The sequence below is a fragment of the Myiozetetes cayanensis genome, unplaced genomic scaffold (assembly GCF_022539395.1).
Source record: "Myiozetetes cayanensis isolate MyiCay16 unplaced genomic scaffold, myiCay2020 scf5-8, whole genome shotgun sequence".
NCBI lineage: Eukaryota > Metazoa > Chordata > Aves > Passeriformes > Tyrannidae > Myiozetetes > Myiozetetes cayanensis.
The window spans coordinates 111,424,491-111,562,383 of record NW_026087742.1 but is presented as its reverse complement, the minus strand read 5'-3'; the positions used below and the strand labels follow the sequence as shown (position 1 = coordinate 111,562,383).

General features: G+C 41.6%; 4 protein-coding genes across 4 annotated transcripts; 3 read left to right on the top strand and 1 right to left on the bottom strand.

Annotated features, from left to right (window-relative positions):
- The first annotated feature begins 18,105 nt into the window (after positions 1-18,105).
- TRAPPC10 (trafficking protein particle complex subunit 10) lies at positions 18,106-59,388 on the top strand. Its single transcript, XM_050332612.1, has 23 exons — positions 18,106-18,321; positions 27,459-27,540; positions 28,235-28,370; positions 29,481-29,677; positions 31,464-31,659; positions 32,763-32,874; positions 33,907-34,154; positions 36,312-36,458; positions 37,943-38,057; positions 39,115-39,191; positions 41,430-41,521; positions 42,502-42,642; positions 43,640-43,752; positions 44,807-45,321; positions 49,009-49,150; positions 50,423-50,581; positions 51,312-51,541; positions 52,525-52,625; positions 52,988-53,114; positions 54,103-54,273; positions 55,669-55,846; positions 56,240-56,434; positions 57,289-59,388. The coding sequence occupies exons 1-23, from the start codon at positions 18,243-18,245 to the stop codon at positions 57,525-57,527; spliced, it is 3,792 nt and encodes a 1,263-aa protein (XP_050188569.1). The 5' UTR covers positions 18,106-18,242; the 3' UTR covers positions 57,528-59,388.
- Positions 59,389-61,577: 2,189 nt separating this feature from the next.
- PWP2 (PWP2 small subunit processome component) lies at positions 61,578-78,576 on the top strand. Its single transcript, XM_050333517.1, has 21 exons — positions 61,578-61,667; positions 61,803-61,915; positions 62,653-62,747; positions 63,119-63,218; positions 63,746-63,889; positions 64,358-64,493; positions 64,998-65,218; positions 66,116-66,259; positions 66,987-67,057; positions 67,785-67,921; positions 69,065-69,213; positions 69,846-69,993; positions 70,829-70,979; positions 71,327-71,507; positions 72,444-72,591; positions 73,527-73,635; positions 74,084-74,149; positions 74,526-74,744; positions 76,076-76,226; positions 77,384-77,458; positions 77,612-78,576. The coding sequence occupies exons 1-21, from the start codon at positions 61,650-61,652 to the stop codon at positions 77,769-77,771; spliced, it is 2,736 nt and encodes a 911-aa protein (XP_050189474.1). The 5' UTR covers positions 61,578-61,649; the 3' UTR covers positions 77,772-78,576.
- A 654-nt stretch (positions 78,577-79,230) lies between these two features.
- GATD3 (glutamine amidotransferase class 1 domain containing 3) lies at positions 79,231-86,543 on the top strand. Its single transcript, XM_050333542.1, has 7 exons — positions 79,231-79,440; positions 82,012-82,064; positions 82,825-82,938; positions 83,300-83,419; positions 84,485-84,577; positions 84,764-84,920; positions 85,530-86,543. Exons 1-7 carry the CDS (start codon positions 79,324-79,326, stop codon positions 85,656-85,658), a joined length of 783 nt encoding a protein of 260 aa, XP_050189499.1. The 5' UTR covers positions 79,231-79,323; the 3' UTR covers positions 85,659-86,543.
- Positions 86,544-93,800: 7,257 nt separating this feature from the next.
- On the bottom strand, positions 93,801-126,026 carry LOC126649536 (myelin-oligodendrocyte glycoprotein-like). The gene is made up of 7 exons (XM_050333771.1): positions 125,895-126,026; positions 123,414-123,560; positions 104,305-104,388; positions 103,882-103,934; positions 99,756-100,094; positions 98,652-98,687; positions 93,801-95,417 (listed from the first exon to the last, which is right to left on the bottom strand). Exons 3-7 carry the CDS (start codon positions 104,310-104,312, stop codon positions 95,314-95,316), a joined length of 540 nt encoding a protein of 179 aa, XP_050189728.1. The 5' UTR covers positions 104,313-104,388; positions 123,414-123,560; positions 125,895-126,026; the 3' UTR covers positions 93,801-95,313.
- Between the last annotated feature and the right edge of the window lie 11,867 nt (positions 126,027-137,893).

Here is a 137,893-nt window from a genome sequence, read left to right as displayed (position 1 = left end):
TGGGACCAGGTCTTTACCAAGAGTTGGAGTAACTCACAGGCGGGAGTCGCTGCACGTCTGATAGTGGCTAAAAGTACTTTTCCTGTCTGGGGACTACACAAAAGATCTGGTTTTGATTCGTGTGCATTTTGATTAAAGAAATGTGGGGTCAGAGGCTTTTAATAATGCTGAGTTCACACTGCACGGGGTGTTTCACATTGCTGACAGATAATCTCACACATTTTGGCATCTTGGAGAAGTGTGTGTTAAGAAGTCTAAAGCCAAGCTTGGGCAGACCTCACCCACGTGTTTCATGCAGATGCTGGAGGCCAGTGCAGATCAAAGTGAAAAATCCATTCCTCAACCTCCTTTGAAGATCAGATGCAGTGCTGCAGCTCACAGTGTCTCCTGGGTGCCATGTGCTTCTGTCCCTTGGCGTGAAGGTTGTTTCACAGCAGGTGGTTGCTACACGTTCTGGTTTGTGCCTGCACGAAGAAGCCCCATCCCTGTTATGGGAACGCTGAATTTGTGCTCTGTCCCAGCTACTCGTTTCTGTATTTCTGTACTTTTTGATCGTAATGGGCATCTCCAGGGCTGCTGGGGCTGAGTGAACCCTGGGATGTGAAGCAGGGGGACAGCCATGCTGAGAGCTCCAAGGTGCATCACAGAAGGGAGGAGGAACACCAACAGGTGCATCCAAATTCTTGCTCTGAGAAAACTGAGTGATTACCGGGAGCGCTGCAAACCAGAGATAAGTGTGTGCATGTGGGAGGCAAATTCTGGCTCAAATATGAGTGTGAGATCTCCCTGTGACAGCTTACAAGATAACCCTTGCCATGTTCGCATGATTGGGGTCAGAATCCATCTTAAGGGCCTGTTAGAGATGGCAACTCTCGTTCTGCCTCACTCCCCCCCTGTTTATCTCGAAGGACAGTTTATCTGATTGACTCAGCAGTCTCTGCAGCAAGATCCTTGCAGATTGTTGCTTGTGGGGTTTTTTTTTTTACCTGCTGTGGTTTTGAGAGAAAACATTCTGGAAATCAGTGTTACAGGGTCTGTGCCACGTTTGTTAGCCACCAGAAAATGGCTTGAAGGTATTTCATACTTTGAAATTGGGAAGACAGTGGTTTGGCATCTGTAAGACAAACATGTCATGTTTCTCTTATCCTCAGCCTGTCTAGATTTATGGAAAGCTGCCTGTATTTCTTAAAATGTTAGACCTGTAGTTACCAGCCACTCTTCAGTTTCTGAAACTGTGAAGAAAGTTAATTTGTGCACTTTCACTGCTGAAAGCACTTGAGTGTAGCCGATCGTCTACTTCTAAAAAGCTTTGCGTTAGCAGAAACAGCATTTTATCTTTTTAGGAGGAAACGTATTTTAAAAATAGACGCTTCGGCAGAAACCGGAATATAACAGTACTTCTGAAGTTTAAATTAGAAGTATTCTTTAGTACAGGGGCTACCACTACTAGTTGGCAGTCTTATACAACTTTTATTTCTTTTTTGTTTGGTTGGTTTGGGTTTGGGTTTGTTTTGTTTTGTTTTGGCCAAGGAAAACACACCAATTTACTAATCACGCTAAAACCTAATTTGCAAAGGAAGGACAGTAGGTAGCAGAGCCTAATCAGGAATTAATTTTTTTTTTTTAACCCCAAGGCATGAACTGGTTCTGTGAACCTCCTTTATAACAGTGCATGTGCATCCTTGCAGAGAGCCAAGCCGTGCCCCCCGGTTCTGTTTTGCTTCAGCTTTGTCCGAGCCGTACCTTTGTGACGACTGAATGCTGAACTCGCCTGAACGCCCCGGCAGCCGCCGCCGGCGCGTCGCTCACTCCTCAGATCACCAGCAAGTACTGTAGCTTTAACAAAAAACCCTTCCCTCCGAGAGAGCTCACCATCCATCCTTAAGCTGATTGATTTTGTGGCAAACTTGTCGTTCGGAGGGAAGTGTAAGTAAGTACCAGACGATCCGTTACGTCAGCCAAATCTAACGAGTAATAAAAAAACTGTGTACAGGGTATGCATTGAGTGTGTGCATGTGTATATATATTTTTGTACATTTTTACGGTTGTTTTCCTACACTTGATTTTATGACGTTCGGAAGAGAGGTGTCTGAATCTCGTGAGAAACAAGAAGCTATTAAGAAAACCCAACCTACTGTAGTTTTTACTGAGAACTGTGCCCGAGCAAATACGCAGATTTACAGTGCTATGCAAATATTACCTTGTAAGTTGTGTCTTAAATTTTGCTTAACTAGTTCACGCTGGTTTTATTGGGCTTTCAGAAAAAGACAAACACAAAAGACTCATCCTGTAAAATAAAATAGCTTTGGCTGTGTGAAAGTACTGTATATTAGAATCTCATTCACACTTTCAGTTGCTTATTTGACTGTATGTGATTTTGTACATAATATGCTGGCATAGAGGGGGTTTAATTGTGCTCGAATGAGAAACGGTGACTGCCCAGCATCTGGTTTTTTTGCAGTGTTCACTGAGTAGCCAATAATGTACCAGGGAGATATGCATCCTTTTCCTATTTGCCACTCTGGTTTTTGTAACTAAACATGCGCTAAGGGCTATTTTCTTCTTGCTTTGCTTGGTTTTATCTCCGTTTATGCCTTCTGGTCTCAGTCCTGCAAACTGATGCACGTGAGCGGATCATGTCTGCAGCAATAACCTGGGTGGGTCATTTTGTGGGGGCTGAGAAGGCAAGAACACACTGAACCCTCTGGGCGTTCCCTGCACAAAGCCAGTCCTTGAGAACTGTGGAGAGACAGTGCATTGCCAAGGCATTTCTGGCAGCAATATATAAAGTTTTCTGTGGCTCCTCCAAACGATGAGAATGGGAGGGAGGGACCTTCCTTTCCTGAAGATTCCTCCAAAGCAAACCCAAAGCTGTATGATCTAAGAAGTTGAGACTGCAGTAGGGTATGGTGGCTGTATGGGTAGATGCTGTTGATTAAACCAATTTGTCAAATCTGACATCTTTTTAAGTTTCTGTTTTTCACTGGAAGATAAAGACCTTCCTCAGCTGATCGCCAACATCATACACTCCCACCTGAGAGAAAACCAAGACTCCCTGGATGATCCCTTGGCATTTTTGCTTTCTTCACCACATTTTTATCAGAGAGCTGCTCAACAGTAGGTCATCTCTACAGTTTCTACCTCTCCTGTAGCCGTGGCCTGGATCTGTACCTGCTCAGTCCCCTGGGCCATCAGCTCTTCTTTAGCCTATGCAAGCCTGTAACAAACAAACAAACAAAACCCCAAATAAAAACCTCCACAAAAAACAACAACCAAAAATCACAAAGAAAAGAAACCAAAAAATGAAAATAATAACTAAAACCAAACACCCACCCCCCAAAAAAAAAAAAAACAAAACCACCAAACAAACAAAAAAGGGATGTGGTAATATCACATTCTTGGGTCACCTTTTTGTACTCTGAGCTCAGTTTCTCCTGTAGGTTTTCCCTTCCCTGGTCCCTTCTCTTTTGAATAGTCTAGGTTGGGATGAGCTGCCTTAAAAAGACAGATCAGTTGCATCGTGTGTCACTGTGTGGGCAGACCTTTTTTTTGTGGAGATGCTGGGCTTCAATTCTAAGAGTATGCAAGCAGAAACCTTTTTTCTGTTACTTTTCAGCTTGCACAAATACGGCTTTTCTTACCTGTGTGCCTCCATTGGATCTCCTCAGATCCATAATTCATTTTTGAAGGACAGTGGTTTTGATCTGGAGCCAGGCAGTGTCAGACACCACAGCTGCCTGTACTGAGGATGCAGGAGCAGCCAGCAGTGGGGTGTATGGGCAGGGCTAGGTGGATGGGGCAGTGTGTTACTGCAGTGTTTGACAGGCAGCACTGTGTAAGGGAGATGTGGAAATGGAAGAACAGGTTTGCTCCCTGGGTGAAGGCACAGGGACTGTTGTTAGGTCGTTTGTTTCTGTACTAAGCAGTCCACACCACAGTGGGAGCTTCTCACACACCCTCTCCTTAAACTGCAAACACAGTAGGAAGCTGACTGGTGCTGGTGGCAGCACTTTCTGTGTGTAGCTTTTCTAGAATACTTAATCTCACTAATTCCACCCTTTTTCTTCCCCTAGTGCATTGATATATTTGGGAAAACAGTCTGAAATTCCATAAAAGTAATGCTGTGTTCTCAACACCAGATACAATCAGCTGCTGCACTGGGAAGGAGTTCATGGTTCAGATGTGCCACCCTCCTGACTGCTGCTATGTTGGGCAGAGGGCTAATGCACTTTCTAGATGCTTCTAAAACTGGAGTCTGTTCCTGAGAGGCTTGACAGAGTGCCTTTATGAGGGAAAAGTTTATGTAAAGTACAACAGAACTTTATACGGTGGATAAAAGGTCAACAGCTGTGGTATGGGTTAATGAAATACTCTCCTGGATTTCATCACATCCATGAACCTGTAATACTGCGTGCCAGAGTCCAGTGCTCTGACCAGGCTCTTTGAGAAGGTGTAATGTTTAATTCCCCCCCCACCACTAATCTAACTCAAGGAGGTATTTAAACCACCAGTTGATCCACTCAGCTGTTGATCTAAACCAAAGGCCACCCTCCAGCCCCTGCTGTGCTGAGCTGAAGTCGTCCTGCTCTGGCACAGCAGTGGTCAGTCACACCCTGTATCAAGGGACGAGGCGTGGGCTGATGCCAAGCTCTTGGAGTCCAACAGAGCGAAGTACAAGGTTCTGCACGTGGGTTGCAGCAATCCCAGACACACCTACAGGCTGGGTGGGGAAGGGATTGAGAGCAGCCCTGCGGAGAAGGACTTGGGGGCAGTGATTCAGAAAAAACTCCCCATGTCTCAGCAGAGTCCACCTGCAGCCAGAAAAAGCCAAATGTGTCCTGAGCTGCATCAAAAGGAGCATGGCCAGCAGGTTGAAGGAGGGGATTTTCCCTCTTTAATTTGCTCTTATGAGACCCCACGTGGAGTATTGTGTCCAGATGTGGGGCTCCCAACACAAGAAGGACATGAAACTGTTGGAGCAGGTCCAGAGGAGGCCACAAAGTTGTTAAGAGGACTGGAGCAGCTCAGGTTGAGGAAGCTGGGGCTGTTCAGCCAGGAGAAGGTTGTGTGGAGACCTCAGAGCACCTTCCAGTATCTGAAGGGGCCTACAAGGAAGCCAGAGAGGCATTGTTCATGAGGAATTGTAGCGATAGGACAAGTGGGAATGGGTACAAATGGAAAGAGGGGACATTTAGGTTCAATTTTTTACTGTGAGGGTGGTGAGACACTGGAACAGGTTGCCCAGGGAGGTTGTGGGTGCCCCAACCCTGGCAGTGTTCAAAGCCAGGTTGGATAAGGCCTTGAGCAACCTGGTCTAATGGGAGGTGCCCCTGACCATGGCCAGGGAGGACTGGGACAAGATGATCTTTAAGGGTTGTGAGGAACGCTGTGCAGAGCTCAGTTGACTCTGATGACAGGTTGTTTTACTTTGCTGTGAGTTGTGATGTGAACTGCCTTTGTTTTTTGTTTTGCTGATGCAGGGCAGCATTTGTAAAAGGCGAGTTCAGCGGTGGCCTAGTTATCTTGTGACATTTCTGTTTTTCACTTCTCCAGTGAAGTAAAAAGTGACTTTGTGCTAGAGGTTGCTCCGTTTATGAGGAAAATCAGTAGGAGAATGAAACTAGGCAGGGTTTAGAAACATGTATGAATCTCCTCCCACCTTGGCTGCAATGAAGTACAAATTCTACAAGTGTTTGCAGGAAAATGCTGTTTCTTGCTGTTTCTTTCCTATCACCTCAGATCTCGTTGTCAAAGGCAGGAGAGTGTTACACTTCCCTTTTTCCCATCTTTTAATTCAGCTGTAGCAAAGTTACCTAGTCAAGATTAGGGCTGGAAGCTACATATTTTAATTGTAGATCTCCACCATGCAGATGCACTTCAGGATGCTGTTACAGGCTGCTGCTTCCAGTCTGTGGAGGGGATGCTCTCGTGGCACTGCTTCAGGCTCTCCCCTGGCATTTGTGTTTCCCCCATCACCCCAGGGAAGGGTGAGCCTTTTCATGGTGGTTTCCAGAAAGGAAGGCCATGCTGTGCCTTCATCCATGTGGGACAAAACTCTCCCCTTTATAACCTGGCCACGCAGGAACCTCGTTCAGCAGAACATGGGTCCTGCAGTTTGTTTGCCCACCAAGCATTTCCATTTACGAGGTGGCATTTAAGAGGAAGAGTTCATATGAGCCAAATCCTCTCCAGCCCAATGTGGTGACTGGGGTGTGTCTCCTTAGGGATCAGCAGCCAGAAAACAGCCCCATACATTTGGTACAGTTACTCTTAGCAGGCAAGAAAGGACAATAGATGGAGGACTGTAGGCTGATGGCCACTGACTGCTGCCCTTTGCCTGGGTGCAGCAAAGCTGCTTTGGAGGTAAATTAAGTGGGGTCCACTGTGCCACAGAGCTGACCCGATCCCCTTCAGGCTTCCTGGGAGAAAATCCTTCCCATTGTGGTTGGTTACTCCTTTTTTTAAAAAAAAACCAACGTGGCAAGTGCCAACTTTGAGCAAACAAGGCTGACTTGTTTTATGCACAAGTGGGCTTTCTCCCAGCTGTGTGAGGCCTTACTCAGAGCAATTGCACAAAAATGAGGTATAAGGAAAATGCAATCAATGCTGAAAGCTCCTTCCTGTTCTGCTACTTTGTTCTTCTCATGTCCCACCCAGCACATATCATGTAATTCCCATCGTTTACAAAGCTTCATTCCAAAATTCACATTTTCTTTAATTTAATGGTTTTATCCCTGTTTTTTAAGAAGTGGAAGGTTTTCAGCACAGAGGATTTACTGGGGTTATAATGGCATAATCTACCAGGATGGAGAAGCATTGATTCCTCTCCCTGCCTGCAGGTGGGTTCAGAGCAAGACCTCACTAATGGAACACGATAGAAGTTTACCTGGCAAATCCCATAATTCTTTTCTCATTGATTTAATGCTAATGGCTCACCAAAGGGTGGAGAAGACTTTCTCAAACTGCTAAGCAGTGCTTCCATGAAAGGGCTTCTGAATATTCTGCCAGCTGTGAGGTGTGGACAAGACACAGCCATGTGCTGCAGAGCAGAACCCTGCATTTTTGGGGAGTGAAACTTGCTCAGCCCGGGATTAATTCCCTGTCAGAGGGGAACAAACCAACACCAGCACCCCTGTAAGACTAGTAAGGCAGGCAAGGGAAACCTGCAAACTTGTTATTTCCTGAGACTGTGCACTCTCTTTGCTGGCAGCCAGACAAGAAGGCAGCAGGCCTATCTAAATGAAGTACCACACATAATGGAACATAAATTATTGCTGTTAACTCCAGTGAGATAACGTGGTTAGGGAGAACAAATTGCACAGAAGCAATAGGGGTTTGTTTCTTTTTTTTTTTTTTCTTCCTTATTCTCAAAGGGATCTCTCGGTGGAGCAACCTCTGGAGCTAACATTAGGTCTGGGAATTTTACAGGCACTAATAGGCTTAGGCACATGACTTCCTTTTCAGTCTGATGGGAGTCAAGGGTTTAATTCCCTTGGGCTTCTCTGAGATCTCAGCACGGGTTCAGAAGTGTCACCCAAAGCATAAGTACACCCAGACTTTCCTCTCTGGCTGCCCCCAGGCAGGGAGAGATTCATTAATCCACCCACCAGAAGGGTAAATGGCCCTGCCCTTGCTGTGCAACCTGTGATGAAACAGTACTTGCTCCCACTCAAGATACAAAACAAAACATCATAACCATTTAGTACCTCGACAAAAATGAAGTAACAGAATTGTGCCATTCCACTTGGAAGAGGGAACCTATTCTCATTTACCAACAACTCGTTGTGGAGGGTCCAAGATTACTTTTACTCTGCTCCAGTTTGGTGCTTAGGGCAAGGCTCACGGTGCCTTTCTGTCTTCAGGCACAGCTGAAAAAAAATAACAGGGTGTTTAAAGTAGGGAAGGTTTGTTTGCAGGGCTGCTGCAGTACAGTGCATCTAAGTAGCATCATCTGTTAGAAATATTCAGTGCTGCATTATATGGGGGGCAGTGGTGGTCAGAGCAAGAACTGATGAGAGATTTCATTGTCCTTTCTGTCCTGTCAATAATATGTTTTATTTTACAGCTGCCTCAGTAGCTTTATTACTAAGAGCACCGGGGTCTAATAGGATCAAACCCTGAAATAGAAATCTGTGGCAGAAAAAGCCTGTGTGTCCTAGATGTCTTTGTGATCTCAAAAGTTATGGTACTGTTGTGTCTCTGGTTGCTCAGTCCTCCTCCTCCTCCATGAAATCACATGAACCCTGCCAGTTTAACCCTCTGTGAGGGGTTCTGCTGTCATGGCATTTCGGGTATCAGGCCTTTACTTCAAAAGTGAGGGCTAGTGCTCATTTACCATTTGATGGTGGTGTAAGAAAAAGGTGTCCTGATGGGACTCACTCCTGGAAAAACTTCAGATGGCAAAACACACACTGCTGCTCCTGCACATGGAAACATCTGATGTCTTTGTAGCTCCAGTTCATGCATAAAAGCTGTTCCTCTCTCCCTACAAACTCGAGATGCTGAGTTTGGTTATACCTGTCATGCCACTTCAGAACAGAGTTCTACTGATCCAGAGCAGGAAAAAAAATAAGGAAAAAAAGAAAGTCGAGGATTCTCACTGGAATATTTACTTCTAGGCATACTGTGATGGCTTTCTGGGTCTCTTCTTCAGACTTCATTATTCTTGTAGTTCTTCAGTTTTGCCACCCAGGGAGGATCTGCCTAAGGTAAGCTTGCAAGGGAATCTAATTTCTAATTAACAGTGCATTTTAATTTAACAACTAATAACTTTTTACATGCTAATTTGGAAATGAGCTTTCCCTTGATGAATACAGAGAAGAGTATTTAAATAATGGTGTAACTCACTATATAAAGATTCCCTTCTTCCTTCTTACATGTCCCCCTTGGACACATGTCAGCTCTTCCCTAGGCTGCTGTGATAAACAAACAGAGATCACAGAATCATCCTTAGATGATCCTTAGAATCCTTATAAGAATAGATCCTTATTGCCTAGAAAATCGAATTAGAAATTTTTATGGTCCAGTTCTTACCAACTCCAGTGCTCTTCAGAAGCTAATCTTAAGCAGGAAGATAACAGAATTACTCTTACAATATGTTTGTGCAAAACCATAATTAGTGGGTAAAGATTTATTTCATTCATGTTTTCTGTAATGCGTTTTTTTTAAAGTGACTTCTAGAAATGACCACATAGTGTATTAAGTGAAAATGAATGGAGTCATGAATATGTGCTGGAGGAAAGGGTTGTCTGATCTGTAGAGTCCCCAGATGAGGGTGTACAGGTGCAGACTGCACGGTATAGCTGATAAAACAACAGGGATTTACCTTGTGAGCTGTGAACAGGGAGCTCTCTGGCTGTGCACAGGTTAAATACATCCCTCTCTCTCTAAGCCCTCATGGCAGGCCATGACAGGTTTCCTGTACCTGGTGATGCAGTCACCTTGCTGATGGTGGTACCAGAGCCCCTGCACTTGAGTTGTGCATGGAAACATCCTGTGGTGGTGTCTTACCCTCCTCTTTTCCAAAATACAGCCAGTGTTCAAATTTTTTATCTTTCTGTGCTCCTAAGTCCTCTCAGGATACTATAAATTTCCAGACAAGAAATAAGCCCTTTTCTTCTAGGGTCTCCAGTCTCAAGGGGAAGTTGAAAACTACCCTGGGGGTGTACCCTAGGACTCTTCCTTGGACCCTCTGCCACTCAGCCTCTTGGTATAAATGAGAACAAAACTCCTGACACAAACCTCCTGTCTTGAGCAAGGAGAATTGCTTTAGATTTTCATGCATCAGGAGCTGCTGATCTTGTAACAGCCACTATGGCTGTGGGCTCAGCAGGGCTGGATAGCAGGAGAAAGGAGGCTGCTCAGGGAGCAGGTTCAGAGCCCAGTGATTCAGAGAAGCAGCATCCATGAAAAGCTGGGGAGACTGCTGGATGCTGTGGATTCAGATCTTGGTGTTCCAGACCATCTAATTAGCCCTCCCTGCTGGCAGTTGAAATGTTTCTGTTTTGCAGCCTGGGTCCATTCTGAAAATAGTCCAGAGCTGCAGGAACTCCTGGGGTTTGAGAGCCTGCTGGCACCTGACCTTGTTTCTGCCAGTGCTGGTTGAAAAGTTGTTTGGATTTCAGCAGAGCTGTGAAAGGCTCCAAGATCTCTGCACTGCTGGTGGTTGGTTTCTAAATGACTTTGAGTGACTTGGGAAACAGATAAAAATGACCTGCAAGGGGAGAAGAAAAGGAGACAACTCAGCTGCAGATATCACCGGGTTGAATTCCTCTGGTGTTTGAAATTAGCTTGGAATAAGAGCTGTCACATCTGCTTTTTCCTCTTCTTTTCTTTTATGCTGTTCATGTGGGATAGGGGAAGAAAGCCCAGTTGCTGGTACTGTTAGACACCTAACATAAACATACTGATAATGTTTATACTCTCACACTCAACATTTCATGCTTTAAAGGTTTTTCTTCTTTACTGAGGTGGATTAGTGCACTTGTAACACACTCAGCAGTTGTTCTGTGAGTCCAAATGCCTTTCTCCTCATGCCTGCAAGGTGAAGCTGCCTCTGATAACTCAAACACGCTGCCTTTCTGTAGACTCTTAGCTGGATAAGCAGGATTTTTGAGAACTATTCAAAGCATTTCTATGATTTCTTGTTTTTCTCTGCACCTCTTCAGGCTGTTAGCTTTTCCTCACCCTTCCTGAAGGTCTTCAATCCCACATTTCAACTTTGTCCCCTCTGCTTTGTCTTGGTGGTCTTTTAGATGTTTCAGAACAAGGACACACTCAGCTCTTCCACAAGGTTCAAATCACTTCCTCTGCATTCCCATATTTTCCTACCTCTGGTGATGGGGTTCAGTTCACACAACACAGCAGAAACACAGTCTGCTGCAGAAACACAGACAGAAATCTACAGATGAAGTGAAAATGCTCTAGAATAGAGCTGCTATGGAAATAGATTCCCCATGCTGATTTTGTTGCTATTAAACACACTTCAGTTGATGCTTTTTTTCCAACAATATGAAATAAAGAGCTAGAATTCTGATTATTATGTGCCGTGAATGATTGGTGGCTGACATACTAATCTAAAAAAAATAAGGTAGGTTTTAAAGGGTTCATTTTGTAAAAAGAATTCACTTCGCAATATTATAAAATGATTTTCCTGAATATAAAAATCTTGACTATTTTTTCTACGTTTCTGCAAGTGGCTGTGAATACATTAGATAAGTTAATTAAAAGCAGAATTTCCTATAGAAAATTAATTCAGTTAAAAATAATCAACTGACTGCATGCAGAAGTGTTTTATTCATTACAACCCGGAGATGACAAAAAGTGAAGTAAGCATTAATTTTTACTTCCTTTCCTGCACAAATGAATTAATTGTAGAGCAAACCCACCACATTTTTTCTTTGTACAATAAGGTGAAATGCCATTTCTAAGCCAGCATCAAATGCATAACTCAGTAACTTCTGGTTTCAATGTTCACCTTAAAATCTCAAAGTCTTGGCAAAGAAATGAAAGTACTTAAAGTGCAAAGGAATTACTTCAGCTAACTAATTAGTGGGGTAAACAGATTGTGTCTCATTTTCACAGGAGTTTGATTAATCTGAACTATACATTTGTTTCTATCCTGATTCCTTGAATAATTCTTTCTTTGGGATAAGGTTTCCTTAAGTACTTCTATAAAACTTAGTTACAGTTTGGGTTTTTTAATCCCAAACACTGTATAGAGTGAAGGCCATCTCAGTGGAAGCCCGGGGACTTCACTATCCATTTTTTTCCCAAATACAAATTACTAAAAGTATCAAAGGAAAAGATGAGAAATCCCTACAAGCAAGGATTTATCTTTAAACCTCATTGGAAAAATTCCTTTGAACTTTCCCTATAGGTGGAAGCTGATGCTCAGTCAGAAGAAGGAGGCTTTCTATAGAAATTCCCTTTAGAGTTTTTCATTCCAAACCACCTTGCTGCTGTCCAGATAAAGCTGAACACTCAGATATTAATTTTCCCAAGCAGTTTCTCTTTGGTACTCATTTTCAGATCAGAAAGGATTTCAACTTTTGGCATAAAATCAGATATATAAGCTCTCTCCTACCATTTCACCCAGAATTGCCTGTCTGCCCATACGTTCTGCCTACAGGCTCTGTTTTCAGTAGTGGTGACAAGATGTCAAAGTTGAGATATTATTTCATTAATATCTCTGGCATAACCTTACACCAAGTCATCTCAGGGAAAACAACCCAATCTGTTAAATGAGATTTCTGTAAGAACAAGCAGAGTTGGGCACAGTGTAACTGGTACTCATTTTTGTGCCTATGTTGAGAGCCCTGGGAAAAGCTCTTCAAGACCCCTCTAAGCAACTGAAAGTTGGCATTATGATGATCTAAATTGTTTAGACATTGCACTGGGTCTGTCTGGGATGGAGTTAATAGCGGCTCATGCCAGGCTGTGGTTTGAATTTGGGGCAAAACTGGTGTTGACAACAAACTAAAGTTTTGGCTGTTGCTGAACAGAGCCTGCACAGCATCAAGGCTTTCTCTTTCTCCCACTCTTCTCTTCCAGGCAAGACATTGTGAGGGGACATAGCTGGGACAGCTGATCCCAACTGGCCAAAGGGCTTTTCCATACCATTCAATACCATAAGGTCATGGTCATCAGTAAAAATTAAGGTAGAGGAAGGGAGATTTTTGCCTCCCAAGGTGGCTGCTGTTTGGGCATTGGTCTGTGTGTGGGAGGTGGTGAGTGATTTCCTTTGCTTAATTTTTCTCTTCACCTATTAAACTGTCTTTATCTCAACCCATGTGCATTTTAACCTTTAATCTCCCTCTCTTCTCCCGCTGGGGATGGGGGAGCAAGGGGTTGTGTGGCTGATGGCCAGGGTCAACTCCCCACATGAAACAGAAATATTATAGTGTGGTCAGATACAGAGGCTACACAGACAAGATTTTTCATGGAAGACCTTTATTTGGATTTTATGTGAATTAAAGGACACAAGACATTTTACATTCATGACTGTTACTGCTAACAAATCCTGGGATCCCAGGATCTACCACAGTACCCCTGGGCCCCCATTATCTTACAGGCCATCAGACAGTCACACAACACTGGAGAGAGGGCATCAAATTGCACTGTGGACACTACTGCTGGTTTTGTCTTCGTCCTGGCCAAAACCTGGCACAGGAATTTTATTTTCCTCCTATCACACCCTTGCCTGCTGGTGATTATTTCCTTTCATCAACACTATTCTTTCTGTTTGTATTCCTTTCTCTCTCTGCCTCCCCCAGATAGGACAGTTGATATAATTTTCAAGCTCAGCAGGAACACTTTCTAACGTGGAGTTCCCCCTGTAATGGATATTCCATCAAAACATAAGGCAATTAGGGATACACTTTAACTGCTTTCCTTCCTTTTTCCTGCTGCTTAAATATTTGAAAGAGTTTCAATAAGGGTTGTCCCAGTAGGGACCTAAAGACTGACATCATGTTTTAGGATTTAATGTTATAACAACGAGCCAGAGTTTAATTAACCTTCTCACTCCTTGAGAGACCTGAGACACAGGATCCAATTCCTCACAAATCCACTGCTGCTTGTCTTGCAGTTACTGAGCTCATTAATCTCTGTGATACTGTATTTAGGGGTACAGCTACATTTTATTTTGGTCAAGTTGAAGTTCTAAGTATTTTACAGAGACAATGAAATTCCTTGTCCTGCCTTGAAGAGAACATCATTTAAACAAACCAGTAATAGAAGAAAGGCAAGGGGGGAAAAGAAGGAAATGGAAATTCAGGAGCAGAAAAAGGTGTGGGATATCTTGACTTCCCCTGTTTGCTTGACACCTGTGCCATGTGGGTTTGTGCTTCAAAGCATATGAAATATGATAGAAATGGACAATGAGAAATTTAACCCTTTGTTTATATTAATGACGGTACAATATACATAAATAGCACACTTGAAACCAGTTTCTCTCCCTGAAACAATCCCCACCTTTCAAGTCAAACTTCATTCCTCCTCCAGGAGAGAGAGCTCCCAAAAGCCACAGAAACTGCCCATGAAACTGGCCTAACCCAAAATTAGCCATGCAGTACTGGTGGGAGTGCCTGCTGGCAGTGACCACTGAGTGAATCAATCTCCTAACTCATCAATAAGAAGAAACATTACAGAAGAACAACTGCAACCATGCAAAATTTTGATGGAGAAAATCTTAAATTCTCTACAGTACCCTATAAATCCTATTGCAGAGAGAAGCTGTGAAACGAGGGGGGAGTGACATGGCTGCATGATCAGAGTGCACATACAAAGCTGGGAGAGTAGACACCAACCACTGCTCTTGAGACAGTTAATGAAGAGTCAAACAGAGTCAGTGTGATGAGCAGAGTCTGCATTTTCAAATGTAAGGAGTGAGTTTGCGTGCCTTGGTTTGGGAGAGTCTGTGTTTTTTCCGAGGTTGCTTTTCCTGCTGGTGTGCTGCCATCCACCCAGCATCCTGTTCCTGCAAACACCCACCCAAGGGATTCAGGGGTGTGTGCTACACCTCTGTTCAGCCAGCACACCTCTGACAGCTTTGCACAGAAGCCAGGCCGTGGAGTGGGGATGAAAATAAACTGCTGGTGTGCACTTCTGTCCAAACCAAACCGAAATCCAGAGGAAGACAACCTGCACAGGCCTGGAAACCAGGAAACTCTTCCAGTAACATACATGCAGTCTTCTCATCCAGTCATACAGGTGCCTCCTCGGTTAACCTTTATACTGTGCCTCAAAGTCAAAATCCATCCCAGCCATGACCTACTTGGGCACTAAGCCTGTGGTTGGAATAGAAATGATAATGCTGATATGCAGGAGAAGCACTTGTACAGGCTCTGTCTGGCCATAAACTACCTCAAGTTCAGCTCCTCCTCCCTTACTGACTCCTCATTCAAAGTGCAGCTACGATTCTGCTCTGCCAATGCGGCTACAAAAAAAGTTTCAGGCACCTGATACCCAAAAATCCGAAATGGTGAGGAGAATTCACCAGTTGCTTGGCTAAAGAGAGTGTTTTTAGGCAAAGATGAAATTTTATCTTGCCAAGCATGTAAGGTTGAAAAACTGGAGAGAACCGAAGCACCACGTTGGCTTGGTGTCTACAATATCTTTGTGGATAAAAAATGAGTGTTCACTTAAGCCATGTATGATTTCTAGTAGAGACAGAGAGTATTTTAGACACCGTTGGTTTAAAGGCAAGAGGAAAAGGAAAATTCTAATTGCCATCCAAGTGGTTCCTTTTTCCCTTTTTCACATTTTCCCCAAAAGGAAAATTTCATCCATTCATTTCAAAATGCAAGGTAAAAGCACAAAATTGTCCAAGTTCCAATTTCCAAGTGCTTTATTTTTTTCCCTCTCTCTAGTTTGTTATAAAAGATCTACTTTTTCCATCAGACATCAGTCAATTTCACTTCCCTGTCAATTTGACTTTCAAGTACTTCTGGCAATTAAACACCTGAGAACACAGTGAAAAGTTGTTTTCCTTAGTCTTTTAGATCTCCTTGCCTATATTAATGTGTCTGTCTCCTTTTTTTTTGGGAGGGGGACAGGGGAGAAGATGGACTAGAGAGGAAATTGAATATATATCAAATTCTGTGGTGATTAAAATGTTAATCCCAATGAACTATGGACCTTAGCTCTAATCTCTGAGAAAAGGAGATAAGCACATTTGACTTGGGTTTGCCTGGTTCCCTACCTCTGATTTTTAGGACTGCGCAGGACCACTTGACAGATGCATAAAATGAGTTACTTTGGAGTTACTGTGAGGAATTTATAATTTTTTGCATGTGCATATAACGGTGTTTTTCTTTTTTGTTTCAGTAAATCATGTATTTGCCACATATTTATTACTTACTGTAAAATCATGTATGTGCTGACATTTTTAAAACAAATTTGTGCCAGTCTTGACTCTCACAGCACTAAAAAAAAAATTAGTGTCCAGCTGCTCACCTAAACCTGAAAATCAGATATAACATTTTATTGTTCTATATAAGATTCTTAAAGTTTTGGCCTTGTAAGGAATATTGTCTTTAACTGTGCCAAGGAAACAAGTCTTGTTACAACCAAGGTGAAAGAGAAGTTCTGTGCAAATGTTACTGAAAATACTCGAAGAATTGAGAACAACCATTAATCCCCAAAGCTAAAAAGCAGAGATAAGACTGGGAATATTCAGAAGCAGTATGGGATGAAACATGCTACAAGGGTGCTGTAATTATATTTGAAACACTGTAAGCCCAGAAAACATGGTTAAGGTTTTGCTGAAAGAAAATGCTAAACAAATTGACTTCTGTAAATACTTGAAAACCCAAAGTACCTGTGCACAATTTCACTGTGCAACAGGGTTATGATTAATACACAGACTATTTATAGTACTATCTTAGATTTCATTTGGTTTTACACATGTAAGCAGTGGTTTTTGTGTTTTTACCCCCTATGGTAGGCTACTTTCAATATGCTTCTTCTGTATGTTATTTATTCCTATTTAGGATGGTAAGCATACATCCTCTAAGTTTGGGATTCTTGACTCTGAAGAAACCACAGATGACCAAGGCAAACAGTTGATTTATTTAAAATAAAGAAACAGTATCTGTCTGCAGTAAAACAAGGGTCAATTTTATGAGTACCAAAGTCTAATACAAGTAATTAGACCCAACAGAAATGTAATAGGGTATTAGTTCTATGCATTAAAACCCTCAACATTATAAAACCTTAAACTTCAAGGGCCACATTCACTTACACATTTTAACTGCTATGCATTGCTCTGGAAAGTAAATATACTTACTCCTTTGAACAAGCCAGTTTTGCATCTCATTCAGCTCCACTTACTCACCTGCCCATGCTGTGTGCTCTTTGCTCTTCCCTGTAATCCTCCCTCTGCGCTCACACTGCACACACACAACTCCTCACCCTTTCTTCCTCATCGTTTCCATGCTCCAAGGATCTGACTAGTGAATTACATTAGTGAATTACAGGGCCTGATTTACTATGATCTCTAAAGCACATCTTCAAGGCGGCCTGCAACAAAAGTGCCTGAAGTATTTGAGGTCAGTGGAAAACATAATCCCTAATGCACTTCCACAGAACCACCAAGAACAGCCATGGGAATGCCATGGGCTCCAAAGGACGAAACGCGTGCTGCAGAGTTCCCGTGAGGATGTTCCTTTTCCATATCTGGGCAGAAAAGAAGAAACCTTAACTCCGCATTGCCACAGGGGAATTATTCAAAGGCGGTGAGCAGAGGCTTAAATCCACTTGTGGAAATTGGCGACACACTTGTCACAGACACCCCTCCACACCCCTCCTTGCCCTGGGGCACAGGAGCAGCCCGGACACGGCGCTCTGCCCTTCACAAGCACCAGGCCACTGCCTGCTAAGTCCACAGGAGCCCTGCAACGAATTTAAAAACATTTATCTTTATTAAAGAGCATCTCTCTTATGAGGAGAGACTGTGGTAGCCGGGCCTGTTCAGTCTGGGGAAGAGAAGGCTGAGCGGGGATCTCACCCATACACATAAATTCCTCCCAGGCGGGGGTCAGAGGGTGGTGCCAGGCAGGCTCTTTTCGGTGGTGCCCAGCGACAGGACGAGGAGAAACGGCCGCAGATTAAAACACAAGCAGCTTCACCTCAACACGAGGAAGGACATCTTTGCGCTGAGGGCGGCAGAGCGCCGGAACAGGCCGCACAGGGAGGGAGCGGAGCCTCCCTCTCTGGAGACATCCCAAACCCCGCTGGGCGCCGTTCCTCTGTCACCCGCTCCAGGCCACCCCTGGACTGGATGATCTCCAGAGGTCCTTCCAACCCTAAGGATCCTGCGATTCACCCGGTTCCCGCCGGGTGCCGGCGGACCGGGGGGGCTCTGCCCCTCGGCGCACCCGGCAGTGTCAGGGCGCTCTCCTTCCCTCCCTCCCTCCTTCGCCTCCCCTTCTCCCCCGCGCCGAATTCCCCCTTTTCCGGGTTCTCCCGGCGGCGGCGCTCCCCGGAAGCGGTAATGCCTGGCCGGTGATCCAGGAAGCGGATGAGCCTCTCCCGCCCGCCTTCCCCTCCGGAGCGGCGCTGCGGGGACGCGGGGAAGGGGGTGGGGGAGGCGGGGAGGGGGGGGCGGTGGCAGCGGCACCACCGTCATCATCATCATCATCATCATCCTCCCCATCATCCCCGTCCCGTCCCAGCCCCCCGGCGTTGTTTCCATGGCGCCGGGCGGGCGGGGGAGCCGGGGCTGACGACCCCGCCCGCTCATGGACCCCGCCGAGGAGGAGGAGGGCAGGGAGAAGCCCCCGGTGATCTACACCATGGAGAACAAGCCCATCGTGACCTGTGAGTGCTCAGGGGGGACGCGGGGAGAGGGGGGGTCCGGCCGGTGCCCGCGCCGGGCCCGGGGCGGGGGGTGCGCTGGTGGCAGGTTTTGGGGGCTCTCCTGCAGCTCCGGGTGCCGCGGTCGCCACCCCACTGAAAAGGGGATCTGATGGCTGGTTTTACCTCTTCTGTGGTTCCCCCTCTCCCTCCCCCCCCTTTTAATGACAGTGGGCAAACTTGGGGTTGTTGTTTCTGCAGTAAATATCAAACCGGGTGCCACGCTTACAGGTGCTCTAGGGGGAGAGGCTGGAATGTGGCGATAAATCTTGAGCCCCGAACTTCTTGCCGGCGAGGTTTGTGCGGCTTTGCCCGCGGTGAGGAGGAGTTTAGGAGCGGCGAGGCATCCTCTGGGGTGATCGCACTGATGTGGATTCCCACTGACATTATAATTTAATCTTCGGCTCCTGTGCTCGGGTTTCATCTCTGGGGCAGTTCAGTTAACAAGCGGGATCGCGTGGTTCCAGCGATGGATTAGTTCTTTCAGGTGTCGGAGGCAGGTCCTGGTGTAAAACATGAGCCCCTGTGCTCTTACAGGTACAGAGGGGTGCACACAAAGTTCTCTTAAAACAAGCACGGGAACGAGGCTGGACATTAGGAGGCATTTCTTGTAGTCAAACACTGGAACAGGCTCCCAAGAGAGGTGGTTGATGCCCCAGGTCTGTCAGTGTCTAAAAGAGATATTTGGACAGTGCCCTTAACAACACGCTGTAAGTTTTGGACAGCCCTGAAGTGGTCAGGCACTTGGAAAAGATGATTCCTGCAGGTCCCTTCCAACTGAAATAGTCCATCCTATTCTAACTACATCTATAATGCCTTTAATAAAAGAGTAACGTGATCAGCACAGAGAATTCTGCTTTTTCTCTTTTAACAATAGGTAACCAGTGGCTGTTCTCAGTCAAAAGTATCTCCATCGATAATGAAACAAACTATGTATTTGCGTGTTATCAGTGGAACACTGGGAATGCTTTATGTGCCTGTGAAGTAGAAACTGTTTCACAGTTGTGTGTTGTCTTATTAGGGAGTAAGCTTTTATTGGTGATTAAGGTCTTAGACCTTATTTAGAACTAGTATCCAACTGTAACCTTGTAACTGTATAGTTGTGGAACTCTGTGTATGTATCTTCTCCAGACTATTTTATAAATATGCTTTTTTTTCCTTAAACTTTTTCCTTTATTTTTCTTTTTCTCTTTCTTTTTTTGGTGCAGTTTAGACACTGAATAATATCTGTACTGAACCTCTTCTGCTCACCTATTTTTGAAATCCATTTCACTTCAGATTTCAAGTCAGAAAAATGTACATATCAGGAACATCTGAAGGATATTGTTGCCTCTTTGTTGGTCTTGTGCTGCTGTTCAGGCTATGAGGCTAACTGCCTTTCAAATTTTCTGGCTTCATGCTGTATTCAGAATTGAGGAGTCTGTGTGTGTGTAGCAGGGGGAGATGGTGGTGGTGCAGGTCAGTCCTTGCTGTTCCTGTATGATTTGAATAAGTAACATTTTGGTCTGTTGAAGTACAAGCAGTCAGTACTTCGAGACTGTAGTATTTCAAATAAATGCATTCAACAAAAATTACTTACTTGAAGGAAAGCTCCTCTAAGGCATTATATTGCCAGTGATTTATGAAGAAGCTTGGCCTTCCAGGGAAAGGACTGACTTGGAATTGGTTTGTTAGAAAGCACATTAAAAGCCAGGATATTAGAAGCTGCTAAACAAATACAGTTTATCTTTTGTTTTGTGGTTCCAGGCAGTTGGAGTTGTCTGGGATAACTGCCCCATCCAGCAGGTGCATGTGAGAGGAAAACAGACCTGAGAGAAGATGGCTAGTATTTTTTTTATATGAAGGGAGAATGAAGGTTAAGTGAGGTTGATTTTCAGAACATAAGTATTTCCTTTTGCTACGAGATTTAGATTAATCTCTGTCAGGTTAATGAAATACTGTTAACTCTTAGGGTTTGTTCTTAAGGAAGAACTGAAGGGGGAATTTTGTTTGGAATGAAACTTCTTTTCGACGCTGTGCATACCAGAGTTGGTTTGTAAACAATGTTTTTATCTACTTGAAATAAGTTTAACAGTGCTCTGAAAAGAATGTTCCTTTGGTAAAGAGAGTTATGCTTTAAAATCCGTGAGTTAGGCTGTATTGTAACAGCAGTTAGCTGCTATGTTGGTACAATCCTGAATTCAGCACTCTATATGTGTACAGGCCTATGGAAAAAAATGGCACGTGTCTGGGATATTTGATGCCAATTGCAAACGCAGTTTTTGTCACTACTTCTTTCATGTTAGTGCTGTAAGTTTATCATTTTGCCCTTAGTAGCTGCGTGTAGGTGATTTAGCCTTGTAATTATGGTGTTTGATTGTATCAGAGGCAAAACCCCGTGGTTTTAATAGAGAGCTTTTAGATTCATAGGAGTCAGCTAGGCTTGAAAAACTTCTGGAGACTTTTTCTCTAGGCAAACAGACCACCATATCTTCCAAGTGTGGAAGAAGTAGTATATTCACAGGAAGTTGCTGTGAAGTTGCTTTTTCCCCTTTTTCTCAGTGTGGAAGCATCCCGGAGTATTAAATCATTCTTGTCAGTTAGGACTGAGTGCCATGATGACTCACTTCCAAAATTAATTTGAGTAACATTTTTTGTGCTGTCAGTCTTGCTAGATTGTAAACCCACTGGGGAGTTTCACTGTCCAGCTGTGGTTCTGCTCTCTGGCACCGTTACCTTGCAAACTCTCTCAATTCAAGTTCGCAGCAATTTATCTGCATTGCTACCAGACTTTGTAAGCTTACAAAGCATTTTGAGTCAGCTTCTAGCTTTCTCACTGCTGTAGAAGTACTATTTTTAGCATAATTAAATTTTCTTTTGTTTTATTTGCACAGGCAAGTTGAGTGTTTGCATCAGACATCTTGAACTCGGGTAGTTTCTGGGCAATGTTGACTTGACATAATCTTTAAAACAATGCAGATTGCTTTCCTAGGAAGTACAAACAATGTTGCTTCCTTCTCATGAGGCCTATTTGAAACTTTGAGAAGGTCTTTGGAGCTTCAGCATAATGTTGTTGCACATATATATCAACCAAAGAACTCCTCCTTATGTAGCTGATCTGCACTTAAATTATTAGCTCTGTCTATCTCTATGAAGAGGAGGCTGAAGACTAAAGACAGTCCTGCTAAATGAAGTAATTAATAGGTTTTTCAGAGCTTTCCTACCAAGCTGTTCTTTTGTCGTCGTTTTCATGCAGTTGTGGAATATTCTTTGTCAGCTTGTAGTATCTGTTTATGTATTGTGTGTTTGCACGTTTGCTCTCACTGTCAATACTCTGCCTTAGCACCATGAACTTTATGGATAACCTTTGAAGGATATTGGGATGATGCACTGCTTTCATCTGGTCCATGTTCAGAGTGTGCTGTGATACAGCAAGAGCAAAGCCATCAGCAAAAGCATTGTAGGCCTGAGAACAGAAAATGCTTGCAATTACCTACAAGAGCAGCATAAGTAGAAAGGTTAATAAAAGCAAGGGGTAGGGGAAGAGTTTTATGTCTTTTCGTGGTGAAGATAAATTCTAGCAGTTAAAGAATATTTTTCTGGGACTGGAAGAGCTGGATTCAAAAGTTCTTCTGTTACTAGTAGGTAGATGTAATAAAAAAATGTGCCAACAAGAAGTGGGATGTAGCCCAAGTGATTATAATGATTTGCTGCTAGTGAAACCATTTAAACAACTATATCCTATAAATGGATTTTCCCCTGTTCTCAAACAGAACTCCTGTCTGCATTATAAGTCATAACTATCGTGTAGTTGATCCATTATTCTGTGCTTAAATATTTGATTACATATGTCATGAGAAGAAGCAGCATATTCTTTTTAGTGATTTAGTAGTGTAGCATTAAAGTTTTGCTAAAAGGATATTCCTCTACTAGTGAATCAGCTAGGATTTTTACATAGCAATTAAGTGCTGTGTTTCAGTTTTTAGACCTCTTTTGAATATGAATTCAGGTTGGGGGAAAGAGGACCTTTAAAAGATATAAATACAAAAACCCCACCAGCCTTCCAAAACTTCAGGTAGATGCACTTATAACAGACTAGTGAGTTAAGAAAGAAAGATTCATAGTAGGAGTTTTTACTAGTGGAAAAACGAGTGGGATCAGAAAGGTTAACTGTGACTGATATTTGGGGATAAAAAACCCAAACAAAACCACACCAAAGTATAGGCTTAGCACTGCGCTCTTTTAAAGGTATTCAAAGCCTTTTATCTCAGTTGACTGGGCTTGTCATTGGTATCAAAGGAAAATATTTGTCTTCTTTAGTCATCTGACCTCAGGAGTTTTTGTTTTCCACTGCCTATGCAGTTAGTGGGTTGGGATAATTTCCTCTAGAGGAAAAAAAAAAATCATTGTGGGATATTCAGGTGCTGCAGTGACAAAACCTCTAAGCATCTAAGAAGTTTGGAAAGTGTTAGGGAAAAAATGGATTATTGTGCATTTTAGGTGGTTTCAGGCAGGTATTAAACTAAAAAATGTCAATATTTTATGGTTATTTCATATCAGCTGCAAAGAGTACGTGTTCTGCTTGGGTAAAGTGGTTGTTCTGGTTTTCATCATTCCTGTACAAGTTCACAACAGAACAAGTGTCCTAGACAGGGCTGGAGGGAAGTGGGGGATGGCTGCACTGATGTGATCTACCAAAATGTCAGGGAGAAGGACAAAGTGGAAAGAGTCACAGAGTGGTTTGGGTTGGAGGGGACCTTAGAGATCATCCCATTCCAATCCCCTGCCATGGGCAGGGACACCTTCCACTAGACCAGGTTGCTCAGAGCCCAATCCAGCCTGGTCTTGGACACTTCCAGGGATTGGGCAGCCACAGCTTCTCTGGGCAACCTGTGCCAGTGCCTCACCACCCTCCCAGGGAAAAATTTGTTCCTAATACCTAATTTAACCTGGCCCTCTTTCAGTTTGAAACGCCTTGTCCTGTCACTCCATGCCCTTGTCCAAAGTCCCTCTCCAGCTCCCTTGGAACCCCTTTAGGCACTGGAAGGGTCTCTAAGGGTCTCCCTGGATCCTTGCCTTCTCCAGGCTGACCCACAGCTCTCTCAGCCTGTCTCCAGAGCAGGGGTGCTCCAGCCCTTTGAGCATCTTCGTGGCCTCCTCTGGACCCGCTCCGACAGGTCCACGTGTCCTTCTGACATTGTGGGGCCCACAGCTGGGTGCAGAACTGCAGGTGGGGTCTCACCAGAGCCCAAGAGAGGGGCACAGTCACCTCCTGTGACCTGCTGGCCACACTTCCTTGGATGCAGCCCAGGAGGACATGTGTGGCTTTCTGGGCTGCCAGTGCACATTGCTGGGTCATGCTGAGCTTCTCCCCAGGGCTCTGATCAGTCCATTCTCCGCCCAGAGTTTGTGAAGTGTTTATCTAAAGTGGCAAAGGCCCTGCCTTCTGAACTTTGTAACGTGGAAAGGAAGGAAACAGGTGCTTTGTCCTTTCTTCTCCGTCTCCAGAAGTTTCAGTTTCTCTTTAATGTATATCACTTGAACATCACTGTTTCAGTATTAGTGTTACCACTTCACATACAGAAGCACCCTACACTTCTGGCATCACTGAAAGAAGTGCTCTGTTCTTTCTGTATTTGGGGTTTGTGTGTTGACATGCAGATGGGGAGGAGATTAATTCAGAGAGGCATAGCTTAAAAGCTGAGATAGGTGCTCCACGGGCTATGGGTTAACTTCCCCCCTCCTTAATCAAATATTAAAATAAAGTAATCCGTACATGTATCAGATTTGCAATAGTAATATAAAATATGTATAAATTTGAAATATTACAAATTTATTAAATTGAATTAATATGGAGTATTATAAAATAATGGTATTAGGCAAATTTAATGTAATAAAACAGAAGATGTGCTCTTCTAATTGTGTTTTAAGTGTTAAAGATTGACACTTCAGTTATCATCTCAGTTGGATATTTAGGTCTTATTTAAGTCTGTTGATTCTAAGAGAAGAAACCCCTTCTCTAGAAGGGTGCTTGGTTTTAGTTGTGAGAGTATTCCAGAATCAATTCTCCTTCCCATATAGGCACATCCTTCCTTTTCCTTTTCAGTAGTATCTGATCGTCATTTACACTGTGGCTGGGGGCAGCTTTCCCCCAGTACTGACAGTCACAGAGTAGTTTGGGTTGAGTCTCAGTGTTGAGTTGTTAATTGTTTTGGGTTTTTTTCCTTCTTTTTCCAAAACCCCTCCAGCTAAAACAAACCTCCCTCCAGCTCCCAAGAAAACCCAACAAAGAAACCTGCAACAGAATCTTTGAAGCAATTCTCAGACTTTTGTGCAGACTTTTGGGGTTTGCTGTAAGTTTGAATCCCAGGGTTACTTGTGGTTTTGGAATGTTTTATCCATAATTCATAGAATTCAGTCAAATACAGGTCCTTGCTACTTACTACTCCTGATGTTGGTCCCGGGTCAGTGCTGTGCTAGTGTTGCCTGCTGATAACTTCATTTTTACTGTTCTTGACTTGAGAAGCTCAAACATGCTGATTACAGTAGATAGAGGATCTAGCTGAGCAGAACCTGAAATGTTACAGCCCTTTGGCTGTTGATAATATGTGGTAGCAGCGTTTGCTTTGTGTTCAAAAGACAGATAATGTATTTTGCATTGAAGGTCTGTTCTCCCTTTTCTTCTAATCCTAGAGGACAGTCTTTGCCTTGATCATAAAACACATTCTTATGTGTATTTTAAATGACTTCAAAACCAACACATGAGGAAAAATTGACTGGTTTTAAACTGAATATCCCTTTCTTGAGCTGATGATGTCACGTGGCTGTCTTGAATAGCACAGTGCTTAAACACGATCCTCTAGTAGTTCCTCTGTATTCTGGAGCAGTGCTTTTTATTTAAGATGTTGAATTCTGGTGGGTTTTTTGTAGCATACACTGAATTTTTAGGTGCAGTACAGAAAGAATGGTTTGTTATGCTCCAGAGGGTGAAATACGTGGTTTGTTCTTTCCATCAGGCTCGAAGCTTCACAGGCTCTCATTTTGATGTGGTCATCAAACTGTTGCTAAATCACTAAGCCGTGTTTCACTTTCTGTGGGCAGTAATGAGTTGCAAATCAATAGACTGTTCTCCATGGCCTCGCTCACAGAGGTGTAACTTGGTATAAAACAGCATTAACAGTCCAACTTAACACTTGTTTCAGTATCCATTTTAGGCATTTGTTTGTAGTCTTAAATAACATTTGGTGTGGTACACTTAATTCAGACAGGATCAAGGTGAAGAGTCAAGAATAAATTACTTTCTGGAGACAAGGCTAAAGCATGAATAGTTGAGTGGTGGTTTTTTTTGTTTTTATTTGACTTTTTAGCTAGTCCCTGAAATTGTATTGTTGAATAATAGTTAATGTGGTCAGACATCAGAAGAGCTGGTTTTGCTTGTTCTGGCATTTAATCGGACTTGTAAAATTTCAATTTTTTTCTTTTTTTTTAGTTTGCTGTGTGGTGATAGAATTATGCTAATGCAGGTAATCAAAAGAATATATATGAGAAATAGGAGAAAAGGAGAGTGGACTAGGAAAGGATTTCCAAGATAAACTAAAGCATGTAAAGTACTGTGGAGGTGATGCCTGGCTGTGTGCCTAGAGGTGGGATTGTGTGGTTGGGAGGGAGAAAAAAGGATTTCAGGTACTTCTCCAGCTGTAGCTTCCAGTTCCACAGGAAGATGAGAAGGTAATCTTCCTGTTCTATCTTCTGTACAATGACACATGATTGTGGAAAGGAAACAGGTGGAAAACTACCAGGAAATAGCAGAATTGCCTGTATGGCTGTTAAATTCTTAATTGGAAAATGTAGCTCTCCAGCTCAGGAAATAAAGGATTTTTCAAGAATTAAATTGCAGTCTGGTAGAGGAGGATGTAGCTGTCCAGAGATGAGGCAATAAGGAGGAACCACAGGGAAGGGCAGCGTGCACATGAGAGATTTAGTAAACAGTGCCATTAAACATCCTCATTCTCCCAGATTCAGAGGGGGCATGTGACACATCAGGTTTTAGAACTAAGATCAAGGGGAGTGGCAGATATGTTTTTGACCTTGCATGCTTCTCATTTTTGGATGTGTGTCTCTGCCAGACATCAAATGCTGTGTCTTCTACAGGAGTATCATAAAGACTCCTTGGGTGCAGTCGACTGGTCAGTTTGGGTTCAAACACATCTGACAGAATTCCTTGTTACAGAGTTTACCATTATGTATAGTTTGCCATCTCTTTGCCAAAGGTGCTGACAACCATCAGAAGTTGGAAGGGCTTACTTTAAGCCTGTCTTTTCCTTGTCACATCCTTCCTTATACCCAAAGGAAAGCAGCAGAATTTAAGAATTGTTAGCAGTAGGCTGCTGATGGTATATTCTTTTCATATGGTAGACATTGCATTTTGTTCTGACTTGTATATACAAGTAGCTACTGCAGTGCTGGTGTCTTTAATGTAGTTGTTTGGAGTGATTTAAGCCTAACCACAGGTCTGTGTGTCAGTGTAGGGCCAGACCTCACACTTCCCAGACCTCAAGAACAGCCTGGTGGTCAGGGAGGTTTTTTGTACTGACAGCAGCCCCAGAATAATGAGGAGAGAGGAATCCAATCCAGTAAAGCACAGAACATGTGCTAAAGCCATTTTTCTCAGGGGAGATCCAGCTACAGAAGGGATGTGAGCCTCTCTCTAACCACTCTTCTGGTATGGGAAGGTTAAATTCATTAAGGTTTTTAATTATACTTTTTTATTTTTTTTTTTTTTAGCCCATGACTCTGGCTGAGGAGGTGCCTGTTTAGTTTTTGGAGCTGGACCAGCTGTATATATGAATGATACCCTCTTTGGTATATGGATTATGTAGCTCTGTGGAAAATCACAATAGGAGGTTTATAACAGTATGTGTATCATGTGCCTGCTAAAAGTGTTGTATTAGGTCATGAGAGCATGTGATTTTAAAAAATTTGGTTCAGTGCTGGGCTTCAGTTTCCTCATAGCAGACAAAATAACATGTTTTTATTGAAACAGCAAACCCTTAGTAGTATAACATACTCATATATATTCTATAATTTGCATGTGCTAACAGATTAATGCCTTTCACTTTCAGGTGCCGGAGATCAGAATTTATTTTCTTCCTTGTATCCTACACTTTCTCAGCAGCTTCCTAGAGAACCCATGGAATGGAGGAGGTAAACTTAGTTTTTTTTCTGTGATACTGTTTCACTGTGTGTTTTTTGACTTGGATGAGAGTGTATTTGTGGTGTTCTGAGAAGCTCTTACCATAAATTGAGTTGAATAGAGCAAGTGACTTGAAGAAATTGGAAAAATTAGATAATCAGAGTAAATATTGTGCACTTTGGGATGATCCTTTCAACCCTTTAACGTCACAAAGAGAAAATTTATAGTAATGCTGTGTTTCTCTTCTTGGTTTTGTGGTTTGTGGGTTTGTCATGGTGGGCTTTGCTGTACTCTGTCAGCTGTGTTCTGGAAGTGCCGCTCTTCTTCTTCGTGACAATATAGGTAGAACTTATGTGGAACTAGATGTACTTTCCTTCAGGAAGTTTGGTGTGGCACGCCATTTTGTGATTGGAAAAAGTACTTGGGGAATTTTCTTATTTGGCATTTTATACTTGCCCTAAAGACGCAGAAAATCTCCTAATGAAAACTGAAGAGCTTCTAGCTCCCGTTCTTCCAAAAGGAGCCTCTGTCACATTTCAAGTGATACCAAATTTTATTTAACTTTATGCAAACTGCAGCAAGCGTAGTTTGTGAGTTTCCAATACCAGAGTATTTCAGTTCATTCCTCCTCCCCAAAACACGTGTTCATTTTTGTATTTTGCTGTGTGTGTCTCGTCCACTAATTTCAGTTTTCAAACTCTGTAGGTCTTATGGCCGTGCTCCGAAGATGATTCATCTGGAATCCAACTTTGTTCAGTTTAAGGAGGAGCTACTACCCAAAGAGGGGAATAAGGCCCTTCTGACTTTCCCCTTCCTTCATATTTATTGGACAGAATGTTGTGTAAGTATCAGGAAAACATGGTGAAAAACCGAGGACTCAGATTTAAAAGTGAAATTATTCAAGTAAACATGAAAATCAAATGACAATAACAGACAGCACAAGCAGAAAGTCAAAACAATTAAGTCTGCATTGCATAAGCCTACATACCTTACAATATTGGAAACAGAACTTAGTCAGCTTGAGTAGTTTTTGCCATAAGCAGTATTTCTTTGTAATGTTACTTGACACTAAGAGGACAGGCATTTGAATAACCTGTTTTCAGTATTTTGTCATAAAAAACCCCAGGATCTAAGAGTGTAGCTGCAGTAGCACAGTGCACTTGTTTCATAATACAGAAATGTGGCCAGAGCGGTTCAGTTACGATCTGTTCGTGCACTGAAATCTAAAGATATGTATTTTTTCTTTAGTTCCATCTTCTGTATGGGTCAGGTATTAGCACATGTCAGCAATCTAAACTGGGCAAGATTTGGAATGTCTTAATCTTGTTTATCTGCAGTTTACTGGTTTTTGGTTTGCTTCTGTTAGGAATTAATTTTCCAGTTGAAGGAGAGAGGTGACATCTGAACAAAAATCAAAAAGTACCCAGAACAGCCTTAAGAAATATTGGAATACTAAAACTAACCCAATATTGGAATATAAAGCTAACCCATAAACAAACAAAAAAACCCCAAATAGTTCCTTTTGATTATTTTTATGCAAAAGCTTTTAAACAGTTTAAGATTTGAGCAGTGCAGAAGGTGCAAAAGCTGATGTTACCATGTGAGGAAAAACCAGTTCAGCTTTGTAATTTCAAACTTGTTTTTGTTGTGGAGTTCAAGAATGTGTAAAATAAGAGTTTAAATTATGTTTAAAAATCTTAATTTCAGTAATCTACAGATTACAGATAATATACCAAATATTAAGCTCTATTTACTGTTAACCAAAATACTGGAAATAAATTAAATTCCAAGGCCAAAACTTTACTATGCTTTACCCCATTTGATTTCTTACAGTAAGTGAACTTACTGTCGCTAATTCTGCTTCTGTTTGCCTTCTTGTGGAACAAAATCTGCCTTTTGAAATTGTTCAGAGTGTCTGTTTGAGCTGATGATTCACCACTTCTCGTCCCAGGACACGGAAGTGTACAAAACTACGGTCAAGGATGACATCACCAAGTGGCAGAACGTTCTCAAAGCTCACAGCTCGGTGGACTGGCTGATCGTGGTGGTTGAGAGTGATGCCAAGAAAAAGAACAAAACAAACATCCTGCCTCGAACCTCCATAGTAGATAAAATAAGAAATGACTTCTGTAACAAACAAAGTGACAGGTGAGCGTTCTTTTTGCTTGCAAACATTTTAACCTTCTGACTAACGTGCTGATTTAAAAACCTGACTCCCTGTGTAACAGATTCTCTGCTCATTTAAAGTCTTTCCTTGATGTCCAGCATTCAGACTGTAAGATCTGTGCTTTGAAGAAGACTGATGCAAAGAATAAAGGGAGAAGTTTATTTTCAGTTCTTCCTGGGTTCGCGCTGGCTTTGAAAAGTGTTTCAAAAAGATTTCAAGTGTCTCCTCCTGGCTAAGAGAGGTTTAAGAGAGAACAGTGTGATGATAATCAGGTTTTAGACCTTCAGGGTTTTTTGTTTGCATAGGTGCTTGCAAAAATGTTACCAGGGTTACAGGTAGTGGGAGTGAGGTGAGTAGGGAATATGAACCAAATAGGGTTTATTTTTTGACGTTGTACTTTCTGCCCTTCACTTAATCACTTTTCCGCTCTGAGATAATTGACTTAAGGCCAGTTTTCTTCAGCTGTTTTTATTCTAAGGAAAATGATAATGAATATATGAAACTGTGCTTCCGTTAAAGCCAACAAAATCCACAAATCTTATTTTGAAAGCAACTTTACTGTCTTTCTGGTACTGAAACATTGAATCTATTATAAATCACCTGGTTTTTTTCTTTTAACCTTAAGAACTGACTTTAAACAGGGGATTTTCCCCCTCAGAATGAGTGACAAGGAACACATTTGAAGCTGAAAAGAGTGGATGGAAGCACTCTTAGTACCTTGGTGTGAGCTGACAGTGACTGGCAGGTCAGCAGGTTACCACACACTGTCCATTGGCAACACTTTCAAACCTAAGCAGGGTTTGGTGTATTTTAGGGTTACTGGGGAAAATGGTTTGAACAACTTTGATTCAGTTTGCTTTTGGCTTCTAACTGATTAACTGGCTTGGTTTAATAATTCTGCTATAGAAATCTCTAACCAGAAATAGTGTTTTACTTGGATGAGAGATTTTCCTGCCTTTGGAGATGCTGTTAGTTTTTTGAATGTTACTAAATTGTGATAGAAAAAACTGCAGAAAGAAAATGCTCTAAAAAAGGATGATTTATTTGTGAATTAATGGGGTCTGTTTGTTTCCTGGGAAAAGCAGTGGAAGTTTTAGCACATAGGATGTGTCAAAACAAATTGAGATATTGCAAGAATATATTATGGATGATTATTTTAAGTGACTTAGGAAAGGCTGACTATATGTGATCTAATGGATCTTTGATTTGTATTTTGCATAATCCTTACCAGAAGTAACTATAATTACTGTTCTGCTGATTTGTATTGCTAAGCAGACTTTTTTTTCCCATGCCAGCTACAGCATTACTTACATTACTTATGTTTAAGTAATTGGAATAATGTATCCATTATTTGCTTCAAAAAAAGTAAAGCTTTAGAATATTCATTTTCTGGAAAACACTCAAGTCTTCTCATAAACTCTATCACAGACGTAAACACACGTGGAAAAGTTTTTTAAAAGCCACCAAACCTCAACCAAAAAAAAAAACCAAACCCAAAACTGTAACATACCCACCTCCAGACGATCAAATATAACCCTCAAACTTGCTTTTTAACTCTCATTAATGTGGAATGAAAAACTGAATTTTGTTCTCTCTGAATTTGTCAGGTAGGCACAATATTCAACTGTGCATTTATATGTGAATTGTGTGTTTTTTCTTTCTCAAAAATAATGTTTATCAGTCTCTTTACAGGTGCATGGTGCTGGCATTTACATGTGAATTTTGTGTTTTCCTCCTCAAAGATAATTTTTATCGATCTCCTTACAGATGTGTGGTACTTTCTGACCCTTTGAAAGACTCTTCCCGTTCTCAGGAATCTTGGAATGCCTTCCTGACCAAACTCAGGACGTTGCTTCTCATGTCCTTTACCAAAAACTTAGGCAAGTTTGAAGATGACATGAGAACTTTGAGAGAGAAAAGGACTGAGCCAGGGTGGAGCTTCTGCGAGTATTTCATGGTCCAGGTAAGAGTTTCTTGTTACTGAAGAAAAGTACTTGAGCCCTAGTTTTAATAATGGTGCTTTTTTTTTGTTGTCCTGGTCATTCTTTGAGGGCTGGGGCAGGAAATATGAGGGTTTAAAGGTGTTTTTAGATCCTGTTTGTAGCTGATCTGTGTTACGCTGTAATACATTTTATACAGTAGTACAGTTCCCTGCTGTTAAAGAAGCAGAATCTTTTCAAGCTTGTCAAGATTTTATGATTCTCAGCTGAAGCAAACAAATGGCATCTAGAAAGTGGTTTAGTAGTTGCTCCTGCATTTTGGGTGAATGCCCCATTACTGTGCCTGTGCAAAGACACTCAAACTCATAATTGGTATTTAATTGCTATGTTTTCTTTGTTCGGGTTATTATCAGTTTGTGTGGAGATGATGTTTAGAATACAGTGTCTATTTTGAATAATCCACAGAGATAGTGCCTTGAACTCCTTTTTTTTTTTGATAGTTTTAAATGTAACTTCTGTTTCAGCTGGTTTAGAGAAAAACAAGAATCTCTTGTTCAACGAAAGTAAAAATTTTGATTCCTTTGGAGTCTTCTGGTCCCTGTGCAGTGCTGTTTTCCGTCTCATCTTCACATCTCCTTTGACTGCATGTGCTGCCACTTGCATAGGATATACTTAATTCTCAGGCTTTTTCTGCTTACTGGTTGGGCTCTGTGTACCAAGAAACTTTTTATGATACACTGCAGTTGTTGCCTTCACAGTGTAAATGGAGAGGAAAAATTAATACTATTATGCGAGATGAGCCTTCAGTATTTATTCATTTATTTATTTATTTTTAAATTCAGACTTTAATAGATGTATGAGCCATATCTTGTAGTGAATCAGGATCTGGATTCACATCAGAATTTACTGGAATAGCTGTGTGACTTTATCTCCTTTTGTGAATCTCCCTGTGTTAGGAAGAAATGGTGCATCTGCTCCAATGGCAGGTGTTCCTGTATGTGTGAATACTGGAAGGGAAAGGACGTTAGAAAAAGTAGTTCCCAGAGCTCTGTGGATGGGGACAGGCTGTAATTCCAGCGTGAACAGTATCAGTAACATGTTCCTTGTGTTGCTTGTGTGTCTAAAGGAAGAACTGGCCTTTGTCTTTGAGATGCTGCAGCAATTTGAGGATGCACTAGTGCAGTACGATGAACTGGATGCCTTGTTTTCTCAATATGTTGTCAACTTTGGGGCTGGTGGTAAGTGCCTTAAAATGTGAAATAATTGTTGAGTGGATCAGTGTCTTTGCTCTGCTGAGCAGCCCAGTGCTTTTGGCACCACATGTGTGCATGGCAGTCACAGAGAGGACGCCCTGGGCAGTTGGTGCTCTTGTTTTACGCTGTGTTTTATGCAAACTCATCTGTTTGTCAGTTATAGTCCTAACTGAAGTTTTGTTTCTCGTCTCTGAGGCTTAGAAGCAGTTTGTAATGAAAACCTGCATTTTGCCCTTACGGGATGATTGTTACAACCAGAGCCCTGAACTCTGTAATTACCCAGGTATTGATCTGTCTGAGATGCAGCTGCTGTTTTCACAGCTCACTGCTAAATTTTTCAGTAAAGAGCTTCCTGGAGAAATGCATTCAGTGTTGCCTCAAATTACACGAGATGTTTGGTAATCACTACAAAACTGAACAGAAGTAAGTGCTTAATCTGCACTACAGAAGATTTAACTTCCTCTTCAAGAAAAAATTACTGTGCAAGGAGTATCAAATAACTTTAAACTGCCTTAATGAGCTAAAGCACATGTTGTTATATAACAGCTTTAATGGGGTATGTGTTATGAATCTGGTAAAAATATAGTGCAGGAGTAATTGCAGTGAAATATATTTGTGCTGACTGAACCCAATGCAATACCTGAAAGTGGGGGCACATCTATCCACGATGGCTCTGTAAGAAATACTTCAGTAAATAAAGCTTATTTGTTTTGAGCTTCAGATAGGCTTAATTGCTAAGAAATAAATTACAAACTGATTGTCACTATACTAACAATAAATATACAATTAAGCCAAAACGCCTGTGGGGTTTGAATGTTCTGAAATTCTGTTACCTTACCTGGCTTTGGAAGTTTTGCTGGGTTTTATTTGTGTTTTGTTCTTGGTGTTATTAATTCATTTATCGATATGATAAACTTGGGAAGGACTAAGCCGGCTGACAAATTCTGGAGGGGAGGATGAAGAGGCTTTTGGTAGAAAGCAGCGGTTGATTCTTGGATATTAACTTTATTTACTTAGATGGTGCAAACTGGCTGACGTTTTTTTGCCAGCCAGTGAGGAGCTGGAACGGTTTAATCCTGCGAAAACCAATAGACATGGAGAAGAGAGAGCTAATCCAGAACCAAGAAGCTACTCTGCTGGACTTGCGTAGTTACCTGTTCTCCCGCCAGTGCACGTTGCTGATCTTCCTGCAGAGGCCGTGGGAGGTTTCCCAGCGAGCACTGGAGCTTCTTCACAACTGCGTGCAAGAGCTCAAGCTATTAGAAGTGAGTGGGTGCAATACAGTCCGTTATGTGAGTGGTTTTATCCAGGAGTGATCTGACAAGGTGTTTGAAGTTTAGATGTCAGTGGTCAGAGTACAGTAAACACTGTCTGAGAGTTATCAAGATGATGTTGTAATAACAGATTGTGCTGCTGTTGGTTGTTCCATCATGATGATGCCTTTGGCAAGAAATCTGGAGACATCCTATCTGAAAAAACAAACCTATATTTAGTTTTAAGTGTTTTAGTCTTCAGCTAGGAAGCTGACTATTTACCAATTAGGTAATTTGTCTGCTCCTTTCATGGATTTGTTACCAATATGTTGAAATACAGTTCCTGTCATTTTAAATCTATAGCAGTATTGAAGGAAATGAGGCAGAGTGGTCAATATATAGTTATGCAGGCTAGTGTAAAAGAGAAGTTTTGAACTACAAACAGTACCTACAAAGGGGCTTCCTACTGCCATGCAGCCTTTTGTGGTTCTTACTCTGGGATTCCTTTTGGTGCCCAGTAATGCTCTTCAGTATTTTGCCTGTGTCTCTGCCCAGCTCATCCAGTGACAAAAGAAAAAGAAACAAGGGACAGCACTCAAAGCTTTTTGTCCTGTCTCTTGCCTCCATGCTTTACCTCTCTTCCCCTCATACTTTAGTTTCTGCTGGTGCTTTTAAATCCTCTTAAAGATGCTCTATTAGGGTGGTTGTACACTGATCACCCTTCATCTGTGACCACAGGTGTCTAAGAATTGAAACAGATCTTTAAGAACAGTGTAGTTTGCATGAGATTATTTCTGGATATCACCTTGTGACTCATCCGTGTCCTTCATCCCATGGGTGCTCTGTTACTTTTTTCTGTGCCATTATAACAACTGCTAACTCTTGCCTGTCTGACACTGTGGTAGTGAGTTCCATCTGTTCACCTGCACTTAAGACCTGCAAATCTATTTCAGATGCATTGCTGACATCATCTATTATTCTAAAACTAATATGTAATTCCCACAGATACTGTTTTCTGTGTGCATTTTGTGGGTTTTTTTTTGTATCCAAAATAAGGACACACAGCCTTCTAAATCTCTGAATGTGCTTCCTGCAGTTCCCCCTTTGCTCTACCTCAAGTCTGTCCCGTGCCCCCAGTGTTTGGGGCTTTTCTCTGCATTGTCTTTTATTTCTGCTGTTTTTGTCGTGCTGTGGTGATCCAAACTGAGTGCAGGTGTTGAGACTGGGAGACAGTGACATTTATTTGTGCATAGCATGGAGTTATCCCTGTTGGGATCCTTTTTCTTAGTATGGGCAAATCCCTTACTGTGGCTTGACACCACTGAACACACAGCAGAAATCTAAACTTCCCTGCTCTGTCTTTATCTTCCTTAAAATTCTTTCAGAATTCAGATCTTTGTTATTTTTTCAAATGCATTCTGCTTGTACTTTGAACTTTCCTATCACATTAGTCACCTAGTTTATTATGCATTTCAAGACTTCCACAATCTTTCTAAAAGGAATATTTTTGCATTATTTATGAACGGGATTTTGAGACACCATTATTGGGATTATATTCGAGATCTTTAGTTATGCTCATTTTTATCTCGATTCTTGAAAATATTCCAGTGTCACTCTTCTGTCTTTCTCTGTCTTTCCTCTTTTTGTATGTGTTTCTTTGTTTGTTTTCACCTCCATTCTTTAACTAGTTGTCCATCATAGATGTCTTATCTTTTGATGAATAAACTCACTGTTGTGAAGGAAACTTTAACTAATTTTTTTCAGGTTTTTTAACTCTTAGTATACTTTTTTTTCAGTCTCAGTTAGAGCTGATGGCTCTTTAACAAAGTAATAGTCTATTTAGAGAATTTTTTCCTATCTCCATTTTCCTTAGGCTTTGTTTTCAAACTTTTGGAATAAGTACTAGTACCTATTAGTCTTCCTTCTCTTTCATCTTGATGAATATATCAAATCTAGTTAATACAATCACTGTTTAGTTGCTTAGCTGTCCTTGCTTCATGAACCGATAGATATAAATTATTCAGGAGGCAGTGAGAGTTGGCCTGTGCTTTGTGAGCTAAGCTCTTCCAAAAGGTTCTGCTATGTAGCATCAAGAAAAGTATTTTGCTGAAGTATTTTCTCATCTGACTAATGTTTATTTCCCAGTTAATTTTATCTGTTCGTCTTCAGGTCTCAGTTCCTCCCGGAGCTTTGGATTGTTGGGTGTTTTTGAGTTGTCTGGAAGTCTTACAAAGGATAGAAGGCTGCTGTGATAGGGCTCAAATAGATGCAAATGTTTCCCACACGGTTGGCTTGTGGAGCTATGCCACTGAGAAGGTGAGCAGTGTGTTGGGGTAGGGGTATTACAGTGCTGAAGTCGAAAATTTGTTTGCATGGAAGAGATTTTGCACTTTTTGAGCATGTGAATTTCGGTTACAGCAGGAAAAGCTGCTCTGGTTTGGATGCATTTACCATTATAAATACAGATTTCATCAATCTATTTACTATTCATTATTTCTTCAGTATGTTAGAACAGTAATAATATTCAAGTTCTACTTACTCTGTTTCTGTGAAAGAGTTGATGTGTAAGGTTGCTACTGCTGAAAGAAGGTATAAACTCCAGAAACTACTGAAATAGAGTGCTGTGGTCTTTGTGGATGGTTCTGAAGACCAGTGTACGCTCACCCTCTTGTTTCCACAGCCTGTAGAATATTTTCTATTTATTTTAATCATAGTTTGCTTACATTCCAGTAGACTTAAGAATCCTCTAACTGACCCTAGGAGATCCTTGTCCTATTGCAAAAGCAGAGAAAGACAATCTCACCTTGAAGAGTTAGTTTTTAAAAATAGAAAAAGGGTTGGGGGTGTGATCAGAATAAAGGGAACAAAGGATTGTTTGAAGTGGCAATGGGTGCATCAGATTCTTCCCATGCTCCTTTAGATGTTTCTGTGGAAGAGATGTACCAGAGTTGGAAACGTTCCTCCCATTCATCATTTTTCTAACACAAAGGGTAAAGGGAATAATTTTAGGATAATGAGTAGCAGCAAGGTGGAACAGACTGAATGAAAGACATTGAGCAACTAGTGACAAAATCAAGTGGAGCTTAAAATAAATTCAAAAAAAAGAAGTTAATGTCCATCCCCATTTTATGGTGTAATGACAAACTGAGGCCTTTATTCTTTAACGGGCTTGTCTTTGTATTTGGTTGTTCTGAGTGAATCAACCGAATGGCCAAGAGATCTGAACTTCTTTAAGACAGTATCCTCTTCTGCCTCCTGTGTGTCAGGAGAACCAGCTGCTGTCTGCAAGGGGTTTTATGGTATTTAACTCTGTTAACACTGTTAGCTGTGCTAATCTCTTTTTCAGGAAGGTTTTCACCTGTCTAATCTCAGTATCCTGGAGGCTGCCTGCATTTCTTGGTTATGTGCTTTTCAGAATGCATATAGAGTTATTAGAAGTAATCCTTGTCATAACTGCCAAACATCTCAAGCTTTGTCTGTCTTTATGTGGAAAAACAGAAGGATTTATTCAGATTAGATGTTGTGCATATAAGGACATGTGTGTATGTGCACATGTTCCAATATTTGAGTCAGTAACTTACATGCAATTTAATTCTTTAATAAATTAATTTCTACTGTGAGAATAACAGTTACTTTTGAAAGCTTCTCTACTTTCCATCTATGAGGCAACTTTGACATCCTATAAGCAGCATAATATGAAAGCAACGGAAATGTCTTGTAGGAATGATGTAATAGAATAAAAGGAGTTTTATATTGATTTTTATACCCTATTGAAAGCAAGCATGTGGTTTCTCTTATAGTTAAAATCTCTGGGCTATCTGTGTGGACTTGTGTCAGAGAAGGGACCCAATTCAGAAGACCTTAACAGAACTGTGGATCTTTTAGCAGGGCTGGGAGCAGAACGCCCTGAAACAGGTATTTACTAGGAATTCCTTCCAATAACTGACATTGTCTCAAATGCACAGCATATAAACACATCAGTAATAAGAATTCTCAGGTATACTTGTGATGTACACACATTGATAAAAGAATTTGTAAGAGATAAAGTTCTAATGTGTGTCTAGTATTTTAAATTATCAATGCATCTCGTTTCTGTTGAAAGTAGTAGTTTTTCTATTAATGCTCCATTCATCAGCATTTAGGTAAATTGAGCAGTGCCAGATCTGAATTAAGGTTTTAATTCTCTCAGACAAGTATTTAAAATAAAATTATTTGAAAAACAAATGGAGCATCCTTGCTCTGATGCAAATACATAACCTGCAGCTTGGGGATTTTGTCACTCTCCAAGGTATTTCTGGTGGGAAGAAGCTTTCAGATGTTAAATATGCTAGAACAGTTATTACCTTTGAAGCATTAGCTGACACTTGCCCTTGCAGGTATGATGAGCCTTAATTCAGTGCTATGGTGCCTGTTGTCGTTATTTAAATTGGGAGCTTTTTATTTCTGAAATACTGACATGAATTTAGTCTGGCAAAGACCTGTAAACTGATCAAGCTACTTCAGAAAAAAACTTGGTCTTGTTAACCATTTTCCTTTGAAGCACATTGTTTAAAGTAGTAAAATGTCTTTAAATTACAGTACACTTCTGTCATGCTGATTTATAAATCCAGCAGTGGGGAGTTGTGAGAGCATTGCTTTTGCCATGATATGGTATTTAAGTGGAACTGTGTGTCGTACACTGAAGAAATGTGGAGAAGTTAGTGCAGTTACTATATTGCTGCTTGCCTTTACCTTCCTACCCTGAACATCACTCACTACACGTGAAACAGCCTCCCTTGATCTTTTTTTTTTTAGAGCCTGGGGAAGAAACTCATGGTCTGTCTCAAAGTGTTAGTGACATTTGCACATAAAATTAAGTTTTCTCTCCACTTTGTACTGAAGAAAAAGCAGGGATGAGGTGGACTGGGGTGCAGGCAGGCTGTTCTGAGAATGTGTTTCTAAGTGACACCTCTTGCTCTGCTTTCTCCTGAAGCCAATGCATCACAGAGCCCTTACAAGAAACTTAAAGAGGCCTTATCGTCTGTAGAAGCTTTTGAAAAACACTACTTAGTAAGTATGACTTTTGCTTATGTGTGTTAGTTTTGTGTGCTTACACTGTAGATGAAACAGGGCCAAAATTTTCAAACCTGAGAAGATACATTGAGAACATAAATCTCTATTTCCATATTTTGGTATCGAAGTTTATTCCTTGCACACTGAACACAGCAAGGCTGATTTGTTTTACAGTCAGAACCCTGTACAGTCCCCAGGTTTCAAACATTTGCATTAACTTTAAAATTTACAGTTCTGAGCTAGAGGTTATCATCTGTAAGAACATACACTTAGATGTTAAAAAAGCCAATGTCATGGCTATCATATTCTGCTATCCCAAATTCAGAATTAGCTGAATTTTTCCCAGAGGAATATTGATGTGTAACTTCAGCTTCCTTTTAAATCCTTTAGGCTTGCATCTTGCAATGGGTGTTATGTGGTTACAGTTAGACTGCTGATTTTTTTTTCTTTGTATTAACTGTGGGACATCAATGGAAAAAATGGCATTTCTGTTTCTATTTTTGGCTGCAGTTTTATGCAACAGAAATTCAGATATCTGATACACTATAAAAGATTGGGGTTTGTTTAGTATTTAATGCTAATTATTATTATACTTATTAGTATTATTAATATTTATATTATTATATTATATCCATTTATTCAGTGGAGAAGAACATAGAATTAGTTAACATTTCCAGGCACAGCTAAGATAATTTATTTGCATTTAAAATTTTAATGATTCGGGAAAGTAAAATGCAACTTTTCAGAGATGTTGAAAGCAAGAAGTGATGAGCTTTTATTACCAGAAAAGCCTTTGTTCTCATTCAATGGCTGGTCTTATGCAACAACTTCAGAATCTTTTTTTAAGACTCTGAAAACTTCTACAAGCATGTTGGCTCGTACCTTAATTTTGGGGAAACGTAGCTTTTCATTTGTATGTGTAGTGGGAGTCAAAGACTTCTCTGGTTATACTAATCTGTTAAGGATTGATCACTTAGTTCACTGTAGGATATTGTTGTGAGTTCTTAAATGAAGAGAAAGGGATTTTTCTATGCTCTCCATGAGAAACATCAAAAATGGCCTGAGAAAGAGATCATTTTAGGTCATTTTTCTGCCCATAGGAATAGATGTTTTCTGACAGGTACTCTGCAAAATATTTAGGCTGTTGGGAGCTCTTAAGGAATTTGTTTTGAAGGGTAGAGTATTTTTTAATACACTAAGTGAAGGAGAATGAGCTTCTCTGGAAGGTTGCTGATAGTCAGAAGAGGCTGCAGGTTTGTAAATATGATCACAGAATTACAGGATGGTTTGGGATGGAAGGGACCTTAAAGATCATCCTGTTCCACCCCCTGCCATAGGCAGGGACACCTTCCACTGGACCAGGTTGCTCCAAGCCCTGTCCAACCTGGCCTTGAACACTTCCAGGGATGGAGCAGCCACAGCTTCTCTGGGCAGCCTGCCCCAGTGCCTCACTGCTAATTTTGTGAGAAGGGTTTGTTGCTGTTATTACAAGCCCAGGGCAAGGTCAGGAAGGTGACACACAGGTACTGTGTGATTAAGCTTAAAGATGAGTGATAAACTTCAATTTGGGATTGCACAGCTGCAAGCAAAATTCCTTTAAGGCACTCTTGTGAAAACAGTTATTGTGATTGTAAACCTTAGCATTTTGCATTTAATTGTATGTTTAAATACAACTTCCTTCCAATACACCTAATGGAAATACGTGCAGATTTAGTGAGAGAATCACATACCGTGTTCTGTAGGTGGTTGATTTGGTTTTGAAGTATTAGCTGTGAGGCTCTGGGGAAAGCTCTAATGTTGTTGTAAATATGTTCTGCTGTGACGTATCCTGGAATGATGCACCACACAATCCTGCAAGGATAATCTAATGGCAGATAGTCACCGAGAAATAGGTTCTTTCCAAGAAGAGACAGGAGATTCAAATGTATATATTTGAATATATACATTTGGAACTGCTTCTCAGCTGTTGTTTTGGTGGGTTTGAGTTGCCTTATCTGATTTTAATAGGCTTTTTTACTTCTACTGCTTACAATACAGCTATGGGATAATGACCAGCTGTAGAAAACATGAAGGTGACCTGTTCCAAACTGCTCTGTATTGTGTGCTCAGGGCAAATGTGACTCATTCTGGGTGTTTTGTTGTAGTAATTTAGTTACTGGCTATGAGATTGTGTGAAATATCATATAGCTACTAAAAATACATAAAGCTTATAAGAGTTTCTTTTCTTTTAAACAGGATCTGTCCCATGCCACCATTGAAATGTACACAAATATTGGAAGAATTCGCTCAGCTAAGCTTGTGGGAAAGGACTTGGCAGAGTTCTATATGTAAATGAATGTTTAAAATGTCTTAAATGCATTAGCTCTGAAAAGTTTGAATGTTATCCCTTAGGAAAATACACTGTATTTAACTGGGAGATGTAAAAAAGTATTTTTTAAAATGCAAACAAACCCTGTTTTCAGGTTGTATTTCTGAAAAAAAAAAAAAAAAAAAAAGAAGAAAAATAATACTAGCCATCTCTTCATATCAAACCCTTATTCTCACCTCATGATTTTGAACTTTTAGCTTTAACTGTCCCACGTTCTTTAACCTGATTCTTTCTTATTCTAGGAAAAAAAGGGCAATAGGGTGTGGTGGGAAAGCAACAACTATAAACCTTGAAACGAGTCAGAAGCCACATTAGAAAGCAGGCTGTAGTAAATGCAAAGTTATAAATATATTTTTTGGTTTTATCCCTGTTAAAATCCACTGAGGAAACCTCCTGCATTGCTTTTCTGTTTCATTTAATTTTTCTTATTTAGAAGAATTTGGGAGTCAAATTTTTTTGAGGTATAGCTTCTCACCTATGTTCACTAGAGCAGTCTAGTCTAGATCTTCTAGTTGCAACAGATTCTCCTAAATTAACTTAAATTTTCACCTGGGGGAAGGAATAACGTTAGGTTTGAAGGCTACCATGGAACTGCTGCGTGGTGATAAAATGGTATTTTCACTGAAGCGTTTTTCTGCTTCAAAACTTTTGAGTAAGCGTATTTTTAGTTAACTCTCAGAGGCTCGAGATGGCTTTGGGATAGATCTGTATATGAAGCCTTTCATTGACATTGATTACAGTTCTACTTGCTTAAGTGAATTGCATAAGGGTAGGCCCACAGTTAGCAGCAAAATAAAGATCCAGATGGTTCCCTGCACCTTGCCCTGCACTTACATGCAGAGTTCCTCTCCCATCACCACTTTTAGGAAAGGCGCAGAGCGTTTTCACGGCCTCAAAGGTTCTTATATTTTTTTCTACTCATTTCTTTTATTTTTAAAGGAGGAAGAAGGGCCCACAGAAGGCAGAAGTGTATCTTCAGGGAGCACTGAAAACTTACCTTGCTGAGGGCTGGGCATTGCTCGTCACGCACACCAGAAAGCAGTTGGCTGAATGCCAGAAACACCTGGGGCAGGTAGAAAAGTATCCTCTAAAAGGCAGAGACGGAAAAAATCAAGACTGGAGAAAATTATGCTTGGGATTATTTTTCTGATGTATCTCTAACTTTTATTTCATAGTAAAGAGTGCCAAACATCACACAGCTGAGCTTTTTCGTGTTTCCATTGTTGCTGTTCATCTGGGGACAGTTGGGTTATTTACTTTTTTAGTTTTACTTTTTTAATGTCTGGTTCACTTAACACCTTTTGCATGGGGCTGCTGCTCTCTGTTTTAATCTCTAGGTTCTAGACAGTTGTGCATCATGCATAGTGTCAAATTTGTCTTTAGCTCAGCAGACACCACAGAGTGTATTTTGGGGTTTGTTCTTTTGTGCTGTTTGTTTGTTTGGGTGTTTTTAGAACTAGACAGACATTATACATATCAGCCTCCTTTGCAAATTTTCACATCACTTCTAAATGCTCTTATATTTTTCTGCTTCAGTACAAATGTTCATAAGGAATCAGAGCTAGTAATATTGCATTCTTAGTTAAATATTTAAGTGATAATTTGTATCCCCAGCACTTAAAATTTTAAAGAATGTCTTATGATTTAGGTATGGTAAGTGATGCTATAACAGCTGGCAGATTCTCAGCCAAGTAAACTGGAATAAAATTGAATACTGAGGTTATTTGGTGCTAAGTGTTGGGCAGTGTAATGCACGACACTGGGTCTTTAACTTGCATGCAGCATTTATAACAGTCAAATAATGAATTTTCTATGCTCACTAATCATTTTAGATGGGAGAAGATTGCACAGGTTAATAATGGATCATATTTTTAGTAGGTCTGCAAAAGTAATACTGAGATTCTGCAGTACTCTCTGACGATAGTAAATCTTCCATTGATTCTCTCCTCCTGGAAGAGTTTGGTGATGATAACAGCAGGGCTTGTCTTTAAAGATTAGAAAAGCAGTACTTGTTTTGTTTTCAGTCAAAGTTCTAATTGTTGTAGGTTTTTGCCTCATGTTTCCTTAACTTTGTAAGTTATCTTCAAACAAGCAGCCTTTTAGCTGGTGATAATCACTTAACAGAAGATGAACGCAAAAGCTTTTGCCAAGAAATACTAGATTTTGCCAATCAGCAAGTAGAGAACCAAGGTAAGTCTGGTTCTTAAATACTTAAAACTTAAGCTGCTCTGATCTGATTGTTCCCTGAAAGTAGATTGGGAAGCTTTTTCTGACTGGGTTCATTACCTTGTGTATAACTTCTGAACCAGCATGGTTCTTTACATGTCATCTCCAAAACATTTACAAAACTCCAATAATTAAGAGTAGTTAAGATGAAACAGTAATTAACACTTCATCCTGAGTACTACAAAGTCTTTGTTTTCCTTCAGTTATGTGTTTCTGATTTGACAGCTCTTAATTTATTGTGTGTTGGGTTATTTCAATTCCTAACTTGCATTTCTCCCTCCTTGTTGGCATGCAGGTGGCAGCTCTGTGGTGATACCTCTCGGATTTTGATATTAGATCTGTACCCACCCACTTGCAGCTTATTATTTTGTCCATCTTCTCTTTATTTTCATGCTGCTTCAGTAATATCTTGATGTCAGATATTAATCATAATTCGAATTAATACAGAATTCTTCCTTGATATATAAAAACTGTTCATTTTTATGCAGACATTTCTTCTTGATGAATGGATGTGCCACAAGTAATATCTTCTTTTAGATTTGCTTCTTAATAAAGGTTTGGTACTGCCTTAGTGTTGTTTTTGGAATGTAGAAAAGAGAATGAAAACTCCCTTATGTGGTAAAGCTGCTGGCTTAAGGCACCAACCTGATTAATAGTTTCTTAAACTTATACTTGGTCTTGATTTTTATACTCTGGAAAGTTTGTCACTTTATGCTACCATGTTCATCTGGAACACTTTCTGTAGTGGTGAAATGTTCAACTTCTGCTTGGACAATCTCTCTTAATTTAGTTCTTTTTAAGAGCTGAAAGTGTAGTGTAAGTAACTCTTAGAAAACAAATCTCAGCATCTTTAAGTCTCACGCAAGATAAAAAATATTGAAGTATTGATTTGTTGTGAAATGGTTCATTGTGAAACGTTGATCCACTTAATTCTAGGTGTTAAAATTTTTATGAGAGAAGATTTGCTGAACTCCAGCAGCACTGTAGAATAATGACATGCCTGTTTTTGTCATTCCAGGTCAGAAGGTTATATTGCCTATGCACTCCTTCGCACAACTGAAAACTCTACACTTCGACCCTCCAAATGCTGTTGTCCATGTGGGTGGAAAGTTGTCCATTGAGTTGACTTTGCTGAGCCAGATGCCCATCCCTGTCCAGGTGGATCAGATTGCCATCCACGTTCACTTCAGCATTGAAAAAAACAGCTACAGGAAAACAGCTGAGTGGCTCACGAAGCACAAAACTTCCAACGGTGTTATCAGCTTTCCAAATGAAATTGCAGGCCTTCCTTTGTCAAGAAACAACTTGCCAGCGCTGGAGCTTTATGAAATGTATGAAAGGAGTCCCTCAGACAACTCTTTGAACACGGCAGGAATTATCTGCAAAAACGTGCACATGCTCCTGCGAAGGCAAGAGAGCAGCAGCTCGCTGGACATGCCCTCAGGGCTGACTTTGGAAGATGGGGCTCACGTGTTGAAATGCAGCAACTTAATACTGCAACCAGGGGACAATAAAATAACATTCAATATTCAGGTATGCTTTTATAGTTTGGTGAATGCAGCACTCGTGAAAGAAGAGCTAAAAATGCTGGCTGAGGAATAGCTTAGTGCTGGCAGGTGGTACCTGTGTTGCTTCCTGTTACACTTGGATGATCCACTCCCCTTATGGCTTTCCTTTTGTTGTTCTACACCTTCATTCCACAGAACCCCTTGAAAGGATGCTGCTGTGTTTATTTTAAGATTTACAGGTGACTCTTCTGTTTGAAATAATTTGAGTCAGCCTTCCAAAACTTAAACATCTTGATTATTGCTGCCAGAAGTTAAACTGATGAATTCTTGTCTGCCTGCGCTGTGGAGCTCATTCAGAGTAACATCTAAAAATGTTGATGGAAGTCCTTTTTCTAGCCTTTTAATAAGTGGTTGTGTGGTTAAATTTGGTTGATAGCCTGTTTTTCACTGCAGAGGCTGGCAGAATGCTTTTTCTCTTGATGGATGTGGTAAACTTGCCTGCAAGAAACGTGACAAAGCTAAGCTCAGCTACAAATGTTTGAATTTAGATGTTAGAATTAAAATTTCCCCCATTAGTCATCTTACTCACATAGGAAAGGAGAAGACAAGAACATACGGATTCTCTGCTATAGGAATACTAAATTTGCATGAACAAATGTGAAAATAGAGTGTCACCACTCTAAATGCCACCCTCAGAAATTGGACTACAGTCCTACTTCTGCCATGTAGTGTTGGATATGAAACTTCCTCCATTCCCAACTTACACATTGACTCTGAGTCAGCTTAATACTTGGAGTAATCCTTGTTTCCTCCCATTCTTCCCCCAGTGAGCTAAGTACTCCAAGTAATTGCTGAAATATTTAAGGACAGTGGTGCTTATCACTTCTGTTCACATTGCATTACTACTACGTGCACAGTAAATTGGAAATTGGCAGGCCCTGAGCACCAATCAGGTTGTGGTGGTGGGTTGGTTTGTTTTCTTGGTTTTGTGGTTTTGTTTTTTGTTTTTTTTTTTTCTTTAACTGCCCCTTGTTCTGTGGCCTTGCACTTTGTGGTTTGTTTGCTCGTTTTAATGAAATGGGAAAGGCATTTACATGCTGACTTAGTCCTAGGAAGTGAGATGCCAGGTATTTTCAAAGGTGAGACTTCACCATTCATTGGGCATTCCAGGAGTAGAGGCTTCTGGCCCCAGTTATCATCTTGTTCTGTTCTTTGGTTTTCTTTTCCTGTTCTTTTCCTGCCCCCTTCTGTAACCCTCCATAGGGACATATTTTGTAGAGTTCAATGCTACAGTAATGAACATCAGTTTAGGGAAAATTTGACTGAGAAAACATTGAGAAATTCAGTGCAGCATCTGAGTGATTAACAAGAGATGGGCCAGTGAGGAAAGTGACGGGTTTTCCATAGCTGTTTCTTTTTCTGAGCATTATCAAACCTCTATATTGGGTTGGGTACGGATGCTGTGAAGAGAGAAAGTGTTTTGCAGTCACATATGGTACATATGCCTGCTGGCTCTGGCATTTTCTAATTGGTTTAAATTAACTGTGGTCCCATTTTTGTCCTTTTATAAACAAATTTTGAAGGAAGAGTCTACACATTTACTCCTGATGCCTAAAAATTGATAACTAGACAGAGCTGGACAGGGGATTTCTTCAGCATTTTTAGTATATTTAGGTGCTCTACACCTGAGATTTTAACTTATCTTTTTTTTAAAATTATTATTAAATTTTAAATTTTAAAAAAATTTCTATCTTGTCATGGAACTTTGTTTAGAGTGAAGCTTTCTACAGGCTCACATACTCTGCCTTTCCACTCCCCAGCGCTGGGGCAGAAAGCAGTAGCAGATATCTCAAGGTGGAAGTCGGGCTCAAGTCCCTTGTGATACAATGTGGAATGGCAGTAATGTCACTTGAACTTCCTGGTGACCTAAACTTTTTAGGTTTCTCAGCCTTTGGAAGGACTGGGACAAGTTAATGGGATTTGGACGTATCAGAGGCCTCGGCAGCTGGAAATATAGTGTTCTGTAAAATGAATTAACATGTATGTAGAACAGGATTTCAGATGAAGGAACATTACTAGAAGAAAGCAGGCTTAGTAGGATCTGAAACAACAGCAGAAGAGATATGGATGAGAAGCTAGACAGAGCTCTGCTTTAAATTTGTCTGGCTCTGCCATGCATCTGGTGGCTACTGGAAGATGGACAGCCTCACACTTAGAACTCCCCTATTTTCCCAGCTTTCCTTTCAAGAAAAGAGCTTTGCACAAGAAGACTGCTCAGTGTGAATCCTGCAACACAGTTATTTAAAGCACGACTTACCTGTCCTTAAAGGGAAAATCCCAAGCACGTTACAATTTCAACAGTGCATTACTAGATAACATGATTAAAAACCTTCTCTAGATCTGAGCTGCGGTATTCACAAAATATTTACTGCAAGTCCATCATCATTGTAGTAATACACTGTGTCACTTCTACTGGATCACATAGCTGGCCAGAGGATAGAAACTGCTGACAGCTTGTTTTCTAAATTTTCTTACAGTAATGCTTAACTGCACTACTTCTGCAGAAACAGGAATGACTGTGCTTCTGTGATGCAGAGGGACTTTGATTCTTTCTGTAGACCTTAGACTGATGATCAGCAATTTATGCTGATAGCAATCTTCCCAGTATTTTTTTTCCCAAGCTTTAAAAGAGATCAGAAAGCATTGTCTAAATTCTCTAGACCGATATTCCCACCCCATGTTAAGATTTAAAGTATTTATATATCTTATGAAAGACCTCACTCGTGATTTTCTAAAGTATTCAAGGGCCAAAATGTAGCGACTTTAATGTCAAAATGCATAATACTGAATTTCAGTCAGGATTTTCTATGTAAGTAACTGTGTGAGGTTTGAATGTTAAGTTGTTACAGCTTTTCTCTTTAACTTCTAGACTTATTCTTTAGATTTAATTATACCCAGCATTGGTATTTACATATTGCACTTGGTAAAGTGGCCCGTGAATAAAGAAAATGCTTCCCATTCCCCAGCAGTAGTAGCTAAGAGCAAATAGAATCAAGAAAAAATGTACTGGCAGGTGTTACAGATGTGCTTTTTATATTATAAAAAGACATCCTGAATCCCATTATTCAGGGTAAGGGAAGAATTTTTATTTAAATATGTATGTACTACTTTTTGGGAACTTCCACTCAGGGGAATATATGAAATCAATAGCTTGAGCTGAAAGGTGTACCTTATATAAGAACTGTAGGATTTTATGATTCTTTTTTATGAATTAGCCACATAAACACAGGTATCATTGAACTGCTTCATAATATGATTTTTTTTTCATGTATGTTGCACCTGGGGAAGAGAGGAGGGGGAACCAACCAAGAAACAAGACAAATTGAAACCCAAAATGACAAATTGCAACCCAAAATAGCAAATTGACAGTAGAGCTTCTATGTTAGTTATTCTTATTATCAGTACTTTTTAGTTACGTTGTTTTTTCTTGAATTAGCCAGCACTTTTGAGCTTATATCTTAATGGGGCAAAAGGTGCTCCTTTGTGAAAAGCTTGTCCTTTGCTCAGAAAACACATCAGCCATTTTAATTTACAAATTCAAAGTACCTGGTAAAAAGGATCTGTTCCTTAGTAGAAGCTTTGTTCTAGAAGTATTTCCTGAACTGAAAAATAAAATAAAAAAAAAAATCCACTGCAATGTTTTCTTCCAAAGGCCAAAGAACCTGGGACATACACGCTCAGGCAGCTGTGCACTTCAGTGGGAAAAGTACAGTTTGTGCTCCTGCATATTTACCCGATCGTGCAGTACGACGTGTATTCTCAGGAGCCCCAGCTGAAAGTGGAGCCCATGACTGGTAGGTACAGCTGCTGTGCTGCAGTTGTTTTTGATGATTCCTGTTGCCCTCCTGTGGGACTAGAGAAAGTGTTTTCTGGCCCGAGTGTTACTCAGATTTTTCCTTACTCTTAGGTTTGAGTGTGAAATGTATGCTTGCTTTTCAAATCGTCCCTTAGTCGTGTCCTGTCAATAATGGCTGGTTTTCAACAGCTCCTTCCAGTGCTGGGCTCTGGACACGCAGTGTCACTTGTGAACGTAAATTTGAACATGTTGTGGCACTTAAATATCAGGTGTGATTTGAACTGCCACACTGGTTAGAAGTGAATATTTAAATTTTTAGTTGACTGAGCTCCTTATTTGGTTGGTTTGTGATCCCAGAGTCAACTAGGTTGGAAAAGACCACTGAGATGATAACCCAACTTATGACTGAACACCACCTTGTCAACCAGACCACGGCACTAAAGTGCCACATCCAGTCTTTCCTTAAACACCTCCAGGGATGGTACCACCTCCCTGGGCAGCCCATTCCAATGTCTAATCACCCTTTCTGTGAAGAAATTCCTCCTAACACAATTCTGCAGTCCCTTTGGTATTTACAAGAACTGGGATTCTCTACTAGAGATGATAATAAAAACTTATTAGAAATGAACACTAAATTCATCCATTGCTTTCAGGCACAGCTGAACATTACTTGCTGTAGAGATTATCAAAGTTTGTAAATGGAAGTTAATAGTGATTGTGTTTTCAGGCTATTAAGCGTGGCAGCTGAGGAGTTAATATGCATTTTGTGCTGTCATTCCAGTTAAAGGGTTTGCAGCGTGTGGGTGATGGAAGGACATTTGGGCATTAATCAAATCATCCACCCCTGTGAAACTGATAGTTGTGATCCTGTGTGCATTCTGGCATTCTTGTTAGGTTGATTATGTAAACACAACATGTGAACATGACTGGCATCACAGGTGCAAAAAAATACAAAGCTGTCTACAACCTGGAGAGCTTAAAATGTTTAGTGAATTCTTGGGGGTTATGGTATTTCACTGAATTCTGTGCTGCCAGAGCCACACAGGATGTGAGCCAGCTCTTCTAAGCCATCCAAGATCCAGTGGGTTTGGTCACTCAGGTTTAACCACTGGCTTCCCCACGAGAGGTGTCTGAGCTGGGTTTAACGTGTTGTGTAACACCAAAACCCCTCAGTTATCCTGATGTGTGACGAATGGTCTGCTCATGAGCCTTAGCACTGCCTTGTAACAATCTACTGGAATCTGCTAACAGTTTCTGCTTTCTCCTCCAGACAGCCTTTTGGCTGGCATTCCCCAGAAGGTGAAGTTCACAGTGACCACTGGTCACTACACCATGAAGAGCGGGGACACTTTGCAGCTCAGCAACGCGGACGCCATGCCCATCCTGTACCACCCCGAGAGCAAGGCGGTGATCTATTCCAACACCAGGGGTAAGCAAGGAAGGAAAAAATCAACAACCTTTAAAAGCCTGAAAATCCTGAAGTAAAACCTGTGCTTACAGTATTAAGAACACTGGCACTGTCTTTTTCAATAGTCATTATTAAGGGCAATTTTAGGGACCTGCAGCTGAGCACTTCGGCGCAGGAAAGGTCTCAAGTTTTCACCCTCAAAGTAGTAGCATGAACTTTTCAGCAAACATAGCTGGACAATTTTACTTTCATGGATGAAATGCAGGAGGCATTGTGAAACTGCTGCTGCTGACCAAAAATGCTGATGCCTGTGTGTGTTCAATAATTTGCAAATTTGCTTCAAGTGACATTATGAAACAAAGCAAGTGCAGGACTTTGTAAAAACTTCAATAAACGTCATATGATGGGATAAAGTAGCTCTTTAGCTGGTTTGAAGTTTGTTATCAAATTGTCCTCTTAGTTCTTTCTTGAACATTGTAAGGGACTATTACATGGAACTTGGTTACTTTTTGGCTGTTTAAAAAGGATAGAGTGTTTGTTACTCCTGGGAAGTTGTGAATAGCAGTTAGATTTAAGATGTGCAGATTACAGATATAAAGATATAGATATCATTTGGAGAGGTTGCTGTGGAGCTTTACAACATGGTTGCTCACTGCTGTCTTTTGCAAAGGTGGGGGCCTTGCTAGGAAGTGGCCATGGCACCACATATATTTCTATTATTTCTGTTTTCTCCCACCCTACACAACTACAGAAAAGATCTCAGAATCATCACTAAGGATTCAGTCTTCTGAGAAGATCACGAGCATCAGTTTGCCAGTGGCTCCTGCGTATCATGTGATTGAATTTGAACTAGAAGTCATGTATTTGCCATCAGCCACGGAACCTGCAGTGGAGAAAGAAAATACTGTAAATAAAGAAAATCACAGAAAAAACAAAGAGAAGCAGAAACAAGACAACTGCATGGCTACTGTTGACCAAAAAGTAAGATGTAGTTTAACATTTTTATTTTGAAATTTATTTGGTCACACTTCACAAAACAGAAGTGGTGGTGACGGGAAACTGCTTGTATGGAACTTATTTTCCCTTAAAAGATTTACATGCAAAAAATCATAGCAGATGTTATAAATATAAAGAAATTGTAAACATAAGCAGAAAGATACACTAGGTTTAATATATTGCCAACTGAACACTGTAGTGTCACATTATTAGTTGGAGGTAATTTTTCCCCTTAATTTTTATTATGAAAGGTGAATAAAATAAGTAGTATGGAAATAAACTGTTCAACTGGCAGCAAAATGATCTTGAAACCATCACCTTTCACAGTGTTACTCCCTGTTAAAATTGTCCATCTTTGTGTGTGAGGAGCTGGGTAGAAAGGAATAGCTACAGATCAGCATTGCTAAAATGTGATGTGAGAAAAGTTTGGGTTTATTTCAGCATATAAAATATGTTGTTAAATGTATATGCTTTACAGTTGGAAGAATGGCAGCATTCACTTCAGGAGAGGTTCTTCAGTCAAATGTGCTGCTTCAAATTAAAAGACATATACATCAAATATTTAAAAAATATTTTAAAATAAAAGCAATTTATTTGACACTGACCTTTACCAGGTTATTGTGTCAAGATGCTGGTGGTACTGTTCGTGTCCTTTTACCTCTTCGTTCTTCTATTCCCCCTTCCTTTATTTTCAGTCTTCAGAACTGGGTATGTAGGTTCTGTAGGAAAAGCTGCTTTGATATTTCAGATCCCACTCACAGGCAAACAAAAACCTTATATTTTGTCAGATTAGTTTTTAACATACTTATTTCTTTGTTTGTTTGTTTTTTTCTTCTTCCCATTCTGGATGCATTAGATGTAGACACTTTGTGAGAAAAGTTTTGCTTAGAAAGGAGAAGAAAAGCAAAATCTTTATGCCAAATACCATTATGGATAAGAACTTTGTTCCCTTTTTTATTTTCCTTTAGGTGACCATTGATTGTCCTTGGTCGATTTACTCCACTATTATTGCATTAACGTTCTGCATCCCTTTTAATGCCAAGCATTCCTTATTGTCAGCTGGCAAACGGTAATGTACTCATTAAGTATTTATTGTTTCTTTCTTCTTGTAAAATACAGAGCTGGAGTTTCCTAAGTAATATTTATAGCAGCCTTTTTTAAAAATATATGTATAAGTTGAGCTTTTATTGTCTTCCCACTGGAAGCATGTGCATTTCCTCTGGTGTTCTTTCATGACAGTAAAACAAATCTGTGGTTTCAGCTATTTTGGAAATAAGGCCACAAGATGAACCAAGCTAGCCTGTTTCTGTGTAGTTATTTGTTTCTGTTTAATGTGAAAAAGAGGGTGTTTTACAGCCTTGTTTTATGGACGTGGACTCTTTCAATGTAACGGTTCAGCTTTCATTGAACAAACTGTGTCACGTTTTTCAGGAAATATGTGCAAGTCTGTGTTCAGAATTTGTCAGAACTCTGTTTCCAGCTTTCAGACTACAGCCTAAAAAATTCTGCTGACTGTACAGATTTGCAGCTGGTGCCTCTCAACCCTGCATCTCAACAGGTAAAATTCACATGGTGGTTTATGAGCTCATTGGCAGGACAGGTAGATGAAAGTTCCTGTTAGTGAAATGGTTAGCACCACTTCTGCACGTAGATTTTGTAGTAATAAAGACTGATAGCTGAGTTAGGTCAGACCTTTGTAGTTCTCTGAGTTAAATTGATTCTTAAGGATGCTTTGGACAGCACTGACACCTGTAGATCTCAGAATAATTCTAAAACTTGCAAAGATTATTAGGCAAGTTTTCAAACTTGTCCGTTTGTCTCATGCAAAGCACTATATACCTGCTTGAACAACAGCCATACAAATGTAATATCACTGTTAGCATTTAATGTATTCATCTTATGGCTGCAGTTTGTCATTAGGTTTTAGGAAAAAAAATCAGGTAGGCACAGTTTTTTAGTTAAATACAGCTGTAAACTAGTTCAGTTGCAGAACAGTTCCTTGTCATAGAATCACGGAATGGTTTGGGTTGGAAGGGACCTTTAAAGATCATCTTGTTCCAACCCCCTGCCATGGGCAGGGACACTTCACACTAGATCAGGTTGCTCAGAGCCCCATCCAGTTTGGCCTTGAACACTTCCAGGGATGGGGCATCCACAGCTTCCTTGGACAACCTTGAAGTTTCTTGCAACCTTGTCTGAATATATTAAATTGGCCATTCTTAGTGCCTAGGAAAAGTAGATGAGGACATATAAATAAATTTATTAAATTTGACTTTTGATTGTAATCTTTTCCAGGCATGTTTGAATGTGAAGTGTTCCCTTTTGAAACACTTGATTCTGACAGTGAAATCCCTCTTTTTAAACAGATGTGCATTGTGAAAAAAAAAAATCACTGCTAGTTATTTTGGTTGCGTATTTCCCTAATGATTTACTTAATTTATTTTTATAAACTGTATTAATGCCAGAACAGACAAACATATGTATGTGCATTTCCACTTGTTTTTCAGAGGAAGGAAGGAGCTAACACTCTAAACGTTTTCTTTCAGGTCGTATTCAGTAAGCAATCAATATTCTTTGTATGGGAATTGAAGTGGACAAAAGAGCTTCCTCTCTCCTTGCAGTGCCTGTTTTCAGTCAGCTTTTGTCCAGCTACCTCTGAAGAACAGTCTCTTACCCTGAAGCCGTTCACTTACGAGTTCCAAGTGGAAAATTTTTTTGTAAGTATGGCACATCTTAACTGAAAAGGGTTTCCTAATATACGGAAAGGGAAAGTCAACAAATATATTAGGAAGGTTCTGTTTACATCATGAGATTAATACTTAATTAGAATCAATGGAAAACCAGTTTGTGAATGATACAACTGCAGCCTGGTATGATATGGTGGAATCATGTCCTTGCCACAGGAATGTGGTGGGGGCCATAACACCTTGATCTTGTTTAATTTTTTTCGTGTTTTCGTCTTCTTGGATTTGTGCCATGGAGACTCTCTGTAGGTTACTGAGCTGCTTTTTCCCTGCTGTCTTGAGACTGTGCTCTCCAAAGCAAATTGCAACTTCCAAAAAAATCTGTGCTATTGAAAGCATCTGAGTTGTTTTTTGTAGTGCTTGAGATGAGCTCCTCTAATGAAATATTTAGGGTTTTCTAGGCCATTATCTTAAATGTTTCTCCTTTCCCCTTATGCACAAACTTTTTATTCCTTTGATCAGCTAGGAAGCTTATAGGCTAGATAGAATTCCATTAATAGGAGCTTATATCAACATTATTTAATCTCATCTCTAAATTCAGTGTTACCCTTTGTGATGACTGGGCAAAAAATTAGCATCATGAGAAAACTCTCACTGGGTTAAATCCTTTTGTCTGTCTTCAGTGTTGCTGCATTTCCTACCTGTTTATTTCAAACTGGCAATGGAGCAATATTTTAGGTGTCTGTTTACCTGCTGGCATGTAACAAGCATTTGCTGGCACCTGTATCAGCACCTTTCTGGAGATTTTAAAGAGAACTAGCTGTGTTAAACAGTGGGGGTCTTGGCAGAAATTTAATTTTGTAGGAATCGAAAATTAGCTCTTTGATGTGGGCACTGCTACTTGGGGCCTATGAGGGTAAGAGGGGTGAAGTAGTTCTCCTGTATTACTTGGAATTACTCCTCCTGTAAAGGGAGGTGCTAAGAAACTAATAAAAAAAATTTTAAATAATAAGATTAATGTAAGGTCAATGTAGGAACATTGAAAGGCTGAGTTAAAGCACAATAGTGAAGGAAAAAATGGAAGTATGCTCAACTGCTGGTATCAAAAATAGATTGAATCAAATTTGGTTTGATTACCTGATCTAGTGTGAGGTGTCCCTGCCCATGGCAGGAGGTTGGAACTACATGGTCTTAAAGGTCCTTTCCAACCCAAACCGTTCTAGGATTCCATGTTCTATGATTTTTGTAAACTGAGCAAGATAATGAAGTGAACGTTACTTATAACTGATTCTTGCATTAAAGAGATCTAAGAGGATGTGGCAGTTAAATGTAAAGTTGAGCTTGTACCGTATCAGTTGTCCAGTTCAACTTAAACACAAGTAAAACACCCCTTTTTTCTTGACAACAGCACTGTTTTCTTCCTGACAGACACTGTATCATGTGAAAAGTGAGATTTTCCCACCATTGGGGGCAGAGTACTGTAAAACAGGCTCCCTCTGCTCTTTAGAGGTGTCAATCACCAGACTTGTTGACCTCTCAGAGGTTGACAGAGATGAAGCATTAACGGAATCAGATGGATATTGCACAACAAAACTTATGTATGAAGGTAAGACTATTTTTCTTGAAAATTCCCCAGTACTCTTTTCTTGACAATGGCACCTGCCAGACTTTATATGGCACTTATCTTGTATTGTGGGTATGGCTGCTCAGCAAAGCAGTTTGCATTTTGCTAGACTGAGAATATTTTATTTTTTTCTCTTTAATCTGTCCTCCAGTGGAATATAAATGCTCTTCAGAAGGGATGAATACTTGCTTGGGCCCCAACTATAGTCCCTTTTGTGTAGAGCTGTTTTCTTACCTTGCACAGCTCTTCCCACATAAAAGCTGGTGGGCTTTTAGATGTTGCTAAAGTGCTGATTTTGAAAAAAAACCAAACTATTCTGAGGGTTCTCCATTTTTCAGAAAAGATTTTTATAGTCTTTGCTCTTTATTCTCGCAGTTGTTGACAACAGTAGTAACTGGGCAGTCTGTGGAAAAAGTTCTGGAGTGATATCTATGCCTGTAGCACCTCGAGCAACTCACAAAGTCCACATGGAAGTGATGCCGCTGTTTGCTGGAAATCTGCCTTTCCCTGATGTCAGATTGTTTAAATACCTCCCTCACCATTCTGCTCACTCCATGCAACTTGATGCTGGTAAGGCTCTCTTGGCTGTGTGGCTACTTACAGAAATTATTCTGCTTCTCCTGTGTTCTTGTGTAAAGAGAAAAGCAAGGCAAGAAGCATATTGGCCAGCTATTCATAGGAGTCTGTGTTACTGACCTTCACTAACACTTCTCATTTGAAAAAAACTTATAAAATGTTGCTCTAATGGAACTTTGAATTTGGGTTGCCACCTCAGTCTGTGAGGAGGAATAATAAATGCATTGTTTTCTTAAATTTCCTTATAAGATTAGTTTGAAAAGTAGTTGTCACTGTCATGGAAATTGTCTCTTCTTGGATTTATAATCAAGTGAAAACTATTTGATAGTCCTCTAATCCTGCAGTTTCATTTTCTGTAAATTGGACATCCAGTGTGTCTTCATTAGCTTTGAAATTTTTCCCCAGTTTTTTTAAGGGATTAAGCGCAAAACAAAAGAACTGCTGAAAAATTGTGGCGTGTAGACCAGATTAGATGGAGAGTTTAAATTACCACAGCCATCCAGAGTATTTATCTCTACTGTGAAGTAGTTCCCAGAGCTTAGTGAGAATTCACTTGTGCAAGCAGCATGTGTCAGCTGAGCTCCAGTTCCTGCCAGTGTGCACCCTTCTGGCCTGGGACAAATGTGAGGTAACGCTACTGAAATTTTCACTATAAACCAGTACAATTCACTGTTACATCTGGTGCTGGCCACAAGTGTGCACAGACTGTTACCTCAGCAGAGATGCTCAGCAACTGAGCGGGTGGTAAACTTGACTGTGTGTCTGAGCTCTGAAATTATCCTTTAAGCTGTTTAATCTGTCTGTAGAATAAACCTGTGGGTTTTTTTCTTTTTTTTTGTTTTAAACAGATAGCTGGATTGAAAACGATAACCTGTCTGTGGACAAGAACGTGGATGATCAGGCTGACAGCAGCAGCATCAGGAGCAGAGGCAGCCTGCATTCCACAGCCAGCGGGGAGCACAAGGGCTTGCCGATGCCCCGGCTCCAATCCTTCTCTCCGGGTCAGGTCTTCAACAGCAGCACGGGAATGCAAATCCTCGTCATTCCCAGCAAGGACGACCACGTTCTGGAAGTCAACGTCACGTGACGACTCGGTGTGGGAAGGGAGGAACAGAGAAACCCATTTAGAAACTGGATATGAAAGCACTTTAAAGGATAAATGACCTGCTTTAGTCTTCGTTGTAACATTAACTCTAAGGAGACCTATGGCACTCGGCGTGTACTGGCCATGGAAGCACCAGACAATTGTATCAATTTAAATGTACAGTGAAGCTTGTGTCAGCTAGTTTATATTGCCACTTTAGTATGTTTTGTGTAAGCTATTGGGTTTTCTCCCTTCAGTCACATCCTGCATCAAAACACAGGGCAACAAAAGCAAAAAAAATCCAAGTATTTGGACCACTTCTTTTTTTTTTTTTTTTTGTCAGGCAGCTGAGAGATTTGTTTCATGCTTCCTACATACTTTAGAATGTAGAGTTGGATGATATAATTATCCAAATCTTGAATTTTTATGTAATAATTTACGGGCTTTTCCACACATGTGCCAGAAACATAACAGAACATCCAGCAGCACATTCACCGGTGTGACAGTTGCTTTTCTGGTTTGGTTTCATTTTGTTGGTTTGTTTTATCATTGTTAATTCCTGCCATTGCAATTTTGTATTAAACTTCCATCATTTCCATACTTAGATGCATGGAAGAGCTACTGCTATAAACAATCTTAACTGAACAAAATTCCTTAATTTTCTGAGGCTTTCTCCTTCACAGAGTAGACACTGTGATGTCACATATTATATGATTTTTTTTTTTGGGGTGGGGGCTGGGTCATCCTCTTGCATATTTCTTACCAAAGAAAGATATTGATAGAATTTAATAATAAATTATTTGGCTTATTGAGTTCCCAGATTAATTTCTTTTATTACCATTTCCAAGTGGCTTCGTTTGCTGCCCCAATTTTTAAATTGGGGCAAAAATTTCAGTATGATGTGATACTTGAACAGTCAACCTTTCATCATAAAGGCTTAGTGTAATTATTACTGATTAGAGGCCAGACTTCTGCATTCATGATGAAAGAAGGAGGTTGGTTTGATATAGGAAAGCTTGCAGATGTAGAATAATCGTGAAGCAAAGTTAAAACATGTAACTTAAAGAATTTCATTATTTATATCTGAAATGTAAATACAAAAAATGTAAAAAAAAAAAAAAGTGTAATTTTTGTGAATGTTGCAAATCCACCTGTGACTGGAAAAATTACAACTTCTGATGTCCTGCTTCTGATACTGAAACTTGTGCATTTAATGTGAGAATGACCTTTTCTACTTGCAGATCTATAATGGTGCGTTGTCAACAGACTCCACAGAGGAAACTGTCCCATGTCAAATACTTGACAGTAAAACTAAAGTGAGGAGCTGCTTGTTAGACAAATTCATCGTTATTATTTTTTTTTCTTAAACTCAGCTTCTGCTAAATTATAAAGGGGAAATAAAAAACAAACCCTCTTTCCAAAAAGAACAGCAATTAAGTTGAAGAAATGAATAGGCACCCTGCACTGGGCTAAACAATTTTTTTTTTAATTATTATTTTTTTATTTAAAAAAAAAAGAAGTCTAAATAGATGTATAAAGTAGACCTGCTAGCTGAAAATGTTCTTATTATGCATCTTCTTTCTGTGAAGGAATGCCCTTTCTCTGTGGAAATCATACCATTTTATTCTGGATAAAACCCAAAGCATCATTTAGTGTGAATGACTGCTGGGATTCTTTGACTGGAAAAGGTAACAAGTTAGTGACTTTGACACTGCAGGTATTATTAATTCCATTTTCATGGTTTGCTATTAAATCATTTTTCACATTGTTCTGTAATATACTGTTAGATTAAACACATTGTACTAAGATTGTTTAATGAAATTGTAAGCGTTACAGTTCTAAATATACATGTTTTAAAAAGAAATCAACTCCTCTGCTGCTCTGACTTCTATTCTGTTGGAAGGAGCGATTGTTTCACCAATTTTAGCCAAAGCTACCATTGCCTGCAAAAATCAGATTCATTACCCTGTGTGCAACAAGCCAACAATTACACCCTGGAGAGAGACATTGATTATTTATTTATTTCAGAGGTTGCACAAGCCTGGGTGCTCTGTGGTGCTCCACAAATCAAGCACATCCCTCTGGACTTCCTGCACCATTATTTATACACAGAAATTCAGTGTCAGTAACCCTCTATTACAAATGGTTAGTACTTTCCATACAGGTTATGTGCTCCCAGCTAACTTCTATACATGCTCAGGGGAAGGGTCTTCACCTGGGCAGGGTCTTGTTACCCTGTAGGTGTGATTTTTAGTACTATAATGAAGATAGTTCAGCTATAGGATATAGGAACCTTGAGTCCTTTGCCAGGTTGGCAACATATACATAGACATGCATCAGCATTTTGATTTACTGCATCCTTAAAGCTTGTTAGCTCCAGGCTGTCTGTGTGTCTGCCCTGCTGCACAAGCAGAACACACAGACAGGCTCATCCCAGCTGGAAGTGATTATCCTGCTCCTGCTTCACTCCCTGGATCCTGTCCCATCTGGGAGCCATGGGCCTGGCTGTAGAAGTATGGAGTTAATGGATTGTTACGCCTCAAACACAGATGACCATTCAAACAGGCAAGTTAGAACAGGATGTGGGGCTGTAGGAAGGTAGAGCAGCACCTTTCCAGTGCCAGTTTTCCTGTTCACATCCATGGTGACCACACAACATGCAGTGCAGGTGCAGAACTGGGGTCAAGGAGTGGGCAAAACCAAGAGACGGGGATCGAGACCACCAAGGATCCCAAAGCACCTCCTGACACTTTTCGGGATCTTTCCATCAGAAGAAGGTGCATGCCTCAGGGTTGCTCAGACATGAACATTTCCCTTCCTGGGGAGGGACCTAGGTGTTCAAATGCTAACTTGAATGTATATATAAACCAAGGAACTTCTTGTTCTGTGGGCCCCCACCCCCAAAGGATCAAGACTGTGACAATCGCTCTGACCAAGGGATGTTGAAATTACAACAATCACATCTCCTCGCTGGATCCATGGGTGGTAATATCTTCTCACTATCTGCTTTTAACCTTTCCATCTCTCTCTTTCTTTTCCTCATATATTTTTTTGTGGTATTTTTATATTATTTTACAGAAAATGACCATACTGTGCACACGTCTGCTCTCCGCTGCAATTAATTTAGTTAACAGAATCACAGAATTGTTGGAAGGGTTGTGTGGAGATCATTCAGTCCAACTCCCCTGCCAAGGCAAGGCCACCTGGAGCAGGTGACACAGGAACTCATCCATGTGGGTTTGGAATGTCTCCAGAGAGGGAGAACCCATGCCTACCCTGGGCAGCCTGTTCCAGTGCTCTTCACCCTTAATGGAAAGACATTCTTCCTCGTGTTGAGGTGGAACTTCTTGCGTTTTAGTTAATGGCTCACACTCCTCATGCTGCTCCTGGGTACCAGTGAAAAGAGCCTGGCACCATCCTCTGACACCCGCCTTGGAGATGCTTATAGGTATTGATGAGATCCCCTCTCAGCCTTCTCCTCCCTAGGCTGAACAGGCCCAGCTCCTGCAGTCACCTGGAAGGATTTATGAACAAGAACCACAGTTTTCCTGCCTCGTGGCGGGTTTAACACCCGCAACACCGCCCTGGGGAGGGACGGGGACGGCTGTCGGGGGAGAGATGCGGTCTGTGGATGGAGAAGGGGAGACCGAGGGGACTTCATCGACGTGCGTAAATATCTACAGGGAGGGTGTTAGAGGACGGATCCTCTCAGGGATGCCAACCTATAGAAGAAGAGGCAACGGGCAGAAACGAATTGCACGGGAATTTCCACCTAACCCTGAGGAAGAGCTCCTTTCCTGCGCAGTGGACAAGCACTGCGGCAGGCTGCCCAGAGAGGGCGTGGAGTCTCCCTCTCTGGAGATACTCCAGAGCCATCTGGACACAATCCTGTGCCGTGCTGGCCCTTGAGCAGGGAGGTGGGACCAGACGACCCGGTGTGCTCCATTCCAGTGCTACCGACTGGGCTTAACCCTGAGCCGCTGGGGAGAACCACCCTCAGCAGCTTCTTCCCCTCCCCGGGCCCGCCGCCTCCCCGGGCGCATGTGCGGGATCCCCATCCCTCCTCCCGCCCCTTCCCGGCCGCAGTTCCGCGGCCCCGGCGCTGCCTCCACACGTGGGTCCGCCATGCGCTTCGCCTACCGGGTGAGAGCGGCCGCGGTTCGGCATCCCCTGCTCCCCTTCCCCCCTGCCCCTCTTCCTTCCCCCCTGCCCCTCTTCCTTCACCCTGCTCCCCTCTCTCCCCCGCCCCGCTCACCCTTCCCCTTCCTCCCGCCGCAGTTCTCCGGCCTGCTGGGCACCGTGTACCGCCGCGGCAACCTCAGCTTCACCCGCGATGGAAACTCCCTCCTCAGCCCCGTCGGCAACAGGGTCTCCCTCTTCGACCTCAAGAAGTGAGTGAGTCCCCGGAGCCCGCCGCTTCCCTGCCCCTCGGCCGCCTCCGGCAGGGCTGGGAGGGACGGGGAAGGGCCAGCACCGGGATTTCGGGGGAATAAAGCTCTGAGGAGGTTGTGGAGCCCGACCCGAGGCCGCCTTGTCCATGGTGCTCCCGCACCTCCGGCTCCCGCATCCCGCTGGGGCTCTCCGGGATGCTCGGCCTTCCAAAATGTCCCGGCTTGGCCTTAGAAGGTTATCAGTGGAGTAATACCTGTCGGGGTGTTGCGTGGTGAGAATAGCGTAAGAATGGTGTAAAGGTGTGTTTTAGAAGTAAATGGGGGGAAATTGGTTTGCGTTGGACTTAGTGGTGTGGTTTCCTTGTGTGCTTCTGTTTGTGCTCTCACTCTTGTGTACGACGAAGCTCAGACCGTCATCAGCCTTTCCTGTGTGCCAGGGTTGTGACTGATGCTCCTTGTGCCGGCATTGCAGTCAGGAGCCCATGGCTTATGTAGGATCGATATCCTGAGTTGGAAGGGAACCCTGAGGATCACTGAGTCCAACTCCTGGTCCTGCACAGAACACCCACATAGTTGGTGCTCTTGGGATTGTGACACCTAAAGAAAGTTTTACGTCTGAGTTGATTCTGTACCTTTATCATAGGTATCAGACTATATTTCACCGGTACTGAAGATCACTGTTCTTTCTATGTCCTTGTCCCAAATTTACTGGTTTATATATTTTTTTTTTTTTGTAGTAACAAGTGTGAGACGTTTCCTTTGGCTACACGGCTTAATATTGTGTGCGTGGGGCTCTCTCCAGATGGAAGTCTTGCCATTCTGATTGACGAAGGTACTTTCACAAAGGAGACATTTGTTTCATAAGAGAGAGAAATAAAAATTCAGCCTTGAGAAGTGAATATCTGTGTTGCTAAGTATTCAACCTTAGCACAGGTTAGAAGTGCTCTGCTTTAAAAATTAGGTAGGAATTTTTGGGAAAGAGTTCTTTATTTACAGAACTTAAAAAGAACTTTTTACAGAATTTAGGTACTGTATGTTAGTTTTGTATTTTTCTTCTTAATAATAGTAAGCACACTGCCTTGAAAAATTTCTGAGGAGGTACTTTACCCCCTCCCATTTAAGGAAAGAAACTAAGCTTGCTAGGGTTATGTTTTCTTTAGGAACTTGATTATTTTCATGACTCTTCTTTTTCTGCCCTTACAGAGGGAGCTGCCTTGCTTGTCAGCTTGATTGGTAAATGTGTGATACATCAGTTTTATTTTCACAAGCCAGTTCACAGTGTCAAGTTTTCCCCTGATGGCAAGTAAGTAGAGAGTGCATGCTTTAGAACAAAACAGCAGAAATTACCACTTAAACTAGTTGTGATTATGAAGACAATCTGGGGATGATACCTATTAATGACCTTAGGGAGTTACACTGGCAAGAGGACCATATTAAAGGATATATATATATAACAGGGCTGCACAAGCTTTGTGTTTCTGGAAGTGGCCAATGTATGGAGGTGAAGAGAGGTTGAAATAGAATATCCTGTTTTGAGTGTTTGAATTTTTCCTTTTTTTATTAGAATTGGAGAATAAATATTTGACTGTTCACCTTAGCTGATTTTTACTGAAGGTTTGCTCTTTTACAGTGCATAAGTTGGGGGATAATATCAATCTGCAAATATTTTTTGTTTGTTTTTCACCCAGAAGCAATCTCTTTTTATCGTTTCAGTAGTGCAGGAGCCTTTTTAACATTTTGTTTCATTGTGTTGCAGTCTGTACTGAGCAGTTGTTTGATTCAACAGCTCTGTGTGCAATTCTGCTTTCCCCCTCCCACCCCCTATGACAGGAAATTTGTGGTTACAAAGGACAGCCTTGCTTACCTGTACCATGCTCCTGGGAAGAAACGAGAATTCAATGCATTTGTTCTGGACAAAACCTACTATGGTCCATATGATGAAACAACTTGTATTGACTGGACTGATGATTCCAAGTGAGTGGTTAAACTAAAGCACTGTCCACCTGCACACGTTGTTAATATTTGTATGCAACATTTTCTTTCCTGTTAAGTATTGTACTAGCTTTAAAAACTCTGTCTTCAATTAAAAAATATAATTAGGCAGACTAGAAAGTATGAAATATGCATGTATGGGGGATCATCAGTGGATTGTTGCTTGAAAATGCCTAGTAGTCCATAAAAGGAACATATCTTAGGAGTATGAGCATAGTGAGCATTGACATTCTGAATGTATTTAACTCCTTCTACTTTTGCTGCAGTCACCAACCTCAGTTTACAGCTCTGTTGTGTGTAAAATTACTTTTGAAGCTGTGACTGATGTCTTTGTGCTCAGAACATTCACCCCCCAGTGAAGAGTTTTTCAAACCAGTGTTCTAATTCAAACTACCTCTTTTTTTTCTTGTTGTTTTTTTTTTTTTTTTTTTTGGTTTTTTTTTTTGGTAGATGTTTTGCAGTGGGAAGCAAGGACATGTCTACATGGGTGTTTGGAGCAGAACGATGGGCAAACTTGATCTACTACTCACTTGGAGGGCACAAGGATGTAATTGTGGCTTGCTTTTTTGAAGAGAACAGTCTAGATGTATGTATAATCACACAACATCCTTAAATTTTAATATTTAAATAGTTGAGCAGAGTCTTACCTGTAGGTGACCATTTTGACAATATCTCAGAATTTAGGAAGTGCATGAGCAGTATGTCTGTTGACTCCTCTGCTGTGATCGGGAGTTTACAATTCCATGAATATTTAAGGAAGTAAACTTCAGAATGTGAGTAAGCTATTGAAAACTGCTCCCCTAAAACATGATCGTTTTAAACATGAAAAAATTATTTAGCTGTAATGTTGTCCGGTAATCAAATTACCTTTGGTCCTTGCAAAAAATTTTTGAGAACAGGTAGAGGAAATCACCAGCTCTCAGGATAAGTGAAATTTCCAGATCAAAATACCTCAGATTCTAAGAGGACCAAGTTATATGTTATCCTAACAACAGAGTGCACACTTGCTAACCCTTCTGTGAGTCTGTATTAAGAGTAGAACACAAAGCAGAGATGTTGGACAATAATCATGTTTGTGTTTGTGTTGTAGCTGTACACAATTAGCCAGGATGCAGCTCTCTGCGTGTGGCAGTGTGACACAGAGCTTGATGGCTTGAAGCCCATGCCCCCAAAAGATGCAGCTAAGGAAGAGAATGCAGGAGAAAATGATGAAGAGTTGCTTGAAGAACCAAAGGGTGAAGAAATCCACGGAAAAGCCAATCCAAGTGAACAGGAGACTAGAAATAAGGTTAAATATTCACGTGTTGCAAAGTAAGTGGCTTTCAGTTTTCCACAGTCAGATTTATCTCATGGGGATTTACTGTATAGGGCTTTATTTTCAGCTGTTATTCCTCATTCAAAGCAGAATAAAACTGCCCAGGATTTAAACATTTACTATAGGTCCCATTCTAAATATTTCTGGTAGAACACCTATTTGTCTTATCTTGATTATATGAATTATATCTTGATTATACCTTCCACCTTCAGAACGACGAGTTAATTTTAATAACATAAGAAATACATGTATACATGTTATTGTACAGGTATACGTGTTATTGTTTGAAACTCAAAAAGTGTAATGAGATCTTTATTACAGTACCCTCGAAGTCTAGAGGCTTTGATTTCTTGCAGGAAGGGATTGGTTGACTTCAGGAGGTTACAGCAACATTTGATATACTTGAGTGTTCTTGGGCTCCCCCGCTGTGAAGGAGGTAGAAAGGAAGTATCCTGCCCCAACCCAGGTTTGAATTAGCCTTAGTGAACTTCCAGACTGAAGGAATTTGGAGTATACAATGTTAAGAGGACTCATGTACAGAAGAATAACCAGTGGATTGACATTAGATGATCAAAAGGGCTGTTCCTTTAAGGTTAACTTTTAGTCCCTTTCACTGCACGTGATGAGGTGTCACTTCTGATTATCAGATCGTTGTATCAGTGGTGAACATTGAGAAAAAAGGAGAATCAGTTTTCACTAGCTTTGTAAAGTGCCATATTTTTAAAGTGTGTTTTATATAAAGTACATATATTTAGCAATTTCTGGAACTCCTGCTTTTCAGCATTATTATAGGAGACCTTGATCAAAATATTTGGCCTATGTTGAAATGCAGCTCTAACAGCGCAATTTTCTTTTGCATTCACCTTGCTTCCTTCTCATTTCTTTGGTGCCAGGTATTTTTTCAATAAAGAGGGAGATTTTAATAACCTGACATCTGCAGCCTATCACAAGAAAACACACCTTTTAGTCACTGGTTTTGCCTCTGGAATCTTTCACCTCCACGAGCTTCCAGAATTCAATCTGATCCACTCCTTGAGGTGAGGTATGGGGTTGTCACTGTTACTAGTTTGGGGGAGTTTCTTGTTTGTTTGGCTGAGGACACACCATGTTTAATAGTGAAGGATGAATAAACAGAGAGCAAAAATCCTAAGACATGAGTATCTGTTTAGTACTATTAGTTCTGGAAAGGCAGAATTGTAAATTTATGTAATAAATACCATATAACTCCATTCTGTAGGATTTTATGGAAAAATGAGGTCTGAATGAGAAAGCTATTCAGAAGTTCCTAGTTATTGGCTGTAGATTTCTTCAGCAATGTGGACTTCCTTGTTTTTAGTTTCTCTGTAGAAATTAGTAGCTGAAAAAAGAGTTCTGCATATGTAAAATTTTCTGTAAATTGTCTCTAAGTTGAAAAAATAAAATCATAATTCTTTTCCATAGCTGTAGGATACCAGATAAAGAATTTTTATGTCCAAAAAACCTTTTTTTTTTCTTATATGTTGTGCTCTGTGCTGGTAAGTACATCTTTGGGATGCAGATACTCTGCCTTCATTCCAAATAAGGCAGCAATGTCTGTTTGGTAGTTTTGAGTATAACAAAAAGAAAAAAAAAATGTATGAGGCTTTTGCTGTTACAGTGGTACAGAAGTTCAGTAAAGTGATCAAACAACTTGCTTGAACAGGGATAATAAAGATTAGACTTGAAGTTTTATTGCACAAGATGTGAAAACACAATTTTGTTTACTGGATATTTCTTGTACTTCAGTATTTCAGACCAAAGGATAGCTTCTATTTCTATCAACTGCACTGGGGACTGGATTGCCTTTGGATGCTCAGGTTTGTCAAATTTTGGGGGGGTCTCTGTTCATGGAAAAATGAGGAATATGGTGGGTGTGCCAGCCCAAATTCCTCTTACTGATCTTGACTCCAAATGTTAAAGTCTTGTTAATGATATGTGTTCTCATATCTAGATGGAGTAAAACCAGTATCCCTAATTAGTCTCTCCTCACAGAATTCTTGTGATTCAGGAAAATATTTTGTTGACGAAGGAAAAAATAAATGTTTCAAATATGAAAACCCAAGCAGAGTTAGGGTAAAGCCCATATCCCTTGTAGTTTGTAATATGCTTTCATTCTGGGCCATTCAGTCTTCCTTTGCCACTTGCTGCACATCCCATATCACAAACCTGCCTGGATGTTTCAGCATTCCCACCCAGTCCTTAACGATTTGCATGGAAACCAAGCCCATACCCTTTTATGCAGCCCTGCTTTTCTTTCCAGCTCATTTATCAGCTGGTTGGTAGCACTGCTGCTGTAGTATTGAGAACGTTAACCCAAGTAGCAGCTCCTGGTTGTTGAGGAAAGTTGCCTTGAAGTTACAACAGAGAAAAGGCTTTTATTAGGATTGAAAGATGCAGAGTGCAACCTGTCTGCATCAATCTTTTGGTTTTGTTTTGTGTTTTTTTTTTTTTTTATTACATTGCTTGCAATTGTGTGTTTTGTGACTTGCATTTGCAGGGTCATTGTGTTCCTAATTCTGGTCAGTCCTTCTGCTGTGGTTACAGGTTTGGGTCAGCTCCTGGTGTGGGAATGGCAAAGTGAATCCTATGTGCTGAAGCAGCAGGGGCATTTCAACAGCATGGTTTCCTTGGCATATTCTCCAGATGGACAGTACATAGCAACTGGAGGGGAGGATGGGAAAGTAAGTGGGGAAATATTCCTGGAATATGAACTGAAGTGTTAATAACATAGTAAGCAGCTTGACTTTCCTTTTTGTTTCAAAAGCTCTGTTACTTTTCTTAATATAAAGCAATGATTTTGCATCATCACTTCTTAAATGTTTTTGGTTTTTTTCTCTAGAGCATGTATATTTTGATTTATTATTACTAGTGTCAGCAAATTACATCACATATGCTTTTTAGCAGATGGTTTTTTTAATTATTACAGATCCACTCACCATAAACACCAAAATGTCTAATTCATCAAATGTTGATTCACATATGCTCGTGGTGGTTCCATGACACTTTGGGATGAATGAACTTCAGTCACCCAGATTCATGCCCTCTTAATTGTTTTTCATATGAAATGAATTTCAAATTATTTATGAAAGTGCAACTTTTTCTTTTTAAGTGCACCATTCCAGCAGCTTCTTGTTAAAAAAAAAAAAATTACTTTCTCATAGGTGACTTGAAGTGAAATGCTATGCTATGGGTGCAGGTACTTTTTTATTTTTTTAAAGATATTTTGTAGAGCAATCCCACAATGTCTTGGCACTTAAATGGAACAACAATAGCAGCTGATTTCCAGTCAATACTTTTTGAGCGTCAGAAGAAAATCTGCCACTTCGTGGCTTATGCCATTTGGGTTCAAAACTGGCCAAGCCCCTGAAGTCTCAACGTGCAGAAAACTAAATACATAATTTTTTTCATAGTTTTTGTTCAGGGAAAAAGCCCAACTGAAATATCATCTCAGTTGTAACTTCTGCGATGGCTTCACAGTTGGTTTTGAATTTGACACTTGTCTTACCCATGGCAGTACAAAGCTTGGAAGCTGAAGATGCTCACCAAGCATTACAGCTCTCCTTGAAAACTAACTTTGTTTCAGTTCTTTTTTTGTATCTCCCCTTGGATTTTCCTGTAGCAAATGTGTCTTTAGCAGTTTAAAGTTAAGCTCTGACCTTTTTACTTCACTTCCACAGAATTCCTTACTGATAATATTGGAAGTCTTTTATGCTATTGCAGAGTTCTAGAACTAGTTTTTCTTTCCTCTTCTGCTGCCTTACCCTGACTGTCTGTCTGAACCAATTATGGAGATTCTAAGAAGTCTTTTCTTGTCTCTCTTGCAGGTGAAAGTGTGGAACACTTCAAGCAGCTTTTGTTTTGTCACGTTTACAGAACACACCAGCGGTGTAACTGCTGTAACTTTCACTTCCACTGGTTATGTTGTTTTGAGTGCTTCCCTTGATGGAACAGTGCGTGCCTTTGATCTGCACAGGTAACTCTTCATAAGAGCTTTTGTGTCTCATTTAGTCTTCAGCTTTCACGTCCCCCCCCCCAAAATACAGCAAAGTGCTGATTGCTCGTTTGTTGTGAGTACTGCCTTGTTGAGTTTTGGTTCAGCCTTTGATTTAAATTTAGGTGATAATTAGGAATCCTGTCACTCCATGCAGTTTCTGTGAAGAAAATTCTGGAAGAAGTTTTCTCAGGGAAGCTGGAAATTCAGTAGGATCATTGTCTGGCTCTACTCAAATGGGAAGATGGCACTTGACTAACTGAACACCTGCCGTAGTTTTAGTGGTTGAGCTGTTATAATACAACTGTGCACAGAGCTGGATGTATAAGCAAGCCCATATTTTCTAAAAAATTAAACATACACTATTTAATAGAAGAGAGCTCCTCTCTTTGAGTATTTTTGGCTCCTATTTCTGCAGAGTTTTTAATACTTCTTTTGAATCTTGGAATCGTGCTGAGGCATCAGATCTAATTTTATACATAGAGTATTTTTTCTGTAGATAGTGTAAAAGACTTTACAAATACAAAATGAAATCCCATTTTAAATAAGTTTGTGAAACATACCTTTCAATCTACCTAAAGTGTTCTCATGATGTATTTCCACGCCTACCACAGATACCGCAATTTCCGCACCTTTACGTCCCCACGACCAAGTCAGTTCTCTTGTTTGGCTGTGGACTCCAGTGGGGAGATTGTGTCAGCTGGTTCCCAGGATTCCTTTGAAATATTCATCTGGTCAATGCAGAGTGGGAGGCTGCTGGATGTAAGGACCTACAATGTTGGGCTTGAATTTAACACAATATAAATTGTGGTGATACTCAGTAACTTTGGGATTGATCAGAGGGTTTCAGTACAACAGGAAGTGGTTTCATTACATTCGAAAACTGGAGCTGCACTATGTTTCTCACAGGATTTTTTTAATTTTTTTATTTATTGCATGGAAATTACATTGAATTTATGTGTGAAATAATAGTTTTTAGAATTTTTGAGTAATGAGCTCTTTCTTGTTGATAAGGTAACAACAGTATTGTTGAGCTAACGCAGGGTCATTAGAGTCTTTCCCTCCAGCAGTTGTTCAGAGATGTTCTTTTCTACACATTTTCTGCAGGTAATGGAGAAATTTTAGGTGCTGCATTAAGACCAATACAGATTTCATGGAGGGTTTTGCTGGAGCAGAGCAGGGGCATAAAAATCTGTATTACTCTTACAGTTTTTATTAGTGTTTTCTGAAGTGTTTTCAACTGCAGGGGATACGAATTCTCAGAGCAATGACTTGTTTTTTCATAGTAGGTCTGATTGTTCTGATTAGAGGGGGGAAAATGGTACACTGCGTTCCTAAGTCTTGGTCTCTAAAGAGGCTGTATATGCATAGGAGTAGTTGTAGATATCTATATAGTGGAAATAGAGTGTCTATATTGTGAAATTAAAAAGTTTAGAATCACTGGTGTGTATCATGCCACGTGTCCAAAAGTGATCTCAGGCATGTGTTGACAAGTTAGGCATGGTTTAATGGCTATATCTGGAGTTTACTGAATGCAGACTACATGAATTTCAGTTTCTTTCACCTAATTCCGTTTTGCCTTGTGTTCTCTTCCTAGGTCTTAGCAGGCCATGAGGGTCCCATCAGCAGTTTGTCCTTTAACCCAATGAAGTGTGTTCTAGCCAGTGCCTCTTGGGATAAAACAGTCAAGTTATGGGATATGTTAGACAGCTGGAGAACTAAGGAGACACTAATAATGAACTCAGATGGTAATATTTTATTTCATTTTGCATCTTATATCAAATATAAAAGTATCATCTAAAATATTTCAGTGATGAACAGAAGAACGTGTCAAATACGGACAGACTCATTCTTGATCATAAAACCCAAAAGCTGAGATATCTCACTATAGTACTTGGTTAACAGTGCTATATATATTTTAATTTAATACTATCTCTAGCTTTAGAATTAGCTAAATATGTGTATGTTCGGTGAAAAAAGTACAGTCATACTGGTTACACTTAAGCGTTTTTTGGTAGTTGAGGTAAGATCCTAGAAAAACCTTCTTAGAAAAATGTCTGACTGCATTTTTAACTGTTAATTAAATTCTTTGCAGTTCTCGTTGTTGCTTTCCGTCCTGACGGCAAGGAGCTCGCAGTGGCTGCTTTGGATGGACAGATAACATTTTGGGATCATGAAAATGCAGTGCAGACTGGCTCAATTGAGGGAAGGCACGATCTTCAGATGGGGAGGAAGGAGCTTGATAAAATAACTGCCAAGCAGGCGGCCAAGGGCAAGTATGTACATGGGGTTGCAGTGAAAAGAGGGTGCCACACTGGGTTGTTTGTGAATTGTTTCTTTCCATTTGTTTTCTACATGAAGATTTCAGAGTTTTATCTGCTTTTCAGATATTTTGATTCTGATGCTGTATTTTAAAACACTGCCTGACTTGACATCTGGGTGACTCCTTTTTGTCTTTTGCTGTGTTCATCCACTGCTCAGCATCATTTTGAGCATGTGTATTTTTTTTGTCAGTTGGATTCCCAGCAAAATATCAACCTTTTCATGACGAAGTTGTTCATTTGCTATGTGATAGGTTTTTAAGTGAATGTCTTGTTTCAGAAGTACTAGCATGTAACTATTAGCATGCAGAAATTACTTCATTTTTTAAAAAACGTTAATACAGTGTGGGGTTTATTACATGCTGCTGTGCATGGGCAGTAATGTTTAAAGGCAAGTTGAATTCATGTGCTGTCAAAAAGAATAATGTAAAAGTCATGTTTCGTTCTGCTCCTTTTCCTTTTTTTTTTTTCTCATATTACTCCCACTCAAAATTAAAAAAAGAAACAATGGCTTTTTGAAAAGAAAAAAAATATGGTTTTTTTGGTGATGAGCTCTCAACCTTTTCTTTAAAACAGGTCATGACATTGGTTTTTCTTTAGCTCCTCTGCCCATCCTCGGTGTTGTGTAAGGTGTAGTTGAGAGCTCATTCACTGAGCTGGGACCCAGAATCAGTAGAATGAAAGTACTTAAAAAGCTGAAGTTCTAAATTGTTTGTGATTCATAGTAAAACACCAAGGATTTGTTTGTGCTGAATGATTTTGTATGTTAAGTGCATACTGTATGATTGAAAACCTCCACTTTTTTCATGGAATGGTCATTCTCTGTCTTTACACTGTACTCTTCTGCCCAGATGTGACAGTGAATTTACTGCTTTCTCTTTTCTTTACCAGATCTTTTACTACTCTGTGTTACTCAGCAGATGGTCAGTCAGTTCTGGCAGGTGGATTGTCAAAATTTGTCTGTATATATAATGTCAAGGAACAGATTCTTATGAAAAAATTTGAAATCTCATGCAACCATTCTTTAGATGCAATGGAGGTACGTGAGCACAGGAGTCTTTTTTTCTTTCATTCCTCCACCCCCACAAGACTTTGGTTTTGGTATAACATCTCATTAAGTGTGATTCATGAGTGTTTTGTTAAGCATGGGTTCATTGTCTTGGTTTTGTGGAGGAGAGGGGTAAGGAAATATTTCTCAGAAAACAGAATTAATTCCTGACAGTCAGCTAGCTACAGTTTTGCCAAACTGTAGTGGGTTTGTATTGAATAAGCAGAACTCTCAAACATACTAAGTTACTTGTCACTAAACTTAAAACTGAAGTGAAAATTTAAATTCTTAACATTTTATACTGAACTAACTCCCTGGATGCCAGTTGTTTGTGTTGGCAAAGAAATGAAGGATTTTATTGTGGAGACAGAACATCAACACTGACCTTTATTCAGAAACTCTGTTTCTGAATATTGCCAAATGCAAAATTAAATTCCTCCAAATGTAAAGTAAGTGATGAAAATCATCAGAAGGAAAATAATTCCAGAAAACCTTTTCAACACCCCTTTACCTGGAAGAGTGATGGTTGTTGCAGAGACTGTTGTTCCAAGTGTTCTTGTTAGACCACAGTGGTTTGCAAAGCAGAGTTTGGTTCTCTGCTGCCCTCAGTTGTGCTCTCACTGCTCAGCACATGGCTTAAAAGGATAGCAGCTGAAAAAGAACCCTGGAAGGGATGGATTTAAAAATGGGGGCAGGGAGGTCCCTAAAATCTCATTTGCACACTTGTCTGGCCACACAGCCCTTCTATTAGCACAGGGCAGTTATGGAGCCTGAATGGCAAAAGGAGCAGGGCTGCAGGTGAGGAAACAAAACAGTGCATCTCTGGAGTAAACAACATTGTAATGATGTGAAACCACCCTCTAAACTGGGTTGGACTGTTTGAGAGGAGATTCAGTGCTCTGAATGGAACTTGTTTGTTTTCCTAGGAATACTTAGATCGGAGAAAAATGACTGAATTTGGCAGCTTGGCTCTGATTGATGAAGGGGGTGGAGGTGATGATGGTGTTGCAATTCCTCTTCCTGGAGTAAAGAGAGGTATGGCTTTGGCTTTGCTCCTCTTGTTGCTAGTTTTGTGTGGACCAAAACCTTTGACATAGAAAAGAAGAGTTTGATTTGTTGAGCTCAGTTTTAACATTAGGATTACCTGGATGTTCTCTAGACACGAGGATCTGTCACACAAGTTTTCAGCTGATATATGGGTGGATCCTTTTGCACAGTAGAAGCAACAGGAAACAGGAGGTACAGGGATCTCCTGGATAAGGAACCCAGCAGTCCTGATTTAATTTTCAAAGAGCAAAATTCAGTCCCACTACTTGAGCTGTAGGCTGATCTCTCAGGTGTGGACTGTGCCTTATCCAGGCTTTAACTCTGCCAGTTTTTGCCCTGTTCTGCATTATTTAAAGGTAACATCATAGTTAGAGTTGATAACTAGACTGTGAACTTTTAGTGAACATACTGAATCACTTCTAAACTTCTCTTTTAGGTGACATGAGTTACCGGCACTTTAAACCTGAAATAAGAGTGACTTGTGTGCGATTCTCTCCTACAGGTGAGTGTCGACAATTAATTTAGGTTGTTTGCATTCCTTATGAAACAATCAAAAGAGCGGAGCATTGGAGGAGTAATAACAAAGTGCAAATGCCCTGGAGATCTTTGCAGATGTAGCATAGTGCTGCTAGGTTCAGAGACTGGTTTTCTGTGCAGGGCGTAATTTAGGAAACTTAAGTGTGTGTCACCTTGAGCTGGTGTTTCTTACAAACATTGTCCTTGCTGACAGGTCCATCCAAGGTGCAGTTTTCAATCTTACCCACTTCTTGCAAACAAATGCAAACAAACAGTCATCTGTTCATCCTTAGTCTTGTGTTTCCATTCTAGAAGACCCATCTTCATTAAATATTTGTTAAATATCGTTACTTGTCTTCTAGGACGAAGCTGGGCAGCCACCACCACAGAGGGTCTTCTGATCTATTCACTGGACTCTGGACTGATTTTTGATCCTTTTGAGCTGGATGTTGATGTCACACCCAGCAACATACACAAAACACTGCGCCAGAAGGAGTACACTATGGCCATCATCATGGCCTTCAAGCTGAATGAAAAGAAATTAATTCAGGAGGTCATAGAGGCTGTTCCTAGCAGTGAAGGTGAGTGGATCTTCCATGGAATTCGGCTGAGCTAGCTGTAAGCAGAGACGTGTAACCCAAAATAAGTTGAAGCATTAGGTTTGTTCAGTCTTCAGAAGAAAAGGGGAATATTTTTACTGTCTTCAAGTGCCTAACGGCACTTTAAAGAAGAAAGAAGAAAAGTAAGAAGGCAGAACCAGACTTGGAGTTGCGCAGTGATGCACCAATAGGCAATAGATCTCTTGCACACTGGGAAATTCCAACCAGAAATTAAAACCAGTTATATTATGTTGGGGTTAGTTAAAAACTGTTGTTACCCCAGTGAAAGGTATTTATTTCCTTCCAGTGTTTCATCTAGAACAAATAAAAATTCCTTTAATCTAGTTAAAATATGCTCTTGTGTGAAGTCAGATGTGTTGCAAGACAAGAGCTTTGTAGGATTTTCTTACCTTATTCCCCAGGCAGCAAGCCTGATGATTTACCCTGACATGCATAATTATCTTTTGCATGCCTGAGTTGACATAATGGTGTTTCCCTCTGTCTGGCAATGCTTAGCTCTCTTTTACTGAAGCTATCAAAAACTCTCTATGTACATGGGCAAGACTGGGTAATTAGCAGGTGGATACCCAAACCTCAGGAGCAGATGATGAGGCCTGCAATTTTCAGGTGATGTAATCCACTGCTAGCAGAGTGAAATGTGTGCTGGTTTCTTTAAAAGCAGAGTGTTTTTTTCACAGCTGAATGTCACATAGGCCGGTGGAGCGGTGGCTGCAGAGAATGGGACTTGGTTATTTTTGAAGGATTATATATAATGAAGTCATCATAGCTACATGTGAGATTATTTTGAATACTTATAAATTGTGTTTCTTTGTGCTACACAATTGCTGACAGCATTCAGACATTTCCTCTGTGGGCAGGTGACTTTGCTGTCTTTTCAAGTGTCCTTTATTGCCTCTGACCATTGTGCATAACTAATTCCACTGAATACAGAAATTTGTGTGAAGTCAGACTTGACTAAAGTCTGTTACAATGAAAGAGTAGGATTGGACGGGGAAAGTTGAAGTTCCGAAGGAGGGCTAGTAGGGATAATTGTCTGTTAGGAGGAAGAACTTGTGGAGGGAAGAGTTCTTGCTTTTATATACAGGAGTGATTGGAAGGCTGAAAGAGGGAAGACTTGTCTCCTGAGAGACTGTGGTACTTTAACCTGAATTACAGCTCTAAATATCAAACAATTGCCAAGACAGTGCCACCTTCTCCTTCCCCTTATGTTTTCCCATGGTCTCTTTCATGTTACTCCAGATAGTAATTCAACTCTATTGAATGTCTCTGGGCTTTTTTCCCTTCTTGCACAGTTGATGTTGTCTGCTCATCGCTCCCAGACCTGTATGTGGAGAAATTATTGGAGTTCCTGGCCTCTGCGTTTGAGACCTCGTGTCACTTAGAGTTCTATCTTATTTGGGCTCATAAGCTGCTCATGCTGCATGGGCAGAAACTGAAAACAAGGTGAGATCTTGTGAAAGTCTAAATGCTCACAAGCATATTAAAATTAAAACCTGTCAGTTTTTACTTAACACTTACTGACGTTCTAGATAATGCATACACAACAATTATTTAATTTTTACAATTTCTTTACTAATGTTAAAAGTAATGGTTTGGACTTGATATTAAAGATCTCTTCCAACCTGAATGTTTTTATGCTTCTAAAAAGTGTATATGATAGAACTGGAATACACTACTGGATTTGTGAAAATATACTGCAAAAACATTTTCAGGTCTAACAGATAAAGCTTTGCACAGCTTGCTTAGCCTATAAATACATAAAGATTTCAAGAGTTACAGTAGGTTTGACAATTGAGTTTTTAAACAATTATGTATCTTAAATGTCACGGAAAGGTAATTGGCAGGTACTGACTGCACTTATTTTATAACTATTTTTTAAGTATATATATATATAAAATACATATATATATATATATATAAAAGCTTGTGATTAGAGCATGAACTCTTAGCTGCTAGTACTCAGCTTTCCTATATAGTTCTCTACCACTGCTTGTGCCTGGTCTGTGAATTATATTCAGCCCACCCATAGTATAGAATTTATGGGCATTTAGGAACAAAATAAGGCAAATGTACAAATTTAAAATGGGCTGAGAGATAATATGAGAGAGAGTCCTGCAGGTTAAACACCAGTGCATTGTGTAACTCTGTCCTTGCTTCAACGTTGGTATTAATGTTTTAGTTACTGGAATGACTGGAAGAAATTTTCTCCTTTTGTTGCTGTTCAAGTAGAAGAGGATGATTTAAAACAAACTCTTCCTTGTTCAGAAAGTGTTGTAGTACTGGGAAGGAACTGTCATTGCTACCAGCAAGCAGAATTAGTTCTTCAAGCTGCAGTTTGACATTAGAAGAAGATATTTCTGGCATTGCTTGTATCGAGTATTACTTATTATTACATTATATTGCTTGTATTACTTGTGTTGAGTACTGTGACCTTATTGAGGGAAGAGTCAAAAGCAAACAGCTTTTGTTTATTTAGTATACCTTACAAAGTTTGCTCTGAAAAGTTAACATGTATGCTTGTTAAAATCTAGAGACTACAAAAAGGATTTCCATATGTAAAAATGAATTGCACTGCAAATTGTGTGTTTTCTCCATTCCAGGTCAGTGAAGCTGCTCCCTGTGATTCAGTTCCTCCAGAAAAGCATCCAGCGTCATTTCGAAGATGTTTCAAAACTGTACGTGTTGTTACATTTAAACTTTTAAATCAAAAACTTGGAGTAAGCATGTTATTAGAACCAGAGAATTTGAGGCAGCCTTCTGCTAGAAGTGTTTTTATTTTGGAGGAGACCAGAATCTTGTTTCTCACATGTTCCTGTTTATTTTGACAGCTGTGAATGGAACATCTACAACATCAAATACGCCCTGGCCATTTCACAACAGCGGGGCATGAAACGTCTGGCAGAAGAAACATCAGTAGATGAAGAAGAGTTGGATTCTGACAGCGATTATCTTATGAGAGAGGTTCATAAAGACAAATTGAGTTCCTAGTTACTCTGCATGAGAGGGGAAAAAACCTCAGGCAGTATTTTATGCAGTGGTATTCACTGAGAATGAGTGGCCCTCATAGTGGCATCATTTGAGCTCTTCCCAACGATGTGGATGGAGTTACATGTGAGTTGGGGGGGAGGAATAGGATAGGCAAAGTGCCATCCGTGGCATAAATTGTGTACCCTTTGGCTGTAAACTCAACAGCATTGATTTCTTGTTGATTTCTTTTTTTTTTTTTTAATAATTCCTGATTTCAAACAAGGAAAAAAAAAAGTATTCTTAGTGAAGTTAAAAGTACGGCTGGAAGAAGTTTATTAGAAGTGCTTTGTACGTTAAGTTTTGTGAGTTTTGTAATGCAGTCTTGTCATACATTGGACTGGTTTTTTTATCCTTTTTAAAAATCATTCTTAATTGGAGGTATGTCTGTTGCTCTCAACTTGTTTTAAATGTTGCTTTACTTGGATTTAATATATACATATTTCTGGAACAGTTTTCTTAGTTCTCTAACTTCCAAATCTGATGAAGGTTCAATAATGAGGATAAATGTTACATCCATAGCAATGACTATGAAAGAATTATTTACTGTGATGTACAAATCTTGAAGAGGTTTAATTAAGAACCTCGAGATAACGGTAGTAAAAAATTTGTTCAGACAATACCAACTCAATAATGTAATTTAAACTTTAAGAGAATGTGTTACAAATGTGGTTGGGTTTTGTTTTTATTTTTTCAGATCAAAACTTTTTCCTTGTTTTGTTGGAGTTTTTTATGTTGTTTACTAGCACATTAAAATCTGGACTTTTTATTTCCTTGGGTTTTTTTTTTTTATGAATTGGTGGGAAAATTGACCACTAACAACAGTGAGATCCTGAATAACAAAGAACTGTATCTGTGCTTGTAATACTTTCATTGAAATGACTTTGTTAATGAGATATAATAATGTGGCAGGATGAATTAGGTTGGAAAAGACCTCCAAGATCGTCAAGTCCAGCCTTTGGCCGATCACCACCTTATCACCCAGACCATGCACAAAGTGCCACGTCCAAAAGCACCTCCAGGGATGGTGAATCCACAACCCCCTTGGGCAGCCCATTCCAGTGCTTGACAGCGCCTTCAGTGAGGAAATTTCTCGTTATGTCTGGAGTTTGGTTTCCTTAATAAAGAAGGAAAAAGTAAAAACTGAACGAGAAGGGTAAAAGAAACACTAAAAACCAGTGTTTCACAGGGTCCCAGAGAGGCAGCAGTGCAGCTGACATGTGTTGTTTACCCCATTTTCGTTAAGAGCTCTGGCCTAGGTGCCTCTTGCTGCAAGGTTTGTGTTCAAAACAAGTCCCGAGGGTTTATTTCCGTGGGGGTTTTTTTCACTTTTATTCCCAGTAAAAGAAGGCTCGGGAACAAGGGCCCTCAGGGGCCCCTCCGGGCCTCCAGGGGGCGCCGCCAAGGGCGCGGCGGCCTCGGAGCGCGGCCTTTCCCTTTCCCCGCCCGCCTTTCCCCCGACCTGCTCCCCGTTCCTGCTCCCGGTTCCTCCGCTCCCTTCTCCCACCGCCTGGCCATGCTGACCTCCTGCGGCCCGGCCCTGAGCACCGCTCTGCGGCGGGCGGCGGGACCCGCCGGCCTCGCCTCCTTCCACTGCTCCGCCCGGCACCGCCGCTCCGCCCGCGTCGCTGTGGTGAGTTAATGGAGGAGCCGCGGGGGCCGCGCTGAGGAGGAGCGCGGTGGGTTTATTTTTCTATGCCCGGCTCTGCCCGTCTGCCCTCGGCCCGTGCCGAGGAGAGGCGGCTCTGCAGGGGGGTCTCTCCCGCGGTGGGGCGAGTGCGAGGAGGGGGCCGGGAAAGGCTCGCCTAGAGCTGAGAAACTTGGAGGAGGACAGAGCAGGAGTGGGGAAAGGCGTAAAAAATTGACGTCTGCGGAGTTGTTGCTGGCGTGGAGTTGGTTTATAAAGAACAACAGAATGGTTGGAAGGGACCGCAGCGGGGTCATCTGGTCCCACCTCCCTGCTCCAGCAGGGCCATCCCCGAGGATTGTGTCCAGACGGTTCTGGGATATCTCCAGTGAGGGAGACTCCACACCCTTTCTGGGCAACCTGTTCGGTGCTCGGTCACTGCCCAGCAAAGAAGTTCTTCCTCCTGTCCAGGTGGAACTTGCTGGGCATCAGTTCCTGCCCGTTCCTCTTGTGCCATTGCTGGGCCCCCCCGAGCAGAGCCTGGTCCATCCTCTGCCCCCTCCCTGCAGACCCCACAGACCTGGGGGAGGTCCCCTCTCAGTGTGTGCTCTGGAGGCTGAACAGCCCCAGCTCCCTCAGCCTTTATTCATAAGAAGGATGCTCCAGTCCCTCAGTCGTGCTCGTTTCCCTCTGCTGGACCTGCTCTGGGAGCTCCGTGTCTCTCTTGTACTGAGGAGCCCAGGAGAACTTGAAATAGTTTGTGGTGTGACTGGGGGAGGTCCTGAGAGTGCACAGGAAAATATTTAGGCTGGGTTGTGCTCTTCTGCAGGAAGGAGGTAAAGCGTGTAAGAAATACAAAAGGAAGCTAGGAGATGGAGGAGCCAGAGCTTGCCAAAGGAAAATCAAGGCTGTAGATGGTGTCCCATATGGACACACAGTGTTGGAGCTCAGGCCCTTGAAGCTTGAGCTTTTCATAGTCTAGGCGGCATTAAACATAAAGAAATAAGAAGGCATTACATACGTAAAGAAATCTGTTTGGGGCAGAGTTGGCTCTGGAATGGGCAGAATGCTGGTCCAAATGGCTAACAGATAACCCACCAGAATGCTGTCGTTTTAGCAAGTAACAGCTTTTTAAACAGAGGGGAGGAAACAAATGTTATTTTTGACATTTAGTGACATAAATTTCTGACTGTGGTAGGAGACAGATTTGGCACCACGAGGGTACTGAAATAACAGAAGAGGACAGTGTTTTAGTGCTTCGGTTTCAGTGAGTTTCAACAACATTTAAAAAGTGTTGCTTATGAAAGATAATTACAGCACAGTTGCTTATCTATTTTTTCACTCTAAAATAAAGGAAAGATAAAAAGGTTGTGAAGTCAAAGGCAGCTCTTAAATATCAGAACGGGATTAACATGGACAGAAGGATGTTCATGGATTTTGCTCATTTAGTGAAGTGGTGGTGGCATGTCATGTCCCTGGGAGCAGAGAACTGGGTATTGGGGCCTGAAAGCCCCTTCAAGTGTAACATTTTTAGCATTTCTAACTAAGACAGTTTCAGTTCTGAGTTTCTGTTCGTGTGTCTGTGATTAAAAGCTTTTGAGCTTCAAAAAACTGAGGTAAACCCAGGAGGTAAGACAGTAAAGTGAAATAAAAAGAAAAAAAAAAAAAAAAAAAAAGAGGAAAAGAAATTGACTTCCTAACTGGATTTTTTTCTTTCAATACAAACAGCCAAACAAAAAAACCCACAAGAGTTCATCTATATACTTTCAGGAACTACATAACCCTTTGGATTTTTTTTGGTTTTACTTTGTTCTTATAATGGCTTTTGTCCCTGTTTTTTGTTCTTGTTTTGTTTTGGTTTGTTTTTTCAATGTTTTTTCTCTTTCCACTTTGTCGAAGACTCTTCGCTCACACAAAGGTAGATGATTGATTGTGCTTTTTATTCTCCAGTGTGTATAAACAAATTTAAAGTATTATTAGCAGTATTATGAAGGAAAAGCATGGCCAATACAGCATAATTGCACTATTGCATTGAAAGTTATTTGGCTGTTGATCTCTGATGCAGATCCTCAGACAAAATACAGCAGCAGGTAAAGTAGTTTATCCTCAGCGCTACCTCGAAGTGCACTTTTATCCCACTTCTGATTGATGAGCATCTGGATGAGAAGGTGATTCCCATGGATGCGGACACTTCATTAAAAAGATGTATGACACTGAAAACAACCCACTGTGTGCACAGTAAAAACATACCTAAGGATAACATGTCAGTTTATTACCTGGGGAATAAATGTATAAGCCAGGAAATAAACACTGGTTATTTCTGAGCCCTGTGAGGGGTTGCTATAAATAGGAAATGCTGGTTCTGCAGTGTGTCAAAATGGTGACTCCAGTGCTCACAGCATCATGTTCACTGGATTAGTAAAGACCTTGTTGCCAAGTTGTTCTTTTGGGGGCTGAAGGGAGGTTTTTTGTTGTTTGTTGATCCTTTTTTGTTCGTTTGTTTTCATCTTACCTTGTGAAAGATCCTGTAGGAAGTTTTGTGTCACCTGAAATACTCTCTTGGTTTTCTCACTGCAGGTCCTGTCTGGTTGTGGCGTCTACGATGGCACAGAAATCCATGAGGCATCAGCGTAAGCTGCTTTATGAACTAGGCTCCAATAGTCTCTTTTACATTGCAGCAGTCTGTTTAATTTAGTTTTGCTGTCTCTGGCCATCAAAATTAACCCTGAAAGATGTGTGATGAAGCTTCACAGTTTTCTCACAGCATAACTGGGAGCTCAGGCTGCGTTCTTGCAGTACTCAGTGATCGTCCAAAGATGCAGCACAATGTGTGTGATGCCAGAGCAAAGAGTTTGAGAGTATTTTCTTCAGAAACAGAAATTCAGAGGTCCAGAATCAATCTCAAGAGAATTAAGTACAGACTTAATTTCATAATCAGTTTGAGTTTCTGTTCCTGTTACTACTTACTGTTGAATTGTTAATACTTAAGTTGAATTATTAACTCCTGCTGAGAATTAATAAGAGGTGTTTCATCTGGGCCTAAGTTAAATGTATACATGGGTATGTTAAGTGTGGGACTCTTCCATAACACTTTGGAAATTGGAGAAAGGAAGTTATTATTGTTCCTGTTTGGCTTCTTAAAAGCACCAAACAAAATAACTTGTCTCCATCTTACCTGACCCTGCCTCCCAACTGTCTTTGTGTTCTGCTCTGCACTCTGGTGTTCCACACAGGGATTTGGCTGCTCTCTGCTCAGTATGCTTTGGTAGGATGTGTCTTTTTTCCCCTCTTCTTTCAAAATCAGGTGGTGGAATATCTGTAGCAAGACTGAGGGGCCAGGTAAAGCCTCTCTTTAGAGGTTTTCTGCACGTTTTGTCTCCTTTTCCATAGTGTGCTGGTGCACCTTAGCCGTGGGGGAGCTGAGGTTCACATGTATGCTCCAGATGTTCCTCAGATGCATGTTATCGACCACAGTAAAGGGCAACCAGCTGAAGCTGAGTCAAGGTAAGTCTGTGGTTTGTGTGTTTTCCATGACTGCTGAGCCTCAGTCTCTTGGTCTTCAAACACAGCAGCCTCTAACAGCACTTGTAGCACTTTGCTGAGTGCCTCTGGTAGCTTTATGCCAGCCGGTGTTCTGTTTGGAGAGAAAATATTAAATGAGTTTTCTGGACTTTACTATATACAGTCTCTCAGTGCCTGTGTTTTCCAGTAGTAGTATTTTAGAAGTATCAATAACTTCAGTTATTAAATACCACTGTTCTTCTTGCTCCCTCCCTTCCTCCTCATCCTCTGACAAAACTTTATTCCTGCTATTCTGTGTGCAGATTCTTGGTTAATCTCATTGTTTTATTTCTGGTTCTTCAAGGAATGTTTTAGTGGAGTCTGCAAGAATAGCTCGTGGTAAAATTGCAAGCCTGGCTAAGCTGACCACAGCAGACCATGATGCTGTGATATTCCCTGGTGGATTTGGAGCTGCCAAAAACTTGTGAGTGCCAACTAAGCATTAGACTCCTCAACTAAATACTACTAATTAACTTTTTGTAATGAGCCTAGGAGAAGAGAAGGCTTTGGGGTGACCTAATTGCAGCCTTCCAGTGCCTGAAGGGAGCCTACAGGAAAGATGTAGAGGGACTTTTTACAAGGGCCTGGAGTGGCAGGACAAGGGAAAATGGCTTCATATTAGGAAAAATTTCTTTACTGTGAGGGTGGTGAGGCACTGGAACACGTTGTCCAGAGAAACTGTGGATGCCCCATCCCTGGAAGTGTTCAAGGCCGGGTTGGATGGGGCTCTGAGCAGCCTGGTCTAGTGGAAGGTGTCCCTGCCCATGGCAGAGGAATTGAAACTGGATGACCTTTAAGGTCCCTTGCAGCCCAAACCATTCTGTGATTCTTTGAACTATGATTCACGCAGTAAAATCAGGAAGCAATAAATGGCCTTATTTACTACATATATAACTCCTACTTCAAAAGCAAAACTCCTTTTAAAGTCTTGTCTTGTTTTAAATTTTCTGAACAATGATGGTGAGAATTCTGGAGTTTATGTGTTTTCTTACACCTAGAGATGTTTTGTTTTGGGACTGAGGGAAGTGAAGGTAGAACTTCAGTAGTTTCAGGTGTTTGTAGTGTTATTATTCAGTTTCTTCCTGTCTGCCTACCAAAAAAATCCCCTCTTGCATTAGTAATGATAATACAACGGCTAGTTAAAAGATACTAGGTCTTTTTTGCTTTGATAAACATGAACGTTATTTCCCTTTTCTTCTATAGATTTTATTTCTTCTTTGAAAAGATTGCTGTTCCACTTCTCAGTAATCCTAGAAAGCTGATTTCATAATTCTTGTTTCTAGATGTTTGTGTCAAGTAAGGAACTTTCTGACAGACCAAAGCCTGGGAAGTGCAGCATTTTGGCTAAAGCACTGATGTTGAACTAGAGGCTTTTTCAACCACCTTTTAGAAGCGTGTTAAGTTTGTGATGACCCTTTGGAGCCAGTCTCAGGGCAGGTACCTCTGTAGGTTTATACTGAGTTATGCATAAAGTTTCTTCCTGTGACAGATCTACCTTTGCTGTTGATGGGAAAGATTGCAAGGTGAACAGAGAAGTTGAGCGAGTCTTGAAGGACTTCCACAAAGCGGGCAAACCGATTGGGTACGTATGTTTTTCAAGATGTGTGTGTGTGTAGGTGTTTGTCAGAGAAGCAGCAGAGAAAATTCTGAGTGGAAGTTGCCTTGTGATGTCTTTCAGATGTGTAAGGCTGCGTCCATCTGAGTCTTTTCAGTTATTAGCAAGTTTTGGAGGAGTGTAGAATTGCACTTACAGTTCCTTCTGTTGCAGCCTGTGCTGCATTTCCCCAGTGTTGGCAGCAAAGGTTCTCTCTGGTGCTGAAGTAACTGTGGGCCACGAAGAAGAGGAAGGTGGCAAGTGGCCTTATGCTGGGACTGCAGGAGCCATCAAAGAGCTGGGAGCAAAGCACTGTGTGAAAGACGTAACCATATCCTTTCCTGATGATTTCCACGTTGAGAGACAGTTTGGAAACGTGTCATGAAAGGAATGAATACCTGTAGGATCTGGGCTTTTCCACTTAGAGTTTCATGGGAATATATAATGTGAAGCAGATAGCATTTGATGCAGTGCAGGATTAGAGTCTTCTGTGCTCAGCTCTGTAACTGCACAGCTGTGAGTTAGGGTGTCATTCTCAGTTGTTGCCTTAGAAATCACTTGGACACCTGGAAATGCAGTAAATACTGAGTGAAGCTGCACATAAAACTGGCACCAGTTACAACTGGTCAGTTCTCTTTGAGATCTTTATTCTTCTCCTGGAGGCTAATGCTGCAATCAGACTGTACCCTGAGACATCTTATTACTATCAGTGAGTTTTGTGGGTTTTCTTGTGTATCCACAGATTTCTCTTGTGGTGTTTGTGTTTCTGGCAAAAACAGCTTCTACTGTCTTGGATTATAGACTGCAGCTGTCTTCACAGCTGGATAGCATAACATATTTGGAGGTGATTTTTTATGGGATATTGGAGCTGAGAGGTTTTGTCAGCGCTGGTTCCTTTTGCAGACACAAAATATCTGTGTTTTCCTTAACTCCCTTTTACGAAGCTCACGTGGATACAAAAAACAAGGTGGTGACTACCCCAGCATTTATGTGTGAAACAGAATTACACAAAATCTTCGATGGCATTGGGGCAATGGTGAAGAATGTGCTACAACTAACTGGCAAATAAAAAGAAAACTAACACCAGAAATGTTTAAATTTAGGGCGTAGTATCAAATATATCATGGACCAATGGGAACGTTTTCACCTGCTTGACCTGTTCACACTCTAGTGAATGCTGATACCAAGCTGACTGATTCCCAGCTGCAGGAATTTCCATGCCTTTCTGAGGGAGGGGCCTTACAGAGGACAAGGAGCCTGGCCTGAGACACAGAGCATTTTTTTTTGAGCTTTTCCAGCTGGAGAGAGCCGTGTGGATATGTTCTGGAACAAGTCCTCTCGATGCACCAGTGTCAAGCCAGTTCTAACAGGCAAAAGAGACCTGGAGGCCCTTTCAGAAGCTGAGGGCAGATGATTTGTAGGGATTTGGCACGTGTAGTGGCAGCACATGTGGTGATTGAAGAATGGGAATAGAGAGGAATGAGTGCATGGTTCAAGGTTTATATGCCCAGGCCTGTGTCTGTGAACTACAAGCCAGGATCAGCTGTTGAGGGCATAGACATCTTCCACATCTTAATTTAGCTTGGTATTAATTAAAAGATTATATTTTGTTTTTTCCAATTCAAAGAATCCTGTTTTCACAAAGCTGTTCTGAATATCAATCAGCAGCAGGACACACCCTACCTGCCACAAGAGTAGCACTTTGAAAAATTCATCCATTGGCCCATTATAGTTTTAAAAGGTCTCGAAATGAAGGAGAAAATATCCGCTGATGTGACGCACAACTTCCAAGGACAGCATCTGTGTTAAAGCAGTTGTATGACTAGCAGTGGATGGAAAAAGCAGCCTCAGATTATCCTAACTTCCCCTGCTTTAGGGCAATAAAGCTTTCTCCAAAGAAGTGTTATTGAATGTCTGGAATAATGATGTATAAATAAATTAATTTCTTCCTTTATGTCATCCTTGTCGCTTCACTTTTTGTTTGGCTGGTGCATTTTAGCAGTTTCTCTGCTTTTCAGTTCACTTCTTTGGTACATTTTTTCCATATAGAATCCAGCAGAATCTGTGAAATTACATTATGAAATGACAAAGAGAAGGAGTGAAGTTTTACTGTAGCCTGTAATTTTTTGTGACTAAAAAACCCCCATGTTTGGATTCAGATGATTTGGATTTTCTTCTTCAAAGCTGGCAGTGTTTTCTTGGGGGGTTTCACAGAGATTCCCTGTGCAGATCACCACATCCAGTGAGGAATCACACACAGAAACCAAGTCATCCTGGTAGCAGGCATGGTTCATGAAGTGGATTTTGGACATCCTCTGAAACCTTTTTTTGCTTATCCATCAAATTCTTCATGAAATTATCAAGTTGGTAAGAAACAGAATTTAAAACACATCCAGTATATAATTGAGTGCAAAAACTTTATGAGCTTTTCGTGTGCAAAGTGGATGTTTTTAGTATCAATTTTATACACGGAGGATTAGCAGAGTATGGGAGGTCATTGTTCATATAAAATGTAGCAACTTTTTAAAGTGCATGTCTTCCCTACATCAGCAGGAGTTTTCAAAGAAATTTGGTAACATAAGAAAGTATCACAAAACAGAAATGGTGTTTAAATCCTCAAAGGGCAGAGGGAGAACAGCTGCTGCCTGTGCTAACAGTACCTTCCTCTACTTCAAGAGTGGTCTAAACTGAGCTCAGCTCTTCCTCTGAGTTAAATCTTCCCATTAACTCCCTCGCCACAGCAGGGTTATGTGTATGAATTTAGGGTTTCTCCCATCTACAGTTTCATGGTCAGTGCAGCTGTGGTGGCACAAAGCTTTCTCAGATTCTGAATCTTAGACTCAGGTGCCCTGAGAAGTGATGATTTTTCAAAAACATTGCTGTTGCCATGCAGTGACCAGCTGCTGCATGTTGGTGGTTAGATCATCCAGATGGGGCCTCTTTACAGTCCCCTGGCATTCTCCCTTGAATCCAGACACCCAAGCCATGAAGATGCCAATAATCCTCTGTATACCTTCCTGTTCATCCCTGACTTGGTGAATTCCAGGCTGGATTGTCCCAGGAGCACATGCTGACAGTCAAGTGTGCAAATCGAACAGCTCACCTAATGTGGTGTGACAGCTCACTGCTAAACAACAGCAACATTCTCAGATGATGACCTCAAACCAGTGACTGTTTGAGGGCTGGCCTGTGAGTTATGAGAAGAGTTACCAAGGATCCAGCTCCATCCTCAGGGCCTGAAACAGGTTTCAAGGCAGTAAAAAAAGCGAGCTACCCACACTGCTGCCACTGCTAGAAGCTTGGGCTTTTAGTGGGGATGGGACAAACAAATGTGGACTGGGGAAATCTAGGACAAAGTTTTCTTTTCAGAGGTACTCACCTTTTAGACCTTCTTTTTACCTTTATTTAATATCTCTGAATTTAGAGATAATGGATTTTTAACGGAGAAAGAATCATGTAGCAGAATTGCCTTTTGTTTTTTTCATTCTCTCTAATTTCACAGTAATGTGCTGACTACAAACCTTTGATACACACATTTTTCAAGGTGTTTTGTTTTTGTTTTATTGATAGAAGGCTGTCTTGTTTTGTTTGTTGGAAGGCTGTCTTCAGCAGAAGAGAGAGGATTGTCATCTTGGCTTTCAGCCAGTGTAAATTTGGAGGGAAATTCCATGTGCGTTTTGAGAATTATTAATAGAGACATTTGCTTGCCAAGCTGGGTTTTTCCTTTCCTTTCCTTCCAAAGAGCTATTTGGAGCTGGTGAGGGGATTTGCTGCTTTGAGCCAAGTGGATGGAAGTTTATGATTAATATGTTCTGCTAAATGCCATCAGAAATAAGAAGTGAAAGAGGCTTCTCCAAGCCCCCGTGAGGAGGCACAGAACACCTGGCTTATGGATTCCTGGCATTTCTTATCTTCAGGAAGCACTTAAGAGCTCTGTCCTGCTGAAAGGGAGTTGTGATAAATGTGTTCCTGCTTGTGTTGCTTTCCTAGAGCTGTGATGGGGTTAATTTGGGGGGTGTGGGAGGAGCTGAGTTTTTTCCTGCCCCCTTTTGCCTCCTTTGTGGTTCCACACAAACCCGGTTTTATGAAACGTGGCTCTGTGGGCTGTTGCAAGTGCTCACAAATTTGACAGCAGTGCTTTTTTTGTTCTAAAAGCAGAAATAAGGGTTGGGGATTGATTGACCCTTCGGTTTGTGGCTACAATAGAGACATTTCTTTGGGGGAACAAAAAGCCAGCAGAGGGCACTTGGTGAACAATGTTCTGTGCAGGGTTTCACTTACCCAGGCACAATATTCCAGCTGTATGACAGCTGGAAAGTAGGACAGCTCTGTATGACCGTTTTCTTGACATTTTGGATGCACAGACAGAATAAAAAAAATATTGCTTCCCACTGGTTTAACGTAAATAAATAGGACATCCTAATCTGTAGCAATGAATGCATTTGTCACGCTGTCTTAAGACTCATTTCTTCAGCACAGTTACCTTTTATTTATCCCCCTGAAAGTATAACAGCAAATATACATAGACTAAGCTCTAAACTCTTCCTGTGATAGCTATAACTGAAAAAATAAGGAGCAGTGTAGTATAAAGCTATAAAAGTTCACAGTGGGCTTTGTTTTGGTTTGGTTTGGCTGGTTTTGTTTTAATGGGGGTACTTTGGAGGGGTTGTTTTGTTATTTGTTTGTTTTTTAAGTACTAGTGCTGTTATAGCCAAGATGACCTATTCCCAAGGTTTGTAGGGAGGGACTTTTATCAGGCCAAGAAATACCCATGGAAGGAAGCACACTGTTTCCTGAAGCATCTGTGTGTTTCCAAGCTAGCAGTATCTTTAATGTATATGTATATCCTCTTTTCTCAGAGTGGGAGTTTAGCCAATCCTCCATCTACAAATAATTGAGCATTGCCTGCATTCCAGGGCTTGAGCCTTTTGTTTGAGCTGATTTTCCTTCTCCTTCCTGTGGCTTGAAGTGGCTGAGGGGAAGCTTGCATGTTATAGGGGCTGGCCTTAGCCCTCAAAAGAATTAAGGAGCTGATATTTGTTTGTTTTCTCCAGGGTGATTTCAGTGATATCAACATCTCTGCAGAAAGAGAGAAAGAGGGGAAGAGAAGGGGCTAAACTTGGACTATCCCAGAAGCTGAAACAGCAGTAGCAGCAAGGATTGCAGCACCCAGAGACACATGATTTCATGAGGCATATTTAAAATAATCACCTTCCTTGCTTGTTTTCAGTATTTTTCAGTACTCTGCTCAACTGCTGAGTGTCATACCATGGGAATAGCTGCCCTCAGGCTTAGCTGAATTAATGGTGAGAAGTCTAGTCTAGTGAGAGGTGTCCCTATCCATGGCCAGAGGGCTTGGAACTAGGTGATCTTTAAGGTCCCTTCCAACCCGTAACATTCTATGATTCTGTATCAAATATATCCACACTTATTTCTTGCTGATGTGTTCTATGAGCCATTTCTCCTACATCATATTGAACGACAGGGAGCCCACAGAGGAAAGCACTAACCAGTTAATCTGGCCTCACTGTAAACTTAGATAAAGTACAGGATGAGCAAACTAACTCCTTTTTGTCTCTTACCAGTGCCTCTGTCAACCATGAAAAAATGAGCTCACTTTTACAGCCATTCTTTGGCAAGAATAACGCACAAGGACGTCTTAAAAATGTCTTTACTGTAGCAGATTATCAGCCTGGTGCTCTTGCCATATGGAGTACGTAGGTGTGGGCCACCAAGGTACTAGAAGTGAGAGAAGTGGAGATTCCTCCTCCTTAAATGTGTGAATTGTTATTGCACTCATTAGTTTTTGAAGCTGTCCCTCTTGTTCACAACGAAATTGGAAAAAAGCACAAGAAGTATGTGCTGCCCATGTTCTGCCCATGGAGTGAACTTTCAAGGCAGGCACTTGCTGTGTCATCACCCAGACAAGGAAGGACGAGTCAAGGTCTGCCAATCCTTCAAAACTTCTCCCAGGAAATCTGAAAGACGGTCATACATAACCCCTGGGAATGGCTTTAGCTACAGCTCTGGGAAAATATAGTAAACAGGGATGTTTAAACATCCCAAGTGCTGCTGCAAATCTGAGTGATAAACAGTAGGGTTGTAAACAACATGTAGAGGTCATCCAGGACCTTCCATAGTCACACAGCTCACACTTGTGAGTGGAGGAGCTCATACAGCACAAAGCAGAACACAGAAATCACAGCAATAATTACATTTAAAATCAGATGGATGATGCAACAATGAAATAAATGTGTTATTTCTGTCCTCTGTACCACTGAGCACAGTTCCTCCTCAGGGCTCCTCTGTTCCATTGCAGGTCAGTTCTTACCTGCTGCTCTTGTACCTCTGGGTCACCACCCATGCCCTGGGTCAGCTTTTCTTTCCCATCTCTGGCCAAGAAGCACAGCAGAGAAATTTTTGGAGGGCAAAAACGATTGGCGTCAGGAAGTGTAATAATTTGGAAAATACCACGCACCACCTCCTCCTCCTTCTCTTCCTCTTCTTAAAATTCAGATCCTCATTCTTAAAATTCTTGCTCTTCAGGAGACAGGAACTGCACAGCCTGTCTTCTTGTGCCACACTCTGAGGGTATCATGCTTACTGATGTGGCATTGATGATAACCCTTTCTTCTCAAAGGCTGAAGCAAAAAAAAAAAGGAATTTAGAAGAAAAAAAAAGAGAAAAAAAAATTAAAACTAGATGTGGGAATATTCTGGGTTTGGGTTTTGGTTTGTTTTTTGGGGGAGGATTGTTTTTTTTTTTTGTTTTGCATGCCAAAAGAGAGACAAATCACATTCTGAAAAATTATCAGTATGTTCTTGGGGACATCCTTGTGCATCAGTCAGTTCCCTGCTTTCCTGTTTCTGGTAAAGTTTTATATTTTTCAATAATAGTAATAATAATAATAATAATAATAATAATATTGTATCTGGCTCTCCACATCACAAGGGATTTGTGACTTTCCTTGGCTCTCCCTTTCCTTTGCCAGGCTTCAAGTGATGTTTTTTCAGGCTACAGTGGGGATTGCATCACCCTGTTCCTGGCTACGTGTGCGTCCCATGTGGATGCTTGTGAGCATCTGCTCCGAAACAGATTGAGAAAAATTCAGTAAAATCCTGTTACCACTTGTAACCTTTGTGATATGTGTCCTGCAAAGTGGTTTTGGACCTGAATCTATTGGCTTTGGCTGAGAAATTGTCTTTTACCATTTACTTTTGAGTATTTATACATGTGAACCCCTGTGCAAAAGTGCTTGATGCCTATTTATTAGTTGAATTTAAATTATTTTGTTGCAATTTTCATTTGTGACTCTTGTCAAAGGTCTTTCCTTCCTCAAAAAATATGGAAACACCTTTTTAATTCCATGTAAAAATGGAGAAAAATGCTGTTCTTCTCAGTATGTAATTAGTAAAGGCTAAGCCAGCACACATACAGTGCCTGTCAGTCTAAAAGGGGTGAAAGACAGAGCTGTGTGACTGGTGTGGGGAGGAAGGAATTGGAGGGAGAGGTTTTAGATGTCTTCTGCAGAGTGTGACTGGAAGGCACCTGAGATGAGATATAAACCCAAGATCTGACCATAGTTTAGAAAAGAAAGGCTAAAGAGAGAAGGTTTAAGGAAAATGGAAAGGGTAAAGGGAAAGGAGAAGAGAGAGGAGAGGGGGAAAGGAAGAAGATGGCCAAGTTACACCTCCATGTCCAAAAAGATATCCATCTACAATGGCTAAAAGATGTGACCTGTCTTTTTTGATGTGGCAGTCAGTGCAATGACCAAAGAATTTTATAATTGCAGTCTGGATTCTTGCTAGGTACAGCACTGTATGGGAATGCAATTAGTACAGCTAAAACAAATTATTTCAGGATGTTCTTTTTCAACATCCCTTTGCCTCGTGGGGCCCTTTGCAAAGAGGGAAGTGTGGGCTTAAAATGCACTGGCTCCTATTTTTGTTTTCAAGTGTGACTCAAAACACAGGCTTTAGCTGATAAATTAGATGTGATTTGAAGTCCTTGTTCCTGACAGACTGTATTTTCCTACCAACCTCTGGGCAGGAAGCACTGCTGGCAAGGGAATTTGTCTTTAGTCTCTGTCTGCCTGATGGCCCATCAGAGCCATGTCTGGACACATTCGAGGGCCTGTCTCTCCACACACAGCTGGCATCAAAATGCTGAGATTCTTTAACTGAGCAGACATAACCAGAAAGGCAGCTTTCTGCACTCATTGCACCAGTTTTGCAGACCAATTAATCACCGAGCGTGTGCTGGAGGATTGGTATTCATCATCTCTTTCATTAATGTAAAAGAAAAAAAAAAGATGTTCCTTTGCACGTGAATAACCTCATCAGTAATTTCATCCCGCTGCCATTCCCAGGTGTGTCCAGTGCATGGCCACCAAGGGCAGGCACAGCCCCATGTCCTTTGGGGCACAGGGACTGCCTCTGAGGCCAGCACCCCAAAGGCCTTCCACTGAAGAGCAGACCTTCCTTTAGAAGAAAACAAACCTTCCTTTAGAAGAAAACAAACCTTCCTTTAGAAGAACAACAGAGCTGGCGAAGGATCTGGAGCACAAGTTTTATGAGGAATGGCTGAGGGGAAGTGGTGGTGATAACCTGGAGAGAAGGAGGCTCAGGGGAGATCTTATCACTCTCTACAACCACCTGAAAGGAGGTTGTAGCCAGGTGGGGGGCGGTCTCTTCTCTCAGGCAACAAGCCACAATCCAAAAGGAAATGGCCTCAAATTGCACCAGTGGAGGTGTAGTTTAGAGTAGATACTGAGAATAAATTCTCATGGAAAGGATAGTCAGACATTTGAACAGACTGCTCCAAGTGGTGGAGTCATCATCCCTGCAGGTGTTTAGAAGGATGTGTAGTTGTGGTGCTCAGGGACATGGTTCAGTGGTGGCCTTGGCAGTGCTGGGTTAATGGTTGGACTTGATGGCATTTAGAGATCTTTACCAACCTAAACAATTCCATGATTCTACACCTTTTGTGAAATGGAGGGCTGCTTAAGTGGCTACTAGATTCTTAGAAGTCATATAGTCCTTGAGAGGAGGGCAGGCAGTTCAGAATTTTAGGACCAACAGATCTGACACAGATATCACCTTTTGGACTTTCTGATTGCACAGGAGCTTTGCTGATTGTAGGAACAACTGGAATACAAATAACTTGTAGACCAAACGATTGCTCTGATCAAGGTTTTTTGGTTTTGGTTTAGGCTTTTATTTTTAATCAAATTTCGTTCTGAAAAATACACAAAATCTGAGAGAAAGGTTTGGAGGGTAGGACACAAAAAGGCAATCACAGGATGTACAGTTCTTACATTCAAATCCTTCTGTGAAGGGGAACCCCAGCTGTTGCACTGCTCTGTACCCAGGGTAGCCAAGTACCTGCTGAGCTTCACTGCAACAACAGCACAGTCTGGGCGTGGGATGTTGTGTCTCTTCCCTGCCACAGGCAAAGGGCCCTATGTTAAAAAAGTCAAAGGTAACCATCCCCTTTACCTCGATGGATAACATTTTAAGTTCTATTTTATTCTGTTCCCTTCCTCTCTTTCCTTTGAAAGAAAAAGGTGCAAATCAAAATGACCTCACGAGAGTCCTTATGAATCACTTCCCCTGCTTGAGGGCTCAGCCCAGAGGGGTGTGTTGCAGTCACTGCTGATCACCAGCCCAGGGGAGTAGTTCTGTCCTCTGGATGCTGTGAAATAGGGTAGCTGCAGTTCTGGCCCGAAACAAAACTTCTGCACTTTCTTGACACTGTTTGTAGCAGGATCCTTCCAACCTAAGTTTTACACAGGACCATCTAACGCTACCCGAATGGAACAATTCCAGAAATAAACCTATTTAGTTTGCAGTCACACAATGATTCCAATGAGTTTTTAAATACCTTTTTCCCCCCCTCCAAAGGTGCTGTTTTTAACGAAGCTACATTGTCACAGTAACAATTTCTTATTGCACAGTTTTAGCTTAAGTATCCAGCTTTTCGGTGATGCTCACGTTTGTGAGCAGTGCTTCATGACAAAAAAAAAGAGAAAATGCTGAATTCAGCCTTCTAAAGCTTTCTGGCTGATTTGAACTTGGTAGTAATACATCACTTCCTTCCTTTGTGTTGATGTTTTATGAGCTTTCATCCTCTTTCTCGGTCAGCTTCACCCTTCCGCTGAAGAAATACTACGTTTCTTGTGGAAAAAAAAAATGTTCTTACTGATAGCCCATGACGCTTAAGAGTGAAAACAGAAGCTAAAGTTCCACAGGCTGCAGTTTCACAAGGTTTCCTTCTTTATGTTTCACAAAATGGGAGGGCCTTCCAACTTCCAGTTTTTGTCTGGCACAGAGGGTGATTATGCCTGCTCCTCCTTTCAGCTGACTCTGAAGGACAGCAGATGAGATCTTAAGCAAAACATCTCACTGAGGTCAATTATAATGTGACCCTGTAGTTTCGTGAGTCTTTTATCCTGTCATTAAGGCAAACCCACAAAATCCAAATTAAAATGTTCCCACTGGCAGCACTAAAACAGGACTCCAAGAACCAAATGGAAAAGCAGATTTGCCACCTCAGAGTTTTGCTGCCTTTGTTTTTTTTTTCGGAACCAAAATGTGGGACATAAACACCCAGTGCTCTGTTTTCAGCTTCTGGTGTTTCTGTCACGTGGCTCTGGAACCCACAGTTCTGCCCAGTGAGGTCCCCTGGCGAGGAGAACTTCCCAAAGACAAGGTTGCCTTCCCTGGTTACAAGTGCCAAACCCCCAGTGTGACCAGGAGGTGGAGAGAGAGGGAAAGCACAGCCAGACATGGTGTTTCAGGAGGGCTTCTGGAGGGAATCTGACTCTGCCCTGAAAAATTAAAAAAGAGAAAGTTGCCATGTAAGTCGTGACTTGACAAAAAGCATATTTGAGGTTTGCTTGATAGGTTTTACATGAGTGCATTGATGGAAGGGTGTTTGTAGAACCGATGTGGATTTTGGCTCATTTTCAAAATTCCCCTTTTGTGTGTGTGCACACCACCCAGAAAAGCCAGTCTCAAGGTACTGTGACAAATAATTTTTTTTCTCCGTCATAGAAAAGGCACAGAAAGAGAAAAGCAACGCAACTTAATTTTCTGGATGACTAAGAATGGTTTAAAATCCTGGTAGAAAAACAACAACCAGCCAGCTGCCTAGGGGAAGGTGTCCCTGCCCACAGCAGGGAGGGGTTGGAACTGAGTGATCTTTAAGATCCCTTCCAATCCAAACCATTCTATGATTCTAGGATGAAAATACATTATCATTCTTCCCTCTTGGATTCTGAGGTAAACATTGTGATTAAGAATCCATAAATAATGGTAATAAATATTAAAAAGCCGAGGCTGCAGATGCTTAGGTGGCAGCAGTATTGTGTATCACTATTTGTATGCAACCCACAAGTGGACAAATTACCCTTGGCACAGGTGGAACCTGCAGCCTGGGCTGGGTGTTGTACACCAGTGAAAAGAGATTTTTAACCCCTGATTTGAACAGAAGAGAAATGTTTCCTTAAAGTGTTCAGGTCCAAATGCTTTTCTGGAAGGATCAGGCTGTACATTGTTTTTCATATCAACAGCCTGAGGGCTGTTCCTATTGTTGTGTTATGACACCTTTCAGTGTCTCATTGTAGTTAACTCATCACTACTCGAGGTGCTTCCCCCTCCTCTTCCTGGAAGAAGTATCTGACATTGAAGTGTAGAGAGCAAGTAAACATCAGGTAGTCCTCAGTAACATTTTGAAATTAGGATTACAGCAAGTCTCCTGGCCTCTTGTGCCCTCTTCCAGGCCAAGGCCCTTTCATTTTTCCCAGAAAAAAAAATGTTAAACAAGTTTTATTGACCCAGAAGGAGTCTTGCAAGACACGCAGAGTGACAATACAATTCTGCTCTTAAAAATAACTAGAAAAAATAATCAATCCAGCAAACAAGGAGAAATGGGGCCAAAGGGAAACAAATCAATCAAACCAATCAGTTTGGTTTGATGTGAAACAAAGCTGCTTCTGTTTTATATAAAGAAATAATATCTGCTTCTCTCGTTGACTGTGAAGTGTCAGTGAGAACTAATGAAAACTATTTGCATACAATGCCTTTGTTCTCAGCAGGTCATTTGACTTTTCTAAGTCCCTTCCAAAATAGCAACAAATAAAAACCAGATTCTCCTCCTCCCTTTCTTAAGAAATTGCTGAAAAGAAAAAAAAAGAAAAAGAAAGGGAAAAAAAGAAAAAAAGGGAGATGTGGCTGATGATTTGCTTTAAAAGATGTTGACAACAGGAAATATTTTTCCCTTTTGCAAAAACTGACAGTTAGAGGGTTAGGATTTTGTTCTGTCCTCCTCCCCATGTCCCTCAAAACCCAGCAGTACAAGAACCATTCAGTGTCAGAAGTGTGTGATTCAGTTTGTACTCCTATAGAAAAACAAAACATTTGCCCCTTGTCCCAATACTTGTTCTTTTTCCTCAGCAAAAATACTTTTCCATAGGAAATAGTTTATAATGTGGGAAAGTTGTTGGGAAGCTTTTGATTGAGTCAAACATATGTACAACTTTAAATACAGCCTACTTATCTTTTGGTTTTAAGGATTTTCCATTGCTATTTATTAAAAAGTGCGACCCTTGATAATTTATTATTGTTTTGTGGGAGGTAACAGCAAGAGATATTACAGCTCCTGTTCTGTTTGCTTTTATAATGTTGTAATGTTGTGCTGTGCCACTGGAGATATATGATACTATCTAGAATTTAACTTCATGTTTTTTAAAGTTAGAGTACTGAAGTCTGAAAAAAGGATATTTCCTGTAATTTTTCAAGTTGTTTTTTGCTCATGAAGCATAGAACTATTGGTTTGTTGATTTTTTTTTGTTAGGTTTTTTTTTTCTGTGTGGTCATGAGATGAAACAGTTACATTTCTCTTCCTTAGTTTCTGTTTGAGTTTATTGTGGCCTAATCTGTCTGTAATGTCATATTGTGGATGAACTTATCAAGTTAACTGCAATAAAATTACTGTTCTATGTAAAGGATCATACCTTTCAGCTGCACTAAGATACAAACTGCAGCTACTGATTGTATATAACAAATTGTTACAGGTTTGATACCAAATTAAGATTTTGTAGAGCTAATAAGAATAATTTGGCTTGTAAGAAGGATTTTAAGGGAGAACTTACTGATGATGGTGGGTACAAGCTGGACATCCCTTCTGTATTGCATTCACTCCAGAAGTGCCTACAAGTGACCTTGGTGTAGTTACCTCTCTGTAATGATGAAACCTACATATGAGCATCTGCACTGCATTTCAGAATTGCCTTTGGATGAAATCTACCTTAATTTCCTAGAAGAGCTTATGTGGAGTCATTAATCATATGTTTTTTGAATATTTATTACTAAAAGGACCCCTCAAATCTCTTGATCTGGTAGCTCAACTCTACAACTACCTGAAAGGAGTTTGTAGTGAGGTGGGAGTTGGTCCCTTCTGCCATGTCTCAAGTGAAAGGGCGAGAGGAAATGGCCCTAAGTTGTGCCAAGGGAGGTTCAGATTAGATAGCAAAAAAATGTCACTGAAAGAGTGATTATACGTTGGAATAGGTTGCCCAGAGGGGTGGTAGAGTCACCATCTCTGCAAGTGTTCAAGAGGATGAATGTGGGTGTGGCACTCAGGGACAGAGTTTAGGGGTGACTGTGGTGGATGATCTTGAGAGTCTCCTCCAACCCTGAGGATTCTGGGATTCATTCACACCAAGGCAGTTTACAAAGCCCTTAACTCCCAGAACAGAGGGGCTTCCACGTTACTTGATTTTTACTGATTTTTCGGATGCCCGTGCTGTGATTGTAGCTTTATGGATTAGTGACTGCTGGCACTTCAGGATTCTTCTTCCTGCAGTCGAGGTCTGTCTTAGTGGTGGAGATATTTTTCCCTGTCTGGGACAGCTGTATTTTGCCAGACTCAGTAAGAGAGAACAAGCACTGCAAGTTTATTGGACTTTCTCCATTCATCAAATTTTACCAGTCTTGCAAATCCAAACCAAAGAACTGGATAATCACTCAGACACTTAGTAAATGAAGGAGTATTGCCTTACCAGAAGAAAAAGGTATCTCCTCAGTCATACGTGGGGCTGGAAAAAAAACCCCAAGAATCAAGGTTAATTGTTTGACCCTAGAACAGAATAAGTGTACTGATAATTGATCTAAGGGCTAGTGTTTAGGGTTTTTTTCCTGAGTGAGAATACATTTGTCAAACAAACTGAAAGTTTAAGTAGGATCACAGAATTAAATCAAAATTAAAGACACCTTACCACTCCCAAAAATTAGATGATGGAAATATTTAGATTACGCATTTCCAAAACACTTTTTTTTTCATTTTGAAAACTGCAAAATATTTCACTTTGAAATTTCCTGAACAAAAGCATTTCACTTTACATTTTTAAAATATTTTTTTCTTTAGAATGATGTGCATTAAAAGAAAGATATTAAAGGGTTTCTATTGCTTGAAAACAATTATTTTTCTATTTTAAGCAGAATTAAATGTATATGGTTGACCATAATGAAAGTTTCCAGCTGGTTTATTCAAGTAAGACACCATAAAAAGGTATGATTTGTTTTGATGTGTATGCCCTTTTTTTTAACTTTCTTTTCCAGCTGGTCAGCTGGTCAAACCCAGTGCCCCATCCTCCTGGTGGCCATGCTTGTAGGAAGTTCAAATGCTATCTCAGTTGTCTGGCATTATTCAAGCATGTGTTATGGTCTCACTCATTTTCCTAAGGGAGAAAAGTGATAATTCTTGTTGCACATGTCCAGTCTTGTCACCAGATCCCCATCTTCCAGATACAAGGAAACTAGCAACTGGCTCTTTTGTCTGAAAGGTCTACAGCCTGGACTTTGACACTACAAATCCACAAACAACTGCTTAAATTTGGGGAGAGCTCAGAATTCATAATGTCTCCTGCGAAGGCAGGGGGAAGAGGCAGGTGGTTTGCCTTTAGGAGTCCTGCTGCTTCTGTGGATATGCTGTGCTGAACCTTGGCAAAGAGGCTTTTTCTTTTTTTTCCTTTCTCACACATTCTTCCCACAAAAGCAAGGAACAGAATGGAACAGAATGAACAGAATGAATAAAAAATTGCTTCAAAAATTGAAGTCATCCCAGTCAGTGGCCGTGTAAGGCCGAACTAAAAAAAAAGTCTTACCTGAGACACTGAGTTTAATATATGATTTCTTTGTTTGATGATCCTTATCCTGTTTGTAGATGCAGGTGTACTCAGCATTGTCCTGTAATTGGACATTGGAGATCTTTAAGGAAAGGTTGCCGTGCTTCATCTGGTCCAAAAAAAGGCTGGTTCTGCCATGGAAATGTCTGTCCTGGGACCCCAGTGAATCCTGCCCTTTCTGAAAAAAGTGCACTATCTTCTTGTCGATCTGCCAGTAGAGCATTGACTTGGAAAAGATCAGCTCTCCAGGAGGGCTGGTGGTGCAAGGCAAAACAACAGTTTCTCCAACAAATGCATGGTATGTTGTTTCTGGTTGACCTAGAATGAAAAACAGACAACTTCATCAGTGTGCAGCAGACATAGGGACAACAAGTTTTCTATAATTTGGCTTCATTACATGATTATTGCCACTCTTCCTCCCACTTCTTCTGCTCCCAGCCAGGCAGGAGTCCACACATGCCAGGACTGAGTTCCCAGCCAGCTGTGCAGCAGGACAGATGTTGCTATGTGCAAGTTGCCTTCACTTTGGCAGTGTGGTTTCTGCTTGAACTTGTTTCCACTTGTCTCCTTAGCTGGTGATTTTTCTCCCAGCTTCTGGGGATCTTAGTCTCGAGATCAAGGTGTCTGATTTGACTTTAATAGGTCAGTTCACAAGAGGAAAAGGGGATGCAGGGAAGTGAAGATGGGTACACATGATTTAAAAAGTTCTGTTTTTGTAGGAAGTCTGGCTGAAATAAAAGGAGAAGTGTGAAAAGTGAGTGCTAGACCAGCAGGAGAAAACTCCTGGATGGGTTGGGTCTCCCCCAACTCCCATTGCTTGGCTTTCAGATCGTGACTCCCAACTTGCAAAGAATGTGCTAGAGGCCCCCATCTCCCTTCTCCTGTGAGATCTTGCAGGGGGTCTGACAGAACAGGGCTTTTTCTCTGCAGATCTGGCTTGTTGTACTCTTGCTTGTACCTGTCCTTTGGTCTCTCATACTTTGTCATTATTGTTCAGTAGCCCAGAAAGAAGAGTCTCTCATTTCCACTGTATCTAAATGACTTTTCCAAGGCCTTGGGGAAACTTTGTAGGTTTTCTAGATGAGGAAAGATGTTACCAGCCTTGCCAACCAACTCCAGCACAGGCAAGAGCCAGGATGAGGGTGGCATGCAGGTCGACACACACAGGGGCACAGGCAGGGCAGGCAGCCACCTGCACATCACTTACACTCACTGTTCATTTAATAAATCTGATGCCAATTATTATTATAAATTCTTCCAAGTTAGTTGAAAGCATACTAAAACTTGTACAAGTGGATGAGTCTGCCACAATTCCTACCAGATTGTAGTGTTATATTTTTTGGGGGAAGACAGGGCTATGGAAGAAGGTTTCTACGTATTTATAAAGCATAGACAGGTAGGTATTGTCGGCACAGAGAGTGGGCTTAAATGAACTTCTTGACCAAACCTCTTTCATAAAATGATTTTATAAATTACAATGCAGATGAATTAATTTGGATGGAAAAGTTATCCCCAGCAGGGAGCAGAACAAAAGCAGTGTGAGTCTGTGATTGTGCCAAGAAAAAAAACACTAAAGTTCACAGTGAAACAACTCAATCTGTTTTCATGGCCAAAGCTCTGTGAAGCACAAGGGGTAAGTAATATTGAAACAGATATTCTTGGTCGCAGTGTGGTCATTCCTGTGTTCTGGGCTTGCATCAGCTCTCTGCATACATTAGGCTCAAGACCAAAAAGAGCCCCAGCTTCCCTTTGAAGTCAGTGGCTCATCAGCCAGGGCTCAGCTTGTCACATGCTCAGGCCTCTGTTTCCATATCAATCAGTGTCGGTTCTGAGGCTTTTTTGGTGTCAAGTTGTGTCCATTCAGACAGACAGAAAAGCAGAAGGAAAAGTGTAACGCAGAAAGCTGAACCTCAGAGCCAACTAAGTGTCTTTGATTATATCACCAAGCATCTGCCTTCCTTAAGTTTTCAGATTTTTCAGCTGAAAAATCCCAGTCCGGCTTCGCCCAACAATGTAAAGTTTTAGCTGAAAAAAACACATATCCCCAGTGGAATTTCTGGTTGGTGGTGGAAGCAGAGTCACCCTGAGGCAAGGCCATGTCTGAAAGCAGATTGTGGTCATGGCTGACCATTGTTAGGTAAACCACAGTGGGAGATGAGTGTGCCTGGGGCTGCTGCAGGTGTTTTGGAAGCAATGGAACAAGTGAACCTCCAGAAGAGCTTTCCAGTGGGAAAAGTCCTTTCCACAGGATGCTTTTAGGAGAGAGGGTGTTTGCAACATGTGCTGTTGCACGTGGATGAAGAAAAGATAATCCTTACATGAGCAGAACTTGTAGCTCTGTTCAGAAAAATGGACAATAAGCATTTTCTTAATGAGCAAAAGAGGGAGAAAGAGCGTGGATCCTATCTCCTGATTGTGGATGCTTCTGAATTTCATACTGGTTTTGGAAGTGTATCTACTTGCTTTGGGGCTTTTTATTCTTTTCCTGAAGCTGGAGGACAGCAGTACATAGCATATGAGCTCAGCACGACCATTCCTTTCCTCTGTACAATCCCTGTAACACTTGTGATGACTCTTTAAACTCCCACCCTGCCCTACCCTGCTTTCAGCTGGTAAAACCAGGCCAGCAGGAGCCAAAAAAAGGAGGCACTGCTGAAATTTGCTGGGACAAAAGCAGGTGACTGAAATCTGCTGTAATGAGTTGCTTAACGAGCCTACAGCTGCACAAGGTCTTTTGTAGATGGGGAGAACAGACTTCTGGGTACAAGTCAAGTAAGTGTCCTTCTGGAAGCCACTCTTGAGAAAAAGAGTGAAGCCATGCAGAAGGCTGGTGATGTTGTGTTAATCTTCCCACTGAGGCTGTTGATGTACCAGGAGATGTGGAAGTGGGAGCCTCCTGGCCAGGAGCCTGAAGCAACCGTGCAGTGGAGGTGGTGGCAGCTGGATGAGCAGTGAATGAAGCAGGATGAGAAGTTCTCACCTGACCTACTGGGTAAGCTTTGCACGCAGAAGGTGCAGGTCTCTATCGTGGAACAAATGAATGCTGGCACTCAGCTTCCACTTGCAGTTTTAACACTTGAATGCCAAGTGAGATGAGTTTATTTTTTTTATTATTGTGTGTTTTGAATATTGCCCAAATGTTTAAAGCTATCAAGGTGAAGTTGAATGGGCCAATTTAACCAGTCTGTAAGATACCTACGATGAGAAAACACTGCTGCTTCAGCATTCAAAGTGTGGTACAGGGAAGCTCACAAAGACTGGGATTTTCTGTTCCTCTCTCCTTTCTTCCCTGAAGGTGACTTAGGTTGATAATTTTTGTTTATTAGTTGTATATTGCTTCTTTGTGGAGACTCATGAGAGGTGTTGCTAAAAGTCAGTTGTGCTTCCAGAAGAGAGGGGAGACGAGTTCCAGGTGAAGTGTGACCTCCTCAACCACTGCAGCATCTGGGAGGTGTGAGGCACTTCTAAGCAAATGGGAGTCTTGACCACACACAGAGCTCTTACTACTGCTGAATTTAAACCTCAGATAAGGAAATTGCAGGGAGTTACCCCTGCACCTTGTATAAAACTCTCTCTGCAGCACATACCAGTGTGTCTCTTTCTTGGGGAAGATTATATCTATTCTGCATAATGTCAGAAACCCAACTCTGAAAGAACTTGGCAGAGCATGTGCAAAGGTTTAGGGAGAGTTTGCTGCTGGGCTCCAGTCCTTTTCCTTACCTGGTTATGCCCATAAGAGAGCTTGGCATCTTAATGAGTTTAAATACAAAACCAGATCCAAGGCACTTGGGGATTGTAAAGGATGAGGTTCCAAGTCATGCTTAATATTATGGAAATGGTAGAGCACTTTTAAGGATGTGGCAGGATAAACTTTTACCTATAAAGTTTGTGGACCTGAAACACCTTAACTTGGAGACCACTTATTTTGGGTGCAGAGATTTAGCTGAAGGTTATGACCTATACTTGCAAACCTTGGACTGTGATGAAATGCATGCAAAGCAATGCATGCATTTGTTTTGTTTTGCTCCAAGATTCTGTTGGCAGTTTGTGTATTCACATATAAATACTTGTGCAAATTCCTAGGTGTGTATTATAATTTATTTACCTCTGGGTAGAGACACAAGCAGCAAGCAGGCAACCATCCAGAGTGCAGTCTCCCTAATGAGAGAGAGAAAGGTCAAATGCTTTGTTAGAATGCTAGAGCAGAGATCAAAGACCTTTTCTCTGGTGTAATTTATCCTGCCTTTCCCAACTTCTTCATCTGTGAAGATAATTTGAGTATGAAGGTGGATGGATTAGAAACTCTGCCTTATTTTGTCATTTAGTCTTGGTGTGGTTTCTCAGTGGTTGTAATAGGATGGGGCTTAAGTTGCAAACACCAGACCCCTGGCTTGCATTCTCACGTGGACAAAGTTAATTGCATGTCTTCACAATTTGCTCTTGGGATTATTTTCTGTTGGCAATTAAATGAAGTTTCTTTGCTCCCAAACTTCAGCTGTTTTACAGCACAAAATAAAGCACAACTTACCCTTTCATTTTTGTGCCTTCCCTGCCCTTGGGAATCCGTCCTTGTTGGGAGCTTCACCAGGCACTTGAGCTGCAAGTTGTGGCTCTGCAAAAGAGTGAATGGCTCTTAATTTTTGTTGCTGTAAGCATTTCTTATAGAAGAAAACAGGTATTTTTACTTGTACTTCATTTGCTGTGGTTCAGTCTGTTTTCACTCTGTGTATGTAAAAATGGTGTATTATTATGTACACTCTGTGTATATAACATGTATACATCATGTACACCCTGTGTATATAAACTATCTGTGTATCTGCATTCTGAATACACTCTTGTAGTACAGAAAGTGTCTTTTCTTGTGTAGGACGGATGTGAGTCACAAGCCATGCACTGACTAGCCTGGAGCTTCCAACCTAGTGAAGGGATCCTTGTTCTGTAGCCAGCTGAGATCAAAGAAAGTGGTGAAACCTGATGGGTCTTGCATTTATCAGGAGGTGTAGACACCATCCCACAAACTACCAAATACCACTGAAGCTGCATATCTACCAGCAAAAATAATAAACCTATAAGGCAAATGATGCTTAAAGGAGCTTTTTTGAGGGAGATTTAAACAGGTACTATCTCAGGAAAAAATCCAAAATGGAACAGGTGTGGAAGCAGGGGGAAGAATGTGGGTTTTGGGCTTTCTCTTGCCATCCTCGTAGCATCTCATGGCTTAAGGAGTACAAATATCTGAGTGATTGTTCCTCCATGTGTGCTCCAGGATAATGTTGATGGTGGAAGCAGTGGTTTAGGCAAGGTCCTCTTCCCACTGAGGAAGCTGTGTATGGGGAAGGTGCTGGGGCTGTTCTTCTGCTTGTTGCTCCTGGTGCAAAGGGGCTTCCTGGAGCAGGCAAGAGCCAAGACCTGTATTTTTGTGTTCCTGCCTCTCTCATTGTGGCCAAGCCCTGGTTATGCTTCATTTAGCAGCCCCTTTCTGAAACTCAGGGCAAGCCTTCTGCCATCTTTGGCTTCTTTGGCATTAAAACTCAGTGTGTCCTCTGTGTTTTTTACGAACTCCTGTGATTGCCTCTCTCCTCCTTAGAGGAGGTTATTGTTTCAAGCAAGGGTAAAAATTTACAGAAAGTGAGCTTATTACATATGTGTTTCCTTCCTGCCTCCTTTCTGTAACTGGAATTCAGGCACTGATGACCACTTTTATCACAGAATCATAGAATCATTTAGGTTGGAAAAGACCCCTAAGACTGAGTCCAAACTTTGACTGATTACCACCTCATCAACACCCCTTTCCAGGAAGAAATTCCTCCTGAAGAAGTCTGAACTCCTGAAAGTGATGTCGTTCTTCTGAAGGGTCAGTCATTTTCTAACAGTCATTTTGATTCTGACTTGAGAAAAACATGAAGGTGGTTGTTGCAGCACAGCTGGTTTGTTTGTGTCACTGCTGTTGGCTGGTTTACTCCCACAGAGTCCCTGTGGGGTTTTTGGTTCTCACAGAAGCTTGTTCAAAAGTTTTGGATCGGGGAGCAAGTGGGATCAGAGTCGAAATACCAAATTGCACGTGAATGTTGAGCTCTCTTGCCATCCACGTGCTGTTGTTACTTCCCTGCTGAAATTTAAGCTTGTGCATAAAGAAAGAGCAAGGCAGGTCTTGCTTTAGGAAGCAGTATCTAACCACAGGAATGCTTCCGATGGGTCTAGCTGGAGGACCTGACCCTTAATTGAGGTTAATTCAGTGCTGTTTAGTTGAAATAACATTTCTTTCTGGTTTGAGCAGACTCTGCTTGGAACAAAAGTGTTTCACTGAATCCATAGAAGGATTTCCCTTGGTGTCATAGAGGGGAGATCTGTTCCTGTCTGTTCAGGTGGGGAAAGATATTTCATTCACCATGTGAATAAGAATTTGGAACAACTTCTATTATTTCACTTTTTTTTTCTTTAAGTGCTACTTTAGGAAACTAACCATCTTTCTTATTTTTCTTTTTTTCTTTTCTTTTTTTTAATTTTTTTTCAAATTTAAAAGGTGACCCATTTATTGTTCATTTTAATTGGACAAAGGAATTATTTAGGACTTTTTCAGAGATTAAATAATTAACCAAGTAAGGCTTTGCAATGAATAATCACTTCCTGAACAATTAAAATGCTAATTAATAACTACTTAACACACTACTTTACATGAAATTATTAAGGCATTAATGTAATTAAAGCATATGAATAAATTGTACAACTATGATCTTCTTGGAAATTTGTCATCCCGCTTCTGTGTCATATGTGCAAGGCTGTTTATTGAGCACGTTAGCTCAACCTGCAATAAAATTAAATTAATCAAGTGGGGCAAGTGATCAAATGCTCCCAGTGCCTGTAGAATAGCAAGGCTTTGTGTCCCAAAGCAAACTGATTCAAGTTATCTCTTTCCAGTGCAGGAGAGATGGGGGAGAAAGGGTCTGAATGCTGTTGCTGAAGTCTTTATACATTCACTGGAAAGAGTGATCAGTTTGTGGTACAGATCAGAAAGTACCTGGGAATTGGAAATCTAGAGAAGGATTGAGAAGGTTTTATGGTCTGATGGGGGGAAGCAGGGGGCTGGGCAGGACAGAGAGGGGATGTTGAGCACAGTGGAGTTCCCTCTGTGTGGTGACCACAGAGTGTGCTCCTGGTTTGAAAGCTGTTGTGAACTCAGTGGGCACAGCAACTTGTGCGTTCTGCTGAAGGAACTGATTTGCTTGCCAGCTCTTCCCCTTCATTTGCCAACATTCAGCACTGGCTGAGTAACGTGGGTAATGCAGCTGGGCACTGAATGAATGGGGATACAAGTTGGAGCAGACTCCTGCTGGAGAAAGTGCAAGTCATTCTGAGAGGATTAGCTAAAATCACCTAGCAGATGAATAAAGGCTGCTGCCAAGGTGGAAGCTTCTTGGTATGCACCTGGTAAAGCTTGGTAGCTTAGTCACTGGTAGTTTCTCCAAGTATGAGTTTTTCTTTTTCCCCTCCTTCTCTTGCATGCCTTTGGCTTTTGAAAACAGATTTATGCAAGCTGACTGTTGTTACTGATGCTTGTAGGAGGATTGGGGAGGCACCTTTTCCCATGACTTTGTGAAGTCCTGGGTGCACCCTTAGCAAAGAAATGTCACTTTACTCTTCCTTATTCACATCAAGGCAACCTTCTGTCACTTCTTTAAATGTTCTCCACTGATGCAACCACCCAGTCCTTTTACCTTCAGGTAAAAGCTATTGGCTAATAGAAAGCTAATGAATGAGCTTGCAAGGGGAAATTGGCAGTCTAGTTTCTTAGAGAAAGTTTTTATGATGTGACAATCTGGTATTGAAACTGGGTGATTACTTCTGTTCTTATCTGAAAGCAACCTGTAAACAATATGAAGCATCACTTACAGGCCTGTCCTATAATTAGTTCAAGGAGAGGTATTTAAGAGATCTTGGAGGGGGATACATGCTGATATCCAGTAAAAAATGACAGTGGCTTTCTCTTTTAGGGTTTTAGGTTTTGAAATTACCCTAATTTGAAAGCGATCTTCTGGAAATTTGTGGGCAGTGGCAAGGGAGTGTTTTTGTAGTTAACCACTGTGTGATTCCACCCACGTGGCTCAAGGCAGTGGGAAAAGAAGTGCTCTCTGCTTCCTTGGGGGACTTGCCTGGAGCTTCAGGCTGCAAAATGTGCTGTGGTGACAGCTGAGTCCTGGACTGGGATCCTTCCCGTCAGGTGCACTGGTGTGGGTGGCTGGTCTGGTGTTCATGTTTGTTTGTTTTAGCGAAGTTTATAGCTGTTGTAGTCCTCTGAACCTGGCCTTATCTGCTGTGCACTGGAGTTCTGTGTACTCTGTCCCTGCTCCTCCTCTTCCCCTCCCTGTGCTGCAGTCACATCACCCCTGCTGTGTGGAGGTGGTGGGTGGGGTGCTGCCTTCGGGCTTGCCGTGTTTCCCCGTGCAGCTGGAATTTCCCACTGCCTATTTAAGGCTTATCGTGGGCCACAGTCAGGGTCTGGGGACTGAAAGATTATCAGATCCATATCTAATCTGAAAAGTTTTTCCTTCTCAAGGATAACAAAGGAACGAGTGATAGTGTGTGACTTGCTCCCAGTGGAAAGCTGTAGAATCATGGAATCTTTAAGGCTGGAAAAAACCTTCAAGATCATCAAGTCTGTCAGCCCAGCACCACCACTGTGTTCCCCCCCCTAAACCTTGTCCTCAAGTGCCATGTCTACATGTTTTTTGACACTTCCAGAGGCAGTGACTCCACCACTTTCCTAGACAGCCTCTTCCAGCGCCTTACAACCCTTTCTGTGATTTTTTTTTTTCCCCTAATATCTAATCCAAACCTCCTCTGGCACAAACTGGAGGCCATTTCCTCTTGTCCTGTCACTTGTTACCTGGGAGAAGAGGCCAACCTCCCCCCTCCCCACTTTGCTACAATCCCCTTTCAGATAATTGTAGAGAGCAGTGAGGTCTCTCTGAGCTTCCTCAGCTTCCTCAGCTGCTCCTCATCAGACCTGTGCTCCAGACCCTTCATCACTCCATTGCCCTTTGTTTGCCTCGCTGTACCACGCAGAGGTGCTGCAGCAGGAACTTACACACCCTACCCTGGCTTTTAGTAAATAGTTTTGGTGAGGAGGAATTAATCCCAATGTATAGGAATAAAATATATGGGAGAAACAGAAATTACAGTTTATGCTGGGTCAGTTTGCAGGATTTAAACATAAACATCTCTCCCAAGGTTTGAAGGAAAATAGCAAAACTCTAGATGTGTCTGGCCAAAAAGGGGCTGTGTGTGACCTAGCACACTTGGTAAACTGGAAGGCTTGGGAAGCTAGGCTTGGTTTCAGAATAACCTATTTAAATAGGTCTCAGACTAAACTGCAGTAGTTTGTGGCTTTGTGAAATGGGAAGGGTTTTGTGGCTCAGGGGGGCTGATGCTAAAAGTGGCACGTTTCATTTCAAGTTTCGGAGGGAAGGAAGCACGCTCTTGGTGTGCAAGTGAGCAGAATTCAACACTGGGCAAATGACGCTGCAGCCTTCTGGGTGTTTCATGTTAAGTCTGGTCTGACTGAATTTTCAGACAGTCAAGATCCATGGCATTCGTATTTCCAGCTGCCATTTCTGAGAAATTTTGTATTTGTTCTCTGCTTGATTCCCTTGGGCAGAGGTCAGTCCAAGAACTAGAAGGATGTCTGCACACAGATCCCAGAGGGACACTGTCACTGCTGCCTGTGGGGTCGGTGTTAGGCAGTTTTGCATGACATCTGTGTGCAATTTTCGGTAGTGGGCTCTCATCCCATGGTCTTAAAATGTGCTTTATTCTCTGTGCTAGATAACTTTTGTGCTAGATTGAACAGCTGGCTTTTCAAGAGAGCACTGCTGCTGTACGGCAGGGCACTGCCTATCGTTTGCATTCTTCCTGTCGGAAAGGCTCTTGGCATGGGGTGGAATTTCTTACCTCTAAACCACCAGCAAGTGTTCCCAGCCCCACCTATCCCTAACTTGCACACCCTAAGGATTCCTGGGTTGGAATGCTGCATGCCTGACACTGCCTGGGCGACAGCTCAGGAAGCGCAACTTGGCAGCACATGATGTTATCCCACCCTTTACCTGGTTTTGTGCTCGTGGGTGAGACTTATTCCCTGTGACTAGTGGTGTGCAGTGGTCTCATGCCCTTTTGTGAAACTTCTGGAATGAAACCAAAAAGTCGCTGTTCCTTTTTGCAAAGCCTTTCTGACAACTCTCCCAGAAGTTCCTCTTTTTTCTCAATTCCTTTTTGCTCTTCTGAGAGTTTCCACTGCTCTTTATCTGCCAGTTCCAACAAAATGAATAAATTATTCTTCTCAGGAATAAAGATTTGTTCTTTCAAGAGATTACAGCTGCTTTGCTACCCTTTCCCTGTCCCTCTCAGGTATCTACACATTAATTATTTTTTTTTCTTTAGCCAGTGTGTCAAGGGATATGAATCCCTGAGTATAGCTTCTCATAAACCAGATACAGACATGAAGAATCCAAATGGATTTAAATGTATGGGAAATTTTTGCACAGGATGGGTGTGGTTGGCAGGAATTTCTCCATGCTCTCCTCTGTCTGTGTTGTGGCCTTTTCCTCCCACTATAGTTATTAATTGCCTTAAAGGGTTTTGTGCCATCTGGATTAGAGATTCCCTATGTGAAATAATTCTTTCTCATTGAAGATGAGGGTGGCAGCCTAACCCTATTGTTAGTCTGTTACTTGTAGAAACCTCCCTGCACCAAAATGTCTCCACCTGGTTTAAATTTCTGCAAATAGTTTGCAAGCTTCATCGTTCAATGGGCAAAACTCTTTACCTTGCATCTAAAATTGGTTAATTGAACTCTCCCTTTGTTACTAAGCTCCTGCAGAGGGACAAGGACTCCCTGGCACATGTGCAGCTAGACATGTAGAAGGCTGGTTCAGGCTTCTTGGAAAAACAGAGTAAAGAGGTTATTGCTGGTAGAAATCATGGAAAGGACAGAGCAGGGCTAGTGGCTGCCAGAGAGGTGACAGAGGGTGCTCCCTCTTGCTACAGAGGGATAAGCACTGAAGGAGCAGAGCTGCTGCTTGCTTCCCAGCTCCAGGCAGACACCAGCCCCTCTGGTTCAGCCAGGCTCTGGCATTTAAGTGAGACTGTGTTTTGCCTGCATCTCAAGCTGGGTCTGCTGTCCTGCAAATGCTGAAGCAGGAGTGTTGTCTGACCTCAGCTCTCTGCCTAACCACCTCGGGTATCTCAACAGCCTTGACTTCTTCCACTGCTGACAGCTGGTGAGTCTCTAAAAGCTCATAAATGTGATTCCTTTAATCTCTGTTCACTATCCCATCCATACAGCCCCGTGACAGAGTGCAGCTGAAGTGCCATAAAACTTAGGGAGGATACAACTCTACACTAGTTGAATTACTGAACACTGAGTGAGAACCGGAGGCCAGGAAGGACAGAACTCTGAACAACCTGGTTTAGGGAAGGTGTCCCTGCCCAAGGCAGGGGGTTTGGAATTAGATGATCTTTTACAGTCCCTTTAAACCCAGACCATCCTATGAACAGTACTGAGCTACTTATATTGTAAAGCTCCAATGCATTATCCATTTTACAAGTTTGGTTTTTTCTCTTCAATCAGCAGTTACCTTTCACACCAAGCCAGGATTACAAAACCCCCTTGGTAAATGTTATCAGTCCCAACAAGGAAAGAGGAAAACTCCCTCCCTCGGAAGTTTTGTGTTTGTGTGGTGGATGTAGCCTGATCACAAGGGAGACAGAGAAAGGGAATTTCTAGGGGAATTTCCTAGGAAGCAGAAGGGTAACTATTTCAGGCTCAAGAGACTGCTCTGAGCTGACAGAGTAGTCAATAAAATGCCTCTATTAGTTTTGTTTGGTGCGTTGTCTAGGAGGAAGTGTGTCATACTAATGCCAGAGAATTTCTATTCTCCAAAATTACTTTCCAGCCCAATACTGTGAGAGCAGGGAAAGTCCTGACCTCCAGGTGCTTATTTTTGGCAGCAACAGGCTAAAGGACCAAAAATTTCTCTTCTGGATTGTGACTCCTCTCTCCTCTTAGCTATTTTTAATTTGCATAGCATAGAACCTTTGAGACAAGATGCTCTTGTCAGTGATACATATATACAATTCCACCAAGACTCAACAGTCAGTTTATTTTTTCCTCTATCAGACCTGTTAGGACAATGCATCTCACCCCTAAGTTGTGATGCTACAATCAGTTGGATTTTGTATTTTCTAACAGGTGTGAGAAAAGGAAAAAGGTTGGATCAAGTTCAGAAAATGTTTATTTTTGTTCTCTAGGAAGAAGTTAAGTATTGATGAGCCTCACAGGTAAATGAGGTTAATTATTAGCCTGTGTTGTTGTATTTGCTGTGTTGGACACGGAAACAGTGGGAATGGTGGGTCTGAAAATGGAAGCTTGGGGTGCCAGGATGAGAGGAGAAAAAGAAACTGAGATTAACCAAGACTGGTGTAACTTGTCTTGGCTTTTCCTTAGAGAATGATGTTCACTGGTGACTGAACTGAGAGTCCCATGCCAGGCTCCTTGCTGAGGGTTTGCACACCTGGAAGATGAACTCTGACAATGGCTTCTCTGAGCCAGAGAAACCATCTGAGTCACGTTCTGGGTTTTTCTACTCGGCTACATAATGTGGTTGTTTATATAAGGAACTGTTCATCATAAGACCTTGTAAACCTGGAACAAATCCTGGGGGCCAATAAATGAGTTTTAATGGGTTTACTGATGTCAGAGCTACTGAACCTAAAGGAGCTGGTCTCTGCCTGAGCTGGTCTCTCTAGGAGCATTGCTCTGTTAAATCAAAAGTGAAGGTGTCTAGCTTTTATTTGTGGTTTGTTTTCTTTTAATTCTTGTAAGCAGACCTGCAGCTACAGCTTGTGAGAACTTTTTGAGGAGGGAGGAACTGTTCATAGAACAACTTCTTCTGAGTAATTCACAGCATTTACCCAGTACCTTTGGTGTTCTAACAAAATATCTCTGATATTCCTGCAGGTTCTGATGGCACCTTTTGCTGTTCAAAGGAATAACAGATAAGCACAGTGAATGTAAATAACTAAGACAAGGAAAAGCCATTTCCTTCTCCAGGAGCCCGTCTTGGCCATAGTTGCACAGGGTAAAGCACAAGGTACTCATGGAATATTTTGTACAGTAAAAAGATGAAGTCCTAATGGTTCAAGGATTCATGAACCACCGACAAAAATGAGACAGAGTTGCCAAATATTGCAGGCTTAAACCTGACTCCTCCTCCCAAAGGAAATTGCCTTCCCAACCACTGTTTTTTGAAAGCACTTACTAAGCTGAAGCCCACACAGTCTTTTAAAGGTAACTGCTCTGGTATCAGAGCAAAAAGTTTCTGGTTGCATGGCTGTGTTGCACCCTTGGGAATGTTAAATCCAGTTAAATTCTGCCCATCAAAGATGGACACAAATAGGATCCTAAGCAGAAGCCCCTAAAAGCTCCTATAAGCTTGGTTTACTAAGCTGTAAATAATTGTTCCAAGCAGAGAACAGCCATACATAGAGTCAATGGGATGTGCATACACCAGAGTTATTTTGCCCAGGTGCTGGAAGACTGTAGACTATTGGCTTGATAGCTGAGGTGGGGTGGATGTATTTGTTGTCTGAAGGAAAGGCCTTGAACAGTCAATTTGTGTAAGCTGGAAAAAGAAGAGCAGGGATCATAAGCACTTCCTGCAGGCCCTCTACTCTGGAATGTTTCTCAACTTCTTAAAACTTTCAGATCTTCTTAATGTGTGGTTCAGATTTAGTTCAGCCAAATAGTTTTCTGTCTGAAGCACCCATCTCAAGCACTGTGTGCATGATTGGATCTTGTCTCATTCTTGTCCCACCAACAATTTCTGTTATCAGTGCAATAGCATTGCATTTTTCCCCCCAGTCTACAATCATGACCACACAGGGAGGTGCTGGCTGCTTTTCAAAGTAAAAAGCTTGGGGTTTGGAAGCACAGCAAGCTCTGTTCTTTTAAAGCACTCTGAAAGACCACTAGTGTTTGCCTCCTAGAGATGTTTCTGTTCAGAACCATGGCACAAGGAAGAGGTGGCATCCTCCCCTCTGCTCTCTCCTCACGACATTACCCTGTTCTTCCTGTGGCCATCTGTGTCTACAATTAATTTCCACGTGCTGACTGCTCTCTCCTTTGGGTGTATGTGGGGAACTTGTCTTTAGTTTACTCTTCCAAAGTGAAATAGTTCAGTTATAATGGAGCTCTGTTAGTGAATTGTCTCCTTTCCTCAAAGGGAGCTTAGCTCAGTTGTAGCCACGTAACCCTTTCAGCAGTTACTGTGCTGAATACCAGAGAGCACAATACTCGCCATCTGAAAGTAGGACACAGCTGAATGTGGGCTGGAGGTTTAATACTGGAAAGCAACCAGATGTTGTCAGGCTCATAAATGCTGCCCAGATGTCCTCTGTTGCAATAGCATCTGGTGGTCACTTGATAGAGGACAATAAGGTCATCCCAAAGGGCTTTGGTGGAGGTCACTTTAAATATGGCCCTGGGCAGAAACAAAGTACCTTGGCAGTGAGTCACTGGATCAACTTTGCACAACTCTTCTATAAAGGGAACTTTCTGGCTATGTAGGCAGGCTGCATCTACACCAGGGGAGCTGCTGGCACCTCTTTTCTGTAATTCAGAGTGCACCAAACTTATTCTTTCTCAGCACTAGAGATACCAAAGAGGACTTTTATATGCCTTTGCTGTTTCAAGCATGTTGGAAAGTAATGACTTGAAAAGAAAGAGGAGCAGCTTGTGCAAAACCACAAGATTTCATGCTGTGAAATATCAGCCTGGCCTCTTTGTGGTTCTACACTTTCAAGATAGGAAACCCCCTGTGAAAGTTTAGGTGAACTTAGTTTTACAGTTTGTTTTCAACTAGCCTCAAAGTGGAAGTTGAGGGTGTGAAGTGCACAGCCAAAATAAGGCTTGCAAATTCACCAGAGCATTGCACTGACCTTTCCCCAGGTGACTGTGCCCTTTCCAAAACAACAGCATTTAATTTGACCAGTGTTGTTGAGAAGTCTTGACAGTGCTCTAGGAGAAGCATCCCTTGTATGATATCTCCCTGCTCCCAACACACACGCTTATCTCCCTGGAATGCCTGCTCTTTCCTTTCCATTGGCTAACGCCCTGTAAAATACCTTCTGATGCTGTCTCTCACCAGGAATTTTTCCCTAGGATGATCCTAGCTGCTTCTGCAAGGGTGGAACAGGTAGCAGCTCCACTATTGTGAGCTCTGGGTAGCTGGAGGAGCCTGCTTGGTCGCTACAGTGCCTCTGACACAAAACTCTTCTGGCACAGCAACAGGTGCCTGTGGCACATCTGTTTTGGCACCCTTCAAACTCTGGACTGGAGCTGTGCACAAGTCACGGGGTTTTGCATCACACAGATAATAACTGTTCTTTGGAAATCCAGGAAGAATACTCCAGGGTTGGAGTATTGGAGTGAGTAGGTCTGTGCCACGGATTTTTTGGAAGCACTATTAAGTGCGTGTGTGTTGTACAGGAGCAAATTGCTCCTTGGCTGCATGATGTGCCTTGAAGTATAAAGGGCACAAAGATGTGCTGATTGTTCCAGCCATATCAAAAATCAAGGGGGGTGTGTGTGTGAGTGGAGATCTCTAATATCACCTTACAGCTTTGAATCTTTGTGTACCTTTTCTAGTAATTTCAGAGAACCAAGGTAATTTGTGAGGCCATCCAGAACTGAGCAGGTGGTTATCTCTGTTCACATATCCTACAGTCATGACACAAACTTTGAGAATTACAGTTGTGATAATTCTTAAACTATTTACACTCAAGCTCTTCTGACAGTCTCTGCTTTAGTGATCTCTTAAGGTGTATATATACCCAAATCAGAGACAAGATCTTGGCTTTCTGTCATATCATACACAGTGAGAACTGTAAACACCAGTGAACAGCCCTGTTTTCTCTGAGAGCAAGACATGTAAAATACCAGCTGGAGGAATTGTGTTTCTGTATGTGTGAGAGATCATTGATCGTCTTTGGGTTTCTCTAAGAACTCCTGATACACTTTTTAAAAATAATACTACCTCCCTTTATTCAGTTCTTGTAGAAAATGTTTAAAATCATAGGCCAAACACTTTATCCATGTGCAAGTACAGAGGCAGGACCATATCTGGCTATGTTCTCTGGCATCTTGTAGAACGCTGTGGATATTTTGTTAGGATGAAAAGAATGTCCATACTTGCACGTCTCAAAGTACTTGAGAGTGTTTTTCCACTACAGCAGCTGCTGCTAGATAAAACAGTGGATTTTCTGCTTTGCCATCAGAATCTAGGGAAGTAGACCCTTCCAGGGAGACGTCAAACAAAGCTGTATCTGTGAGGATTTTTGTCATTGCAATGAGCTAGTTTTAGTCTAGACAGATGTAGCAACTGAGTGAGTCTTCCTGCTACTGGGAAGAGATGTATTCCCTGAGCCACCCCTGTTCCCACAGCTGGACTGTCTGAATTCACATCCTCTCTTGACGCTAAAACTTCACGAAGATCCATCTTTTCAATGTGCCCAAAGCTTGAGTTCTGAGTGTTTGTGGTAACAGATGACAAGACTTGGGGCCTCAGAAATGACTAAGCTTGGAGTGAAAACTGTATAGAAACTTTCTGATTTGGAAAGGCGGGATTCCTTCTCCAATTTGTATTTGCTTACTGGTAAAAAGAGCTGATGCATTCAATGAGAAATTGAGTTGACTGAGCTTTGATGGGAGTGTGGCAATTACCTGCTGCTTACCCAGACTGCATCTTGAAACTTCAGCTGGGGAAATGGCGGGGGGAGGAGTGTTTGATGGGACTTGCTGTGCAACCTACTGCATCCCTGGCCCTCAAAGGAAAATGGATGTAATGCCCTCAGATGAGAAAGTACAAAGTGCTAATTGTCCTTGGGATGTCATTGTGCATAGTTTACTGGCAGCTGCCAAACGTCTTGGGGACTCATTATAATGCAGGCAAACAAAATATTTTGTTTGGATCTTTAGAGCGCTGTTGAGTGGCATTAAACGTTACAGCTGCCCTTTTTGCAGACACAATCGTCCATTGTTCGTGAGAATATGCAATGGAACAAGATCCTTTCTTTCTCCCCTTGCTGACACGTTTGTGGAAAGTTAACTAGTAATTATTAGGTGTGATTTGTCCTGTGCTTTAACTGATAGTTGTTGAACAAAGTAGTAGCCTATGGGTTCAACCAAGGGGAGAAATCATTTGTAGAAAGCACTCAAAATATGTTAAGTTTACATGACCTAGTTTTAAAGTGCTTCCTCAGAGCACTCATGGAAATCTTCTTTAGATGATTTCATGCTTGTAGTTCAAAGCCCTTACATTCCTGTCCTGTGACCAGATGGCCTTGTTAAATTTGTCTCTTTACAATGCCTCAGACTTTGAGGACCTCAGAGCTGACCTTGGCACTTCTAGGACTGTCTATTTAGAGGCCTGAATAAGAGTATTACATGTTGCTTTTTTAATCCTTCATTTGAGCTGTAAACAGTCATTTGAGGGTTAAGGCTGAACTGGCAGCTCAAGGACAGTGAACACCTTAGAACAGCTCTGAAGCAGATCACAGGTTTTAGAAATTGAAGCAACCCTATTTCTAAACAGTCATTCAGGGATGGCAAAATGTCTGAGCCTTGCAGTCTCCCGGGTTCTGGAGCCACCCAGGATGAAATATTTGCCTTTCACTGTACAGGGTAAGACAGGGGTATCTCTGACCTGCACCTTGCTGGTAGTGAGCCAATGGTGGCCTTTGCCATCACTGATGTCAACTCACTGAGCTCTGTTTCTTACAGCTGCTTCATCCTAAAATATCCCAAAATATCATGCACCATGGGCTGCAAATGCAAGGAGGATTGGAGCTGAAGTAGCACATTTACATCCCTTGTAGATGTAAATGTCCCCTTGACATGAAGGCTATTTCTGGGTGGAAACTCATTCATGCCTCACTCAACAGAAAATAACATTAAGGGAAAATGGGAACCAAGACAATAAAACTGAATTTTAATCAAGGCTATCCTAACTTAGATCCTTCTCTTGCTTTCTCTGATGTGTGGAGCGTGTCTGTAGTTGGACTGAGGCAGGGACACTCTTGCAACCGTGCCAAGCCAGCGGAGCTGCAGGGACTTAGACCAGCTTGTGCATGTCACTTTATATCTGAGCTGAGTTCATCACAACTTCAGCTGTGAGAGCAGTATTTGGAAAACACCTGTAATACAGTGGTTTCGTTCCACGGCCACTATGAAAATTGCAGCTGCAGTGAGGCTTTAGAAGGGTGAAATTAATTATGTAGAGGACAGTAGTGTCCCATGAGGAAATTCAAAGATCCCCCCCACAGACCTACCGTACAACCCTACTAGCTCTTTAATTAGGTACTTTGCTTTTTGGTTTAAGAATATTAAGCCTTCATCCAGCCACTTTGTGCTGCAGTGTCCTGGTGTCATAAAAGGGGCCTGTGCTCAGCAAGGCACTACTGCTTTCCTTGACATTAATAGATCCCAAATGTGGGTTGAAGCAATGTTTATGGAATTAAGCTTCCCCAGAGCATACTTATTGGATGGATGACAGCTCTAGTACAAATCAACACACTCTTTTCTACTTCATTCCTCTGTGGTGAGTGAAGAAATGGGGGAGGATGCAGTGAAATGTGTTATAGCATGGAGACTTAAATGAGACTTAGTGACAGATGAAATGCTGACCCCTGACTCTGTAGCTTGGCACAGCTCTTTCCCAGCCTGTCTTGTTAAGGAGACCTTTCCAGGAAAACCTTTTAGCCTTAAAGCTTTTAATTTCTCCTTCCCACCCCTCACTTTCCCAACAGGGGACTTACAAAGTAATAGAGATGCAACACAACATGGGAACCCCAGGGAAATTCCATTCCCATCCCCACATGTTGTTGCAGCCTTTCTTGTCAAGAAAAATTCTTTCCTCATCTCAAACAAACAAAATCTATCCATAAAAGAATATAAATTTTGCTGTAGGAGACAGTAGGAGCTCTTATAGATTCTACTCTATAGAACCTAGTAGAAAGGAGCATTAGATTCCTACAGGGTCATGCCCTGTGTTCAAAAATCTCTGAGCTATAACTCCAATGCTAACTATAGTTCTGCCAGCTGCAAGGAAAACTTGACTTGCACCCTGAGTTGTCAGAAACATTGCTATGGGTGAGGAGTGTGTGGGAGTGAATTAGCCATGGGATGGCCCTCACTGGATATATGGAAGACCTGGAAAAGTGGTGATACTCCTGCTTACCATCTCCTGTTACCTCTTGGGTTTCACAAATGCTTCTGGGCATCTTTTTTTCCTTTTTTTCCCCTCCTCACCATTGCTATTTGAGAGATATCCTTCTCTGGATAGTTAAATGCATTTGGGTAGGAGGAAATGGTCACCTTTCAGGAAGTAAGAGTCCACGGTAATGGAGAGAGTAAATGCAAACACAAACGTGGTTTTGGAGGAGGTCAGTGTTGTTTACACTCTTTGTGGTGGTGCAGAGAAAAAGACAACACCAGCTCCTCCAGGGCTGGATAACTGGAATATGTCCTGTTTCTGCAGATGTATTTAATAGTCAACTTGCATCTTGCAAGGATGCAGAAGGCACATACAGCAATTCCCTTTAGACCCTGTAAATCTCTCTTCAAAAGCTGGGCTGCCTCAACAAGAGAAATGTAGGGAATTCTGGATGCTTTTTCCTGATGTTAAAATAAATCAATACTCTTGAGAAATGATGATGAGAAGGATCTGCTTGGCTCTGGCTCTGATAACTCTCTAGCCATGGTCACAGCAATCATTGCTCTGGCAAGGCTACTGATAAAGGAGCTGAAAGCAAGTTTGGTTTTACAAAAAACTTATGATTCAGAACTTAAGCACATGGCAATTTACAATGTGGGAAGCTCAGACATTGAGAAGCCAGGGATGAAATGAAGATATCTCAAATGTGCTTAGTTGAGAAATACATTTGGACTCTTGTCTCAGTTTAAATGAGACAAGGGTCTTTTGCTGAGGATGAGTTATGAGAGAAGACACAAACTCCTCCTTCTAAGCAATTATAAATCCAAAATTAAGAGGCTCCGATTGAAGGAAAAACAAATTATGGAAAAGGAAAAATAACAGCCCTTTATTAAAAGGTATGTGTGTATTAACAGAAACACCAAAAAATCAAGTAAAACAACCACACAATACTCCTATACCCACAAATAATCCCCTTCAAAAACCAAACCAATAAACAGGCAAAGGGAAAAGTAAACAGTTCAATTTTACGCCCTTTGGTGCAATTCCAAACACAGTCAATAGGGGGCGCCGTTGGGTCACTGGAGATGCAGAACTTGTAATGTCCAGAGCCTGCCACCCGGGTATGCTGGAGAAACCAATCCAACCAAAAAAAGAACCCTCTTTCCCTTCCCACACACTGGGGAGAGGGGAAAGGGTCCAGACAATTTCACTCACTCTGGCTGGTCAAAAAACTGCTCTGCCCAGTTCTCTCTCTTTCTCTCTCTCTCTCTCTCTCTCAGGGGCTTTGTGCTCAGGGAAAATGGTGACAGGGAAAAAAAAAGCAAAAGAAAAACCTCCAGGGGAGGAAACAAAACAACAGCTCTTATCTGAGGAGAAAATCCAGGTGAGGCTCCAGGCTGGCTTGGCTGAGAGCAGAGAACCGAGACAGCACCCAGCCACCCCTCCCACCTTCTTCCAGCCACATAGGTAGCCCCCAACTCCTACCCCCTGTTGCCCAGGGGAAGAGAGAAAAAGGTAGAGTGCAACTCCTTATCTGCCCCATTTCTTAGGAGACTAATTTTGGGCCATCAGCTGTGGAGCTAGGTCTTCTGTGTCCTTAAGTGCTTACCTGATAGCTCTTAAGCAGGGGTAGGGGGGAAGGGGAAAAATTCTTGGAAAGGTTTCCCAGAACTAACCAAACCATGACATTATCCACCCCTAATTTTTTCCCTTTCCCATGCCACCATGCTCTATCAAATTAAGCTTTTTGAACTTCATACATACATACATTATTCTAAACTATGTACACATTCACAAATATATAGGTACAAATACGGATACAGAGTTATGGCCTGTTCACCCTAAGATAATACCTCCTTGAGGTATGCACCGGGTTTCTCCATCTTCTTGCATCACCCACCATGTGCAACCAGGTCCTTGGGCAAAAACAATTCCACAAATGGATTTGCCTTTACTCGAGGCAGGGTTAACCCAAAGTGTTTTACCTAACATACCTCTCATGTGAATCACTGGGACCTTGTCCCTGTCTACAGTGTGAAGGGACTCTGACTGGGCAGGGACGGCTCGATTGATGGAGCCTCTAGTGTTGACTAACCATGTAGCCTTTGCTAGGTGCTGATCCCAGTGTTTAAAAGTCCCTCCACCTAATGCTTTCAGGGTAGTCTTCCACAGTCCATTGCACCGTTCAACTTTCCCTGCAGCTGGGAAAGGTATGGTATGGGATAGAAATGGGAAAAAATCCAGGTGAGGCTCCTGGCTGGCTCGGCTGAGAGCAGAGAGCCGAGACAGCGAGACAGCACCCAGTCACCCCTCCCACCTTCTTCCAGCCACACAGGTAGCCCCCAACTCCTACCCCCTGTTGCCCAGGGGAGGAGAGAAAAAGGTGCAGTTCCTTATCTACCCCGTTTCCTAGGAGACTAATTTTGGGCCATCAACCATGGAGCTAGGTCTTTTGTGTCGTTAAGTGCTTACCTGATAGCTCTTAAGCAGGGGTAGGGGGAAGGGGAAAAATTCCTGGAAAGGTTTCCCAGAACTAAACAAATCATGACAACTCTACAGCTAAGTCTCTATAATGATAAACTAATGAGAGACAAAAAAAAAAAAAAATTAAGCGAATAGCAGCCTCCTTCATCTCACTGAGCTTAGTTTTTTTTCAGTAGCCTTGCAAGGAAATTATTAGTGAAATAAAATAATACAGAAAAGGGCACAATAATGTATGCACAAGGATATGTGAGAGAAAAATACCTGCCTGCAAATCTAAGCTATAGAAATAATTTTAAAAGTTAAACACCCCTTACTGTTCTCTAGATGAAAAATTCACCTGTCCATCCTCCCCACTCTTTCATAAAGTTGCATTCTTCAACTACAGCAAGGAAAAGCTAAATTACACCCCTCACTAGTACTCCTTGTTTGCAGAAAAAAAGTGGATTTGGAGTGAAACTTTGGGTATGAGAAGCTCAGCATGACCTGACAATGTGCATCTGCAACCCAGAAAGCCAACTGTGCCCTGGTAGATTGAGGAAGGGGATTCTGCCTCTTTCATGAGACCCCACCTGTAGTGTTGTGTCCAACTTTAGGGTCCCCAGTGTAAGGAAAATGTGGACCTTCTGGGTTCAGAGGATTCTATGAAGATGGTCAGAGGGCTGGAGCCCCTCTCCTGTGCAGGCAGATTGAGAGAGTTGGGGTTGTTCAGCCTGGAGAAGAGAAGGCTCCAGGGAGACCTCAGAGTGCCTTCCAGAATGTAAAGGGGACTTACACAAAGGCTGGAGAGGGACTTTTCACAAGGGCATGTAGTGATAGGACCACGGGGAATGGTCTTAAGCTGAAGGAGGATAGGTTTAGGTTAGACATTAGGAAGAAATTCTTCACTGTGATGGTGGTGAGGCACTCAAATTGGGCACCTTGAGAAACTGTGGATGCCCCATCTCTGGAAGTGTTCAAGACCATTTTGCATGGGACTCTAAACAACCTGATCTAGTGAATTGGCCATTGAAAGAGGGTTGGAATGAGATGATCTTTAAGGTCCCTTCCAACCCAAACCGTTCTATAAAAAGCAGCTGAGAGAACAACTAAATCTGGAATTAGCTACTGCCATAACATGATTTTTTTTTTAGTGATGCTGAAGATGACTGTGATTTTATTTGTACAGGACTCCACGTAAGCAGGAGGGAAAACTTAAAGAGGAAAACACTCCAACAAAACCAAAAACTTACTATCAAAACTAACCTTTCCCTACTTCTAGTAACAGACCCAACTGAAAACCCAGTTCTGGTTTGCCTCTTCTGTAAACCAACCTGCCTTTGGCCAGCTCTGAGCAGCCAAGGGTGCCTGCCCAGCCCTGTGCTGATCTGAGCTCTTGTCCCAGGTCAGGAGCAGCCAAATCCTGCGAAGCATACTGAGGAGCTGCAATTTGTACATTCCCATCAGCACAGGGAATTCATGCCCGGGCAATGTTACACTAGGACAGTGGCACTTCTCCAGACCTTGTTAGGACAGGCACCTCTGTACCACACACTGCTCTGTGATTAGGATGTGCCTGAAGGCATTGAGGTGCTGTTTTAAAAACATCTGAGCAGATGTGAAGTGAAATCAGTGACTGGAATTTAAAAACGTATGAGCGGATGTGAACTGAAATCAATGACTGGAAGTCTCCCAGGCTCAGGTTGCTTTGAAAACCTGACTGCAAGTACATTCACAGTGAATACACATCCCCACATGCCTCTGAAAGTTGTCAGTGTTCAGTGAGATACTTCACTGACTCTATATTCACATCCTATATGTGTGTGTATATTTAATGGACCGTAACAGAAAAACATTTTGTTGCTCAGAGGACATTTCATAGTTTTTCCTTCCTTCCCTTTCTGTCTCTTACCTGTGGAAACAAAGCTCAGTCACTGTCATGTGCATGCAGCGCCCTGTCACCTGGACTCCCACCTTCTGTGGATGTTTAGGAATGCTCAGCTTCCATAGGAGACTTAAGGAACTCTTACAGCTTTCTTGTCTGGAGTGGGAGGGAAGGCTGTAACACAGTTCAGAAAAGGGACGTGAGAGGGGTGTGAGAGACAGAAACCAGCTCTAAGGATTCTTAAGTACTTACCATGGAAGCATAGAATGGGTTGGAAGTGACACTTAAGGCTCTCCCAATGCCAATTCCCCCTGGCATGGGACAACTTCCACCAGACCAGGTTGCTCAATGCCCCATCCAACCTGGCCTGGATGCTTCCAGGGATGGGGCAGCCACTACATCTCTGAGCAACCCATTCCAGGGCCTCACCACAGTCACATTAAAGAATTTCTTCCTTATATGCAATCCAAATCACCATTTTTTGATTTAAAATCATCGTCCCTTGTCCTGTCACTACAGGGCCTTGTAAAAAGTCTGTTTCTTTTAAACCCCCTTTAAGCATTGAAAGGCCATGCTAAGGTCTCCCTGGAGTCTTCTCCAGGCTGAACAACCTCAACTCTCTCAGCCTGTCTCCAGAGGAAAGGTGTTCCTGTACTGACCATTTTTGTGGACCTCTTCTGGATCTGCTACAACAGGTCCACGTCTGCCTTGTGCTAGCAGTAAGCTGTAGATGCCATTTGCAATGACAAGGTGGGGAAAAGCCAACAAGCCCCCTAAAGAGTTGACTGTACCTGTGTGTATGTGGGGTTTGGTGGTGGTAATTTGTTTGGTTTTGCTTTGTTTTTCTGAACAATATATAGGCTTTTTCTTTTGCAGAGTCTTCCCTAGCAGACAAAATCTGCAGAACTGGTGACTGTTCTACCAAAGGATCAGTCTCTTGAATGTGGTTTATACACTCATGCAATCTTATTTTAGGGCTTTCATAACTTTTGTAATGCTCATCTTGGTAAATATTTCAATAATCTGGTCTTTGTTGCAAGAAGAGGGCTCAATGAAAATTTCCTACCACCTCCTCTTCCTTTCCAGAAATACGTAAATAATTCCTCGAGAATGAAATATCTGTGCTGATCTCTGCCTCTACATTACTTACACTTGTGTTGTCAAGTTAAAATAATGACAAGCTTTCTGATTGAATGAGAACTGAAATCTGTAGCTATGTCATTTCCCTCCTTACCCAGGATTTGGTTTTAATCAACTGGTGAAATGCTTCTGTTTAGCTTTCAAAAAGGAAAACTGTCTGTCATGAGGTGGCTCTTGAGAGGCCTGAGTTCACATGGAGGTGTGAGAATTTGGGCTTTGTGGCGTCAGTCGCTCTGTACTTTTCCAAAGTGTCTCTCTCCCACCTTCCTCTCTCCCTGCATTACCTTGGTGGGTACAGTTCTTTCTAAGGGAAGGGATGAGCTATCAAGAATAAAAACAGATTTTAAAATTGGAAAGCTGTCTTAAACACCCTGCTGTAGGGACTGGTGACTGTGTAGCTTTTGTAGGGGGCTTTTGTTTGTTGGTTTGTTTTTTATTTTTTAATTCATCTAATATAAATCTTCCATCAAAACTCGAAGGCAGCGAGTTTGTCTGAAACCCACTTGTGCAACAGTATTTTGTTCTTTTCTTTTTTAAAGTCCACCAGCAGTTGTAACTGAAACCAGGGTGACCTGTGACTTAGGAAAACCCTGCTATGCAGTTGCTTTCCCTTTTTCTTGTCTTTTCACTCTTACACTTGACTTCTTCTCTAGCTGCAGACTGCACCTCGGGTTGTGATTGTGTGTGTACCCTGGGGACCCCTTACCTTCCTTGCACGGGGTTTTTGAGCTGCTATTGCACACTGTCAGTTTCTAAACAGTGACCATTCAGGACCTGAGAAGTTCTGTAGGGCTTCCTTTTTAGTGTGACTAATATGCTGAATGTCTTGAGCCTTTTTTTTTTCTTGCCCAAATGACATTTTGAGGCAGTAACTGGGATTTGATTATTCTCAGCCAGTTCATTCTCTGAACTTCACTACTAAACCGAAACTCCCCAGGCAGCCACTTCTGTCCATGTTTCACATTAATGACTAAAGATAAACAAAAACATTAAAGAGCAGAAATAAAGGCAAAACTGTATTGTAAATTAGTTTAAAATGCCTTTTGTTTTAGTGGTAGCCTTAGCCTCACTTCTCATTTTGCAGTCTAAGCACACCCCAGCTGGCAGCCAGTGCAGGAGAGTGGAGCTACGGAGCTGAAACGTTTTAACTGGGAAACCCCTCAAACTGTATTTTTTTCCGCTTCAGCAAACCGTCACTTATGAAAAAGGAAAAAATAAAATAAACAAGCCAAACCCAGATTGTTTCTTTTTCGTTTTTCCCATGTCTACATCATTTGAAGTGACTTCACAAGACCTTAGCCAAAAAGCCCTGATACTGCAGCTCTAGCACTCAGTAGAACAAGACAGAAAACGTGGTCTCTTGCTTACCTCTGGAATCTCTCAGTATCCTTTCTGCATGTGCTGAGATCCAAACGTGCTGCTGAGAGCCACTTCTGCCTTGAATGAGGAAGTGCAGGAGCGGGGCAGGATGTGGAGCAGTGACTCAGATACCGAGGGGTTGTGTTTCTCGAGACTAGCTGAGGAATAAAAGGAATTATTACAGAGGACTTATTGTGTTCAGCTGACGTAAGGACTTGATTTACCAATAGTAAAAGCTCAAGAAAACTTAACGTTTCACCTTTCATCTTTTCGCAAACTTTATCTGCTTGGGATAATGCAATGCTCAGATGTTGCATGCTTTTCTAGGAGGACTGCCTACCTTTTAGTCCTATAAAATGTATGTCCTTTGTTAATAAGCATTTCTTTCCATGAATGTGCTACTTGAAGATGTTCAGAATAAGGATTTTGCTAATGTCTCTGAAACAGCTCTTGCTTCTTAGCTTAAGCAGGCACTTGAGACTTTGCTTGATTCATTCTATTAAGAACAGAAACTGATTAAAACCCCCTTATATTCTTACAATTAGTTTTGACTCACATCCATGTATTTAGCTTCCTATACAGCTGAACACAGAGGCTACCGCTTTCAGTTTCTAAGCCTGCCTTTCCAAGCTCTACAGCATCAAAAAAAGCTCTGTTTCTTTTATTTGCTCTGCAGTCAGGCACTGTTGCTTCCTTGGCTCTCTGCTTTTGATGTGCAGGTACTGAGCAATGTTTACCCCTTATGTTTTCAGCCAGCCATGGTAGAAGCCTTTCTCTTTCTCCTTAAGAGAGCTTTTGCATCTCAGTGAGCTGTGGACTTGGATGGTGGGTGTCTGGCATGTTCTGATACAGCATTTTGTAAAGAAATTTAAGTTTTTCTTTCTATGGGCATTTGCAAGCAAGGGCATTGCAAGGGCGTAGTCGCATAATTGCACAATTCAGCACTTGCAGGAAAATATATTTGATTAAATTTGTTCAACTCTTGTATTTAAAATACCAGTGTTTGTGTAGTCTCTTGCATTGAACAGAATCCTTCTGTAATCTCCCTTTGTTTGCTTTATAAGTGCAAGCACACACTTCTTAATGCACTGTTAGTGTTGAACTTTACATTATATAAACACGCCATAAAAGGCATACCCACTGATTTAAAATAATTAAATTATTATTAGAAAGTATTAAATAATAGTAATTATCAAAATGAAATAATAATATTGTAATCACTGTTCTCATTACTCTCAAGTCCTCTGCTTGGGTGAAGCAGAGTGCTAGTTAATCATGCTGGATGAATTTAAATATTAGTATGGAACACTCATACAAAAAAATTGCTTAAACTTCAAAATGTCTGATTTTTTTTTTTTTTAAATTAAGCTAGAAGTTAAGTAATTGAAGAAAGTCTAGAAAATCGTTTCACTGTGACAGAAAATCAACAAAACCACCCAGGCTCCTCTTAATGATTTGAAAGGTAGCACTCGATAAATCAGTCAGCTTCATGGTAGTAGCAATACACAGTTTCTCCCTCAACTGATGTTGTAATGGAATTCCTCATTCTCTCCTGTGACAGTGATGATCCTGAATATTCACTTTGGAAAGCTTTGAATGCCTGATGCAACTCACATTAGATGAGTGGTTAGACAGAGTAGAGGAAAATACATATGAGTTTGTAGAAGTTATTTTTTGGTTTAGCACTGAAGCACAAAAGTGGAAGGCTTCCAAGACTAGAATTCCCAAAGAAGGACCAAAAATGGCTATGGCTGTACTATTGAATGAAAAAGAAGTATTGGTGCTCTTCTGAAAGCTACTCTTCAAAAAGATCCTACTCCTAACCCTGCTCTGAGAACTTCTCTCACAATAGCAGAAGTACTGTCCAAGTTAAACAGAACTGTTGGAATCTGACTCAGAGATGCTATGCCCTGCTCCAAGTAAAAGTAAATCCCTCCATAACAATGTTCAAGAATGTAAAGGTGTATCCTTAATGCTTCATATGCTAATTCCTTCTTTATATGCTTGGAACAAGTCAGAGACGCTACATAGCCCAGCCTAAATTTAAACCTCAGTTGAGGTAATTCCTCAGCATGTCCAGTGATTTGAGCAGCCTTTTTCAGTACATACCTTTAAAGTCCTATGTCTCTTAATACTCCACAAGTTTTTCTTGTGTTTGGTCTTTGAAGTGCATTGGCATGGTGACTAAATACCATCCAGCAAAAAAGTCAGGAGCATGGAAAAGCTGCTGTTCTCCAGCTTTGTGCCTAAGTAACCTCTGTGTTTTCCCTTCCATCCTTTTCTCACGTTATTGCTCTCCTCCCATCTTGCAGGAGGAGGTAGCAGATTACTAATGCATTCTTTCAAAACCTCTCAGTGTAAAGAAGTACAGGAGTCAGACACTTGTGGTCACCTAATGGTCTGGAGGAAAGGTTGTGGGCCTGGAGGACATGAGTTATTACTCAATTTGATTTTCAGTGATAAAGACATGGAAATCGTGCTGATCTGTGATGACTGCTCACCAGGACAAACCACACCAATATGTACAAGGCATGTGGTAGTGTTTTGGCTTGGAGTTGGCTTTTGTTGGGGTTTTTTTCCCCAGTCTCCTTATTGCTCATGTGATGGAAGTGAGATGCAGTGATTGTTTAGTGTTCCCCTGCACTACACTGGAGTGTAGTTAAACATGAAATAAAATGAGGACCTGGCAGCAGTGCAATGTTGCCTTGTAACTGTTTATCTTGGCAGGAAAAAGAAAACCACTGAAAAGGCTTTTTTTTTTATTTCCCACCCTTTCTCTTTTTCCGATGAAGTCCTATTAAATTCAGCATGGGTTGAGTGACCTGACAGAGACTTTTGTTATGGCTGTACAGTTTGTCTGTGTTCTTTCAAAATCAAGGTTCCCAGTATCACAGAGTGGTTGAGGTTGGAAGGGACATCTGGAAGTGGTCTGGTCCAGCTTCCCTGCTCAAGCTGGGCTACCTGCTTGATCTTCAGACAACCTCCTGTGTCTGCTCACTTCCTCTGGTCCTCTGGGCACTACTGAAGAGAGTCTGGCCCTGTCCTCTTGGCACCCTCCCTTCAGGTATTTATATACATTGATGAGATCCCACCTGAGCCTTCTCTTCTCCAGGCAGAAGAGCCCCAGCTCTCTCAGCCTTTCCTCACAGAAGACATGCTCTGGTCTCTTTCATCACCTTTGTGGCCTTTCATTGCGTTCTCTCTGGCAGATTCATATTTCTTTTCTATGAGAGAGTCCAGAACTGGATCCAGGTCTCCAGGAGTGGTCTCATCAGTGCTGAAGAGAAGGGGAAGGATCCCCTCCTTCAACCTGCAGGCAATATTTTGCCTAATACAGCCCAGGATAACATTGAACTTCTTTGCCACAAGGACACAACACTGACTTATGTTCAACTTCTTGCTCACCAGCACACCCTCAGGGTACTTTCTGCAAATTTGCTTTCAAGCTGTGTGGCCCCTACCATGTATTGGTATGTGAGGTTTTCTTCTCTTAAGTGCAGGACTTTGCACTTCTCCTTGTTGAACTTCATAAGATTCCTGTCAGCCCATTTTTTCCATCCTTTTGAGACCTTTCTGGATGGCAGCATGACCCTCTGGTGTATCTGTCATTCCTGCCAGTTTGGTGTCATCAGCAAATTTGCCCCATCATCCATGAAGACTTTCAACAAAACTGGACCCAGTACTGATTCCTGGGATACACTGATAATTACTGGCCTCCAGCTAGGTTGGGTTATTTGGATCAAGCTGTTGAGCCATTTTTTAATCTACCTCATTCTGATCATCCAGCCCATACTTCATTCAGCTTTTCTTTGAGGACTGTTATGGAAGACACTGTCTGCTACTCCCCCCTTGACTACCAGTCCAATCATTTCATCATAGAAGCTTATCAAGTTGGTCACACATTAATTGATGAAGCCATGCTTGACTACTCCTGATGACTTTCTTGTCCCTCACATGCCTGACAATGGATCCCAAAATCAGCTGCTCTATTTCTTTCCCCAGGGATAAGGATGAAGCCCAGTTGGCCCTGTAGCTCCCTGGATCTTCCTTCTTGCTCTTCTTGAAGTCAGGAGTGACATTTGTTCTCCTCTAGTTCTCTGGCACTTCTCAGAGTTGTCATGATTAATCAAAGATTATCAAGAGTGGCCTCACAATGATATCTGCCAGCTCCCTCAGCACTCATGGGTGCACCCCGTCAAGGCCTGTGGATTTAGGCATGTCCAGTTTACTTAAGTAAACCTGTTCCACTACCACCAAGGGTATGTCTCACTCACTTGAATCTTTCTCCTGGTCTCTGGGACCTGTGATTCTTGAAGTCCAGTCTTCCTAGAAAAGTCTGAGGCAAAGAAGGCATTCAATATCTCAGCCTTCTCCATGTCCTGTGGGACCAGGTCCCCTATCTCTTTCAGCAGCAGGCCCACCTTTTCCCTAGCCTTCACTCCCTTTTGTCTCCCAGGTATGCATAGAAGTCTCGTTGTCTTTGAAATCCCTTAATGGATTAAATTCCAGGTGGCTTTTGGCTTTCTTAACTTTGTTTTCTGCATGCTCAGGCAGTGTCCCTTTATTCCTTGCACGTTACTCACCCTTGCTACACCCTGTGCATGCTTCCTTTTAGTGCTTGAGTTTTGTAGGCATCTTGGTGTGTTTTTTTTTTTTTTCTTGCTTCCCACTTGTTAGGATGAATGAAGCACAGAACAAAAATTTGTTGAGACAAGCTAACATGAAACCCTTAAGCAAATTCATCTACTAAAGGCCATTGCCCAATGTCTTGTTGGTTTTCAGTCCCTGGGGCTCCTCACTTCAGTGTTTGGAGATGTTCAAATGCTCACTACCTTCACCAGGCTGCTTTTAGGTTGTATAAATGTACTTTCTCCCCTCGATTTGCTGTATTCTGCATATTTGATAAAAGGGTTTCAACAGAAGCAAAATACAATCTCCCACACAAAACTCTCTAGCTTTGCTACCAAACACAGTTGCCTACACATCTGCTAATTCAAATACCATGAATCAAATGCATTTCAAACCAAAGCCAGAACGTTTTCATCACATATAAGTGAATTGATGGAAGAATGAATGGTTTATACAGTTTAATTTCCAGCATCTGGAATATAAACTTGCATTCCACTAAGTACTGCTGCAGACTGGAAAAGGGACCTATGTATTTTCCTTTGGTGCTGTGTTAGCATGTTGCAACCTTGCAATGTTCCTCTTTTAGTTGTATTTTCCCCTCTACTTGTGTTTATAGTCAAAATGTCTTCTAAACCTGCTACCAGAATACTCAAAAAAACTGAGTCTCGCATTTTTGACTGTTACTTATCCTAAGTCATTAATAATTGATGACCTTACCTGGGATTATTGATAAATGTGAGTTTTTTCTCTTTGCCCTGCTCCCCTTTTGTTATCAGACGAACCAAATTATACCTGCAGTTCTAACCAGGCTCACTTCAGAAGGAAAGTGTAAATTTAACTTGGTTTGTCATTCACAGCAGAAGGCAACAAGGCAGTACAGACCAGCAGTAGCTATAGTTTACCATGCCCATCCTCTCTATTTTGCTGAACCTTCATCATTCTTCAGCTCAGGTGGAAACAAAAAGAAGCATTCCTAGTTGTGGTTGGTTTCACTCGTGTCCACATATTTGAACAAACATGTTACATGGTCAGGAGTCTTATCCCAGGATGAGGGGGATGCAAAGATTTGAAGAAATAAAGAGTGCTCATGCTGGCTTTTGAGACACTTGAGAAACTGTGAAGGTCCTTTCATAGTGCTACTAGGGTTGTAGAAATCGAAGCAGCATGTTCATTTGCAAAGGAAGAGTCAACAGTCAGGAGCATTCCTGTCCAAGAAATGTTCTTTCAAGCTCTGGCAATAGGAGACAGTTGGCAAGAAAGACACATCAAGCTGAGGCCTAATGACCTGAACATGCTAACAGAAATGGGAACAAAAATTCAGCTTGACTGTGAGAAAGGAATGAGAGCGAAACAGGCTTTTCCTATTTTTGTCAGTCTGATCCCTTAAATGACCAGCTTTTGGGCTGATCAATTAGCTGTTCGTTCCTCTCCGCAGTCACTTTTTCCCCTTTTTTCAGAATAGTAGGTGGTTGCCTGAGGGCTCAGGATCTCAGACACTCAGGAGGGAAGATTCATACTTTTTCTGTAAAGGTGTTCATGATGGTATTTGCCACGAGGCTTCTGGGCTTTCCTAGGAAATAGCAGCAAGAACTGGGAGGCTTTGAAAGCCTAAGTTGCTCCATGTGTCTTTGCTTTCCTCCCAGCATGAGTGAGACACAGGGTAGACTATTTCAGTTGGAAGGAACCTTACAAAGATTATCAAGTCCAGCTGCCTGACCACTTCAGGGCTGAGCAAAAGTTACAGCACGTTGTTAAGGGCATTGTCCAAATGCCTCTTGCACACTGACAGACTTTGGGTATTGATCACCTCTCTAAGGAGCCTGTTGCAGTGTTTGGCCACCCTCTTGGTAAAGAAATGCTTTCTTGTGTGAAATCTGAACCTCCCCCAGGATCTTAAAATATTTTCAGTTGGAAGGGACCCATAAGCATCCTGCTCCTTGCAGGGCTACCTAAAACTAAGCCATATGATTAAGAGTGTTGCCCAGGTGCTCTTTGAACTCTGTTAGGTGTGATGCTGTAGGAGGAAAAAAGTCACCCCTCAGCCTCCTTTTCTCCAGACTAGACAAAGTGACACAGGCTGGCCTGCCTGGTTAGCTGAGCAAGGGCAGGGGCTGAGTGAGGCTGGGCAGGAATGTTTGCTCTTACTGCAGCTAGGGGAGCCTGCTTGGTGCTTGGCAGATCCTCATGGTGAGGAAAATGTCACTGTGGGCTTGACTTAATTGTATATGGGCCTTACCAGCTTTCCTAGTACTGCCCCATCTCTCCAGCCCTTTGAGCAATTTGGTGAAAAAGCATTTTGTTGCATTTCATCTCTTTGTCCTGGACTCTGGCACATCTCAAAGAGTGAAAGTCTCTGATGTCTGTCTCTTTCTCAGCCACTTTTTTCTTCTTTCCTCTATTATAGCCACTGTTAGACTATCCTATCTTGGCCAAAACAGGGCTTACAGGTCTGCCTGTGGTGGAAAACTGAGCTGGTGGGGGAGTCTGGTCTTGTGCTCGGGGCTGTTTCAGTAATGGTAGGGAGGGCTCTGCTTTGCCTAGAAATGCATGGGGAGCACACCTACCTTCTGAAAGGTACTTAACATTCCAACCAGCTCATTTGCAACTATAATAGTGTGAGTTATAAAATGAATTATAAAATCCAAGCACTGAATGCCCACTCTGTGCCCTCTGTCAGAGGAGTGTGCTTTGGAGGTCCAGCACAGTCACAGCAATGTCATCTGCAGTCCTTCAGTGATGCAACTTGTCAGGATAATACTAATTATAGGAGTGGTTCTTTCATTTAGGCACAGTGGGGACACCATGAAATCCAAGAGCAAAAAAAACCCCTACAACTTGGTTTATACATCACCAAGTATTCTCTGTGGTATCTTGGGTGAGGTTTGTCAAGCCTAAGGCATTCATTCTCAACAAGACCCATGAAATTCTTGCACCCAAGGCCACAACCCTCCATGAGGGACACTCTTCCTCTAGTCCTCATTTTTGGGTTGCTAAAGTGCATGTGGTCTCTTTGCCTCTACCATGGAAGATAAGCTGCCTGGGGCATTCTTGCAGTTCATGTTTTAGGCTGCTTTCCAGGAAGACTGTCAGCTCTTTTTCTAAATCTATTTTCTGCCCTCTGGATCTAAGTCTGCAAGCCCAACCTCATCTTACACAACTGCTGACAGCCAAAGTGGCTTGAGCGTCCTCGAGCCTTGCTTCCCCTGTGCAAGGCAGGGCTAAGTGAAGCTTAATGTTCTCAAGCCATGTAGGTATTTTTTTTCTTTTGGTCCCTGTGACAGCTTGGTTCACATCTTCTCTAAAGGAGGGATGCCTTCCAGGGCTGACTGAACCATTACACGCATTGAGACAAAACATCCTGGTTTAGCTCACAGCAGCCTTGGCCATGTTGGGGGTACTCCCCTCCTCTGCAGGGTGTTCCAGTCCCAGGGGCAAAGCAATTCCTCTTTCCAATTTGATGAAATTTGAGCTTTGAATACAGTACTGCAGATCCAGCCACTCTTGCTGTATTTCGTAGAGGGTTTTTTGTCTCTGAAGGGTTATATTCTGTAAATATTATCAGCAATTCAGGTGCCAGTTCTGCAGGTGCTATCTGCAGTCCTTTACCCCCAGCGTATCAGAAATTGGTCTAACAGTGGGAAAAGTCTTTAGTTCAGCAACATCTGCTCTGCTGTGAGTGTCCAAAGGCCCTTACAGCTCAACACCACCTCTGTGGCTGTGACACACAGAGAGACCAGGCACTTCGTTACCAGTGAAGCATATTGCAGTAAGTCTTCAGATATTTCCTTGGCTTTCATCTTGGAAATAAAGTACTGATTTTTACCTCAATTTCATGAGAGGAAGCACAAGTTTTCCCAGTGTGAAAGTTCAGGCGGGCGTTATGAAGTTGTTGGTATTTCACCAACCTGCAGGGAGCAGCAACTCAAGAGGGGGAAAAAAAAAGTCTGTGCTGTCTTGGCAGTGAACAGTGACATGAACTTTGACATGCTGGGGTGTGATGAGATGGGAATATCAGCCTTGCCTCCCTGGAAAGTAAATAGTCTGAATGAAAGCAGAGATGTTTCCATCCAGTCTGTGACAGTCCCCCGACTCAGACAAGGTCTTTGTGGGAGCCACGTGCTTTCTTACTTATCTCTTTGCAAAAGCTGACCTGCATTTGGCACACTGCTCCACTGCACTTTATCTCTGTTCAAATACACTTCTGTGTGCTACTGCACTGTGCTCACCTCTGCAACTGGGCTGATTATTTGGCATGGAATTTCCAGCCAGCAGAGATATGTTATGCAACTAATTATTGCCAGGCTGGGTGCTCTCTCCCATCAGCTGGGAGGGCAGTGGTTGAGATTATAGCATGCTTTGTAAAACGTGTAGTGAGAGCTGTATGAGAGCATTGGGCTGGAAAGCCAGACCTACATAGGAGGGCGTTAAGGTCCCTTTCCAGCTTCACAGCCAACTTCTCACCTGGTTTCTGCCTTGGTGCAGAAGTTCAGTAGTTCCCTCCTGGCTGTTTGGAGCAGCATTGCCTGGAGACTAAACCAAACAATTCCTTTCTTTCTCTGCCTTCAGCCCCACCCCAAAACTTCAGAGAAAAATATGCAGGCGGGGGCACACCTCTGTGCTTGGGATCCCTCCTAGCTGTGAGGTGCTCAAGCCTGAGCACCTGAGACCTGGGGACATTAAAACCAGTTAAAATGCAAAAACTGGTATAGTATAAAGTACTAGCAGAGGTCTTTGACATGTCGATTATATACTTATATTTCCTGAGGCTTAAAGGTTTATTGATGCAATAAATACAGCCGCAGAAATGAGTGGATTTCTTTTGCCAAGTTTTCTGTTTCTGGGGAGCTGTTGTTTGACTTTGTTTGTTTAGAAATAATTTTCTGTCCAGATGTGTTGTGATGCAGTAGGAATTGCTAAAAAATGGAGCTAAGACACATTGTATGAAGCTGGTCAGCAGTTGCTACGCTGCCAAAAATGTTAATGAAAGGCACTGGCTCACTGTGTGTATGCCTAGTGCATATGCCAGAGCATATGTTTGTTAATGGAAGCTCTACTTAAGAGCTACTTCAAATAATAATTTAAAATAAAATAGATAAATAAAATAAAACTTCCCCCACAGAGCTTCATCTCCTGAGGACTGGCAAATGTCACTGGGCTAGAGCAGATTAAAAGATATTAAATTTGTTTCCTTTTCTTACTTGTTCCCCCTCTCAACTGGTTCAAATTGTTCCATGAGAAATACCATGGCAGGCAGCTGTCTGCTTCATGGTTGTTGTGGAAAATTCAACTTTAAATAAATAAAGAAATAATCTGAAGCTAAAGAGGGCAGCTGTGTAAAGTTCAGTGATTACTTATTTATTTATTTTACTTTTTCCTACTCAGAGGCTCTTTTACCCCTCAGAGCTGAGCTGTGCCCTGGTGCACCAGGATTCCTGATGGGGTCCCCGCCTTCTGAGCAGAGACCTGGCACCACAGCTCACACTGGACAGGGATCCCTGAAGGTTTGCCTGTCTCCAAAGGCACTTCCTCATCTTCTTCAGGTCCTGGGCACTCTCTTCATGTCAGCTGATGGCAGGAGTGCAGGAGACATCCCTGGAGTGCTGTCTCCCTACCTCACCCTGTGTAGAAAGAGTCAATAAATTTTTCTGGAAAGGACAGTCATTTTCTGGCCAGCCCTCTTGCCTTGTTCAGTAGGTCAGGAATCCACACAGGGTTGGATTTTCTCATGATATTGATGAGATAATTCCATAATATATCTCAGACAAGAGAGCAACCCTCTGTGCTGCAGGTAGAGCCAGATAAAAGCACGAACATACCTATAGAAAAATAAAGAAAGGGATTTGAAAGACCAGGTTTGTGATAAGACTTCTGGTACTTTGCCTACACAGAGTTTGACCAAACTCAGTTTAATCTAAACTGGTTAATCAGACTCCCAATAAGACGATAAAGATATTTTGTGTTTGTCTAGTGTTATAAAAGCAGCTACAGTTCAGACACAGTTGCACCTCTATCCTTTGATCTATTTTTAGTTATAATAACTGCAGTAGTGGTGTATTTTAAAACTTGTGGTAAGTCTGACTGATAAAGAGATGAATTGAGAGGAATAGAATTGCTTCTAGTCCAGCATGATGCTGTGGAAAAGTTGTTTTTGCAAGCGAATTTGATCTCATTTCAAAACTGCACTCTCAGCCTCCTAAGAGGGATGACATGTGACAGCACAGATCTGGCAGAAGAAGTTAAGAAGGAATTAGCAGTTAGCAGTCACTCTCTGTCCACGTAGGAACTGTGTTAGTGTTGCTTCTTACTGACAGATTCTTAAAAGATTCCTGGTCTGACCTGAGAGATATCTTTTTTATCTTTTTGTTTTTTTAAGGGTGGACTTTTTTTTTTTTTTTTCCTGCAGTGTAGTCCTATTCAAAATTAACAAAAAGCTTCTGTTGACTTGTGATACTTACTGGGGTGAATACTGCAAAGGACTGGATTTTCCAGTCCAGCAAGTGAAAGAAGGTGTCTGCATGCTGGAGATGTGAGTGCAAGAACCAAGTCAGCTACAACCTTGTGTGGCTCTGGGCACCACTTGTGTGCCCAAGCTTTTCAATTGTAAAATCATCCTAAGCAGCACTTCTTGGAATCACAGGAAAACAAAAAAGCAATTTATTACTAAACACCTGGGACCTATTTTGGGCAAGTTGGAGGGTCAGCTTAAGTCTCTGGTGGTACGTGAGCATCTATCTCTACACAGCAATTTTCTGTGCCAAACTAAAATGGGAGACAGGTTCTTTCCTAACAATGTACAAAGAGTTTGTGATTAATAGTAAGGTCACATGAATAGCTGCCAAGGACTTGCATTTTTGCAGCATGGGGTATTGGTTCAGAGACAGTGCTTGTGCTTGTCAGTGGCGCTGATAAGACATGAAGTGTTGGAAGGTGATTGTACAAATTGACCTGTTGTCACCTAAGTGTGTCTTGAATGATGGATGAGACAGAAGCTGCTGGTCTGTGGCCTGTAATTCCTTGGAATACCAGATGCAGAGATCACCTCAAAGAACACATGGGCTGCCTTCTGTAACCTCAGAGTGGGTAAGTTTGGGAGGGACCATTGGAGGTCATCTAGTCCAACCTCCCTGCTCCTGCAGAGTTCCCAGGAGCACATTACTCAGGACTGTGCCAGATGGCTTTTGAATATCTTCAGGGAAGAGATCTCTATAACCTCTCTGGGCAATCTGTTCCAGTGCTCAGTTGCTCTCACTGAAAACAAGTTCTTCCTCAAGTTCATGTGCCTCAGTTTCTGCCTGTTGCCTCTTGCCCTATTGCTTGGAACCACCGAGCAGAGCCTGGATTCATCCTCTGACACCTCCCTTTCCAATACTTATATATAT

Excerpts from the sequence above, each read along its gene's own strand:
- GATD3 (XM_050333542.1), top strand. The coding sequence starts at position 79,324 with ATGCTGACCTCCTGCGGCCCGGCCCTGAGCACCGCTCTGCGGCGGGCG. Across the intron at positions 79,441-82,011 it reads GCTCCGCCCGCGTCGCTGTG|GTCCTGTCTGGTTGTGGCGT; the intron begins GTGAGTTAATGG and ends TTCTCACTGCAG. Across the intron at positions 84,921-85,529 it reads ACTGTGTGAAAGACGTAACC|GAAGCTCACGTGGATACAAA; the intron begins ATATCCTTTCCT and ends ACTCCCTTTTAC.
- PWP2 (XM_050333517.1), top strand. Across the intron at positions 66,260-66,986 it reads AATCTGATCCACTCCTTGAG|TATTTCAGACCAAAGGATAG; the intron begins GTGAGGTATGGG and ends CTTGTACTTCAG. Across the intron at positions 77,459-77,611 it reads TTCGAAGATGTTTCAAAACT|CTGTGAATGGAACATCTACA; the intron begins GTACGTGTTGTT and ends TTATTTTGACAG.
- TRAPPC10 (XM_050332612.1), top strand. The coding sequence starts at position 18,243 with ATGGACCCCGCCGAGGAGGAGGAGGGCAGGGAGAAGCCCCCGGTGATC. Across the intron at positions 41,522-42,501 it reads GACTTGGCAGAGTTCTATAT|GAGGAAGAAGGGCCCACAGA; the intron begins GTAAATGAATGT and ends TTATTTTTAAAG. Across the intron at positions 55,847-56,239 it reads AACAAAACTTATGTATGAAG|TTGTTGACAACAGTAGTAAC; the intron begins GTAAGACTATTT and ends TTATTCTCGCAG.
- LOC126649536 (XM_050333771.1), bottom strand. Across the intron at positions 100,095-103,881 it reads GCTTGTGTCTCTACCCAGAG|GTCAACCAGAAACAACATAC; the intron begins GTAAATAAATTA and ends TTTTCATTCTAG. Across the intron at positions 95,418-98,651 it reads GGAGATACCTTTTTCTTCTG|GGCAGAGTCAGATTCCCTCC; the intron begins GTAAGGCAATAC and ends TTAATTTTTCAG.